This window comes from Uloborus diversus, chromosome 8, assembly GCF_026930045.1.
Source record: "Uloborus diversus isolate 005 chromosome 8, Udiv.v.3.1, whole genome shotgun sequence".
In the NCBI taxonomy this organism is placed as follows: Eukaryota; Metazoa; Arthropoda; class Arachnida; order Araneae; family Uloboridae; genus Uloborus; species Uloborus diversus.
In genome coordinates, this window is record NC_072738.1 from 158,941,508 (window position 1) to 159,085,686 (window position 144,179).

Consider the following 144,179-nt stretch of genomic DNA (forward strand, 5'->3'; position numbering starts at 1 on the left):
ACTTTCTAAAAGTTAAACTTAACAGCACAATACATTTTTTAACCTTAAAATTGTTATAAAAGAACATATTTTAATTCCCACATGCTCTGATTGAAATTATGTCATTTCCTGCTTAAAAATTTTAATAATGAAAATACATATCAATGCAACTCCGAACCTCTCAAAACAAAGAAAATTAGATCAGTTTTTAACTGTTCATGTGAGAAATTCCAAAGTACACTAAAGAGTACATCCTGCTGCCATCGATGATGTCCTAAGAGAACTATTTTCTATTTACAAAATATAAGCTGAAATTTGTTGTGTCCCAAGGTGGGCCATGTCTAAAGGTGCCCTACCTTCGCCTTATATTGTGATCAATCAAAAGTATAAATGGTCATTTTTTTTAACCAAAAGCCATATGCCTGTCACATATGCATTTTCAAAGTTAGTAAATTGATTTTTGTTTTAGCATTTCAATCATTTATACTATCTACAACACACGCAATACAAAATGGGAATTAATTATTACTGTTTGATAAGTTTGTTGAACGTTGTGATCATCATCATCATAAACAGCCTGAATCAGTCTTAAAGTCTCTTCCACCTCCACTGATCACATCCACCGGATCCTTGGTCAGCCTGCTCACTGAAAAAAATCTGTCAGAAACGTTCCTGGGAAATAATGGGCAACTAATGAACCTAATTTCGGCCAGTAACATATCTTCCCAAAAACAGGAATGTTTTCCCCTAAATATCAGTAACCTTCCTAAAGTCATCCTTAAATCTTTCTAAATAATGCAGAAATATCTCTGGTTAAAGCCAGTCATGTTTCAGGAAACTTCAGAGAAATTTTAAGTACTAGCTTGGCGCATTCCTGGTTTGCCAAGAAATCTTCAAATGCATTTTTGCAATCAGGGCCACCGCTGAGACAGCATTGCAAGTACCAAGCAACTCACTTCTTATTTGCAAAGCTGCGGAGTCTAGAGTCAATCGGGATGAACCATAACCGCACTTAAGCTGATACATTTACTAAATACGTTCAGTTAATCTTCAGGCTGGTAACTAAATATATTTTTCTCAGCAGTGAAAAGTCTGAATTTGTGCAATTTGAAGTAATTCAGGAAACTTTTTGACAAAGATCATTTTCACAGAAAATTGGTAAATACCTGTGAAATCCCGAAATGTTCCATGGAAATTTACAAGTAACGTTTTAGATTTTTTTTACAGTATAGGTATGTAGTTCATCAGTCTTTTTCGTAGTTGGTTGTCGTCCATTTCTTCCACACGTCTCTTCCACATTTCCTGAAACTCCAATATTTTGTTGGTGACGTTAATTATATTCAAGTCTTTGCATATGTAATCATTAGTCGGTCCATTCTTGTGCACTCCATTACCGAGGATTGAGTTCTAGATTGTTCATTCGCACGTACATACATTAATTGTAAACATTTTTTACTTTATTGACGAGTTAATATGTGTATGTGTATGCACATGGATACCAAGTGTTCACTTGATGAAACTTTCAAATAACAAACTTAGATTAAAAGAATGGCACAAAAAAACTTCAACTTTAAATCTAATAAGTATTTTAGCATTTATGGCTTTTAGTCTAAAGGTAAAACGTTTTTTCCTGCTTTTAAATACTTATAAAATCTTTCAAACGTATCAAACTAAACGATATGTCCGCGAAAGCATATACACCATCTTTACTCAACTAGAGACCTTGTAATAGATTTTAGACTCCTGATTGGCTAGTCGACGTAGATGCGTCAGCCATGTTTTTACCATGTAAACAAATTTCGTTCTTCAGAAGTTCTGGTTTGAATGCCCCCCCCCCCTCTCCTTCAGATAATGTCTATAAGATAAGTGTTTCGAAATGAAACAATAACTAGAGCACGCTAAACAAGCTATAAAGAAATGGAAGACGTTTTTACTTGATAACCACTCAGTAGTCCCCAAATTTTTTTTCATGATCTCTAGCAAAGTAAAGGTCGCTTATATGCTCCTGGGCCCCCCAAAATTCGTTTATGAGTGAACCTTAAATTTCTGTGCATCGTTCGAACACCAGCATGCCTCCCCCGTCCCCTACCTCCAGAGCTGCAGGTATTCAAAAGCGTTCAGACAGCCTGTTTTTAAACTTTTTTAGAGAGTAGTTCATATTTAATTCAATGAATAAGTGTTGTTAATTATGAACCTAAAACAGGGGTAACATTAAATTACACAAGGTGGTAAATTTAAACATTTAATCTTTTTCCTGTTAATATTTCTAAGTTACTTAAATAAAAAGAGACAATTTGAATGAGGAATAGAAATTTGAACAATACGTATACATTTTTTGCATTAGCTAGAACTTTTTTTGGAAAGTATTTTTTAGTTTCTATCTGGTAAAAATCTTCACACGCTAATCCAATATTATTTTTACATGTCAATGTTACAAATGACAAAGTAATTATCCTGAATAATCATTCACAATTAATTATTTTTAAACTCTCTTTATTCATCTATAAAAAAATTTATCTTTTACTGTGCTTGAAGTTAACAGGCCGGGACGCCGTAATTTTGTCTGAAACCTGTACTCCTGGCAATCAAAAATAGAGGAAAACAGAAAACTGGTATAAAGAAATTAAATATTCGTTAAACATATATTAATATCAAACATATTTGAATATTTAAAATCACGATAAAAGGCAATGTACTTATATTTATTTCATACGAACGTGATTAAAATTTTATTGTCAATCCTTCCTAACAACCATAAAACAACTTTGTGTTAGAAAGAAAATTGTAATTTGTATTTTTTCAAGTCAGTATCATATATTGTTCAAGTACAAAAAAAATTCCTGAAGTTCACGAAGCACATTTTCGTGACTTAGCAAATCACGCGTTTCCGTGTACTTTTTCAATCAGTTATTTTCTCAAAAACATTTATTGGATCGAAGAGCCGATGTATTTTCAGTAGTAGATACCACAATCCCTAAAAAAGGTTCAAAAATATCCATAAATTGTATTACACAAATTACATTGAAATAGATTATATGTTAAACTTATAGCATCCATAACACGCTATCAACTCCCCCCCCCCCCCCACGATAGAAAATATCACTCTCCGAAGGTCCTTGTACCTGTTACCGAAGTGATAAGCCCATCTACGGAACCCTCGGGATAAATATTGGCGGTAGAATTGGAAAGTATTTCAAATGAATTACGTTTGCTGATCTTGTATGGAAATTGATTGATTTGAAATGCGTGAAAAGCGATGGTATAAGAAGAGCTTTGTAAATAAAAGTTTTGATTTGATGCATGTGACAACAAAAACATGTCAAAGTGAAATGCTGCTATACTGAGTCATGGAAAAATAACGTTAAGTTCTTAAAAGAAAAATCATTTCACCTCAATAGTTGAACAGAACAATGTATTTTACCCAGTGGAAAAAAAATATTTTGTTTTCAATGCATATTGGTTTTTAAGGATCTTTGTGTTTTTGAGGATCTAGCGTTTTTTCAATAAATATGAAAGCTTAATAGCGCTCACCATTCAACTTATTACGGAGAATAAAAAATATAATGTGTATTCTTTTTCTGTGAAACAACTTGAAAATGTATTTCAATCTGGTAAAGTTTTCCCATTGAAATCATAGGTACGCACATTGTTATTAAAGTAAGAAAAACAACGTTAAAAAAGCACAAATTTACCAATTACAGCAGACACGTGTTTCGGCGTTACAGGGAACGCCATTGTTATTAACATTAAGCTTTAAAAATTAAGCACTTATATATATCAAAAATTAAAAACGTTTAAGGAGAGTGAAAAGAAGAAGAAGACAATGCTTACCCCAGTTGGGGACAGAACTCCAAACATAAATAAAAGTATTTAGGTAGCGAAAAAAATTTTTTTTAAACATTTTGAAAAAAAAAAAGAAAAGAAATAAGGGCACAAAAGAGCTTGAGCATCTAAATGCATAGTCAAGGAAATGCAACTCAAACTATGACTTTCAACTAGCTTCTAAGCTTAAATATTCAAATTTTTCAAAATTTTGAAGCTTAATATTTTATGAATTCTACTTTTTTCTGCATGTGCGCGTTTGAAGAAAAATGACTTTTTACGTAATCTATTTTCACGTAACTATAATGAAAAACCTCACAGAAAAAAATTATTGACTGAAGATTTCTTGAATGATGTATATTGTGAAAACTGTTTTATCCGCCTACGGTATAGCGTGCTTCAAATCCGATTCTGTATTCAGAATTTTGAAAAAACGAATGACACCAATGAATATATATCTACACATAATATTTTTTTACAACATGTCAATAATACTCAAGTATTCACTAGTTTCTAAAGGAAGTCTTTCCGATTTGTTTTGTAATATTGTATCCCTATCTCTTTTGCATGTTGTGCAATTCAAAGAGCAGCAAATAATGAAATTTCTTCAATTGTTCAATGGTCTTATTGTCTGCTCTGAAGTTGATCTATCCAAAGAATTTAAAGTTTTGAAAATAAATTTAATAAAAGTTGCAGTGGTTCCTTTTGTCTTCGCTGCTACCACAGTTCTGGCACTTTTAAAATGTAGACCAAAATCGTACTTAGAATTCTGGTTTTTTGGACTTTCTCTAGAAATGCAGAGGTACCTCGAAGATTTCCTGCTATTCATATGCGCATTCACTTACTACAGCGTCTTTTTAACACCGTGTCTTTTCACAGCAATTTACACCTTCTTCTGCGATGCTTTAGCAAAGTGCATTTCATATACTTCTGACGTTGCAAAATTTTCTTCTGGTGATTTGGTAACCAAATTCAAAATTCATCAGTTAATCAGTAAATGCTGCTACCAATTAGACAACTGCTATTCTTTTCCTGTTTTCTTGATGCTTTTGCAATACTTCTGCAGCCTTTTCATGGCTATCTCATTATATTTGCCAAATGCAGACGTACCAGCCTCCATTATGTTTGTAGAGTCTGTTTTGATATTCATTTTATCCGGAAGTAGCATTGTAAGTATCATCATTTCCGGTTCTAGAATACCTGGAAATTTAGTGAAAGCGGCTAACAATTATCGGTGTACGTACCAAAAGTTACTGGTGAACTACGGTAGCATATCAGATACTTCGTACCTCGGGATTCTGCAAAAATTGAAAGCCCTCAGCAGTATGGAGATCCAACATCTCACTATTTTCAAAATGATAAAAATAAACAGAAGTTTGTTAATCAGTTCGTTTGGGTGTTTCTTGACCTATGGATTTTTAATTTTACAATTCACCCCACATTCTGTAAGCTGAATAACTAGTAAAATAGAGACGCTTTTTCAAAGCTGAAAAAGAAATACTGTCAATATTTTGTCAAAAAAAAGGACCCTAGTAAATTGAAAACCTCCTGAAAGAATTTTTCAAGTTCATGAGTTGTCAAAGGAAGAATCCCTTAAAGAAAGAACTCTGTAATTTCATAGACCAGCATTATTTTCAATCCAGAATTTGTTGAACATCAAACTGAGTTTTATGAAAGTATTTGTATAAGCTCTAGACAAAGCAGGAGGGGCTCTCTGGCATAAAATGCACTGTAAAGAAATTCCGAAACCTTACTGAGTATTTCCGTGTAATATTTCGGGATTTCAATGGTTTTTATCCACTTCCAGGAAAAATCAGGTATCATTGTCAAAAAGTTTCCTAAACTGCTACAAGTTGCACGAATGCAGATTTCTCACGGTTGTAAAAAAAACACTGTTCACCTCCTAGTTTGAAGATTAACTGAGCGTATTTATTAAGTATATCGGCTTCAATTCGCTTGCTGCCCGCCCCGACTGATTTAGCTCCGAAAGGGAGCGAATAAGTCCATGGACTGCATAGCCCTGCAAGAACTGCAAGCGAGTAAAATTCCTGATACTTGAATTCCAATTCTGTCTTAGGCTTGGCCATGTTTGCAATGCTACTTTTGCAACTTCCTTGATTAATCAGGAAGGTGCCACTATCAGATTATAACCATCCTAAGTTAACTCTAATTCTCTAGAGACACGACTGGCTTTAATTCCGGGAAGGTTATTGAATTTTAGCGGAAAACGTTCCTGGTTTGTGCAAGATATGTTACTGGCAGAAGTTGGGCACACTAGCTGCCCATTTTGTACCAGGAACGTTTCTGAATCGTTTATACAGTGTGTAAGTGAGGCAATGGTAAAAGGAGATTTTTGTTGACTCATAAATTATAGTGATATTTCATGAAGAAGAGTGTGAAAATGAGCTACGAGAAGCAAAAGGGTAAAGCCTTGGTGGCATATCAAATCAGTTTGTTATTCTCCCGTGAGAAATTCGCCTCCCACAACACACTGTAAAAACGATTCAGAAACGTTCGTGGAAAAGAATGGGCAGCTGATGTGCCAAACTTTTTTCTGTAATATTTCTTACAAAAACCAGGAACGTTTTCCGCTAAAATTCAGCAACCGTACTGAAATTATCCTGGAAGCTTCCTAAAATATTCAGAACTCTTACCGTTTAAAGCCAGTCGTGTCTCTGGAATCTTAGAATAAACTTACGTGCGCATACTATAATAGATCGTCACCATACTGCATTTCGGAAGAAAGCTCCAAAAGCAGTATTGCAAACATGGCCACAGCTACGAAAGAATTGAACAAGTAAGTATCAAGAATTTTACTCGCCTGCAATTCTTGCAAAGCTACGTTGTCCATAGACTTATCTGCGCCCTTTGGCCGCCTTATCAGTCTGGCCGGGCCACAATCGAACGGTAGCGGATACACTTTATAAATACACTCAGTTAATCTTTGAACTGGGAGCTAAACATATTTTTTGCAACAGTGAGAAGTGTGCATTCGTGCGCATTGTAGCCATTCAGGAAACTTTTTGACAAGGATACTTGATTTTTCCAGGAAATGGATAAAAACCATAGAAATTCCGTAACGTTACACGGAAATATTCAGTAACGTTTCGGAATTTTTTTACAGTGCAGTCTTCGGTGGTAGAATTTTGATTTAGAAACACGAATCAAGCTTTTATTGTTTATGCATACATAACTCATAATTTTCATTCAAAGAAGAGACTTGACAAAACGGCAAGCTTTGCAGCATATCTCTTCCTGAAAGTAAACATTCGAGTAGACAGCGGCAACTTCGCGCATTTCTTGCAGAGCAGTTCTCCCAGTCGTACGCTTAGTTAAAAGATACTTTTTCTTGGTTTTGATGCCTTCAGTAATGGATTTGCTACTTTTAACAGAATCGATCAAGGAATAAGGAAGATCTCACGTAGCGAGAGAAATAATGTATAAGATTTTTCGACCTGGATTTGAACTCAGGCCCATCTCATTAAAAGCACGACTCTCCATTCCCCCTAACAAATACACTGGCCTCAAAAAGTTAAAATACAACATGTTTTACGAAGCTCACCATTAAAAAAATGACAGTAACAATAAAATGCATAATTTGCATGAATGATAATAACGAACTTTGAAACCATTTATAAAAAAAATAGCGGCCACTTTTATTTTATAGAAAAGAACATATCTTTATGAGTGAGAACAAAATGCAAATATCAAGCTTTCGTACTTTTGTGTGCAAGCTGTGTTGATTTTCAACTCTTGTTGGCAGTTTCGGTGACAATAGGTCAGTAGAGTTTAGAAAATGTCTTAGAGATGTGGTTTGCCCGATTCGTTAAGGTGGAGGGCAGTTGGATGGATGGAAATGGGATTGTCGCAGGCTGATGCTGCTAGACGTCTCAATGTGAGTCGAAGTGTTGTTCAGCGACTTTGTGATCAATACCAATCAGAAGATTCTGTGTCCAGAAGACCTGTTCCGGGTCGACCTCGAGCTACAACACCTGCAGAAGACCGTTTTCTAGTTCTTTCGGACCGAAGGTGAAGAATCACACTGTGCTGCAGGTCGTTGCAGACCACTTTGTAGCATGAGGAAGAAGAATCTCTGCTACTACGGTGCGAAATCGTCTTCACTGTGCAGGTCTCTATGCAAGATGACCAGTTGTGTGTGTTCCACTCAACGGACCACAGCAAAGGATCCGCTTGTGCTAGGCAAGAGAACATGTTTCCTGGACCGAGCAGCAATGGGCTACTGTGCTGTGCACAGATGAGTCCAGATTTACATTGGAGAGTGATTCGGGGCGTCTACTGACCTGGAGGGAACAGCGCACTAGATACCATCAATCCAACACTGTTGAAAGGCACAGTTATAGAGATGGTGGAATTATGGTTTGGTCAGGGATCACGCTCAGTGGTCACACTGACCTGTATGTGTTCCATGGAGGAATTCTGACTGGTCTGAGATATCGGGATGAGATCTTGATCCATATATCCGCCCATATGCTGGTGCTGTTGGTAATGATTTCATTCAGATGGATGGTAATGCACGACGTCACCGAGCTCGGATTATTGAGGAGTATCTTGAGAACCACGGTTTGGAACGAATGGAATGGCCAGCTCGATCACCAGACCTGAATCCGATAGAACATCTTTGGAACTATCTTGGCAGACAGGTTGCTGCTTTAAATCTTCCTCCAATGTCGGTACATGAGCTGGAACAAGGCTTACTCTCTGTCTAATCTTCGCTTCCTATTCCAGTGTCCGACAACTTAATAAACAGCATGGAAAATCGATGCCACTAATGCATTCAAGTTAGGGGGACACATTCCTTATTAGGACCCATTTTCGTATTGTTTCTATGACATTTTACTTCATAACACTGTGATGTTCTGTTTTCTTCAAAAAATGGACTTCTCCTAAACGATTTTTTTTTGGTTATAAATCGTTTTTGCAACATACTTACATAAATTTCTATGACGCATTCAATAAAAAACTATTTAATGCACATATCCACCAAATTTTTTGTTTCTACATTCATTTATTTGCAAATTATACGCAAAAATCCGGTTGTACCTTAACTTTTTCAGGCCAATGTATGTCTTTGTTTTCGAATGCTATTCTATAAAGCAATGTGATAAAGAAAAAAGAAAAAAATGCTTTTTTTCTGACACAAAACGGAAAAAAAAGTCGTGGCTCAATTTTTTGTCATTCGCCGTCATGATAAGCTTTAAAATGAAGGGAAAATCGTAGAATTCGATTCAGGAGTAAGGAAGATATCGCGCAGCGAGAGAAATAAAGCACAAGATAGAGCAACTGAATTAAAAGAGTAATTTCAGTTTCGAGTTTTTTTTTTTTTTTTTTTTTAAATACCAAAAAGTCAAAAACTGTCTTTAGAAGAATCTGCATTTTTGCATACAAAGAAAAATATTTTTTCTGCATCAAAAGGACTTTCTTGAAGTCTAAAATTTTAAACCTGATGCTTCTATTTATGCTTTTGTATTGCGCTTAGTTTTCATAGCGGAGCCAAAAGTTTACAAAAAAAAGAAAGAAATCTTTCAATTAAGAGTCAATTTAACTGAGTAAGTATTCCAGGCTGCATCAAGGTTTCGAAACAGCGAGGAACTTTCTTGTTCCATCTAATCTATTACATTGCATGCGTTTTTTATTGTATAAGTGCACATGTAATGCGTGAGAATGGTCTAATTTATTCAAGTCCGGCAGGACGTTCTGACAGGGGCCAGAACTCTAGTCCAGCTGGTTACCGGAGGAATTCTCTACCGATTGAGCCACTCAGCTCAATCGGTTACAACGCAAGGCAAACTTATTAATTTAATTAAACAACTCGGGTATTTTTAAATAGCTTTTTTTGACTGAAAAAAAAAACAACTTTTAGACCGTGGGTCTGTTTTTCGTCATTAGACGTACATTAAGCTTTAAAACGGGGGGGGGGGGGGGGGGTAAATGGAATTCAATCCAAAAATACGGAAGATCTCGTGTAGCGATAGAAAAACAGGCTTCAGAAATAATTCATTAAATTATACCATATTATACTTCATTTGTTTTAATATTCTTTGTTTCATACATTTTTAGTCATTGTTGGCCAATAAAGTGCCAAATGGTTTAAAATTTCTATCTATTGCCAGTATCTATTTGTTAACAAATAAAATTCGTGTATATCATTTCAGTATATAAGAAATGATTTTAAACAGATTTTCCTTTTCCCCTCTTGATTCTGCTTTTGAGACTAGCACATTTTACTTGAATTGGGGAAAATCTAACGTGGCAGCATTGTGAAGGCCTCAACTATAGTTTTAAATTATGTTTCCTTTCCCGTGTTCCCCATGTCATCTACAAGGATAGCCAAAATTATAAGGACAAAAAAAAAATCCCCAAAATCTTGACTGAATTTTGTCAGAAAGTTATGCGAATTTTATGACTAGGAGCTAATGGTAAAATAAACATTTTTCATTACGTATTTTGGAAATACATACGAATTTCGTTTTTATCGAAGGAAATTTGAACTCAGACATCCCTGTAATATGGACAAAATTCTAAAACAATTGGATTTGTGCGTTCTAAATAGAAAAATTCGTTTTTTTTTTTTTTTTTTTTTTTTTTTTTTTTTTTGTTCTGCACACTGCCTTACATAACGATATAAATGCTCAGTAAGCGATTGGCGACGTCACATTCTATTTTGACAGTCATGCCGCTGGAACGAGGTCGATTGAAAATCTTTACGACTTACTGCTGTACGTCAAATAACAACAAATCCAAATAGACCGAGATTGGTCTTTAAGAGTTTTCTGAAATGTCTCGGCAAATAAGGACCACAAGGACGCAAGGCAGGAAATCTTCTGTTTCTGTACTTGTGAAACACATGATAATGAGACGAGCTTGCTCCAAAAAACAAACATCAAGAGTAATTCTGGTTACGATACAATGTTCCAATTGTCCCACAAGTTTTACAAAAGTAAGAAAAGTTTCATGATCTGAAACTAATGTCACGACCGACTCTTAAAAAGTTCATAAGAGACTAAGGGTTGAGCGTGCCAAAAGTGGCTTGTTATGGATAAACAGTTAGGTAACGCACTGTAAAAAAATTCCGAAACGTTATTGAGTATTTCCGTGTAACGTGTCGGGATTTTAATGGTTTTTTTCCACTTCCTGGAAAAATCAAGTATTATTGTCAAAACGTTTCCTGAATTGCTACAAGTTGCACGAATGCACGCTTCTCACTGGTGTAAAAAATATTTTTAGCTCCCAGTTTAAAGCTTAACTTTGCGTATTTATAAAGTGAATCAGCTTTAGGTTACTTACGGACTGTCCATTGCTGATAAAGCTCCCAATGAGCGCGAATAAGTATGGACTACGCTGCTTTGCAAGAGTTGCAGGCGTGAAGGATTCACGATATCTGCTTGCAATTCTGGTCTAGCCTTGGCCATGTTTGCAATACTGCTCATGGAACTTTCTTAATAAATCTGGAAGGGGCCAAGCAATTATATTACACCTTCTAAAGTTTACTCTACAATTCCAGAGACAAAACTGGCTTCAAACGGGAAGATTTCTGAATTTTTAAGGAGGTTTCCGAGATAATTTTAGGAAGGTTACTGAATATTAGCGGAAAACGTTCCTGGTTTTTGCAAGATATGTTACTGATAGAAATTGGGCACATCAGCTGCCCATTATTGGCCAGGAACGTTTCTGAATCGTTTTTACAGTGCGTAATCTTTTCTGATGAGAAAAAGTTTAAGTAGAATGTACTAGATCAATGATTCTCAACCTGTGGAGCGCACCCCTTAGGGGGGTGAGAGCACACTCGAGGGGGGGGAGGGCGCGAAAATATCCCAGAAAAAGTATTATTTTAAAGAATTGATAAACTGACTGAAAGGAAAAACAGACATACAAATAGAAAAGAAAATGCATTTCAACATATTTAATAATAATCTTGTTGAAGTAAATAACTTCTAAATAAAAACTTATTTAGTAAAAACATACAAAGTTAAAAAGAAGTTTCGTAATTATTAGTGACTTTCTTGGGCCTGTCTTGAAGAACAAAAGTTCTTTGAAGGAAGGCTTAATATTAGAAATAGCCACTCTCGGTTCTTCTATATTTACACTGTAAAAACGATTTAGAAATGTTCGTGGAAAAGAATGGGCAGTTGATGTGCCCAACTTTTTCCAGTAATATTTCTTACAAAAACCAGGAACGTTTTCCGCTAAAATTCAGCAATCGTACTGAAATTATCGTGGAAGCTTCCTAAAATATACAGAACTCTTACCGTTTAAAGCCAGTCGTGTCCCTGGAATCTTAGAGTAAACTTAGGTGGGCATACTATAATATATTGGCACCATACTGCGTTTCGGAAGAAAGCTCCAAAAGCAGTATTGCAAACATGGCCACAGCTAAGAAAGAATTGCACAAGTAAGAATCAAGAATTTTACTCGCCTGCAATTCTTGTAAAGCTACGTTGTCCATAGACTGATTTGCGCCCTTTGGCCGCCTTTTCAGTCTGGACAAGCCGCAATCGAAATGTAGCGGATACACTTTATAAATACACTCAGTTCATCTTTGAACTGGGAGCTAAACATATTTTATGCAACAGTGTGAAGTCTGCATTAGTGCGACTTGCAGCAATTCGGGAAACTTTTTGAAAAGGATACTTGATTTTTCCAAGAAGTGGATAAAAACCATAGAAATTCCGTAACGTTACACGGAAATATTCAGTAACGTTTCGGAATTTTTTTTACAGTGTAGCTGAGATCTTTATTTTGTAATCAAAAAAGCCACAGCAGAAAATCCAGTTTCACAAAGGTTGGATGTTGAAAATGTTAATATAATGCGAAATGTACTTGTTTTTAGCGAAGAAAAAGAATCCTCTACTATTGACCAAAATTCAAATAGTGATTTATTATTGTCTTTTGGTTTCGGAGGCAACTTGTCGTAAAGTCTAAGAATTTTTCCTCCTCATCAAATGAGAGTCTTTCGGGGAATCTTATGAAATGGATCTCTAACCCTCTCGTAACTTGCTATCAGTTTGCCGTCACCGCGAAAATGCTTTTTAAAATTCTTTACCAGCATGTATAAATGATTTTCAATGGTTACAAAACAACTTTTACACGTTCTTCTTCAGCTTTCTAAATTTTAGTACTGTTAGAAGTTGATAATCAACCTCATCTAGGTCCTAGATTGCTTCCAATTTACTTGCATTTAGTTCTTTAATTTCCTATGTTCTAATAAGACTATACTCAGAACAAAGTTATGCGTAGTAATATTAAATTTGTTTACGAGATTATCAATATTTTTATTTAATAACCTGCTTCAGCTAAGTCCAACTAGCTTCAGTTAAAAATTTTTGACTGTAACCTCGTATTGACGGGGGGGGGGGGGTCGTGAGCTCCTGTCAGCGTTCAAAGGGGGGCACATTGCCTAAAAGGTTGAGAACACCTGGACTAGATTTTTTTTTTTAACTTCTGGTACGATCTCTGTGAAGGAAGAAACAAGTCTCAAAGCGTACATTTGGAGACGACTCAGTCATGGTCTGAGTAAGTTTTGCAACGGACGGAAACTATGCCAATATTTTTTTGTGCAGAGTGCAGAATGAATTCTGAGAGTAATGTCGACGATCTAAGCAATATTTTTTTAACAAAAAAAAAAAAAAAAAAAAAAAAAAAACACCGTCAATTACGAGTTTAAACAATTTATTCCAGCAGGATAATGCCTAATTACATGTTTTTCAAACCTCAAAATAATTGAGTACCAAGTCCATAATGCAAAAAAAAAAAAAAAAAAAAAAAAAAATTAACGCAGTAAGTGCCACAATCCACCAGGAATCTTATTTTTGATCCACTGTAAAAAAAAAAAATTATTTGACACTTACTGCGTTCTCCATTTTTTGTCTTCATTTTCTATCCCAACCAACGTAGTTTTAAAGACGGCCAGACTCTTGGGAGTTGCATCTATCTGCCAAGGAAACGAAAGCATTAGTGAGAGTTCACTACCCCAACTGGCTCTGTATTTTAAAAATTAGAGCAAATAACAACTTTTTATAGTGATTTTCGTGTTTAGCCAGGCAAAATACTTCAGAATAGTTATTTTTGAGTCAGATGCAGTTTTGGTGTTGGGTAGTGCAATAATAGTGGTTTTTCTAAAGGGTTATCATTTTTTTAAATTAACTTATTTCTTAAATTTCTCCTTCAATTACTTTTCATTGCTACATTTTAATGCTAAAAAGGATTAATAATAGACGATTCAAGTTGTCATTCTATTTCCATCAATTGAAACACAAAGCCACATTTTTTTTTTTTTTTTTTTTTAACAGTAAACGAGCATTGTTAATAAATTCAGCTTTGGAGAATAAGTATTAAATCAATATTTTATTTTAATCTTCTAAAGTGAAATTTCTCCCGTCATTTAACTATATGAAATGTACAATGACATGAAAAGGTGTGGATTTTCATGTTAAACTGAAGACGAACTATTGATTGCATTCAATTTTCTAAGTTACTCCCCAAAAAAACCATTAAATTAAAACCGTGTTACAATGCAGTTATTGATTTTGAGGGTAAAATGAAGAAGTTAAATAAAACTTTAAAGCCATTTTGAAACAGCATTGAAACTCGAAACATTCTGTCAATTTGAAATTGATTATTGATCTAAAATCTATGAATGTGTTTAATGATATATTTTGAAGACATGTCTTTCGCAAAATGTATTTCATCTCTGCTGAAAAGTGCATGAGTTAAGAATTTCTTTATTCAGAAAATGGTTTTAAATCATCGAACTCTATGAAAACGCTATTATGTATTACAAGTTCAAGCAAGCATCAACCTTAGAAGCGAAGGTAATTGTAATGGTCGAATATTTGCAACAAAATAAGTTGAAGTTGACATTAAGTAACATTTATCAGATTATGCTTTTTTTTCGGTAATACTTTTTGGAAAAAAACTCTGACTTTCATTTATGAACAGCCATGCAAACCAAAATGCAAGACTGATGTTAATGAAAAAATACCGATGCAAAACGGCTTTGAGTCTGTTTTATTTTATCCCCCCAAAACAAAATTATCAACCTCAGAAAAACGATTCACACTGAAAGAAACTTGGATTCTACAAACCGTGTTTACATTCAATTTAAGCCTGAAATGTTTTCTCTCGTCAAGATGGAAGATAAAGTGGAAAGTCGCATTGTTCCATGCTTATTTTTACGTGTCGTTGATGCACAGTTTTCTTTTGATAGTTCTGAATGTTGGCCATATCACAAACCCCTCAATATATGACTTAGTGAGAAACATATTGATACAAATTTTATGGTTTGTAATACAAACCAGACACAGAGCATTTGTAAAATTATTATTTTACTTTACCAATTATATCAATAACGTTCATGAACCAGCATTGCGTAAAACGGACTGTTATAAAATTAACACAATCCTAATGGTCAGTCTCTTAGCCCCTGCCTTCTTTGGTATTTCTTCAGGTATTGTTTTATACTTCACTGAAGATCATGGATATGTTCCGTACTATGCGTACGGAAAAGTTTTCTCAGAACAGGGACCGCTCGAAATATTTGTGACGTCAATGTCCATCACAAAGTACCACAGTACATTCTTGATGCCCAACATTGTAACGGCCCACTTATGTACATTTAATATTTTGCTAAGTAGAACCATTGATGCAGTGAGAAAAGAAGCTGACACCTCAAACATCATGAACCAATTGCAATATTACCGAATTTTCCTGCACCTACATAAGAAGATTGCTAAGTATTTTTCCCTCCCATTGATGTACATAATGCTAGCATACGCGGTGGGTACGTTATCTTCCTTGTCCTTAAGTCTCGGACAAGGTGGTATCTTGTCGGTTATGGATGGTCAAGAATCTGCAGTACTTGCAGTTTTGTGTTTCCTGTTCATCTTCTTGATCATAAATACCTCATCAAGCGTAACGCTTTCAGCCGTGCGATGGAAAGAGAAATTTCAGTGCTTACGAATGCTGAATTTAGACACTCTTAGTCAGAGACATATGAAATATCTAAAACTTCTTTCCAATATGGAGCCCTTTCATCTTACTATCAATAACATGATTCGAATTGATAATTCCTTATTGGCTAGTTCGATCGGATGTTTCTTGACCTATGGCATTTTGATTGTTAAATTTAGTTAGAACTAGTGATACCCGCACGGCTTCGCCCGTAATAGAAAAATCAAAAGGTCTTTTGATTCGCCTGTATATTTACAAATAATGTATGGTGAATTTTCTCGCCAGTTGCTTTGTACCCATCTTACGGTTTCACGTTATGATAATTTCGTATCTCGCCAATTGGCTTGTGTCCATGTTACGGTTCCACGTTATGATAATTTCGTAATTTACTCGTCCATCTAATGACTTTTTTTTTCTTAAAATTGGAATAGAAAAAGAACCACATCGAATTTTAGAAAAATCGCTTCGAGGTGCACACCCCTATGCTACATACTAACTTTGTGGCAAATTTCATGAAAATCGACCGAACGGTTTAGGCGCTATGCGCGTCACAGACATCCAGACATCCTCCGGACAGAGAGACTTTCAGCTTTATTATTAGTAAAGAAAACAGCAAGTTTCAATATTTTTTTTTTCTCTTCAGAATTTAAAAAATAAAAATTTGTCCTAATTGACCAAACTTTCAATGAGAGAGAATAAGTTACTGGATAGCTGCAACTTTACAAGGCAAGATGCAGGCATGGGAGATGCTTGGTTCTTATTTGCAATTATGTGTTAGCTATGGCCATGACTGCATTAATACTTCTGGAGCTTTCTTGGTAAATCAGAAAGGTTCTTATCAATAACGTTAAACCTATTCTCCAAATTCTCCAGAAAGTTTCAAGGATAATTTAAGAATGGTTACTGACATTTAGTGGAAAACGTTCCAGATTTTTGCAAAATATGTTACTGGCAAAATTTTGGGCACATAAGCTGCCCATTATTTTTCAGTAACGGTTCTGAATTGTTTTACCAGTGTGAGATTGATAAAGGCTGGCTAGAGCATCCAGTTAGAATTTTCGGAGACTTGATGAAAGATTTCATTTTCAGAATTATCTGCAGTTATAATGACATGTCCTCGGTTAGTAACAGAAGAAGGTTTGACACACCCGCCATCTGTTCGGACAAAAGTGCCTGTGAAAAGGGTCACGGAAATGTTACAACGAGAACGGGCAAAAATACGCTATAAAACCTGCCCTATAGAGCTCAAAATATCGAAGGAATCAATGTTAAAAGTTCTGAGAAAAGACTGAGGTTGTAAAGCAAACAGAAAAAACAAAATTCGCGGAGTTTTAGACTCTGCTGTGATGAAAAGGAAGCTGAATGCGAAAAAAAAGATTTTCTTAGCACGTTGGGAATGAGTTGTTTTTTTTAGTAGAGAAACCGAGTTTAGAATATCGCTGGAGAAACTATGTATTCATTTTACAGCAAATATCTTTAGCCTAAAAATAATATAACATGGTCAGTATATATTGATAACATGGATGAAAGCTCTTACGTTCCATATTACATATTAAAACGTTTTGTGTGGGATGGTTTGAAGGACTGATCCAAAAAGAGAAACAAATTGGTAGAAATAAATGCTCAGTGTTATAAAGCTGAGGTTTTGGAAAAGGAAAACTTTATTCCCAAATGTTCAAAGTATGTAAGATGCAGAATACTGCTGCGCCCAACAAGATCGTGCTTCTTCGCATACTGCGTGTGAGATTTAAGAGCAAAAAAGAAGCTGACTTTTTGCCCTTCATCGGATGGAACACTCGACTCCCCTTATCAGAACTCGCTTGAACGTTTGGTTATTTCGTGTGGCATAGATCATAATTATAAAATTCCTAATTTGAGCAAATTCAAAAATGTAATTCGAAACATTTTGCAGGAAACGCCAATGGAAGCATCAGGGCCGCACAGAGCCTCTTGTCAGTTATGTTGCCGGGCCCCTCCCACACCCCCCCCCCCTCAAAAAAAAGAAAAGAAAACGGGGAAAAGAAGAAAAATTGGAGGAAGAAGGGAAACAAAAGAAACGGAAAGAAAGAAAAAAAAAGAGGGGGCGAAAAATATCAAAACTGCTCACTAGAAAACAATTAACTCACTTTTAACTGCCACAGCAGTAAATACCAAAAGAGAAAATTTTACTTAATCTTTATACGTTTTCTCTTATTCGGAGTCCCCCCCCCCCCTTTTTTTTCTTTCTTCCTTTTTTTTTTTTTCTGCGTCACTGTCGCCGGGGTTCCCCAAGGCCTGGGCCCCTATTCTCCGACTAGGCTGACATGGCCTCTCGTCGAGCCTGGGTAGCATACGTGCCATATGCAGGGCTGCCTAACGCGCCGAATTTTAAGGAACATTCGCGTATTTTGAGACATTGTCCCGGAGAGCTTCGATACGGGATGAAAAAAGTCCCGTATTCTTGCCGAGAGTACAATCTGACCACTGATTAGATGGAAAGGCAAACATACGGTTTACAGGCGCAAATGGACGCATCTATCAGTTTTCAGGGATGCCAAATTTTGCTAATTCATGTTAGCCTTTAAATTAAGCAGAGTCACATTCAAATGAGCGGAACACGCGCATCAAATTTTTATCCCCCCCCCCCCTCATTCAGATAGACTCGTCTTAACCGGAAGTTTGCCAATTCCATATACTCCGTGAGCAGACTGTAACTGTTACTGTTATGGAAACATTCGCGAGAGTAGTACAAATGCAATGTTTTGGGTGTTTATGTCATGCTGTCCACCGCAGTGAAGCAACACCACACTAAAAACACTAACTGTCTCTAGTGTGGTGATGAGTGAAGAGGTACTAGCACAGATCATTGCACTGGAAGGCTGTCGCGTACACTAGACGTTAAATCCCGGTTATCACAAATTTGCCATTTCAACTGCGCTTGCGCGCGACTTTCTGTTTTAAGCTTTCTGTTCTAAAATTTCGTGTTGCTTGTTTATATTTAGGCTGAGCGAGAGTCCCACCAAATTGATGAATGCGATTAGAATATTTTCACAGCGATTTCGTGATATATTATATGAAACTACGGATATGAATAAATGATAATCTTAAGAGAAAAATGACACTTCAATATTTATTAGTTAAGAAATATTTAACATAAATGTAAAACACGTTGTGTACTTCAAAAATGATTGGAATATTAGTACAAAAATCCATCTTTTGCGGGCTTAAACAACTTAGTATTATACATTTTTATTTAGGTTGAGGGTTCGGCTTTGTATTAGAAGTGATGCTGCAATTCTAGTACGCTCTTCTGAAGTTAAAAATTTGTTCCTGAAAAAGGACAGACAAATCAGACACCGAATCCATTAATAATTACGACGCAAAATTCAATCTTTACCGAGGCCTAAAAACTAAATCAGAGAAAACTTAGTGACTTCTAATTTTTATCTGTTGCCATCTCATATTTATAACCAAATTTAAAATGTTTGTAAATAATTTTAGCAAGATTTTTGAAATCAGCTAGGTCCGCGCGCAAGCGCAGTTGAAATGGCAAATTTGTGATAACCGGGATTTAACGTCGAGTGTCGCGTACCCCTATCACTTTCTCGAACAAGAACCGAATCTCAGAACATTTAGGAAAACAATGTTGCGGCATTTAATTATTTATCGAATTAATGAATTTATAGAAAGTGCAGCAGAAGAATTATTCAAAGGTTTTCTTAATTTTCAGATATTTGCTAGACAGCTTTGAGGCTAATGATTATCAATTATTGAGTTCAAAACAAAACTCTTCTCAAAACATAGTGGCACGAAATAAGTTTTGTTCTTTAACTCTCGATTGCTTGCTGCTTTTTGTTCAAAACGGTTACGTAACTGTGAGTTTTGTGACAAACAAAAATTTTTATAAGAACTGTTAACCCAAACAGCACGATTTTGAATCAGGATAAATTTGTGCAATTTCTTGCTTTAAAATTTCTTGCTACAATTTAAAATTAAGAAAGTTAATTACAAATATTGTTTACATTAAATAAAACTTAATACTAGGTTCTTCCAAAAAAAAGTCAGCTAAGCCTAACTGTGATCCATTTTACCCCATCTAAAAGAATTAGATATAAAAAGGAAAATATGTAATATTTTTCTTACTTGATTGGCCAGAGATGTTCTGCAGAGCTTCTTTTATCAGAATATAATCCAATTTTTCTCGGTTTCCTTTTTGAATATAGAAATTTTCTGAAGTTAGTACTGAAGTTAGTTCTTCACATCAATATCCACAGCTTCTAAATAATTTTTCTTGTGTTGCCATATTCATGAACTTAATTTTTTTTAAAGAAAAATGTTGCCAACAGTTCAAAAAATAATACTGAAAAAATTGGTTGAAAAAAAAATAATTTTAATTTAATTACAGTGAGTTATTTATAAACTGACCCATTTCACCCCACCTGACCCTAGTCACCAGGTTTCAGAGTGCTCCGAGCACCCTGCCGTTGCCACTGGTAGCCTGTCCCGTATTCGTAAATTTTTAATTTGGTAACCCTGACAAACAAAATTTTTTATAAGAACTGTTAACCCAAACAGCACGATTTTGAATCAGGATAAATTTCTGCAATTTCTTGCTTTTTTTTTCTTTTGCACGTCTTCGTATGCATTACTAGTCACCAGGTTTCAGAGTGCTCCGAGCACCCTGCCGTTGCCACTGGTAGTCTGTCCCGTATTCGTAAATTTTTAATTTGGTAACCCTGGCCATATGTCATGGATAGGAAAAAGTCCTAAGCTATATATTTAAGAAAGTAAAAAGTGGAATATTCTCAAATCATTTATTGTTGAGATACTTAATGTATGATACTTTAACTAGATGCAACATTTTTTGTACGCTTTATTTCGTGCTATTGTAATAAAAATTTGATCGACTCTGTAATGAGTGGGTGAGTGGGTAGGGGTAGAGACTGATAAGTGTTTATAAAGTCTACACTAATAAAAAAGATTAATTTTTAAAAAACTGTATCAAGATTTATAAAAATAATTCTTTTTACATTTTGATCCATATCTCATCAAGTCCCCCCCCCCCGTAGGTACAAAATTAGCAAAAGGTATGTAGGTGGCGCTAACAACGAAAACATAAAATGGCGTAAAAAAATTCCTTGGCGGATTTGAGAGACCTCCCCCCCCCCTCACCTCTCGGAACCTTTGGTTTCAACACATATTGTAAATTCTGACACCAGCTTATAATGTAGAGTGCACTCATTGGTGGCAACCTAAAGTGACGCCACATTGCTCCTACCTAATCACGTCCGGATCACCAATATGTGGCGTGCGGATGTAAACAGCAGAGGGATGGGCGCGTTTCTGTGGTAGGGTTAGATCCACGGAACTTTCGTCATTCTAACTCAGTACTTTACCTATAAACCATAAAGATCTCTAGGCTAGGTGACAAAGTTGAGTTTTGTGCTCTCTGAATGCGCACGCCACAATATCTAAATAAAGACTCATGACAAAACCCTCACCACCAAAAGGCAAACTCTGGCTGCGGTAGTATCAGTTGCAAAGTCGAAAATCATTTAAATTTTCTCAGAAATACGGAAGTGTACTCATGTTGTGAAACAAATGTTGGAAAAAAAATAAGGATCAAATAAAAAATGAGTTATGTTAAAATGTGCAGTTTTTACTTCCTTTTACAAAAAAGAAAGTATTGTATTCGCGGAAAAGATTTCACTAAAAATTCGGCCTTAATTTCCATTTTGCTCATCCCCGAATTAATGTTGAGTTTTTTTTTTTTCAACCCGACACCCGCAGATAAGTGCCTAAGAACGTATAAACACCCGAAATATCTGTTTTGATATTCCCCGACTTTTTTCGTGACGTCCGTATGTACTAATGCATATATGTGCGCATGTACGGATGTGTGTATGTATGTCGCATAAGTCAAGAACGGTATGTCCTAGAAAGTTGAAATTTGGTGCGTAGACTCCTAATGGGGTCTAGTTGTGCACCTCCCTTTTTGGTTGCATTCGGGTGCAGTGGCGTAGCTAGACCCGACTTTCGGGGGGGGGGGTTACTTCTTATATATATATATATATATATATATATATATATATATATATATATATATATATATATATATATATATATATATATATATATATATATATATATATATGTATATGTATAATCGCTCGGAATTTTTTCCTTTTCTTCTTTTTTTTTCTTTCTCTTCTCTCTTCTTTTTCTCTTTTTTTTTTTTTTTTTTTTGAGACTAACTTTTCCGGGGGGGGGGGGGTTGTCCCCAAAACCCCCCTTAGCTACGCCCCTGTTCGGGTGTTTCTAAAGGGGTCTTTTGCCCCTTTTGGGGGGAAATCATTGTTAATTTCGATGTATACTCAAGTGGTGTTATAATTTGGCGGACACTTGGCGATATATTGCCAGTCTTATGGTCGCCAAGTTTTGTCACCAACTTGGCGACAAATTTGGCATTTGTTTTTTTAAATCTGGTTTCAATTTGGCCACTGGTGGTGATATTTAGAGAGTAAACTACTGAATCACATTAAAATTGCCAATAATGGGAAAATGACATTAAAATTGGAGTAACAGGAAGTCATGTGATGCACACATCAGCTCGTTTCTTTTTCTTTTAATGAATTGTTTTCATCGGAGAAAGATTTTATAAGCACCATGTATAACTTTGCTTTAAATCGATTCATATCTCTTCAGTTTTTAAATTAGTGCTTCCCTTAGTCTGATTTTGGATACATTATTCAATATCCATTTGAAACACAAAAACAGATAATAATGCTTCAGTTGCAATTTTGGCACACATTAATGTGCACAACGGTTGGAATAATAGCTGAATTATACATATTAATCTATTTTATATCTAATATAAAACAAAACATGCAAAGTACATTTCATTTTTTGGAAATTTCATGAAGGCAATCGAGTAACGTTTAATAATTTATGAATTTGGCAAATAAATGTTAAATCAATACTTTAATTTATTCTCTGAAGTAAAAATACTCCATGTCATCAAACTCAATAAAATATGTCATGGCGGGGAACTGCTTATAGCACGTTAAAAAAGGAAATTACCCCAAATATTATATTCCATTATGTAACTTATTCTTGAAGCATCATTACATTTAAAATGTTATTTTCCAATTCAGTTACTAACTTCGAAAGTAAAAATCAAAATTTCATTAAATTATGAAGTTGGTTCAAAACTTTTATGGAGTACGAAAAATTCTGCTAATTTGAAGTTTACCACCAAGCTGAAAACCTCGCAATAACTATCACTGAATTGAATTTTGAAAAAAAAAAAAAAAATGTTTTGTTCTAATAAGGTTTTTCCGTACGGAAAAAGGATGTAGGTTATGTCACAAGGATGTCTGAGCACTGTGTCCCAATTACAAAAATATCTCTAAGTCCGTACAGAAAAATAATCTAGTTTATGTCACAAGGATTTCTGAACAGCCTGTGTCCCAGTTACAAAAATATCTCTAAGTCCGTTCAGAAAAATGAACTAGTTTATGTCACAAGGATTTTTGAACAGACTGTGTCCTAATTACAAAAACTATCTCTAAGTCTTTAGTTATTTATTAATGAAAATAATAAAAGTTACTATGTATTAAAGTTATAGAAAGCACTTTAAACACTAAATACTCCGGGCAATGTTAGTTATTGAAGAGGCAACTAAGCGAAGTCATAACTCGGAATGCGTGCACCACCCTCTACCGTTGTTCTTACAAACTTTTCAGAATCTATAGCTATTATGTGAAATGTGAATTTTCCATTGTAACAAATAAAAGCAGCTTGAAGCGGTGTTAAAAAAAGCAGTTAACTATCAAACTAGATTCAGAAAGAGAACCATGATCAATTTTTAATGATCAGAATGAGCAGCAATTTGAGAAGCACTGAAAAATGCCAGATTTCAAGTCATCAGAATGAAAAAATATTGATAAAAAGTTGCCTCCACGTTGATCTCACACATAGAAAACTTGGAAATTTTTCAAGTTTGGAAAAAAGATTCTCTTTAAAAGAAACTTTGCTTCTCTTAAAAGTATTTTTGATTAACTTTAGCCTACAAAGTATCTTCTCGGGGCGATGGAAATTGAAGCGGAAAATCGTTTTGTTCAACATTTATTTTTTCAGTTCTCTGATACACAGCTTTCTGATTATAATAGTGGATGCAGATTTCAAAAACCCCAGCATATTTGATCTTGTGAGGAACATTTTGACTTTGGTTTTGTGGTTTGTACTACAAACTAAAGGAAGAGAATATCGAGATTTGATATTTTGTTTCACTAACTATATTAATAACGCGCATGCGCCAGCATTGTGCAGGAAAGACTGTTATAAAATTAAAGCAATCCTCATATTCAGTCTTTTAGATCCTGCCTTGCTTGGTATTTATATAGGTATTGCTTTATACTTTACTGAAGAGCATCTTTATGTTAACTACTGGACGTATAGGCAGACTTTTCAGAACAGACACTGCTTGAAATACTTTTAATATCATTATCCATCGCAGCGCACTACAGTACTTTGTTAGTGCCCAGTATTGCTACAGCAGATTTATGCGTATTTAATATTGTGCTAAGCAGAATGATAGATGGTATGAGACATGAAGCAAACTCTTCAGACATCGTGAATCAGCTGCAATATTACCAAAGCATGCAACGTCTCCATATTAAGATTGAAAAGTGTTTTTCTCTGCCGATGATGTACATAATGCTAATATACGCCGTGGGTACATTATTTTCTTTGTCTTTGAGTCTCGGGCAAGGCGGATTTTCGTCGACCATGGCCAATCACGAAACGATAGTCTGTACTGTTTTATGTTGCCTATTTATTTTCTTCATCATAAACACCTCATCAAACGTAACGCTTTCTGCCTTTCGTTGGAAAAAGAAATTTCAGTTTTTACGAAACTGGGTAATACTAAATGCAGACACTCAAAATCAGAAATACATGGAACATCTAAGAGTTCTTTCTAACATGGAACCATTTCATCTCACCATAAATAATATGTTTCGAATCGATAACTCTTTATTGGCTAGCTCTATTGGTTGTTTCTTAACCTATGGAATTTTGATTGTAAAATTTAACTAGGAAATTACAAGTTACAATAATTAGGGGAAGGTTGCCGTCAATGAACCGGTTCCATGACTAGACCGCGAAGATATTTCTCGTGCCAGAGTTTGTGCAGACGCGTAATGAATTTTAGTACCTTCCTTTGTCTGAAAACAGCCTACTGCAGAGTCATCAAGTAGTTAGAATTACTGCATCATATTGTCATTCGTTCAGATAACATTAAAACCATTCTCTTACTAATTATTGAGATTTTCGTTCAGTTATAACACGCTTTGAATATCGCTGATCAATTACATTGAACATTGGCTTAAAACAGTGCATTTTCGAATACAATTCCCCATACTTCATATTTCATCGTGATTCGTCACAGCAGTAACATCTATAAGCAGGGGTAATTGTGAGTTCATCAAAAAATACCAGAAAGTTTTAAAGCGAGAACGGGGGGGGGGGGGGGTAATCTTTGGCCCCTATTACTTAAGTGCACCTTTGCCATAGTATTAAATAGTTCTGGGTCAAAATATTGTGTGTACATTTGGTTAAATTTTTAATGGGTTACAAAGTTACTTTTGAGCCGGTGTTATACAAATTATCTTTACATTTGTTCATCTTAAGGGATAGGTGTCCATCTTAAGGCTCTTGCAGGTATATTTGATGAGTATTATATAATTTTAAAAGATTGCGGAGGTAGGGAGATAAAAGCATAACAAAAAAAAACACATAATTCCGGTATTTTCGGACATAAAAATACCGGAAATACGTCCGAAAATACCGGAAATTCGGTAAAATACCGGAACACAATCCCCCCTGTATAAGAATATACAAAATGACGCAGTTGCCATCATTGGACCGCTAGGTGTTTTCGCGAATGGACCACCTGACCAAGTGGTTCATTCATGGAAAATCACAAATATTGTTGTAACTTCAGCTCCATTACGTTTGAAAATTTCTCAATTGTTTTAAAATAAATATGATAATAATGAAAAAAAGTTTCTCAGTAATTCATGAAAACTCTTTTACTTTACTAATATTTCAACTCAAGTTTTTTTTAAAAATTGATTAAAATTTTAAAACATAATTTTCAGTTTCAAATACTTTTGCTGTTCATGAAAAATGCAAAAAAAAAAAAAAAAAATTAGCAAAATATGGCCAGTGGGCAAGTGAGAGCATGTAACGTGCTACAGTAACTTACAGAAATGGTGGCATGGACCTTAACGAAGTCTGTCGACAACATAGAGTCCTGAAAGCAACAAAGCATGGAAGATGAAAAACCAATTTGAAGTTACCTTAGTCACTTATTAGAAATTTAGGACGCAAGCCCTCTAAAACAGGAATATGGTAAGCGAATCATATTTTGAAACTAGAGAGTTTTTTTTTTTTTTTTGAAATTCTTTCCGAAAAATTGGGGAATTTGGCTTTTTAAGAGGTTGAGAAAAATAACATGTCCCATAGATTTAATCAAGACAAAAAGTTTGTTAGTACTATATTCTTTGGTAGTTTGAGACTTAAGCTTCTGATTTCAGTAATAGGATGGTCAATAAGTTATTTGACATTTTAGAGAGCAAGTACAATCTTGCGTCGAACGAGAATTTTCAAAATGGATTTAACTAAACTCCCAACAGCTCATAAGAGGTTGAAAAGATATTAGCTTAGAACGGTGTATCACAGGTTGGGAAAATTTACTGATTATTTATAAATTTTTAACTTTTATCTTGTTCAGTTTTTGAAATAAGAAATTTTTTTACTCGAAATACAGTAGAAGGTCATTAACGCACACCTTGAAACCAGAGCTTTTGAAACTAATATTCAGAATATATCTATATTAGCACTTCAGAATGGGTTTTATCTGCAATGAGTAGTAAAGTAGTATTAGTAGTATTAGTAAATGAATATTAGTCATTCTCAAATAAATATGTTTCACAATCAAAAGAAATATCTTGCACTTCTGGTAGCTTCATGGTTTGCACAACAGCTACATTTTCAAGAGCCATTTCTTTTTACTGTGAATAGTTATTTTCATTTAAAAGCTTTGAATTATGATGGAAAGATGAAAAACTGTTTCGAAATTTAATTTGGAAAACAATTTTTTATGTTTGCAAGGCAAAACTGAGGGATTTTTTTTAAACTGCCGGCGCTATAAAGGTATTCTATATATGAGGGAGTGAGAAGCAAAGGGATGTAAGTGGACATTTTCAAGTTTTGAGTAAAACACGTTTAAAGAAATCGACTTAGGTAGGCTTTCATTGAATCTTTTTTTTCTAAATCATGCTATACAGCCGCACCTACCAGGGCTACTAGTACTATATCTTGCCCCAAGACCAGAGGAGAGGTTCAACTACCATTTGGACTAGTTATCTCCAAATTTTTAGTTTTGCCACTTACATCCCTTCGCTTCTCATTGCCTCATATGTGTGATGGATTCGGAAAAAGAAAATTGTGTTATTAGTTTCAGTAAAACCATTTGGTTAGTGATAAACATGTCATTTCTGTAACAATAAATATTAATTAAAAACCAGTTTCATGTTAGAGAAAATTACATTTATTTCTTACTGATCAATGTACATTTTCAATCTGCAACACATGAGTGATCTGAGATTTTTTTTTTCCAGCAAAAACACAAAATTATTAAATGAAAAACAGAAAAATATTTAATGATTTAAATGGAGTTTAAATATCATGCCAATAGTTAACCCGGTAGAACTTGCGTGCTAAGCAGTACACAAAAGGCAGTATGGCTATTTGTATGACCTCATGTATAAACTTATGTTTAATGCAATTTTTATACAGAAATTTCAACAAAAGTTAATTCCAAGCTTGTAAAGTAGATATTCTCATGTAAAAATGATAGTTTAAGGGACTTTAAGTAACAAGTTTCTAAGAAAAACATAATATATTTCAAAAAAAAGGAATGAAGTAAAGAATAACTACTGAAAATCCACTTACCCCACACATTCACCACATACATACCGTATTACCCCGCACTATCCGGCATGCCGGAAAAAAGTGAGGTTGACCAGCATGCCGGAAATTCGAATTTTCCGACATGCCATATAATTTAGGTTTGTAGGTTTATTTTGCAACAAAACAAAAGTAAATTTTCCCATTCAGTTCCAATCAGAAAGCAAATCAATGTAAAAAAAATAATAAATTTTGAAAGTAACCTTCTTTCAAAAAAAATGTATATTGCATGTAATATGTGCTTGTTATTCATGGTAGGTCTTCTTTAATGGATTTAATTTTTGCCAATAAAGTAATCAATTCAGAAGCAATCATCGCTACTGCGATTTGTTCATATTTTTTTTAAATAAATTATTTTAGGTTTCTTTTAAAGAGCAAGTTTAATTTTTATTTACTGAACAGACATGGTAAATTTTTTAGCACTGTTTTAGGGGCGGGTAACTTATTGCTTAAATGTTTATTTAGTTTTTATAAAAATTATTCGTTATTAAACAATATTTTTCCTGTTAAAATAACAAATGACATTGTTAGTTAATATTTTTCACAAAATTAAACTGTTAATACTTATAAGATATGTACAGAACTTACATTCATTTTCAAGCTGAATATATACATTTTTTATAGTTTTTCTTTTTCTAACCTTGATTTTTTGGGCATGCCGGTAAGGACCAGGAAAGTGTTATTGAAAATCTGATGACCCCCAAATTTTGCGGCATGCCGGATAATACGGTTATTGGAGTGAACCTCGTAAGTTAACGATTCACATTTAACACAAGAGATTTTGGATTTGGCCTCCAGTTGCACATGGCCTTCCAAAAAAAAAAAAAAATGTCCTTTCTCAACAAATGAAAAACTCCAGCTACTGGAAGGTGTTTTTGAAAAAAAAAAAGCATTTAAAAATTTGGAGACTGAAGTTTGGGTTCATATCAGTTGAATTATACACTCGAAAATTGACCATTTTAAGTGACTGGGGTTACTCAGGACCCCAAGTGAGTTCTCCCGGGTTAACATAACAGAGCCATCTTCATAACAAATAAAATAGGCACATAAATACAGTTGTACTCTTGCGACTCTGCTACCAATATTTCTCATTTCAATGTAAAATGAAGAGAAGAAAATTTTCACACAGCTTTCATTAAACTTATTTGGTTAAAAAACATGTAGTAAAGGTAAAAAGAGACCAATAATATTTATGGCCAGAGAAAAATCTGAAATAAATAATCACATAAAATAATCACAATTCAGTGATGAGTTTGGGGAAGTTTTGGGTTTCTAATTTTGAAATTAAATTTACTGATTCCTTAAGTCCTACAGTCAAGAACATTATGAGAGCTTGATTCCATGATTTCCCTGTGCAATTACTATGAACTAAAGCACGGTCATCCAACCAGCTTCAGTTCAGTAACAATTTTCATCCCACAAGCAGGGGAGTGCACGGGGGGGGGGGGGGAGAAGGGACACCTGTTGGCCCAAGCCCGAGCCTGAAGAAGATCTAATATTTTTAAAACTAGGCATGAAATATAGGGGTAAACAATGTGGGAGGAAGGGGGCCCGGAAAAGTCATGTCCCCAAAATTTCTGTGCATGCCCCTGCCCGCAAGTAATGGGCCACACTGTGCTACATTGTTACTTCTTTGATTAATTTATTTTTAAACTTTAAATAAAATTGTTACTTTTTGTTACTTCTTTGATTAATTTATTTTAAAATCTATTGGAACCCTATTTAACATTAAAATTAAAAAGTACTACCTAACTAATAACTGTGGAAAGTCATTTAATTTTGAAAAACATTATAAGAAATATTGTCTCTCTCACAGCCAATCATCACATAACATTCATTGCAACTTCCTCCAAAAGTTGCCAAGTGTCATTAAATTAAAGTCTATGACAATGAAAATCTACTGTATCTGTGGCAGTGATTATGGCATTACGATGCTAAACCACTTGTTTAGCTATCCTTGAAACATGAACATCAATGGTGCCTATCATCAACATTAGGTAAATAAATTAACCGTCAACACTACAAAAACAATGAGAACCAAATTTCCAAAATTAGTGCGGCAAGTAGTGATATTTTATAGCCGTGGATAATACAAGATATCCTCATGTCGTCACATGAGAACAACAGTAAGATATCTAGTTCCAGAAATAACACTAAGATATCTTACTGTTGCTATGAGGCGACAATATATATAATAGCGAAGGATCGAGCAACGCTCATGGCGTCATCAATAGTGAAACTCGCGCCGCAGCAGGATAATTTGAAAATATGTTTGGGTAATGTTTAACAAGCAGGGAAAGGGTTTTACTGTGACAAGGCTGAACTGGATACATAACTTCACTGTTTTACAGGTAAGACTGTGTCATTTCAGGGGGGATGAAGAAACAAAAAAGTGGTCAACAATGAACGCTACCTACTGGAGTTTAGGGTTCATCCGCTGGAGTTAGAGTTAACATTTCAACTATCAAAATATCACCAAACAGGCAATTGCTTCGTTCAAACATTGAAGCAATTTTCACCCGTCATGCTTTGACGGGCAATTTTCTAGTTAAATAAGAAACAGCAACTCTACTAAGAATCATTCTGAGCCAGAGCAATTAAAGTGGCATTCTATAAGTAAGAAAAATGTACACAAAAATCTCTTGACCATACACATACAATGAAAATAATTTAAAAAACCATTTTATTGGAAATGGATAGTTAGAGCAAATAATAAGTGTACTAAAATATAAATGTTTGGTTTTTGCAAGCATTCATGCATTTTCGACTTTTATCTAAATTTGTATTTCTGATTTTTCACGGGAAATACTATCAATCAAACAACTTAGGTTAAAATGAAACTATGACAGAATGGACTTATACATTATGATGCAACAAAAACATTTATGACTAAATCAAAATTAGTAAAATTTATGCATTCCTTTTACAGTCACTGCAAGAGCAAGAATAGGACTGAAAAGAGTATTTTATGTAAAAGAGTACAAGCCAATCGGAATTCAAAGGAAGTCATTGCATAACTTTAACTGAATCAAGACCAGATTGCAATTCTGGGAGTTTATTTATTTATTTATTTTTTCAAAGATTAATAAATTACTAGCTGCGTCGCCCGGCTTTGCACGGTGCATCTCGAAAATAATAGTTATGTCTAGTGATGCGTGTTCAACAATCAGGCTTGAACAAAAAAAAAATCAGTAAACTTTTGCAGCAGAGGCAGATTGTGGGGAAATAACCAAAAAGGTAAACATTTTAAATCCCCCGATTGCAAGAAAAGCCTCAAAACAAAAACCAAAATTTTGTTTATATTCGAGAAAAAAAAAGGCAACAGATCTTTCACATTTAACGATTTTCTTCACGCAACAAATTTTAATAAAAGCATTTAAAAGCATTGTTACGAAAAAGTTGAGATGAAGTACTGAAGAATAATTTGAAATTTAAGAGTCATAATTAATAGTTTTTAATTAATATCTCCGCTAATTATTATCAAAGGATTATGTTAAATAGCCAAACATGAAGACAGGAAGATTATGAATCCATCGATACCTGGCTCGATGTTCAGTTGGTTGCTGTTCGGGAGAAATTACTTGGATATACATACATACATACACTCAGTTTTTAACTATATAAGATACTACCTATAGTTAGGATTGCCAGATTTCAGAAATGCTCAACTGGGAAACCTGAATGCCCCCCCCCCTCACATCTTTGCGAGTACCAAAAGGATGCACACCCATGGCTGGTTTTTGGAGTGCTTTATGGATGGTAGTTCATTCTCAATGCTATGAAAAAATGGTTACTAATTGTGAAAATAAACCAGGAGTAATAATAAATGACACAAGCAGATAAACTTAAAACAGTTTATTTCCCACATGTTGATATTTATAAGTCACTTTAGTTAGATGAAACAGTTTGAGTGAGGAATAAAAATTTGATATTCAATATTAACATATACTTTTCATCAGCTTTTTTAGGAAGCCTTTTTTGATTTTAATCTTGTTGTAAAAATCATCACATGCTAATTTGATATTGAATTTTACAAGTTAAGGGTTACAAATGACGAAGTAATTATTCCAAATAATCCTTCAGAGTAAATCAAGTTTTTTAGTCATCTGTAATCGAATATATCTTTAACCGGGATTTTGTCTGAAAACCAGAACTCCCGCTCAAACTGAGACGTCCGACAAGCATACTTATGGTGATAAAATCCATTCTCGATATTAAATACATCAATTGTTAGCTAATTCAGATCCACTTGCCACACTAAAGTTGGATTTTACAATCCATTTGAGAGCTGCCATCTATAATACTAAGTTAAATATTTGGATTTAAGGCCATGATAGTACTCAGAATTTGTAGAATAAAGTGTAAGGCCGAGAGTTCAAAGCTCTACAAGTATTTTCCTCATACAAGATACAAAGATCTTTCATATCAAAACCTCATGAAAGGTAAACATTTCCAATTAAAAACATAGTATGCATATTCATACAAGAGGCATTAACATTGAACACTGATAATATATGCAACACATTTTTAAAATTTCAAGAATTTTAACAGCGTTTTAGTTCAGTAAAGCGGAATACAGGAATTATTTTTTTATGTTTTATAAGCATAAATAAAAAGCATCAAATTTCACAACTAGTACAAAAATGAATATAAATATTTCAAAATCTCAGGCATCGAAAGAGTATGTAATAAAAAACTAAAATTTTAAAATAAACACAAACACACAATTCATTTCAATTAAAATACACATTTACCTCTTAATTATTAACCCAAGTGACCGGGCCTTTTATCACTAACTTTGAGATTCCACCAATTCAATATTCAATCTGTTGATAATGTTTAATTACATACAGTACAGGGTCAACCAAAACAAAAAAAAGGAAAAATTTTCCCAGACTCCTGAAAACTTCCCAAACTTTTAAAATGATTTTTCTCCCAGAATAAAATTAACATATTGAAGTTTACACTTCTTTTGCAGCATAATTTTACTCCATTTTTTTTTTTTAAATACCAACATAGTCCTTTCAAAATTTTTTACAATTTTAAAATTTGATTTTAAAATACATAGAACATAGAACGAGCATCTATAATATTTTTAACATTTTAGTATCATGTAGCAAAGGATAAAAACAGAAATATTAAAGAACAAATTTGCATACAAATGTTTTGAAGTTAAAAGTAACCCCTTTATCAATGCAGAAGACAAGAGGTTCAAGATGAAGATCATCCAGATATACAATAATCAAAGGATTCTGCAAAGGGCTTAATGTTTTTATTTTTGACCCTACTATTATTTGCGCAAGAGAAGAATTAAAACTATGTCAACAACAAAATTGAAACCCAAATTTTCAATAACTTAAAATTTCTAAAACCTCCATTGAATTGATGAATCTGAAAACCAGTCAACTCCTGGGTTTTACCAAAAGAGAGAACTAATTTTCAGACAAATAGTTTCAATTATGTTTGTATTTCAATACACAATGAAAATGTATAGTTTCAGTGTGAATTTATAAAAGCTATATATCAATTTCATTTGAATGAGTCAACATATAATATAGGTTCTTTTTAGCCTTCAACTTTCATATTCTTCTGCATGCAATACAATAATACAATTTATTTCAAGCCAATCAAACTGTGTGCAGTACACAAATACTGGGCAAAAAACACCAGGTCAATGACAGTGCAAGTAAAAAACTAATTTAAAATGCAGTTTTTGATTGGTTTTAGTTTGAATCAGAGGTCTATAGAAAATGGCTAAGGCCAGTTCAGTTCTGGGAATTTTCTGGAACAATTAATTCAGAACAATTTTAATTATTGTTCCAATAGAGGAAAATGTGCACAAGGAAAAATCAAAATGAAAATGCTTTGTGCACATTGTTAATTTTAGTTTCTTAAGTGACTTTTTAAAATTCTTTTATTTTTTTTTAAAACAAGTGTTAGGATTCAATTCATTTTAATTATTTAGCAACCTCTATAACATTCAAATGATTGAAATTTGGGGCTGGGTCAGATTACACCAACTAATCAGACAAAAATAACATTAGTCAAGAGTTGGGTCTAGGCATAACTGTTCCTCCTGTACTGACGTAAAACTTAATTTTTTTTTTTTTTTGTTTCCTCGGAAAAGAGAGGAGGGGGCATTTTAGTGAAATACCATGAAAAACACTATTTAAAAGGGTGTGAAATTTTTCAGTGCATTTATTTTAAGTTTTTAAACAATTAGTGCACAATAGGGTGGATCGAAAAAAACGAAATTTTGAATTTTAATTTGGAATACCTGCCAAAAGCTGTGCATGTGTAAGTACAACACACATGTAAAATATTATCAAGTTTGAACAACTCTTTGAGGGTCCTACCGAGGCTTGAATTTCTCCAAAAATAGAAAAAAAAAGTCAATTTTCCAAAATTTTTATTAAAAGACTAGTGTTTAAAATTTTTGTTATGATAAGGTTAAAATGCTTCCTTTGAACACTCTTTTCATGTATCTTTACAATTATTTACAGTCCTTGCACCATTAAGTTCGCACATAAGCCGTTAAAATTCGCGAAATTAACCGAAAACTGACTTTTTTAAAGCTTTTTTGCACATTGCAATATTTCTTCTTTTAAATTCCAGTTTTCTTTTTTACAACCCCTGTACAGAATGCAGTTTTAAACGGAAGTGAAGTTAAACTTTATTACATTAACAGCCCAGCATAAACTAAAAGCAGGTGGCTGCATTTCGAGTTCCATTCTAACTTTTCCATCTGCCGAGCCACATGTATTAAGTATAAATTTATTATTCATTTTACATTAGAAGTAAACTATCAAAATTATTTAGTTGTATTAACTAAAAAAAAACATAGAGAGAAGTGCATTGGTTACAAAGAATGTATATTTACTCATACACAGTCGCTCTGACATATAAGCATCAATATTTCACAAAATGAAGGACTTGAAAAGTATCAGTTAGTTAAAGTCACAGAAAATAGTCAGTTCGTCACATTCATTCATGAAACCTGTTTGAAATCATTTTTTGATTCAAACAATGATGATACTTTGAGATTTAATTTCTGCTCTTATGAAGCCATCTCTTGCCGATTGACTAATCTCAAACAAAGAAGTTTCTGTCACCATATTTGCAAAGCGTTCCACCACCTGAGTGTGACATCACATCACATCACACCCGAGGGTCCCCTGTTCCTATCACAGTAGTGACTTGCTCAGATTAGGGACCCTCGGGAAGTTGCAACCTTTTTTATTTAAACCTGGATGTGACAGAGGAACTAAACGAAGGCAGGCGTTGGTGTTTTCAATCTATTGTTGAAGACTTTCATTAGATATGCGAGCTAAAATAGGAGAGGGGTGGCAGTTATTGCACACTCTTGCCGGTTGATAACATCAGAATAGTTTAATGCATTAAAGTTAATCCTTGAATTATAGAATTCTCTTTTTTTCTTCATGAACAGAAGTCACTGGTCTGTCCTTCAAAATCTTCGCAAAGCCAATTCTCTGATGTACTTCGTTCATCAGTGATCACTGTTAAGAGAATATTTTCTGGGAGGCAAAAATAAGCATTTCGTTGAATGACAGGATCAATAATTTTTTCAGATTTTCACTTACGTAACGAGATGTTGTAATAACACTGATGAAGAACAGCAGAGTTTTGTTTCAATTCCAGAAGAAGAAAAATTTGCAACGGCTATACTTTCGCCAACAGAGCCATCAACATTTTTTAGTGTTGATGTCACTTCTAAAGTGGAACAAATGAGGCTTTCTCTGCCAACGCTATCAAGAGTGTGCTACCAGTACGGCATTTCTGACAGATGTGCAATGTGCTGCAGTAATTGCTTCAGAAACATTACAGGATTTTGGTACTGTGTCAAATAATTATTGCTCTAAAGTCGTTGATAGGAATTAAATTCGAAGACAGCGACAGAAGTGTCACAGGTGTCACAGACGAAGTACATGCTTCTGTTCAAAACCTGCAAACTAGAAGTGAAAGGGTTTGAAAAGTACATTTTTCGATAGCCGAAAAGACAAAACTATGACAAAAAGAAATGGTTGGAAGCAGATACCATAGAAGAAAAATAAGCGAAGAATCCATGGTTGAAAAATCCAATTCTCTTTATTTGGGTCATGTGACGCCAACTTCTGGAACGGGAAAACATGTTGCGACAGCAATGTGATTTTCGAACTGAAAATTTGTTTGAGCCTTAAGGATCTTTTAGCTTTCGGCTGTGATGGCACGACCACGAATACCAGAAAAAAGAACGGTGCAATTGAGGCTATAGAGAATAAAATTGGACATCCTGTCCCATGGTTAATCTGCGAACTGCATACGAGCAGATTTTGTGTCACCTGTTCACATTACTTGATGGTGAAACTGCTGGTTCACGTGAATTTTCGCAGGACCAATTGGTAAATTGCTAGACAGATGCGACAATTTACCACTGATCCAGTTTGAAGCAATTACGCTCCTTGTCATAGGTGCTGGACTGTTAATATAACAAAGTACAATTTCATTTTCATTTAAAACTACATTCGTCACAGTCATTGCAAAAAAAATTGGACTTTAAAGGAAAAATATTGCAATGTACAAAATGGCTTAAAAAAAGCCAGTTTTTGGAAATTTTAAGAAATTTTACGAACATGTGTGCGAACCTAATACTGCAAAGAATGTAAATAATTTTGAAGATACATAAAAAGTGTGTTAAAAGGAAACATTTTTATGGTATTAGAACAAAATTTTTGAACCTTATTATTTTCATAAAAATTTTGAAAAATTTACCTTTTTTCCCTTTTTTGGAGAAATTCAAGCCTTGGTAGAACCCTCAAGAAGTTGTTCAAACTTGATAATATTTTACATGTATATTGTTCTTACACATGAACAGCTTTTGGTGAGTATTCCAAATTAAGATTCGAAATTTCATTTTTTTTTTCAATCCACCCTAATGCACAATGGTAAAACATGATTTATTTTAGAAATAATGCAAAAAAAAATGTATTTTTATAAAATAATTTTTATATTTAGACTGACCAGGAAAACAATAAAAATTATTCATGACAGTTCAAATGATTGTAGCTACATAGGATTGTAGGAAAGAAGAAAATATTTAATCTTTGGTAATATTCTTTTCAAAATAAATTTTAACTGCACAATTCTATTACAGATCAATGTACTTTGTTATCAAATTAAGTAAAATATGTTTAAAGAATTTCAAAACATTAAAGGAGAAAAAAATGGAACAGTTCTCCTGAACATGAGTATATTTTTCATGATATGAAGATTATATTTGCTATAAATTCCAACACTGGAGACAAGTATACTTCGAAACTTTTCAGAATTTTGATCAAGTAAATACCCAAAACCCTCTCTCTCTTTTTTTTCTTTTTTTCAATGTTTCAGATGCACAAAACGCTTAATAAATTATGCGGCTACATAATCAAAACATTTCTGAGAACATTCTAGAATAATAAACAGAACTCTGTAATGTAATAAGAGCAAGTTTGTCAAAAATTTGATTTCTACCATTTTTAAGCGAATTTAAGAAAAAAAAAAAAAGATTAACATAGTTTTTTTTTTTTTTTTTTTTTTTTGCCAAGATCAAAATCCAAGATATCACCATCCATAACAATACAAAATATTCTTTTATTGTTAGAGCATTCTAGAAGAACATTCTAGAATAATATACAGAACTCTGTAATGTAATAAGAGCAAGTTTGTCAAAAATTTGATTTCTACCACTTTTAAGCAAAATTAAGAAAAAAAATAATAAATAATTAACATAGATTTTTATTATTATTATCATTATTATTATTATTTTTTTTTTTTTTTTTGCCAAGATCAAAATCCAAGATATCACCATCCATAACAATACAAAATATTCTGAAGAAAAGTGATCTGATCTAGTAATGTTATTTTTTACTTGCCAAATATAAATATATACATACACATCAATTAAATTCTTAACAAAAACTAAATAAACTACAAATAGTTTTAAAAAAATAAGAAAAAGCCTCACAACACCCCACACTACACATAAATATTATAATTATGAGAATGTATTACATATAAATGCACAACACAATAAGGTGAAACAACTTGCACACAAACAAAAAAAAAATATACAGCACCATACTGATATTACATATAACATTGAAAAGGGTAACATCACAGGCTCACCGAGAAGTGTACAGTTACCTACAGACATTATTACACTGTTTTATTATATATATATATATATATATATATATATATATATATATAGACTAGAAAATTTTATTTATATAAATCTTTTACTTACTTGTCAACAAGAGTGTTAAATGTAAACATATTTTATACAGCATTGTTTGCAATGAAAATCAACAATATTGCAGCATAAAGTCTAAAAGATAGGCAGTGAGTAATACTAATCCTTTACATTCAAGAACGAGCGATTAACATTTTGTTTATTTCTGATAAATAAAGCAAGGTTTGAAAATGGTATAATAGTACACAACACAAGTAATTTGCCTTTGAACAAAATACATGTACTGCAAACCCTCAACCTAGTGCTTTCTTGTGTACATCATTATTTATGTTTGCTCTCTGAAAAATGAGAGTTAAAAATAAAGAACTTTGCTTTCAGTTTCAGACTACAGAAGTAAAAATATTGAATATCACCGGGGAAAATGTTTTCCGCTGTCAATTAATGAAAAAAAAATTCATTCCTCAGAAATTGCAGCAGTTAGTGATACAACTTCAGACTTTTATGTCAATTAAAAATAAAAGAAATATATTAAATCATTTGGTAAGTGAATGTCCATCGGCTATGTTTTGTAAAAAAGTCTTACTAATATAAATAAAAAGGCTAATTTTTTTGTATTCACACACATTTGTAGATTAGATTCATCATAAATATTTTTAACGTGCAAAACAACAAGCAGTTACTGTACTAAATTAAAAAGCGATTTTTTACATAACTCCAGTCAAAGATAGCAAATTTACTTGTTTTTTAAATTACACATTGAATATAAATATGCATAGCTGCCAACATGCCAACTTAAAAAATCTTACTATGAACGCAGTGTCTATATTTCTACACTTTTTCGACCATTGTAAAGCAAAGTATTAAAATTTAAAGTATGATAAAATTTACTTGATTTGTGCTTTTATAAGTAAGTAAATAAATAAATAAATAAAAATAAATAAAAAATAAATAAATTTAAAAATAAGTAAATAAATATTCTATTTCTTTGAACCTAAAATTTTGAACAGTTGCTGACTTTGCAGCTTTCAAAAATTGTCTATCAAAAACTTGTTCAAAACAATAGTTTTTCTGTAAGTTCTTACAGATTAAAATGTTCTCCATGCTGTTATCCGATAAAGAAAAACGCAGCTCTGTCTAGTCCTACTTAAATGAATAGCAAACTTTCGAACACCACGTGCAATTCTCATAACAAACACATTGCTGCACGTGAAATAGAGAAATAGAATGCGTCATGCGCGATGTGTAAAGCGTCAGAGAGATTAAAAACCTAAAAATGGTACAAATCTGCCATAAGACCATACAATCGTACAAAACGTCCGAAAATCTTAGTGTATGGTTAAATTGTACAAGTTGGCAGCTATGAATATGAAATGTATGAAAACATAAGTTATTTACATTTTTTTTTAACCTGCCAATATTATATCTATTTTGAAGAACAATAGGATATAAAAATTAATAATGCCAAAGTTCCAAAAACAAAACATTCGGAGGCTAAATTTAAAAAATAACTGAATAATGCAAATGGAAGTGTTTCCAAAAGTCATGAGAAAGTAATTTGTAATTAACTTCTGAATGGAAACCAAAGATTTTGCTCAGAAATTTTTTCATAACTATTGTATAAAACTTCTTTACTTTACCTCTACCACATAGAAGGAAAATAAAAAGAGAAAAATAAACACACGCAACAGGAACGTATGATTGAAAATGCTTCCTAAATGAAGTTAATTTAGAGATTTATTGCTAATTCTTCACCATTTGAAACATATAAATCATCAAATTCTTTTCAATACAGCCTTATTTCCAAAAATTTTTACAGTCCATTTCAATGGAAACATGAAATAAGTACCACTTCCTAAACATAAAAAATTCAAAATCTTACATTTAAAAAAAAGTTTCAAGTACTCCCATCCCTCCTCCTTATATATATTTTTTTAAAAAAAATTTTTCAACAAGCTATACAACTGCTTATGTAACAAGGTTTCATTAAAATACTAAAAAAACTAGTTTAAATAAAACTTGATGAAAATCACATCCCAAAGATTACAAAGCATCAAACAGGGAATTCCAGAAAAAGTTTCTTACCCAAAAAAGGGTTTTTAACTACTTTTATGCCAATTGTAGACACAAATTTGGCTTTTACGTAATTCAATAGGGAAAAAATATATTAATAGCTTTCAATTGAAGTATACATAACTATGCTATATGAGATGTGTACAACTTAAGACAAATAAGCACCAACCCACCTCAAAACTTCCTTGACGCAACAATAAGTATCATCAAACACATAAAAAATAAGCATATAAGCATTTTTTACTCATTTTAGTCATTTTTTCCAACCCTGTGCTGACTAAAATTACTAATTATTTTTTCACCGGCCACTTCTATCCTCCACTTTTCAAACAGATCTTCAACTGCAAACCAATTTAATGTTATAATATTGATAATTATAATACAAAGGAGGGAAAATCTTAAATTTAATATCAATAAAATAAAGGTGTATGAGATTTCTGTTACTCTTAAAATTATAAGCACCTTACAAAAAATGGCATCCCTGAAACCCTGGCGATAGTCAACTGCTTGGCAGTTTGAATACCCGGGCTTATGCCTGGCGCAAGTAGGACACTTAACTTACAGAAAGAGGATAGCTGAAATGCATTTACCAACAATATAAAATGATTTAAAGGCTAGATATTATCCATGGGCTACTTTTTGAGACAAAAACTTAATGATTTACCTTCAAATATGAGATTTCAGAATTTACAAAAAGAGAATCTCCAAACTGAAACATTAAAAAAAATCTAATTCTAATTTCCATATAAATCTAAAATAGACATAAATCATTAAAAAAACAAAAAAAAAACTAAAACATGTATCAGAAGTCAATATATACACAAAAATTAGCTATTATAAATCCAACAAGTGTAATTATGATGCATGATTATTTTTGGAACACTGAGAGACATTTAAAAAAAAAACAGTTTGACTATTTTATTTTAAAATTTTGTGATCTGTTCATCTGCTAGTACCAGCTTTGATCACCAGTTCATAAAACCAGTGAAGTTGACCACCCTTGTAAGTTGACCACCTGTCTAAGTTGACCGCTTTTTTCAGGCACGGAATTAGCTCTTATTATATACTAGTGGCACCCACACGGCTTCGCCCGTAATACAAAAATTAAAGGTCTTTTGGTTCGCTTGTATATTTACAAATAATGTATGGTGAATTTTCTCGCCAATTGGCTTGTACCGACGTTACAGTTCCACGTTATGATAATTTCCTATCTCACCCATTGGCTTGCGCCCATGGTTCCACGTTACGATAATTTCGTAATTTATGATAGTTTTTTTTTTCTTAAAATTGGAATAAAAAAAGAACCACATCGAATTTTCGAAAAATCGCTTCGAGGTGCACACCCTCATGTTACATACTAACTTTGTGCCAAATTTCATGAAAATCGGCCGAACGGTTTAGGCGCTATGCGCGTCACAGACATCCTACAGACATCCAGACATCCTCCGGACAGAGAGACTTTCAGCTTTATTATTAGTAAAGAAATCAACCTCTGTAAGTTGACCATTTGCTTAAGTTGACCACTAAAGTAGTGCGCTGCAGGTGGTCAACTTACACAGGTTTCACTGTACTAAGTGGTCATTAATTATGCAGTGAAATCCTGTTACAGTGAATAGCAATACAACGAAACAGCAGCTTAATTTAAATAAACGGTCAGTGCCGTTTTAATTTCCAATACATTGCTGGATTTCCATTACAATGTAATTATTGTTACAACAAACAAATTTCCCGTCCCTTAAAGTTCGTTGTAACTGGAATTCCCCGTAGCAGAGGCATAAAACATGATTGGCTTTAAAGTCCGATTAATTTAAGATGATTGACATGCAAGGAGTTAAAAACTCAATAAAATGCAAATTTAGGACAATAAAGGGAAAAAAAATTACACAACTATTGCAGAACAATGAATTGATTGCTATTGTAAGGTATTTAAAATCTATTCGACATAGAATGATAAAATATTTAACGATTCTTATATTATCTGCTCACCACGTTTCATTAAAAACTTGAATCTTTGTAGCTCTGATTAACTAATCTAATGCAAATAATTATATCACTTGGTAATACATACATTACATAGTGAATCTCAAAAAGATCATTACAAAAAATGCTGACACATTAGCCAAAAATATCTATAATATAAATGCAAATGTATAACTACACTAGTTTTATTTTGCAATTCCATTTCCTAAAATTGTGCAAGTATAAAAAATACTTTCCCATTTCTCGTATACTAAACTTGCATAGTTTCCAAAATTTTATTTTCCAAAAACTTGTAAGCACTAAATTCTAAAAACATTACATCCCTAAAGAAAATAAGTTAAAAAACATGTATTGGAATTGAGATTTAGAAAAAATGGCAAAATGAAAAAAATAAGTAACAATTGTTATTAAATAGTCAAGCTTAGTTATTAAAAGCCTGAGATTCAATTACACAGAGTGATCATGTAAAAGAAACTAGAACAATCAAGGCCAACAGGTAATCACCATCAAAAAATTTTACAGTGTTTTATAAGGAAATGTAAAACATGACTGTGCAATGAAAGTGAAAAAATTTTTTGATACCATTCATATAAAAATTGCCACTATTATTTACATCATAAAAACGATTAAAAACAGTTTCTAACAAAAATGGCAGTAAAAGGTACTTTTAAAAAGAATACAGATAAAAGAACATTATTTTTTTTTTCCTCTAGATTAGCAAAAAACAGAAACATGTATGATTAAATAAAATTGAAAAAAAAAAAAAAACTACTATCTTTCATATCACCTAAAATGAACATTAAAAACTGTTTTGGTCCCCATAACATAAAACGAATGCACAGCATAAGTTGCATAACACTACCCTTGATCCAATTTCAAAATTCATTATTCTTATATTCATGACAACAACTGTCAAGCTTTTTGAAGCTGATTACATTAACGAGGTTTATTAACAAAGCGATTAGAATTTTGGAGTTGGCCAACATCGTTAAAGTACTCAAAAATTTAATGAATGAATTAAAAAAAAAATTGTTAATCATATTTCTTAATGCCATTTTTAGGTAATCCATTTTGACAATCAAATCCATTCTTAGTACTTTTCTTGTCAAAGTCTTCACAAATATGTGAAACTCCATTACCATTTGCACACTCGTTTTTTGCAGAATACCCATTTTTTAATCCATTACTTTTGTAACTATGACTATTCAGAGAAGAAAACCCATTTTTCTTAGAAATACCAGCAGGATCGTATTGACTCTTGGGTGAAGAACCATTTTTGAGGGCTTTTGAAGCAATAATTTTTTTCTTCTGATAAGCATTTTTGTAGAAGTCATAAAACAGAAACCAGAACAGGACAGCATGAAACCCAATCCAGAACATGAAGCCACGAGGGTAATTGCAATTTGTGAACAGCAGTTGAAAAGAATGAGTGAAAATCATCACAAACTGAACCTAAATGATAAAGACATACAAATTTTAAAAGATTTTCAATAAATAAATACAGTGCAAGTATATTGTCTTGTATTAAATACTGTCTGACCATCGATTACACGGAAATTATAATATCCGGTTTATAGGCGGAAATGGACGCATCTATTAGTTGGCAAGGATGGTAGTTGGTTCGTCACAGATGTGCGCTTTTGCCTATTTAGACGCAGTTTTGAGCAAATGACAGTTTGTTCACCGAATCATTTCTTAAATCTAAACTATAATAGATCTATATTCTTACTACAAAAATTAATTGCTGTATTTTTAACAACATAAAACTGTGCTTACCATTTTGATTCTACTTTTCCTGACAAAATGAAAACATTGGATTTTCTTTTTGCTGTTTCCATAGAAACTGTTTCTTTACACACTTTTTCAACTTAGAGAATGCAATAAATTAATTAGGCACCAGTGACGTTATAAAACGTGTGAATAAAAATCCTGTCACTATTTTTCCTTCTCCCTGCCAGATTCATTCAGATGGAATCGTCTTAACTTGGCCAATTGCCAAATTACATACAATCCGTGGTCAAACAGTACAGGGTTAGCATAAAAGAATATCCCGGTCTTAAAATTTATATTTCGGAAACTATTACACTCAGCACTATAGATGATACATAAAAATAAAGATAAACTGTGAGAGTTTCTTTTCACACAAAAATGTTCAATGTGTGCGCCTTTCGTAACGCAACACACATCTATTGTTAGGCATAAATGCCCGTTAATAACAACAGTAAATAATCCTATCTCATAACCTCACAACACCAATTGTAAAAGAATGTTTTTCCTTACTTATAATGTATTACCAATCATTCTGCATGACTGGGGTAAAAGATTCTTATCATTACTCATTCACATTGGTCGAATCGTCCGAATGTTTGGTTTCACTTTCGTCCACCTTTGGCGGGAACTCCGTATAGGATGACGTCACATGGAAGCCTCTAGAAGGAATCTGATGGCACGTGTGCTTAACACTAGAAAGACGGAGGGGCCTGTGTGGCCCCTCGCGTAGTTTGTTGTTTAATAACTCGGATAATATCTAACGGAACTTAATGGAAATTTCTGACTGTTCATTATATGACACTAATTGAATGCTTGTTTAATCATTTAATCATTCGCTTCATAGCACTTTTAATATTGATCCTTACACCTAGAAAGACGGGACGGGCCACAGTGGCCCCTAAGCATTTTGAGAATTTAAAAATTTATTTTTTTCCTTTATCCTAATTGTTGTAGCATAAAAAAAAATGCCATTCACTCTAGTTTAACCTGTGACTTCCTCTTTATGCAGCCGATTGGATATCCAAGTGCTATAAACAGTACCGACTGCTTACCATCATAACGGTGGCCATTGCTCTTAGAAAGGAAAACTAATTCAACCTTTTGACCAGCATAGAGAGAAAAACTAAAAACAATTAAGTACTAAGTTTTTATTTAGTCATGAAAGAAGATGTATTAGGCATGTGGACACCCTCAGGAAGAATTTTTAAAAGAATTCACTCCAAAAATGGGTAGGGGCCACACTGGCCCCTTCAGTCTTTCTAGGTATACAGAAAATGTCAGTCGTTCTAGTGTTAACAACAGCAGTGAGGAGTGTCCGTTCACGTGACTCGGATATGCTAATGAACCAGGGGGATATTTAAACTGCTCGGGGCTTATGTTCTTTCGCTCTTTCATCATCTTTGTCGTTGTAGGCGGTCCCTAGATCGGTATTCGAACTTGCTTGTTCATGCTGCTCGCCCATTATTGAAAATGATGAGCTGGAGTTAGCTTATTTCCAAATAGGTTTCTTCGTCGAAGTTTTTAGTCGATAGTCATGCAGTTTGCATTGCAGAATTAGTTATCTCGTGCAAAAGTAGCATGTGGAGAGATTATGTTCTTAGTATTTATTTTTATCATTTACAGCGTGTTTTGACTATTTACATTACTGTTTCAATAAACGTCATGAAAGTTAGAAATAGTTTGTTAGTCTAATTTCAGAAATCACTCTGCTAGTATCAAAGGAAATATTGGGGAGATATTATTAGATTATAAATTCTCCACAACATCTATAACATACATTTTGGAGTGTTTCATTGTCAATTTTTCGTAATGCTACACACATGCGATCGTTCAGTTCTTGCAATGTTGGTTGGTTTGATTAGGTTTTTTGGCACAAGGTTAGGTTTTTGGCTTGAAATGTTGAATGCAATGGTGCTGTAAAAACACGGTCTTTGACAAAACCTCGTAAAAAAAGTCACATGGGGTCAGCCAGGGGCAGCAAAGTGAAGGGGGGGACCCCCTCCAGACATCTTGGTTTAAACATTGTTGCCAATCCTAATACAGTAGTTAAGAAACATGTAAGGACTGTTGTGACCAAAAAAAAAAAAACCCTCTAGAAGGAATTTCTGGCTGAACTAGTGCGGAATGTGCACGTTTAAGTAGTTACTTACGTAAAAAAAAAAAACTTTCACAATTTATCTTTATTTTTATGTATCATTTATAGTGCTAAGTGTAAGAGTTTACGAAACATAAAATTTTAAAACCAGGATATTCTTTTATGCTAAACCAGTATAATAAAACTATTGTGTTTGCAATGTCATAGTGAGACTAATCTCTGTAGTGAGTTATCCTCACTCATAGTGAGCTACTCTCTGTAATTCAGAGATTAACTGCCAAATTAACAAGCATAGTTTTTCAGGAATGTCTCAAACAATTTTTAATAAGCTTTTAATTGCTCCAGCCTAAATAGCGAGAGCTATGCATAAGCTAAGTGCAAAAATAGGGGGGGGGGGAGGGTGATTTTAAAAGATGTGATTTCTGTTTTAAAATTTTTTACTTTTTAAAATATTTTACAAGCTTCAAATTTTAATTTACATGTTATTTACAATTATAAATTTTCATTTTATAAATATTACTAACTCGAAATTGATATTTTCAAAAATTACAAAAACAATATGTTTCAAATTTACTTTACCAAAAATTTTCATAATATGTAAAACTGATTTTAATGCAAATGCATAATGATTCAAAACAAATTTGATTCTACAGGCATAGTAACGTATTAAAAATACAGGAAATGGGGAAAAATAAAGAAGTTGGGTAGTGTTACTATATAAGATGAAAATCACATAAGCATTAGATGGGGAAGGGGGGGGGGGAGGAGATTCTTAAATTAAAATTGGATTTTTCCACTAAAACAAGATTCAAAAATATAAATATAAACTTTTTTTTTTTTTTTAAGTTTGTATAACTGTTTGTATAAAGACAGCATTTAGACTGTTGCTCACTTTCTGTAAGATTATCTTAATAAAATCAACATTTTACAATTTGTGTACTGCTTAAAAAGGCTTATTGCGGAATTGGAAAACCAGTTATGTTTATAAAGTGCAGTGCACAAGAAGAATTTAAGAGAGAGTCCGGAATACATTGGCTTGTGCACTGTGCAGCTGACACTGTTTTTCTGTAACCTACGCGAATGATTGGAATTGGGGAGGCATCAAACACCTGGAAATCAGCGATTTGAGATTATGGAACGAAGCAATAGTACATTCTGAATCCTTCAACTCCTAGCCTGGAGCCCTGACGTTGCAAGGCTCAGGTCATGTGGCTTCTGTGGAGATATTTGTGAGCCTTCTCAAAAATTTGGTCCTGTTAGGCCAGTTTGAAACTGGCAGATGAGTGTGCAAAGTGTCCAAACATAGAACGATAAGGTAACTTTGTAAATCGAAGGGACATGTCGTTTAAGAATGAACGGGTCTGAAGGACAGACTCCTTAAAATGAATGGTGCAGTGAGATCTCCTAAAAAATGAATACCTGTGCTTTTGGACAACATTTATTTTATGCAGTTCTCTCGACCTCATTTAATTTCTTAACTTGTTTTATAGCCTTTGATGTTACTTTCATTTAATGAATTTAAAATTATTTTTATCTTTCTTTTCCCCTTCAAAAAAAATTTCGTTGATATTCGCCAGTGTTTTTTTTTTTTTTTAAAAAGATCCAGAGATGAGAGTGACCAGACAGCAAAAAGGAGGAAATCAAAAAATTTTTCATAAGATCACGGAGAAAATGGATGATATCAAAAATTGCATTAAAATAGTTCGTGTAGGGCGCAATATCCTACCTGCTCCCCCCCCCCCTCCGGGAAAAAATTTGTTATCTTTTCCATTTTGTTGATATCCTACTTTGAGTGGAATTCTATATTCAGTTTAATTGCATAATATTATTTTAGAAACAAAAAGCAACTTGCAGTAGCATCATTTACTAATCATGAAGACTATGAAATTCGAAAACTTTTAATAAGCTGCAAAACCTAAACCATTTGAGATTTGCCAGAAATATTGTTTATGTTTTCTTAAATACATAAAAAGAGTAACCATGCTGAATTCCATTGAAATAAAAGACTACAGGTGCTTGAACACTTTTTTTTATTGATTTTGCATGGAAGGAATCAACAACTAAAATAAATTTAATAAATAAATAAAAAAATTATAATTATGAATAATACATGCAGATATGAGGTAGCATATGTTAAAAATCCTTCCAAATTAAAAATAATTGAAATATTTGAAGCATACAAACGGATTGAAATCTCAAACAAGGCATGGAATTTTCTGCTAAGCACCACGTGTTTGACGTTTGCATTTTTTCCAAAATCACGTTTTTGGGGGAAATCAAGGAGTTTAGGATTCGAGGGAGAAAAATAGAAAGTATTAGAAATAAGGAAAAAAAGCCTGATAAAGGTTAAAAAGGATGGAAAGTTTTTTAAACCAATAGTAAAAGCCCGAATCTCAGCAAAAACTGGATAAATTTCATCATTGAAGATCAATTCTGTAAATTTTTTGATGTCATTTTATTTATTTTTTCATTTAACAAGATTTAACTGTTTAATTTTTTACCATGCAGAAATCAAACCTGCGACTTTTGAAATCAAAAACAGATGTCCTTTCACTAGATTACCAAGAAATAGCTTACAAAATTAATTACAATTGCTTAATACATCTAAACTTAATCAAAATATTTCTTTATTAAATTTTTATTGGTATTTATTATATATTTTCGAAGTGATAGGTAATCGCTTTTCCTAAAAAGAATACAACAAAACCAACGAAATTTTTTAAATGTAAGTGAGTAAGCCTTATGGAGATATCACTAGCAAAATTTTTAAATGAACGAGTTCAGTGTACGAGTCAAAACTCAAAAACATGTACGATCTTCTCATGAATGGAGCATAAAAAGGAACGACATTGCCCAATATTAGTAAATACACTATTTATTAAAGTACACAAAATGTAAGGAAGAGAAATTTATGAAAGGTATTCACACAACATAAAAATTAAAAAACCTTACCATCTGAATAGTTGTCATGTATTTTTTCCACCATAAATATTTGGTCATATGTGGTCCAATAGCTGACAATCCATAGTAAATATACATCAAAATATGAACAAAGCTGTTGATAAATGCAAAAAATGTGCTATGACCACCTACAGAAAGGAAGAAAGTATACAATTTAACATCATAAAAAAGTAAATGTCATAATAAAAATAATCTATTAAGAAACATAACCTAAATGAATCACCATTAAACCTAAATGAATCACCATTAAATTGAAAATATAGATGGTTCATACAACTGATAGGAAAAAGAATTCAAGTACAGTCTCAACCCTCGTTTATCACTGTTAATTCGTTCTAGATTTTATTGCGATAACTGAATTTCCAAGAAAGAAGGATTCTGTATTTATAAACCGAATATTTCCTGAATTAGAGTGCATAAAAGTTACTTATGACAATTTAAATAGGTTTTTAACATAGTTAGGACTCTCTAGACATGAAACAGCACCTTTACATTTGTATTACTTAATATATTGCACAAAATAGGAATAAATGAGATATATTAGACTTAAAAGATATCACATTGTTAATTATTGGGAAATAAACTACACACACACATGCAGTGCTTACACACTATTACTAATCTATGAAAATAGTTCAACTTGTTCGATGATGAATTAATTGCCAGTTAGTGGCCTTATGAGCCCCCTTTCTTTCTCTACATTTATCCTCATGAAAGGTATTATGGATACAACTTAAAAAGCTAGTGCATTGTTGAACACCATTTACATATGTATTTATCCCCTAGTAATAAGACAGTGATTTATACTTTACAGTTAGTGTCTAACAGTCAAAAAGAGATAGCGATTTCCTACTTTTTAAAAAAGTATTTACCCAATTCTACAAAGTTGTGCTTAGTCAGAAATTTGACGCAACTTTATTTACCTGTTCGAGCAACACTAAAATTAAAAAATGAAAAACAAACAAATCTCTTTTGGAAAGATTTGACTGAACAAGAAAAAAAAAGGAGAAAAAAAAAGAATATTAAATAAATAGAATTTCTCAACTGCTGCATATTTTATTTATTGTTTGCCAAATTAAGTTTTTGTTTAAATTATAATCTTCTTTTCTAAATGATGTTTTGGAAATAAATTCTATTCTTAATGTATTACTAGTGTGTTATAAATAATGCTAGGAGAGTGACTTTTTTTGTGCCAGGAGTATGACATTTTGCACCAGGGAATGACATTTGCCTTGTAATTTGCTTGTTATGTAAGCCAAGGATTATAATTAAGGTAAATGATGTTATTTTTCTGTTCTAACCTCTTAACTCAACTACACACTATGAGTAGTTTTTTTCCCCCCTTCTTTTTTATAACACAAAAATGTTGTCCAGGAGAATGACAGCAATAATGTTACATTCCCATTTTTGAACTTCAAAGTTTTAGTAAGAACAGCAGACAAATCATATTAACAAAATATCCAAGGAATCCAATAAAATGGTGATAATAAACAGTGTTGTAGTACAGCAAATTAAATATTCCTTTTTATTGAAGTCAGTCCTAGGACAAGAGAATGACATGAAAACCTGGGGACAAACTTTAAAATGATGTACCTTGAATATTTAACTAATTAAATTTATTCAAAGAATTATTTTGCACCTTTAAGTATGCATAATTCGGTACTACAAATTAAATTAGTGGAATGTCCATATAAAATTTTAAAATTATTTAAGTATATTTGAGAAACAAATGGGGACACACCAAAAGAGTGACTTTCTAGTTATTCAAAAAATTTTGTAGGAAAAAATAAATGAGTTATCTTAATATATAAAAATCTTCTGTGTGGACGTTTGTCACCATAAGGCTTTTAAACGGTTGTACCGATTTTGATCAAATTTTTTGTGTGTTATTGAGTTGTGGCAAGCATGATTTTGAAGCGAGATGGATCAAATTGGAAAGGTTTTTGTTAATTAATTTAAACATTAGATGATTATATCTCCCAAATGATGAATATTTTTTAACCTACTGTTGAGAGAGAGCTGAAATAAATATTTAACCTGTTGCCAAAGGAAAATAAGAAAGCCAGCTCTGCTTTTTGTAATGAAATTTCCTACTGTGATATGTCAATTGAGAATAGATGAAACATAGAGAGAAAGTGGAGCCTTCATTTCTTGAACGCAACGAATTTAGGTCAAGAGATATATTTTAAAATAAAGTACTGGAAGGTTCACACAAACGTGTGTTCTGTCGTCGTAATTGATCCATGTGACTGGATCGGTGCTTTAGGTTTTCCTAACCAAATGATCAGAAAGTACCGTACCAAGCAACATTTGTTTCTCGGCTGAAATCCATCTGAGTTTTGGCACCAATGACAAGAATACTTTAAGGATTATCAAACTAATCAGTACAAACTAATCAGTAAAAGATGATGGAATTTAAAGACGAAACAAATTTTATTTTCGTCCAGATAAATTACAACAGGGTAGTTCTGTACACAAAAGATCAGTGCACTAGAAGATCTTTATCTTTGGTGGAAAGAACAAATTAGGCAATATATGAAGTTTTCGTTCAAAAGATTGGACCGCTAATCGGTCGGAGTTAGCTTCGCTCACTGATGGGCTGAATTACAGTCTATAAACAATAGAGTTGCGTGATCATTTGTTTACATTTTAAAGCTGCTGTTAATGTAATTTATTGTATTTTTTGTTTATTTGGCAAAATATTTCAAATTGCAAAGAATTGTTTTTCGTTTTTAAAGAGTGTTTAGTCAATTTAGTTGAAGAATGTGTTCATTTTACATCGGAGAGGGGAAGGTGATTTTCGGCTCATTCAGAGAATTTTTTTACCTTTATCATTTTTTTAAACTATATCCTTTCGAATTCTTTTTCATATGGGGAATGTTGCAGCGGGATTTCCCGTTTTTGTTCTAGATGGGTAGTTAGTTTTTACACTTAACATCTGAGGGCACTTTTTATCCTTTGAGTATGATGGCTGAAGGAACAAACCATCAAGTACAAGAGAAAATATAGTTTCTAAAACAACTGCTCAGTGGGCATAAGATAAGTCAAGTTGTTATAAATGTACACATTCTGACACCAAGCAGCATAAAACATTTTCTTTTTACTTATTTTTTTCAACAAAACAGTTCAAACACTTAATAGTTTATTAAAAAAGTTTAACTTTTCAATTTACAAATTTTGAACAGAACAAGGTCTGTCGGGTCCTCTAGTTGTTTTAATAAGAATGGAGTAACATCAGAAAAGTTATTTCTAGCAATTAAAAAAAAAAAATAAATAAAATTATAGGTCAAACAACCTTTTATCATGTAGCAGCATTATTTTCGATTTGTATTTTGTATAGTTATAATAAATATAAGTACAAATAAAAATCCAAGGTTTGGGCACTTTGAATCTGAAGTAAAGCAACAGTTGATTCTCACCATTTTGTTGCATTCCTAAAGTATATTGCAGTTATGATTTGCTTGGTGGTCTTATTATAATTTGAGATTCAAACTGAGGTATGGAACATTTTAGCTATCCCTCTCCCGGACAATATTTTTATTTTACATAAACGGGGTTTTTTTTTTTTAATTATTTATGCTATGTGACATTTAATTAAGAGGTAAGAAGAAAAGAATAATGTTTTAAACAAATACAATTCTGGGCCTTGGTAACATGATCTATGCAAATATGTCACTTTCCTGACATAGAAAAATCATTCTCCTGGCTTTTTTTTATTACAGCAAAAATGTAATCTGGTTAAAGTGAGTTCTTATTTTTCTTTTGTTAAGCTCCTTATAAAGAATCAGCATACATTTTTATATGAATTTTCAATCAGTTTTATGTTTAAAGAAGGTGGGGTCAAAAATATCCGGTTTTTAGAGAATTATTCTTGTAAACAAAAGACAGTATTGCACAAATATTGCTCCTGAAACAAAATGAATCACTCCGGGTTCGGAAATATCATGATATTTTCGAAAATATCAAAAATATCCCATATTTTGATCAATCACTTGAAGAACATTTATAGTTATCAAATATATTACACAAATAAGAGTTCCATTAGAAAGCATATCAGATTGAATATAAAAACTCTCACCTGGAGTAAATTTGAGACCTATCCATACACTTATTGGCATTATTCCATGGTGTGTCACATGAAGAGTTGACACCTGACTAAACTTTTTTCTCATTACAAAAAATATCTAAAAAATAAATAAACATTAAAAATCAGTAGAATTTAGTTACTTGACAAAAAAAGAAAAGGAAAAATATGTTTATTATACTTACCGTATCAGTAAATTCAACAAATTTTGATATAAAAAACCACCAACATACACTTGCCATCTAAATAAAAAAAATATATAAATAAAAGTTTGTTGAAAGATTGTATTCCCTACAATTCCATAAAAAGAAAGTTTAAACTTCCAATTCAAGTTCTAAACCGTGATTGTGTTTCTTCATGAAAATATAAAAAAAAAAAATAATTCATCAGAAACTTCCTTGGGTCTCGCGATTTTAAGACATTACTAGGGTTAGTCATAACAAAGATCTGTTCTCATTGAACGACTTGCAGGGTTTGCGTTTATGCGCTATAGCGGGTTTTGTACGCAAATTCCTAAGAAAGGGATGCATAACCCAAGTCCTGGAGACCCAAAAAACGTGAAATGAAAAGAGTCCAAAAAAATTCATGCAAAATGGCGAAGATATATTTAGTGATTGCTTTTACGCTTGACCAAAGGAATCAACAGAAAAGAATAATAAAGACACTATCTTTTTATCGGTTATTCAAACACACCCCTGTTGTTGACCAGCCAATCGAGTTTTATGGATAGGACAGGACGTTACAATGACCCCCACTTGAGAACATTGGCTTCCATATAGAGAGGCGAGTGGGGGCTCAAGCCCCCTTAGAAATTAGAACTTTCTTGCTATTAGTACTTTTTTCTTACTTTTGGAGAAAAAAAAAGATTTCTTCTCTGGCTGTTAATGAATAAGTTATTAAAAATGTCAAATTTAAACAACTCTAATCTGTACTGAAATCGGTCTCTGTGGGAAAAATACCCTGCTAAACCATGGGTAAAATATCTGAGCCCCCCCCCCCCCCCCCATTAAAATTTTGTATATGGGCGCCCATGCCCGAGAAGCTTAGGGAGCAAAATATTACAGGTTCAATTGCAGCCCATTGCACTGTATTCTAGGAATAAGCTCTCCCTCAACTTCTGTCTTGGGGAATTTCCTGAAAACAGCAACAAAAGAAAGAAATACTTTTTCACACAACCAATTTTTTAAAGTGTATTGATTCAAAATAGTTTTACAATGATAATCACGGAAAATAATATTAAAAGAGAAACAATTTAGGTTATTTTATTATTTTTTTTTTAAATCTTCCCATTCTTTTTTTTTTTACTAATTTACAATATAAGTTTAAGAAAAGTAATTTTTAGCTAAGCCGAGGTTAAGTAACAATATTTGTATTTACATTCAATACATTCACAGCCTAATTATCACATCCAGAGACTGCAGTTTCATCCTTGCTGTGAACTCATCAGTCTTGAAAAGTGAATAACTGAGCTGGAGGAAAGTGTCATCTCATTAAAGCTGAGAGTGCCATCAAACTGGTAGAAAAGTAAATTTAGCTCACCAGCGAGAGTTTGCAACCAGGGTGTGGTTACAACTCGTAAATTCAGAGCAAAACTTTGCTACTAGTTGTTGGCACTCTCAGCTTCAAAGGGATGAAACTTGCCTGCTGCTAGGTTATTCACTATTACAGAATGATGAGTCCATAACAAGGATGAAACTGCAGCCTCTGGATGTGATAACCGGGCTTTCGGGTATATTGTATATTCTGCCTTAGACCTGGTTTAAGGGTACTAACTTACTGCTTCATACTTATACTTGTCTATATTAATATGAAACACTTGAGGGACAGAAGTATCAATAGCAAGGTTCATACTCTTCCAGACAAAATTAATTTCAGGAGTTTTCAGGAGTCAAAAGCAGAACTTTCAGGTGTAATTACACGAGCGGTTTTTAGTATATTTAGTCTATAGTACTTTGTATATTATGTATTTGTAGTATATTTAGTATTATCAATGCTAAATATACTACAAAATAGCAACAGCTCTACTAATTAGCAATAAAGAAATCACGCTTAATAGCAGTTAACACAAAACCAAGGACATGCTCTTGCTTCGTTCTCTATAGCAGTTATGATCAGTAAACGTAATGGGCATGTTTGAATGGAGTAACCGCTCAGTTGGTTCAAACACATCCCATGTCTTTGCGAAAAGCAATGGGTGCTCTGTATAAAACAAGATTTTTGATTGGCTCTTTTGATATGGCCGCCTCACAACATGGAATTAAAATTAGCGATTGTTAAAGTTTTATTTTGAGATTGATGAAGCACCTTTACTTGTAAAAAAAAAATTCAGGAGGAGAGGGGGGAAAATCAGAAGATTAAAACAAAAATTCAGGAGTTTTAAGGGCCCTTATAAGAAAAAATTAAATTTCAAGATTTTCAGGAGGAGTATGTACCTTGCAACAGATTAGGCATTCATAACAGGAATAAATGAAGAAAATCGAGACATACATTATTCTATATAAGGAAGAATCTGTCAAAAAATGAGAATATTTTAAACTACCCCCCACCAATGCAGTATTGGAACATGGTTTTGGGGGAGGGGAGGATTGTCGACTAAATAAACTATACATTTTATAATCTATTTGGAGCAGCATCAGTCACAAATATCGTACAATTGTCCAAAAATTCAAAGATAGAAGGTCAATTTTTTTTTCTGCATTTAAAGGATTTCTTTGCAATCCTGCTTTAACACAATACCATACAATATTACAGTAATTTTGTGCTACAATAATGTTTATCACTGACTTAGCATATCATAAGTATGAGCAAACTGCAAGACTTGATTTAATACACTCACTGGCTAATGAATTAGAAACCTCTGAGAGAAACTTCTTGTCTTACTCACACTGTGCAAGGGTCTGGAGGGAGTAACATGATATGGAGCATGTTCTGCTTGCATTGAAGTGGGGCCTTGATATTCCTCGAGGGTAAACAAACAGCCATGCGGCACCTAGATATACTAGCAGATCAAGTACACCTGCAATGTTGCAATTTTATTCTGATGGCGACACATACTTCATGAATGATAATCCAACTCTACATAGGGGAGACTGGGGCAAGATGACTATGCTAACAATTTTTGTTATTTATTAATTTATTTTTAAGTACAATAAAATTTTCTTTACATGAACTGTTAAAGTGGTCCTTTGTAGTAGTAAATATAGTACCATTTAATTTTTCAAATGAAATAAATGAAGGATATTTATATTTTTTTTATAACCTTAACAAATTGTCATCTTGCCCCAGTACTGGGGCAAAATGACTTTGGCCTCGGGGTAAGATGACAACACTGAAAAAGGTGGAACCAAATTTATTTTTTGAAAATATTACATATTTTAACAAATTTTTACTGTGTTTTTACATCTTACAAAGCATCAAATTAAGCGAATGAATTGCAAAGTAATGTTGAAGTGTTTAATTGTGCAGTTAACAATAGTCACAAATAAAAATTGCCATTTTCATAATTGGAACATTCCTCACGCCACCACTCTTGGCATTGCAGCACTCGAACTATTATTCTGTTGGAGAGTCACAATATTCCTCTTCATAAGCAGGAATTGTAAAGAAGAAGTATTGTCATCTTGCCCTGTGTTTCTGCTCATCATCGTACCCTGAACTGCCTTTGAAAGGATTCGCCTTCATTGCCATAAAGGAAGGCAATTAATTGCCGTTTATTCATGGAAATTGGCAGTATATAAACTAAGTTACTCATAAATACTAAAGAGAAACAATCTATCATGCCTGTATCTTTAGCAGAGCTTATTTACACATGCATAAAAGTTATAACATAGCAGTAGTAAACAATCAGAGCTTCAGAACTTACACAAATATGACAATTTCAGCGTATTTTTGCTATTGCTAAACGAATAGTCGATAACAGAGCCACTAGTATCCAGTTGATATTGTTTCCTAGTGGAAAACGCAAAAATTAAGACATCCGTCACCTTGCCCCGGTCTCCCCTACATCATGCCAGAAGTGTTGAAAATTGGGATACTGAGGAACACTCTTGACTACCGCATAGCCCAGATCTGAATCTCATAGAAAATGTGAGGGATATAGTGGAAGTACGCACCCGACAACACTCTCCTCTTTTATCAAATTTACAAGATTTAAAAAGCAGCATAGCCAATGCATGGTATTCTCTGGATGAAAATACACTCCAGAAGCTTGTAGATTTGATGCCCAATCGAATCAGAACAGTTATCTGTGCAAAAAGGTGGTCCAATAAAATATCTTGGGCTTCTAATTCATTGGCCAGTGAGTATATATGCATTTTTTATTAGTAAGTTCAGAGCAATTTATTAAAACTTACTCCAATAGCTTCTGGACTGTTAGAATAATCAACAGGTTGACACTGCCAGCTATAAGAACCAAACCACCCGTAAACTCCAAACTAAACATGAAAAGATTACTATTAACATAAATTGAAATTTACTTATAAATACAAAATTTAAGAAACATTGAAAATACTTTGAGCATCCAAAAACAAGCACTTTAAATTTATACAAAACAAAGTATAATCAAGAATTATACAAATATTAGATGAAAGTGACATTCAGCAACAGACTGTGGGCCCAGCCTAACCTGGACCTAGCCAATCAACTAGTCCCTAGATAAGCTGTTCTGAAGTGGTTATGTTTCCTGATTTCCAGATTAGTCTAACTTGAATAGCTGAAAACAATGACTTCTTGTCATCCATGCCAAAATTTAACCCATTAACAACTTTCATTTGAATAAATATGAACAACTGAATCATGTCCCTCCAGACACTTTTTTCTTCAAGACTATACATATTAAGCCTTTTACGCCAGACATCATATTATGATCTAATTTAAAAGTCCCCTTAGTAACCCTCCTTTGAACCATTTCGAATAAAGAAATATCTTTCCTGAGATTAGGAGACAAAAATTGAGTAGTGTGCTCCAAAAGAGGTCTTACTATACACCTGTATAATCAATTGCAGTCTTACATTATATAAATTTTAGTAGTCTAGTCTCAACTCACACAAAGGATGCATTCCAAGACCCCCTTGCGCAATTTCACGTTGTGGAAAAACAAATTTTTAAAGACATACCCAATTTTTTTAGACTTATAAAACCATTCAAACTGTTTTAAACCATTCTTTAAGTACACATTACCGTTTCTTGTACATGGAACCGAACTTTTACTGCATTTATTTAAAAAAAACACATAAAATCATGTACGGATGCACAAAATCAATGATAAATTGTGTAGGGGGAGGGGAGGGAGACATAAAACAAAACAGTATAGTATGTACAGTATGCAGCAATCCAGAGCCGTGTCCAAGGGGAGGGTTTTAGGGGTTAAACCCCTCCCATTGGGGAAACAAATATATGTCAAATGAAGAAAGTGATCGACTTAAATTAACTTTAATGTGAAAGTCTACGTTTAGCGCTTTCTTTCCCCTTTCTCTCTGAAGTTTTTCTGTAATTTAACTCAGTAATTCTGTTTTTTTTTTTCTCTTATTCAACTCAGTTGGACCTAAACCCTAAACGCTTACATTTCTTTCTCCTTTTTTAACCTGAGAAGTTTTACATTCCATTCAAATGTTATGTAATTTACAATTGTTAAAGCTTTACCGACTGAAATAATATTTTGGAAAAACTGGTGGTAGAACCGCTGAATGAGCTACCAATACAAAGCATTAATATTGCTTATTGTAAGGAGGTAATGATGAATTTGGCATATGCTGAGCTATGAAAATGTATTGGCGATTGTGTTTAGTAATGTAATTTCCATTTACAAAAAGCTCGTTCTTGTTTAGTTGACAAGTAAGAACGTTTTAAGCATTATTTCAGAACATAAAATCTGATGTACAGTAGACCTTCGTTTTACGCGGGGGTTGCGTTCCACGGAAATGCTGCGTTAATTGAGATCTAATACTAGTGTGAAAATAGGGGTTTGGTTCGCTAGATAACAAAATACTTCATTCTAGTGATGACTAATTATACAATAAGTTTAATGTATACTTATATCGACTTTTATACATAACATGCATAAATAATTTCGTGTCCTGTTTATAAAGATGAGCTGGCTATGATTTTTTTTTGGCAGTCATCAAGAATTTTTCCCTGTAATTCTTTGCAGAGCATTAACGCATCCATGATCACTTGCGTCATTTCCAAGATAGAATTTTCCTTCACTAAACAATCAGAAAAATCAATTCTATTGTCTAAGAATGGCTCAAAAAATTCAATGTGAACGCTTTTGTTGTGTGTCACCGACGTCGGTATCCTCGTTGGTTTTGACCTACTTTGTCACTCCTAAAAGCTCTTCTTCCAGTGAGTTCTGAACTGTGTGAGTTTGATAACTTTACTTCTGGAAAGAGCTCTGGAACCAATCGTATAAAATGTCTCCAGTGGCCGAAGCTCGATTATTAGCACGCCAAAATGCAGTTGATTACGCTTAATCTGCAATGTTTAGGAGTTTGGATTTTGAAAGAGGGAAAAACTTTATCTGTTTGCATTGCCACATCCACGTAAAACCGAAACTCATCCGCGTAAAATAAAATAAAGGTGTCAAATCCTTCAACTGCGTAAAATAAACTCGCGTAAAACGAGGGTCTACTGTACATTCTACATTATAAAATAATTTGTGGAGAGTTTTTAATTCTTGTTGCAATAAACCGCATAGTAAACACACTGTTAAAAATTTTCCGGAAAATTTACGGTAATTGTTACTGGCATCCATGTTGCCAGTAACTATTACCGTAAAAATCAAATGTTACTGTAAAATTTTATGTTATCCTCGGTAGGCCGCAGCAACCAATTGACGCTGGGATCGCTTATTTCTCCGGTATAAATTACCGTAAAAATCAGCGATGCGTCGGCGATGCAATTTTACAGTAACAATTACCAGAAAATCTTCCTGAATTTTTAACAGTGCAGATTTAATTCAAAAGAAACAAACAAGATTTGGTTAAAGTGAACCTGTAAAATGAAGGAATACTTTCGTTACCTGCCAGAATTATCCTTCTAGGGGAAGGGGAGGGGGCAGCAATACTTACAGGTGTATAAACGCCATACTGGGATTGACAATTTGTCGTAAAACTAAAGGTTGTGAGGGGTTGAATTCCCCCCCCCCACATAGGTAAGATTAAAACCCCTCCCTTTATGAAAATCTGGACACGGGCCTGCAGCAATCATACAATGCTGTACAACCAACAGTACTTTACAGTAGATACAGTAAAAATATTTATGACTTTAAAAATGAAGTTGATGATAATTTATCCTAAGTGATCAGATCGTTAGTCTTATTTAATTGATTTTGCTTTGCATCAACTTTTATACTGTTTCCATTTATGGTAGCATCCATCCTCCTTGTCTCTATAATCCACAATACAAGAGCAGCTTCCATTTTCGTAATCAGTGATGTTCTCAACAAGTTTTCTGTGGGTATACTCCCAGTAATCCATTAAGCACACTATGTGTATGCGATCATATACATAATATGTCAAAATATGAAAATATTTTAAGCTTGAGGGTATAAGCAGTGTGTCTAAAAAATTTTTGAGAATATACAGCGTATATGCAGTATACCCTATGGGAACAACCCTGTTCCTAATGTTTACACTATGCCAAGCCCTTTCTTTCTCTGCAAACTTTACTATCAAAACTAAGTTCTGAATTTTTACAGATTTCCTTTTCTTGACTTTTGATTGTATGCATAGAAGATTAACTCGTGCTCAATTGTCCTGCTACAAATGACCCCTTTTTTTAGTTGTTCAGGCATATCAAGAATTTCAAGCTTTTCTGTAATTGCCAGTAACTTTCTCTTTTTTCTCCCTAAAACAGCATGCTAAGGTACCATTACAATTTATCAACTTTCAGATTTAGAATTAAAAAAAAAAATAAATAAATGATAAATGTTGAGTGGCGATTTCATACACTAAAAAACCGATGTTTAAAATATATGGCGAGGATACCTCTGCTGTCAGTGATGTCAAATTGATGTAACTCAGTTCACTTGGCCGCCACTTGCTTGAACCTTGGGAGATCTAGGATATTCCCAATAAATGCCTGCTAATCTTTGCTTCGGCTACTGGTCTGTTTTAGGACATTTATTTGGGGTTCAGTACAATAGACCTCTGGTCAAAGTGCTTGGCTCTACTGAGCCCCCTTCTCCATCATTTAAACTCTATTCACGAAATCAATACAGTGGACGCCAGTCAATTGATTCAATTGAATCCGCTGGAGCTTTAATGAATCAAATCGTCAAAAACAGAACAAAATACAAATCGTTGCGGCCCAAAGATCCTGCATTTCACAATGGAAACGGGCTCATGTAAACATTTTTGGTAACGAGAAGGCCGATGAACTCGCAAAAGCAACTCATAATGCTCCTCAACCATCCAATTACCTAACCCTCGTTGACGCCAGCGCTGTTGCTGGCCTAAGACTAATCGGTCAACAATCGAAAAGAAACTCCATTCTGGATTTGAACTGTGACAGAGTCATATCGACTACTATAACCAGATTCAGGACAAATCACTTAAAGGGGATGAGGATTTCTGCGAATGGACAGCGTAGTTACACCAACTTTTGTCCTCATTGCCCAGATGACATCCCATTGTCTCGTCAACACATCTTCAGCTGTCCAGCAATCCAGGCCAAACTTTTTAACATTGGCTTAGCAAACCTAGTGGACCAAGTCTATACAGATGAGGCTGTCGAAGTTTCAAAGGCTGTCTAAGACAGTTTCGGAGTCATATAAATGCACATTATCATAGACACCACATCATCATCAGAAAAAAATACAGTTTTATTATGCTAGCCCCTTTAATGAGTCAGCCCCTTTATGGAATCAAAACTCTTTAGAACTAACGTGTTTCATATAAGCGGTGGCCACTGTATTCAGTAAGTAGCCAATAATGACGCCGATACTTTCTTCCAAGCTTCGTGTTGTGGGCGAGGAATTTGCATCAGCACCAAATCCGTTACTTGCGAAAAAGTTGTGTTATAGCCATTTCGTGAAGGTTGAATTGCATTACTGTTCGAGTCAATTGTATATTATATAACTCTTTAAATCAGGGTTGGCCGAATTGGACCCAATTGGGTTGGACCCAATGGGTTTTTTTGAAAAAACCCATTTAAAAAACCCCATTATTTAGCCCACTTTTGGGTTTTTTTAAATTTTCTGAGAAGTTTTTAAAAAATTAATTAATTTAAATACTTTTACAATTTAAACTTCTTTTTTATTTGTTTTTCACCACAGACAATGAATATAAAAAATGAATTTTGAACTTTAATAGTATTTCTTAACTCTTAACGGCATTAAAAAAATACTTCAAAGATTTTAAATAAATGTATTTAACTTTTTTTCTTTAACTGGTCAAAAAATAACTCAAATTATCTTGACCAAGTCCTGTCACGTCTGATTTTCTCAATATATGTAGATTGTACAGAGGAAACTAATCTAGTTAAAAGGCTTTCATGTGAATTATTTTCTGCTAACCAACACGTCACAAATCGCGAATAAACACAAGGTATATTTTTTAGAAATAAACAGATTTTTCAAACGGTCGATAGAAAACAGAACATGTACAGTATTTTCATTATCTTACGAAAAAGTTTAATATTTCTCACTCTGTACACAAAAATAGAAAAACAGCCAACATAAAATTCAAAGAAATGTTTTGATTAAGCTGGAATTCAGTAAAAAGGGATTTCAACTAATTGAGGTTCTACAGCAGTTTTGCATAACAAAATGAAATACAATAAAGTAAAATGCAAAAAAAAAAAATATGTAGTAATTAAAAACAAACAATAGATTTTATCACTCGAGAAGTAACTTTGCCCTAACTGTTGGTAATAATGAAAACTAAAAAATCAGAAACTTCACCATTTGTGGGTTTTTTCGTCTTTTATACTTTTTTTGTGAAAATGCTAAATTTTAAATAGTTTCCCAGCTTTTTTTACCCGAAGACAATTTTTGCACTTTGTCCATATACTTGCGCTACAATATGCTATAAGTATCCCACATTTTCCCTAAAAAAAGACAAAAAAACCCACATTTCTTTTAAAAAACCCAACTTTAGTTGGGTTTTTTTGGGTTTTATTTAAAAAAACCCAAAAAACCCTGGGTCCATGGGCTTTTTTAAAAAAACCCGGGTTTTTGCCAACCCTGCTTTAAATACAGAAAATTGTAAAAATGGTTAGTAAAATCAAAAAATATTCTATTATTTATTTTTAAAACACACAACTTTTAAACGGGAGGGGGGGGTAAAACATTTTCTTCTGACAGTATATATGGCGTCTTTCAGAATAATTAGACGAAGCAATACAACCAATGATTTTCGCTTACCGACTTTAAATTTAATCTTATTTCTTATCAGTTTACCTTCTTGGTTTAAATATTTTTTAAATGCTTGCAAATATTATGCATTTTCAACATTTAATGAAAGGGAAACAAAACTAAATTAAACCAGTGCCCTTTTAACAAAGATTAGGAAATATTGAAATATGAATTCTAATTACCACACATATTGTAAAAGATAGCATTTTTCCAAATGTGAGGAGTAAAAAATGAGAAAAAATCCATCCCTGGTTTTGGGTAATTTTTTTGAATTTCTGACTTTTCAGATTATTGGAATCCTCTCATTATTCCAATCCCAACTTTCTTACATCTCTGAATGGCCAAGGCTAAAGTAATTATAGTGCAGAGGAATTACTGAATGTTATCTTGAATATTTTCAAATCCTGTTATAACTTCAGGAGAATACCAACTGAACGGAAGCTGGATGTGTCATAATATAGTGTGTCTGAAGAAAGGGAGTAAAGTATTGGCATTTAACTATTTTATCGCTGGGACCCTTTACACATTGCTATATCACATGGGCTGCAAGCAAAGTATAAATGAAAATTAATGTGGGTTCTTGAGTGGCGTTGAATTTAACTATTTAACTAAAGATCACACCGGACTGAGATTGCTAGTGGGAAGGGCAAAAATACTTTTTTTGCTTAAACCTGCAAACAAAAAGAGCTGATGTGTGCATCACATGACTTCCTTTTACACCAACTTAATGTTATTTCCCCATTATTGGCAATTTTGATGTGATTCAATAGTTAACTAAGTAAATATCACCATCAGTGGCCAAATTGAAACCAGATACCAAACCAAAAGATGGGCGATATATCACCAAGTGTCCGCCAAATTGTAACACCACTTGAGTTTACATCAAAATGAACAATGAGTTCCCCCCAAAAAAGGGGCAAAAGATCCCTTTAGAAATACCCGAATGCAACCAAAAGGGGAGGTGCACAACTAGACCCCCCCTAAAAGTCTATGTATCAAATTTCAACTTTCTAGGGCATATCGTTCTTGAGTTAGGCGACACACATACACAACACACATACATACAGACGTCACAAGAAAATTTGTTGTGATTAACTTGGGAATCGTCAAAATGGATATTTCGGGCATCTATACTTTCATAGGTATATATGCACGTGTGATCAGGTCGGAAAAAACTCAACATTCATTCGGGGGTGAACAAAATGGAAATTAAGCTCGATTTTTGAGTGAACATTTTTTTGCGAATACAATACTTCCTTTTTTGTAAAAGGAAGTAAAAAAGTTTAGCAAGGTTTGTTAATATCTTTTGATTGCCTTTTATCAGTTTACTCAAAAATTTTGGCCGACCATCATGGCGAGTACAGCTGGTCTAAAACCTTTGGGAGCAAATTCGAAGCAGCGAGTCTAACTTCAGAGGTTTGTCAAAATAATTGAAACTTTGATCAAGTTCCAGAAAATAAACATTTCTCGAGACTAATAAGTTTATGAAAAAATTTTCAAAAGCACTTTAGGGTGAGCACCTCCTATGCAACTAAATTATTGTATTTTCGGGCAGAGTTACCATGGCTTTATGTAACAATTCATGAGAAAAGTTTATATTTGCTCAGACATCAAATGATGCACTTATCAGAAATTAAGTGAAAACTTTTTGGTTTAAAGGAAATAGAAGGTCTCTTTTCTTATTTTTTGTTATAGGTACGCCACAGGACATTTTCAATCCTGGTGACTTATTTTTCATTTATTGTGGCCATGTTTGGTTTATTTGGCAATATGATACATTATTTCATGGACTTTCAAACAAAACTAGAAGTTCTATTATAAAAAGATAATCCACTTAGTAATTAAATTTAACCTCTAAAATTAAAATAATCCACCAAATAAAAAACAAGCTCCTTAATAGCGTGAAAAAACCCTTTAAAACAATTCACTAAATCAAATCCTGTTCAATGCTCCATTAACATGTAAAATTAATCAGAAAACAAAATATCAAAGTACAGTCAAAATGTAAAACTAGAAAAAAGGAGCAAAGTTGGTTTGGCGATGACGTGGACCAATTTCTCAATCTACGCAAAGGTATTAAGTGAACAAGTCGCAAAACCTTGAGTGACATACCAATAATGAAAAAGTACCACAGAAAGAGTTTTTAGAGATAATAGTCTGCAGGCCAGGCAAACAACATTTTTAAGTTAAAGGTTGATAAAAACTTGGTGCAAAAGATGAAAATACTTATTGAATTAAAAGTAAGGAATCTTTCATTCGCCCAAAAACTCTATTAAATTGTTTCAAACTCAAAATGTATACATTATTAACATGGAAGTGTAAATTTCACCATTAAAAAGGGTGACAATGTTTATATTACAAAAACAGAAATAGAAAACAAAAAAGAACTTACCCAATAAAATATAAGGAAGCTAAATATCACCATAATAAAGTTATATGCTGCCATGAGCCACCGAATGTCCAGTGGCTCTCGGTTCTTCATTAAATTAGGACCTAAATACTTCACAACATAGACATAAGATAAACATATTACAATTGTAGGTAAAGGGCTATGCATCATCGGCCAATCTTTAACTCGAGGATCTGAAACATAAAAGTATTTAAAATAAACAAATTGCAAACTGTTAATAACATTAAAGAATACATTTATCCGATACAATTAAACAAAACTCACAATTAAACAAAACTCGATAACTATAACTGTCATACAGATATAACAATACCATTGGTTTAGTACAGGTTTGGAATGATTCAAAACTCCCTCATTTTATTTATCATTTTGTGGTGTCAGCTATTAACAATTACTTCAATTTTAAATCATTTTTTAAAAGTATAGAAAAATGACAAAAAAAAAAAAAAAAAAAAAAAAGAAGCTTTTTATCACAGTAAGGTTTTTTTAATACAGTAGAATACCTTTATAACGCCAACCTATATAACTCAATTCTCTCTAAAACGCACAACTTTTCAGAAGTAAACAATAGGTATTTAAGTTTAAAAAATCCCTCTGTTTTTCTTTGCAAAAATTAAAATTGTTAGGCAAATTAAATTTTAAAAATTTTTCATCTTTCCATCTTATTTCAAAGCTTTTAAATTTAAAATTAGTACTCATAGTAAACAGAAAATGCCAGATGGCTCTGAAAAATGCAGCTGTTATGCAAACCATGAAGCTAGCAGAAGTGCAGGATTTTGATTGTGAAACATATTTATTTGTGAATAACTAATTGTAATATTGGTGCTTTAATACTCATTGAAGATAACATTCATTCTGAAGTGCTAATATATAGATATATTCTGAATATTAGTTTCAAAATTTGTGAAATGATCTTATATAATGCCAAAACTTGTATAATGCAAAAGCTCTGGTCCCAAGGTATGCGTTATAATGGTCTTCTACTGTATTATTTACTCCTTTTATCTTTTTCTAGGGAAGTGTCCTTACTCCCTTGCATTGCGGTTTTAGGAGGTCACCGAACTTTGCCACTTCCAAGGAGGGAAGAAGATCAGAACACTTAGTCCTGGAATTTTAAAGCCTACAAAGCTGTGCTTTTAAGTTAACAACTTGGTGCATTTTCCCCTCCTTTTGGCATTGCTCAATGTGCATCCTCCTTGCCTCTATAAAATTTAAACAAAACTCGAAAACCTACTTTTTTTTCAATTCATGCAAGTCTGGCCTCGAAACTTAACTTTTCTTGTTCACTAGACTGGTATGGAAAGAATGTTAAGTATACTTTTTAACTTATCATTGAAAAGCCTACATTATTAATTAAAAAAATGACCTCAGGAAAAAGATTTGAGTATGCAAGGTGCATAAAAAACCCAAAGAAAACATTTTTTCTACTAGAGAATTGTATTTAGAAAGTGCCTTTTTAATTAGACAGAAAAGAAATTTTATTAGGAAGCAATCAGCCCCTTTTTGGATCTGGGAGAAAAACTAATATATTGATTACTTATCCAATATTTCTTTATTGTTGTCAAGTTGCTTTTCAAATATTTATAATACTTCACGTAATTAGCAAGGGAACTCCAAATTGGTGCAGTTTTTAAATTTGAATTTATTACAAGAGAAGTTTTTCAGGAACAAATTATTTCTTTCTTACTGCAGTTAAATTTAATTACTTATTGTATTTTTAAATCTTTTAGTTTATGTCACTCCTTTGACGGTTTTGAAGATTCTTTGTCATCAACCAGTCTAATATAACCCAATTCATAAAAATTTAAATAAACTAAACCGGTAAACAAAACGAAAAAAAAAAAGCACTTGTCATATAAGTATCACAAAACATGTTTTAAATGAAATATTTAACTGTATAAATTGTAAATTAAATTTTGGTTGGAATTATGATTTCATTCATCAATTCCATTCTCAAATAATAAATTTCAAAATTGATTTCAGATTTCCATTCTGAGACTATTATGGACAGTTCACTTTCTGCTAATAAGATCTGTCTTTTTATTTCTCATTTACATAAAATTTGAAGTGGCTATGAGATTAGGTTTAACCAAAGAAATAAGTGCTTGAAAAAGTTAAATCAATCAAATTCACATAGAAAAATAAGCAAGATCCTGGCCAGAGATATTTTTAAGTTTCAAACATTTCCCCCAAAAATGACTTTAAAAATAATGCATCTGCAGGTTGCCCAAGGGAGGGGGGGGGGTCATGGAACAGACTGTGCCATTGACATTTTCGGGAGGAGAAGATTTTCTAGGTTTCTTTGCGGGGGGGGGGGGGGGTGTTTTTGGAGACTTCAAGTAGTAATGAGGACACATTTGACACCCTCAGAGACCACTACACCAACCAACTGCTTGGTTTATCGGTTTTAAGGGGTCACAGTACCTTCAAACTTTTTTTTAAATTTAAGTAAATTCTATATTTTTTTGAAACCATAACATGCATACTTATTTCTTAATCAACAATTTATTTTCAAAATTTAAAAATATTGCCTACTTTTTTTAAAAATTCAAAAATTTGAAAAAAATTTCTATTTTTTGAAATCCCTAAGGCTTTTTTATTTTTGCACCAATATTTTTTTTTTTTTTTTTTTTTTTTTTTTTTTTTTGCTAAACGATCACTATAATCATCTCTAAAAATCTGTGCATTCATTTGCTTATGAGTTTATTAGAAAATTTTCTGTGATTAATTATGTAAAAAATTAATTTTTTTTTTCTCTTTAAATTGGTTTTTAAAGGTTTAACATGCTCTAAACATTTGAATAATTTATAAAATGCTTAATCAATGCACAGTTTTGTCAAATATGTTATCCCAATTACAAAAAGTATGACTTTAAAGCTGTATCTTTAATATAAAAAAATTCTTAGGGATTCTAACGACATGAAAACACAAAAATACCACCATCGAGGAAAAGCAGTTTAAAGTTTTTCTTTTGCATAAGAACACATACCAAGCATGGCCTAAAACCACTCATAACTTTTAAATATTTGAACTAAAGTAATGAAACTTTTTCCCTGTGTTCAGAATAGTTTTTAGTTTTGAAATAGGCAATAAAAAATTTTTTGATTGTTTTATCATTTTTGAGGTACTGTAACTCTTTAAATACTCAGATGAATCTGAGCAAGTGGGAATATTGAGAAGAGCGAACCCTTGCTTTTGGGGCAGATGGGCACCCCCTGTAAACGTTAGACACAAAAATAAGACATTCAAATTTCTACACAATGAACATGATGTTGAACCAGTGATGTTCTTATAGGGACGCCGTTTACTTCTCCATGGGCAACGTACTTCTTCATGTATGTCATATACTCTCAAATTATTTTTTAGAGAGTATACCCTAAAGCTTCATAAATTTTCATATTATAACATAGTATATGTATGGTCACATACACAAATTGTGCATAATGGATTACTGGGAGTATACCCTCAGAAAAATTGATGGGAACATCACTGTATTGAACTTTTTTTTTTTTCTTAAAACGTGAAGTCCAAATTTGCAGATACATTATATCATACAATTGAATAAAAAATGATGCAAAATAGCTTGCAGAAACTTGGGGGGGAAATGTAATTAACTCTCACAAACAATAACTTCTATGGCCTTGCAAAGAGGTAAAATACTGCCTGTAAGAAATTGAAATAGTACTCATTTATGATATGAACTATATTAGTAGTGTATGATATACAAGGGTTTTGATGTAGTTGATTAAATTGCAATTGTTTCTTCTTCTCATTGACACATAGGATTCTATAGAGTGCTTAAGGACCTAAAAAGAATCTCTGGGCTGATAATTCACAAATTCAATTTTGTCAACATCTTTGGCAAAATTAAATAAAAATATTTTTTTCAAATAGTATGCTACATTTTAATTCCTAAATTCCACTGCATTTCAAATATACAGAAAAATTATTAAATCAATTAAAATTGTTTGTGCATTTTGATAGTAAAAGCATGTTTTAGTTTCCAGCAGTTTAAATATACCACACAATTCCAGCACAGAATTGGTGTCAAATAACTGTATTAGACGAACATTTTCTGCAACATAAACAACTATTTTTGGATAAGATGTTTTGATCTGACCTGAAATTATTACAAAAAATAGTAATAATATTCTTTAAACTAATTTTAAAAATGGTCTGAAAAAGTGAATTATGAACAGATAGCTATTTCATGAAGAAACTAACTATCATCATGTGCTTTATTAATTTGTGCGAATAAATCACTGCAGCTTTAATCACAATCAGTGGCAGCTCGTGGGAGGGGCCAGAGGGGCCCCGGGCCCCTTCACTTTTTTTCTGACAATCATTTATAACTTTTTATTTATTTTCCTTTTTTTGTGCGTTTGTGCTTGAAATTAAAAATGGATTGTACCGTATTTTCCAGCGTATAGTCCTCGGATTAGCTGTTTAAAAAGTAAAATTAATGAGGTGCAGATTATATGCTGCCACGGATTACCTCTGTGTGTGTGTGTTTTTTTTTTTCTTTTTCCCCTCAGCACCAACGCATTGAACCTCAATATTTAAGGATCTACCGAGACGTTACCCTGCCTGTACGTTGCTTATTTTACATAGTTTGAGCCTTCTTATGCGATTCAGGCTATGTAAAATAAACAACATACAATAAAAGAAGAAGCCTTCATTTGCACAAGATAGACCTGTTTGCTACTTTCCTTAAAAGAGTCTCTCTTCCTCCCACCAAAAACATTGTGGAACATCTCAACTTTCATTTTCAGTTCTTCAATTTCGCAAAATTTCCAGGAAAAGTCTCCGAATACCTTACAACATCGCTTAAAGTTGCGCTCAAAAATCGTTTAAAATTGCGTTTTTGGAGCATCAATTTCGAAAAATTGCTGCCCCTAATGTTACCAAATATGGCCCTACAATCGCGATTATAAGACTTCATTTTCAGAAAATATTCGGGCATGAGCCCATGAACCGCCTTCTTTTAATCATCAAAAAATAACTTTTTGAAACAGCCACTTATGAAAAATTTAAGTGGATTAAAATTTAAGTTTGTGCTTAAGTTTTTAGGACTTCAGTTTTGAAAAAGATTCCAGGGGAGAGCTCCAGAACCCCTTCCCGTCAAAATTCTCCAGTCTCTCAAGCTTTTCCCTATCTGATTAATTTTGTTTTTGAAAATCAGGGGGTGAAAGTGCACCGCCCTGTAGGAAATCATGGACATTTATATGAGATTAATATCTTTTGTGATTTAGTTAGTAGTTTAAGTATTTTGCAGCTTGGCTTGTGTTTAAAATTAATTTTAGTTTATTTATTTATCGCAAATAATTATTTTAAGAAAGTTTAAACATTAAAAAAGTATTTTTTTTTAACCGGGGGATGTGAGTAGTGTGAGGGGGGACATCTGGCCCCCTCATTTTTTCAAGGTTCGAGCCGCCACTGATCACAATATATAGAGGTCATGAAATTTTCGATTGAAAAAATGAAAAGCTTTTTTAATTAAATGCGGACGGGGAGACGCAAAAAGAAGTATAAAAAGCTCAACAGGCGCTTAATGTGAAAATAAAGTAAGACTTAAATGAAAAGGTCATTACCGTAAAACGTTACTGAATATGAGAGAAAATATTATTTTAGTCTTTAAATGAGCGAGAGATTCTTTTAATTCGAATGATAAACGGGAAAGTTCTTTCATTTTATCAATACATTTCAAAAACAGCGATTTACTATTGGTTTGCAGAAAAATATTTAAAAGCCGGCTAAATAAATTTGAGTATAATATCCACTAGTAAATCATATAAAAATTTAAGCACACTCAAGCTGCTCATTTTCAATAAAAATAAATAAAATTACCAATAAATATATATTTTTTAATAATTGAAAAACACAAAACATTACGGTATTGTTCAAAGTGGAAATGATCTAATGCAAAATTCAAGGTTAATACAGAAAAAGTCATTTGCAGAAGGCTTACCAGCATTTTCAAATGTGTGGTTATAAAGCTGTACGACTTCATGCCACACCATTTTGGATCAATGTCCCAAGTGCTAAGTGATGCTCTTGCACGCCGGCAAACACCAAAACAAACTCGGACACAGGAAAAATCGTCCAAAAACCGGCGATTTCCTGTCGACGAAAACTCGGACACACCACACCTGACTAGACCAACATTACTGATAATTGAAAAATGAGAAAGAATATAATAAAAGGAAGAGGAAGACGTGCAGCGCCATCGTTCGGGAGAATCCGAAAATAACGGCCATTGTTGCATCTTTTCCTCGAATCTTGATGGATGAAAAAGAAGCAACAATGCATTGTTAGAAATTAATTATTTTTCCATTTGAGAATTCGAGGGGGGGGGGCACAGAGGGGAAGAGGAATTATGACGCAAGTTGCCCGTCAAAATGTTTGGGGGAAAATTTTAATATTCAAAAAATATATTTAAATGTATTTAGAAATATATTTTTAATGAAAATTGTTTCGTTTATTTTATTCTGTTTATATTTCATTTTATTCATTTAGTTAGTTTGTGTGTGTATGTCATTGGCGTAGAATAGAACTTTTCTAATAAATAATGTAATAATAATAGTAATTAAAAATAAATAAATAAATAAATAACTTTTTTCAGAGCCGATCCTAGCAGGTGTGCAGAGTGTGCGCCGCACAAGGGCGGCCAAAGCAAGGGGCGGCCGCAGGCCGCATCATATAATTCTTATAATCAAGCAAAATTCTTCAAGAATTTCTCACAAGATAACTTATAATAAGAAGAATAAATATGCTGATTTTGAAATGTTCAATTGTCAAAGTATGTGCCGATTTCCCGACAGCATAGCATAGTTTAAGAAAAATAGAATGTTAGGGAACATTGTGTTGGTTCATTGTCCATTAATATCTACTCTTAACACACATGCTTCATTTGGTTGCAAAGTTTGTGACAGAACCGTTAATCAGGCATGGATACAGGGGAGGGGGAAGGCCCCCTTCTGAAGCATGAAATGGTGCCGTCTAAAAAGAGCACCGAGGGCGGCCACTAATGCTTACCCCCCAAGTTTTCATAGACCTAAACAATGAAGACATATTTTATTTATTTAAAAAAAAGCTATACTGATTAGGTGCTCACGCAAGCATTTCAAATAACAAACTATGTAAAAAACTCTGTTTAACAGTCGTGGATGCGTGGAGAGAAAGTGGAAAATTGCGACTCCCTTGAGAGTAACATATATGAATGACGAACTAAAATGTTGTACTTTTTCCCCCTTTACGACAATTTTTCTGATTAAAATCTTGGATGAACTGCCCGGTTTCGGATTAGATAGGAGGACAGGGTCCTTGCCCCAGGAAGCAAATTTAAATGTAGCTCCAAAACGAAGATCCAAAAGGATGCCATGATCCTTGACGAAACTAAAGAAGGCTTAAAATTGCGTTTCTAGGACTTTACTTTCGGAAAATTTCGCTGGTTGAACCATCGATCTTAAAAACCCAATTAAATCTCTGATTCACCTCTTCCACCTTAACTTAATCAAACATAGTTTTAAAATGTTGGCTCCAAAATCCAAAACGTATTTTTAGACGACAGCCCTTCCTATCATCAAACGTCATATAAAATTGCTTTGGCATTTTTCGAAATTTTTGCAGTGGAGGACCCCGAAATCCATTCATGCCTTACGATTTTGGGACTCATATTTCTAAAGAATTCCGGAGGAGAACTGCCATGCTTATGTAACTTTTTATGGCGCTGGAGCATATCCATCAATCGTCGAGGTGAGGTGGACAAAAGTCTATAGTTATATTTTTCAGATATTAATGTTGAAAAATATCCGAAAGACCCATAGAAGCTTCCCAGTTTTGTTAACGTCACCAAAGATAACATAAAATTGCGATTTTAGAAAAATCCGCTTAAGAGCTCCAAAATCCTTCCTTCTCAAAAATAGCCTATAATGGATTTCAGTTCTGAAAAATATTTTGGTTCGGGATATTTTCATGTTTTCCCTACTGTTTTCAAATCTAGCCAAAAACAGGTTTTTGAAAAAATAGTGCCGAGATATTACCGGAGGATAGCCGCCAGATCCCCTACCGTCACCAAAGACGGCCTAAATTTGCGTGTTGAACTTAGATTTCGAAATCTTTCGGTGGGAGACGATTGAATCTCCTTTCCTCTTGCAACGTCAACAAAGGTAACCCAAAATTGCGGTTTTAAAATTTCAGTTTCGGAGATTTTTCGGGAAGAACGCCGATCCTTTCTAAAGCTACGGTTCTAAAAAATAGCTTCAAATTGATTTCAATTTTTAAAGAATTTTAGGAAAGAACTGCAACATTACTTTCACCTAAAGTCTCGAAAACGTTCCTAAAATTGCGGTATTTGACATCAAAATTTCTCCATGCACTTTGAATATACTTGACTCTTTTGTCCTTGCAACCAAACACAACTAAAGATCTAAAAATATTTTTAGTAAAGATTAACTAAAAATATTTTTCATACGCCAATTACGATAATTTTCTTGGAACAATCCTCTTCCCCAGAACCCCTGATACCTCCCCCCACTCTTCCACTTCCTCCGTCCCTTCTCTGATGTCACCGAAGAAAGATTACAAAATGCGAAAAGCAACAACGTATAAAAAGCACAAATTCTGCGAATTTGTGCTTTTTATACGTTGTTACTTTTCGTTTCTTTACAACAGCACAAAGGTACTTATTTATCTTACTATAAAATGAGTTTTTACGACTAGAAAAATTTGGTATCTATTACTTTCTTCAAAAATATAAATTGTACCTAAGGAGTTTTTTACTATAAAAAAATTTCTTCCTTTTTATAAGATCATTCTTCTGCCCTCCCCCCCCCCCTTTCTTTAAATTCAAACTTGGCATAGAAATTTAAAGAAAGATTTATATAGATGTTAAAGATAAGTCAAAATATGCAAATTACTCTTGAGGGGCGGCACATTAGGTCTTTGCACACAAACGGCCGACACCCTAGGATCGGCCCTGACTTTTTTTTAAAGATAAATAAAATAAGAAAAGAGAGCTAAAAAATAAAAAAGGGAAAGAGGGTTGAAAAAAAATGGGGGGGGGGGATTTGCGCCATTGAACAAGGGGGGGGGGGCACCCATGTGAGAATTTGTTGTACTATGTGCTCCATTATGCTTGATCGATATATTTCGATAATATATTTAAACATTCACAATCAAACATTCAAGATCCTGCAATCAGCTTCATCGTGATGATGGCGCTAGAGATGTCTTACTCAATGAAAATCACCGTCACATCATTAAGAGCAAAACAAAACGATACAGCTAGTGCAATCATAGAAAACAATTCTGTCTTCTTATCTTCATTCCAGAGGAAACTGAACCAGCTCTTAGGAAGCAAACAATTTTCTCTAAAATGATATCCTTCTCCTGTTCCTCTTACATGTCTTGCATATGCCTTAGTACTTCATTCTAGGGTATGTGTCCAAGACGATGTCGAGTCTTTTTATTTTCACTCTCTTTCCGTCGGAAGAAACAAAATATTACTGAAAAAAAAAATCAGGTACATCTCCTAAAACATTTCGGTTCTAGGTTGTGTTATGTGAACGATGAAAGACGATTATAGATAATGGTGTTACAATGTATCTTCATCGGGCTTATCGTTAAAAAAAATTGGCATTCATCATTTTCATCCTCATGATTGCTTCACAACTCATTTTCATCTTCTCTCGAGTCGTCTTTATCAGTGAGAGAACTTTTACTTAACTAACTCATTGCCAGGCAATGCAAACGACTAGACTTGATTTCCCGTTCAAAAAGAGCTCCGTTAGTAGAAATCAATAGGATGAGGTTGATTTTAATAGGAGAAAAATTCGTCTTGGTTTAAATTTACGGTACTGCAATTAATGAAAAGTTTTGAAAACAAATCTACATCGGATTTTAACCTTTTTGGCAAAAGAGTGGAGTTACTGATTTTTTCGGGAGAATGAAAGACTAAAAAGTTATTATTTTCAATCCGTGACTATAAAATGACTTTTGAGTCACAATTCTTTCCTCTATAAATTTGTTTCACTTTTTTTTTTTTTTCCAATTTGCCCAATCTTCATCAATTTCATTGTCTGCTGCTATTCGTCTTTAATGAGAACAATTCTTTCGATGTTTCTAAAATTGAATTTCTATATTCAGCTATTTGACTCTTCAACGTAGCTTTAGATCTAACTAGCTGCGTTGCCCGGCTTTGCCCGGTCCACCTTGAAAATAAAATTTGTGTCAAGTGACGTATATTCGACAATCAGACGTAAAAAAAAAAAATAAATAAATAAATAAATAAATAAAAACATCATGATTTCCCTTCCAAACAATGACGACAGATATTAAAATACTTTTAAGAAATCAACACAAAATGAAATAAGTTTAAGGAATTAAAATGCGAAGGAAAATGGTTCACAATTTGAATGGAATCGAGATTTCTTAAACTTGATTTTAAAAGGCTTGTAACTTTTTTTCATTTCGAGATAAAAGTTTATTTTTTCGACCATAGGTCGAGTTAGAGCTGAAGTAAAATAAGTCTCATTTTCCAATGGTGTCAAAAAGAAAACTGTGGGACAATTCCTTCACTTTTTATTGATTTATTTAATGAAGAAAGTAGTGCCTAAATTTCACTTCTCTGTCAAAAGTGTCTTCATTGCATCGATGTGAATCTTTTTTTAGAAGAAAATACATAAGTTGATAGAGACATTATACACGTTATATATAATTTTTATAAAATGAGAAAAAGCTTACTGGTGATCAATCGGTTACCGGAGAATTAACAATAGCACCGATAATAATAACAATTAGAAGAAGAAATTAAAATTAAAACTTTAAACTTCTTTCGATTCGAATTATGTCGTCTTAGACATTAATTTCTTCCTTTCCCCCTTAAGTTCATATTCTTTTATACCCATTAGAAATAGTTTCGATTTTGCGTCTCTGTCATAAAATACGAGGGGTACATTAATAAGCGAGGGACCGGATAAGTGGACAGTTCGGTCAATTAGATTTCGGATAATCGGACCCTAAAACACTAAGTTAGTGTAGCTTTAAAGTTAGAAACCTGTAACTCCTTTTATGAATGGGGGAAGGGAGGAATTTCCCTTTACCGAATTTACTATTTAATTATATCTATATTCAAAAAAATTATAATAATTTGAATTTAGACATCTGGAATTCAAATTATGTTTTTTTCGCAATCACAAGTGTGTGTGTGTAGGCGTGTGTGTTTGTGTCTGTGTGCAGGCATGAGTGTGTGTATGTGTAAGTGTAAGTGTGTGTATGTGTGTGTGTGTATAGGTGTGTGTATGTGTGTGTAGGTGTGTGTGTGTGTATAGGTGTGTATGCATGCGTGTGTGAATTTGTAGGTGTGTGTATGTATGCGTGTTTGTGTAGGATATGGACGCAACCTGGAGACGGTTTTCGCTAGAGAAGCAACATCGTGAGGCCGGTCGACGGTGGTGCTGCGGAGGGAGGCGGGGGGAAAATAAAATCAAAGAACACCAAAAACAGTCAAATGAGAACAATAAGCAATATGATTGCTCAAAAAAAAAACATTTTCTGTGAAATTATTTTTGAAAATAGACGTTTAACGATATGAAATATAATAAACATCTATGGAATGATACAACCAATGATTTAAAAAATAACAATTAAAAAAATTACAAAATGAGCATCATTTTAACGGGGGGATTTTGAAACATCTCCCCTTCTTAAAATGTTCAATTACACAATGTCTACAAACGTGCCAAGTTTCATAAATAATTTTATCACAAAATGCAGTCCCCCCCCCCGTGGCCCCTGACTAAATGGATAACGCACAGATGGCGCTTAAAAACGGGAACTTTTTTTCTTGGGAGTTAGATGTGCCGTCTATGAACCTATTAACTAATTATTTTATCATGACCTGCATTAATGACATTATGATGATATTTTTTGTTATAAATTTACTGGTACCGTCGCAAATAACTGATTCTGGGCAAATAATAAATGTTTATTACGATAAAACTGATAGTCAAAGGTAAAATTTGTTTAAATTAATATTAATCAATTTAATTGATTATTCATTTTGCCTAACAGTTATATTTACAGTGCATTGTATATATAAATGAAAATTTTCCGTAATGTGATGTGGGTTGCCGTTCTCCGTCATCAAAATTTAAGAGAGTCGCTACGCTATATGCTTGATAGGAGACGGATTAAAATCCGATTGGGAATATCGGCGTCAACAGAATTCACAATGCGGTGCAAATTGCCGAATTGGTAGAGCGGTTTATGATAATGCTCCCTAATTTGAACTAAGAAGTTGGACCGATTGGGAAAAATACATTATTTCTGCTGGAAATTATTATCTATGATGTTATATTATCAAAATGATCTTTGTTGTCACTAAAAAATGTCAAACCAGGAAACATTAAGCTTTAAAAAAAATATTAATCTTCTTATGAGACTTGGTGAAAATCACCAAAAAAGCACATTTTTTGCGATGTTTTGTAGAAAACAGTAATTGTGGAGGAAAACTACAGACTACAGTGTAAAAGAAATCAGAAATGTTACTGATTATTTCTGTGTAACGTTTCGGGATTTGAATGGTTTTTATACACTTCCCGGAAAAATCAAGTATCTTTGTCAAAAACGTTCCGGAATTGCTACAAGATGCACGAATGCAGACTTCTCACTGTTGTGAAAAATATTTTTAGCTCCCAGTTTCAAAATTAAGCGTACTTATAAAGTGTATCGGCTTCAGTTCGACTACGATCCGTCGTGACTGATTAAGCTCCCATAGGGAGCAACTAAGTTCATGGACTGCGCGTAGCTAGAATTGCAGGAGAGGAAAATTCTTGATACTCTCTTGCAATTCTCTCTTAGCTTTGGCCATGTTTCAGTACAGATTTTGGAACTTTCTTGATCAATCAGGGAAGTACCAAGCTATTAAATTATACCTACTTAAGTTCATTCTAAAGTTCTAGGGAAACAACTGGCTTTAAACTTGAAGATTTCTGTTTTTTTTTTTTTTTTTTTTTTTTTTTTTTGGACGTTTCCAGGATAATTTCAGGAAGGTTACTGAATTCTAGCGGAAAACATTCCTGTTTTTTCAAGCTATGTTACTGGCAGAAATTGGGAGCATCAGCTGTCCATTATTTTCCAGGAACGTTTCTGAATCTTTTTTATAGTGTAGTTTTGTTCTCAAAAAAATCTACTCTACTATTGTCAACAAATACAAAAAAAGGTTAAAACGACCTCACAAGCGGAACTTCATTTCATACCCTGTTTTAAAGTTGATGTTCCCGATTCGAACATTGGTGCCTTAAAGGTTAACAAGCATGAGTTACCAGCAAGGGGTGCAGGCCGGTCATTTCAAAATTTTCCGGGGGGGGGTAGCAAAGGTTATGGTTCTCAGCGTATTTTAGAGGAAAAATAAAACATCAAAATACATGTAAAATGTTTTTTAAATCCGGGAAGGGGGAGGGATCAATTGACACCCCTTGATTGCCTAAATGACGAGCCTGAAGGGGTGCGCTTGCATTCAACTTGCTTTTGAACGAAAATATTTTTTACTGAAATTTTTTTTTCAACATAAAAAAATTAGATTAATTAAATTTAGCTCAATTGATTAAAGACAAACGGCAAAATACTTCAACTGCAAAGTACGTCACCAAGAATATTCAAGTCATTTTTCTGTTCATGAGTGCTGACACGGGTTGCAAGAAGAAGCGCTAGCGTTAAAAGTAAAATTCAATTAATTTAGAAGGAGATAACTACAAAATACCTTAAAAACAACAAAATACATCATGAAAGTTACTTATCTCATGTATATGTCCACGAGCGGCGACAGGGAGGTGCATTCCCATAACCCTTGGCTTTTAAAAATTAAATAAAATTAAATTAACCAGGATAAATTACTGCAAAATACTTTTAATAACCTACAAAAATACATCACGAAAAATATTAAATTTCAAACTAAAAATCAGGACATATCACTGACACGGGGGAAGTGGCAGACCCGTTATTTCAACATTTTCCAAGAGGGGGGGTACAACATTTTCCTAGTAAAGGGTATTATTCAATGCATTTTATTGGAGAAAAAAACATCAAACTGCATAATTACATTATATTTTTTTTAATCCGGGGGAGGGGGGTTGTCAGTTGACCTCCTCCCCCTGATTATCCGATTGACAATGCTGGGAGAAGGGTGGGGGATTTTAGATCGGACTTTAGAAAAGAAGGACGTTTTAGCAGAACATTCCAGCCAGTGGGACTGTGGGACGAAAAAGGGGACTGTCCTGGAAAATCGGGACGTCTGGTCACTTTACTTAATAAGGGCTAAAATTAGCATTACTCAGAAAAATCATGTTAGGCTTATTTTCGTTTCGGTCACATTTTCGAGGAAATACGGTGTTTCAAGAAGTGATAAAAATTGGGGCCTGAAATTCCCAGAAATATAACTATGCATAACTGCTATATTATAAGCATGCTTTGTGTATATCTTGCAAAAACCAGGAACGTTTTCCGATAAACGTCAGTAACCTTTTTGAAATATCGGAAAATCTCTCCTGTTAAAGCCAATCGTGAACCTTCTAAAAAGTTAAATTATTTGATTAGAACTTCCTTGATTTACTAAAGCAGCATTGGAGCAACTATGGCCAAAGCTAAACGAAAATTCCTTGCCTCTCAAGACTGCAGCTATCCAGTGACATAGTTGCCCCCATTGGGAACTTAGTCAATCTGGACGGGCCGGAAACAAGTTAAAGCTTATACACTTAATAAACACACTCAGTCAATCTTTAAACTGGTAGTAAAAAATATCTTTCACACCAGTGGAAGTCTGCATCCGAGCATCTTTTAGCAATTCAGGAAACTTTTTTGCAAAAATCCTTGATTTTACGGGGAAATGGGTGAAAACATCTGGAATCCCGAAAGGTTCCACGGAAATAACCAGTAACGTTTCGGAATTTTTTTACAGTGTAGTTTAAGGGGGTAGGGAAATATCTCCTAAAGTCTCCTTCCTTACTACAAATGTTTATGTTTTTGAACTTTTCACTTCTCTAGTCCCACCTCCTACCCCACCAACGCAGAAGAATGCTAACGGTTAATATAATGCTCCTTTCCCCTCCAAATTAAATAAAGGTAGTATATGAAACTGTCGAAAACTAAAAAAAGTTGGGGGTGTTATCTAAAAAAGGGATGGGTGAGAAAATAATGTTCATATTTGAATTCAGGGTGTCATTTTACATAAAAATCAGCAAGAATAATTTCAGAACTATCTTGGTAAATTTTTTCTTTTTTCTTTTCTTTTTTTTTTTCTTTTCCGCCGCTGAATATAATTGGAAATTATTGTCGATTAAACCAGAAGGAAAAAAAAACTTAGCATCGCTGCGGACGTCAAAAAAAAAAACGAATCTTATTTCCAAAATCGGACATTTAAAAAAATTAAATAAATAAACATAACTGTTGGAAAAATAAAAGTTTTTTCTGTCTCCATGCTTTTTTTTTTTTTTTTTTTTTTGCTTATTCTATCAATGTCAGTGACTAAAAAGTAGTAGTACTTTTGACTGAAGGAAACAACCCCATTGTGACAAAAAATAGAACCAGTTCATATAAACGAAGCAAAATTCCAGTAAGTCAGCTAGAATGAAAGCATCCAATATTTCGATATCAAAGGTGCTTTGTCTTCTTATCAGACACAAGTGCAGTTTAGATTGCTTTGATGCAATATTTGTTACTCTGGCATTATTTTTCTGAACCTTTTAAGATAGCGCAGGATTTTTAAGCATCCCATATAAAATAATAATGCCACTTTTGCTTTTAAAACCCCATGTCGTTTTTGATGTAAATTTCAGAGTAAATAACATTAATTCAGTTCTTCAGAGGAGGCCATTCAAACTGATCCAGATTTTAAAAAGCTTTATAAGGGAAAAAAAACTAAAAATTTCCATTCACTCTAAGTTTTTTTTTTTTTTTTTGATCTGCCGTCATTTTCTTTCTCATCTTGATTTCTTCTTTTTTTTCCCTTTTCTGATGGATAGCCTTCAAAAGTTGGTGAAATCATAATTGAATTCCTATTTTTCGCTTTCGGGAGCTAAAATGGGCAATCTGAGCTCCATATGCCAGTCATGCACTTAAATAATACAAAATGGCAAAGAAATTGGGGGAAAAAAAGCCTATTTAATTTACACTTGGGGGTGTCCAACCACTAAAACCTTTTGAGAAAAATATTTACAGCATTAAGTTTTATGTTCGTATGCAAGAGACTTTTTGATAAAATCTACACCTGATCCAAAGGATGTTCATTAATGAGAACCACACTTTTCAGAATATAACATACACTTTTAAAATTCCGACACGTTTCATACACGAAATTGGTAGCAAGCCGACAACCTCAGTTTTTCCATTGAATATTTCACTTTTCGCAAAGTTTTTCTTTTTTTTTCAGATTATAATATTTGTTTGCGATGTGAAAAAAAGTGTTTCTGATTGTTGAATGACTCGCGGATAATAATATCGTGAGTGGATAATCCGCTCGCGGATAATCGGTAGTTGAAACTATACTGTTAAAACGATTCAGAAACGTTCCTGGAAAATAATGGGCAGCTGATGTGCTTAATTTCTGCCAGTAACAGAACTTGCAAAAACCAGAAACGTTTTCCGATAAAGTTCAGTAACCTTCCTGAAAAATTCAGAAATCTTCCCGTTAGAAGCCAGTCGTGTCTCTGAAACTTTAGATTAAACTTAGGAATGTATAATATAATAGCTCGGCATCTTCCTGATTTACCAAGGTAGTTCCAAGAGCATTATGGGAAACATGGCCCAAGCTAAGCCAGAATTGCAAGTAAATGACGAGAATTTTACCTGCCAGCAATTCTTGCAAAGCAAAGTAGTTCACACTTATTCGCTCCCTTTAGAAGCTTAATTAGCATGGACGGACCGTAAATGAACTGAAGCCGATGCACTTTATAAATACGTTCAGTTAATCTTTAAACTGGTAGCTAAAAATATTTTTGACAACAGTGAGAAATCTGCATTCGTGCGACGTGTAGCAATTCAGGAAACTTTTTGACACGGATACTTGGTTTTTCCAGGAAGTGGGTAAAAACCATTAAAATCCCGAAACGTAACTCGGAAATACTCAGTAACGTTTCGGAATTTTTTTACAGTGTATGGGAAACCAATTATGGAATCAAAATTTAACTTTCTTGACTTTTGAGTCGATGAACGAACATTCTTCGATCACAACGATTGCATAAACTGATTCTTTTTGTTTTAGTATTTTGTTTAATATCTCATCCATCTTGCTAAACAAGTTTGCAATTACAAGTTTCTTACACTAACTAATTTGCTATTCCACGTAACCTTTAAGCAACTTTGCAATTCCGAGAAACTTTTAAAAATTAGCTGACGCAAACACAATTCCAAGTTACTTTTAAAAACTAATTTACAATTTAAGGATGTTTCAAAAAACTAATTTACAGTTTAAGAAAAGTTCAAGAAATAATTTGCAATTCCAAGAAACTTTCAAACACTAAATCGCAATTTCCAGAACAATTAATCAGTGTTTCTGTCGTATTACTCAAGTATAAGCATATTTCTGATATCACATAACAGCAAAACGTGTCAGGAAAATGATAATGGAATATAAATAGTGTTTTTCTGTTTAGAAGCCGTTTTCCCACTTAACAAATAAGGAAGGTGCTATGTACTTTGCAAAGTAGAATAAAACAAATAACGGCAGAAGCTTCACATTTTGAAACAGACAAAGTATTGCAATCATAGAAATGCAACTAAAAGTGCTAAGATTTTATTTATTTTATTAATTTCCTTATTTATTCTATTTTATTCAATTATTCATTAATTTATTTATTTTATTTTATTTATTCATTTTATTTCTGTATTTATATATTTATGCTATTAAACAGCATCATCATCATTTCAGCTTGAAGGAGCCTTGTACTGAATATAGGCCTCCCCTCCCCCACAGAAATCCGCATAGAGAAACTCTTAGCTGGTTGCAAATAAATATTAAATGTACGGTATCTCCAAAGAAAGAAGTTTCTTAGAGCAAGCATGACGACAATAAATGTGAAAAAATTGCTAAAAGATAGAAAATGCGTCGCGACCTACTTATTAACACTACAGCACCAAATCAAGAAGATCCTGAATGCAATTAAATCAACAACTATTAAATCAACAACTAATTTTAAACTATTTGTAACATTTTTGTTTCTATCATACAATTTTCCCGTCATTAGTTATAAGATTTTAATATTGAAGCCAATTTTACCATGGTGTGAAATCGGGGTTAATATACTTCCTTCCATACTATTATGCGATTCACGATTCCATCTCAATCGATACAGGTATCTTCATTTGGAATAAGTACTTTTAGTGTAGTTGGTCACTTTACGTCAGAAAAGACTATATACAGCATTCTAACCGTAAAAACTAATGATCCACAAACCACCCCAACAATTTTCAATTTCTAAACAGTCTCAAGGCATATGTGTTTTTTTTTTCAAAATAAAATTTAGATGAGTGATTTTAAAAATATATAAAACTATTCGAAGTGTAAAAAAGAGAAAAAATAAACGAAATAAAATAAGACAATAAAACAATAGTTTCGCTAAAAAAAAACGAGCTGATGCATCATCGCATGATGATGTGGCATCGCATGACTTCCTTTTACGTCAATTTAATGATAGTAGTGCCTTGGATTAAGCAAAGAAACAGTTTAAATATTTTTACCCCTAGTTTGTTGCGAACCCGAGCAAAAAAACGTTTATACAGATTGATTTTCCCAGTATTGGACCTTTTAATGTGATTCAATGGTCAACTCTAAATATTGCCAATAGTGGCCAAACTGAAACCAGATGTGAAAAAAAAAATTGTCACCAAATTTGTCGCCAAGTTAGCGACAAAACTTGGCGACCAAAAGCTTGGCGATATATCGCAAATGTGTGCCAAATTATAACACACTTGAGTTTTCATTGAAATAAACAATGATTTCCCCCCAAAAAGGTGTAACAGACCCCCTTTGGAACATTCGAATGCAATCAAAAAGGGAGGTGCACAATTAGACCCCACTAGGAGTCTCTACCTGCCAAATTTCAACTTTCTAGGAGATACCGTTCTTGAGTTATGCGACATACATACGCATATACGCACATACGCACATACATACATACGTACATACGAACGTCCCGAGAAAACTCGTTGCAATTACCTCGGGGATGGTCAAAATGGATATTTCGGGTGTCTATACGTTCTTACGCACTTATCCAAGTGTGCGGTCGAGTTGAAAAAAAAATTCACATTCATTCGGGGGTGAGCAAAATTCCTTTTTACTTCCTTTTTTTGTAAAAGGAAGTAAAAAGGCGTAACACTGACATACATAATATCATTGAATTTGTTTTTAGCCAAGTGTGATTCAAATTTGCCGAAGTGGCTAATATCAGCAAAGCCTGACAACCTAAGCAAGTTTGAAATTTTAAAGCGAGAACCATAGACTAAAGAAATTACATTACTCTATGAAAATTTCTTTACTCCATGGCGAGAACAGACTAATTTTCATTGTTACGGTTTTTTTTTCTTTTCTTTTCTTTTTTTTTTTTTTTCGTACTTAAATTGAGGCACTCGGAAGCAGGGGCGTGCACGAAAATTTTGGGGCCCATCGCAAATAACTTTTCCGGACTCCCCACCATAATGTCTACTCCTATATTTCACGCCTGGTTTTAAAAATATTGGGCCCTTTCAGGCTCGGAACCGGGCCAACAGGTGTCCCCCCCCCCCCCGTGCACCACGCCCCTGCTCGGAAGCAAAGAGTTCACCCCTGCTCGGAAACAGGAATACTAGTTCTATCTCTTCCTCTGCTTCAGAGGAAGAGATAGAACTAGCATTCCTGGCTGCTGCATAGTAGGATTTAGAAAAAACATTTTAATAAAAGTCTAATACCTAGGATCTGAAACTCGAATGCGTTTTTCTCAAAACTTTGAAAAGTCTACAACCCCTTTGCTTGTCACTGCTACAAATAGTTGAATATAATGAGAAGAGGTTAAATACAAGCTGGGACTCCCTTGAGTAGGAATATATGCGCGGTTTGCAGTTGATCGATTTTCAACTGGGGATGTGCTTTAATAAAAATATTTTTTCTTCAAGGGGAGGGGGGATTCTTATTCATTGTAACTGTAACTGTAACATATATAACAATTAAATTTTTATTCTCTTCGGGGAATCGAAGATTTTCATTTCTTCGTATTGTATTAATTATTTCAATTGAATTCTTTATTCTTTGTAGTGGGAAATTTTCACTTGCTTCTTCTAATTCATAAATCGATATTGCTTATTGTCGTCACTTCGCTCAATGCCTGAAGTTTGTAAAAATTGATTCTCTTTGCGATTGATCGATAGCGAGCCATGTGATCCTTCGTTGCGTGGTCAATAAATTTCATTCACTCGAATTGAATATTATCATCCGCTCTTTTTGCATGTATAATTGGAATGTTTTTAAACTGATATATATATATATATATATATATATATATATATATATATATATATATATATATATATATATATATATATATATATATATATATATATATATATTTTTTAATTAGATGCGTGTTTCTACGGAACAGGGAGTTTTGACGGGTAGTCATAATATCAGGATTTTTTTTTTATTATTTCATGAACTATGCTTGGAGCATAGAAAAAATTATGTGGACACATATTAATTAACGAAACAAAATCTTTTTTTTTAAATTATTATTTCGGAGAGGGAAGGAAATTTACATTTGTGCTCAAACAGATTTTTTTTACTTCCTTTTACAAAAAAGGAAGTATTGTATTCGCGAAATAAATATCACTCAAAAATAGACCTTAATTTCCATTTTACTCACCCCCGAATGATTATTGAGTTTTTTTTCCACTCGACCACACGTGACCTAAAAACGTATAGACACGCGAAATATTCATAATGATGATTCCCGAGTTAATTACAACGAATTTTCTCGTGACGTCTGTATGTGGGGATGTGCGTATGTGCGAATGTGTGTATGTATGTCGCATAACTCAAGAACGGTATGTCCTAGAAAGTTAAAATTTGGTACGTAGACTCCTAGTGGGGTCTAGCTTTGCACCTCCCCTTTTGTTTGCAATCGGGTGTTTCTAAAGGGGCCTTTTGCCCCTTTTTGAGGGGAAATCATTGTTAATTTCGATGTAAACTCAAGTGGTGTTATAATTTGGCGAACACTTGGCGATATATCGCCAGTCTTTTGGTCGCCAAGGTTTGTCACCAACTTGGCGACAACTTTGGCGTGGTTTTTTTTTTTTTTTTTTTCAATTTGGTTTTAATCTGTCCACTGTTGGTGATATTTAGAGAGTAAACAATTGAATCACATTAAAACTGCCAATAATGGGAAAATGACATTAAATTGGAGTAAAAGGAAGTCATGTGGTGCACACATCAGCTCGTTAACTTTATAGTACGAGCACAGCCATGTGGGCACAGGTTTTTAAATAATTAACAATCCCTTCTATTCATCAAAAAAACGCAAGAGCAAAAAAAAAAAAAAAAACATCAAGAACAAAATCATATCTTAAAGAAATATTTTTTATTCGACCGCATATATTACCAAAGTTAATAATACACAACCTGCTCCATAAAGCAGGTGGTTGTGGTCGATAAGGAAATGTTCGAATTCTATTTGGGTGTGTTCCATGAAATGTAACAAGTGTGACGTAATGGAATATACTTAATAATTCACGTTTCACGGTTAAAAGGATTATTTATGATTGAGTGTGAAGTTGCTGAAAACGTAAACGATTTACCTCCGACGCAACAATCCCAGTTGTTTTGTCCGTTCCACTTTTTGTTCCTTTCCGTGTCAATGTGCAGTCCAAAATTTTTGTGGGATTTTTTAAATTTTCTTACTTTCTTTTACAAACGAGGTGATGTGTGTGCATCACACGACTTCCTTTTACTCCAATTTAATGTCATTTCCCCATTACTGGCAATTTTAATGTGATTCAATAGTTTACTCTCTAAATATCACCAACAGTGGCCAAATTGAAACCAGATATTTAAAAAAAAATCCGCCAAATTTGTCGCCAAGTTGGCGACAAAACTTGGCGACCAAAAGACTGGCGATATATCGCAAAGTGTCCGACAAATTATAACACCACTTAAGTTTACATCGAAATTAGCGATGATTTCCTCCCAAAAAGGGGCAAAAAACCCCCTTATATAGGAACATCCGAATGCAACCAAAATGGAAGGTGCACAACTAGGCCCCACTAGAAATCTACGTACCAAATTTCAACTTTCTAGGACATACCGTTTTTGAGTTATGCGAGATACATACACACATACACACATACGCACATACGCACATACATACGTACATACAGACGTCACGAGAAAATTCGTTGTAATTAACTCTGGGGTAGTCAAAATGGATATTTCGGGTGTCTGTAGGTTCTTAGGCACTTATTCACGTGTGGTCGGGTCGAAACAAAAACTCAACATTCGTTCGGGGGTGAGAAAAATGGAAATTAAGGCTGATTTTTGAGTGAAAATTTTTTGCGAATACAATACTTCCTTTTTTTGTAAAAAGGAAGTAAAAAGGAAGTATTGTATTCGCGAAAAAATTTTAACTCAAAAACCGGTCTTAATTTCCATTTTCCTCACCCCCGAATGAATGTTGAGTTAATTTTTCAACCCGACGACACGTGGATATATACCTAGGAACCTACAGACACCCGAAATATCCATTTTGACTACCCCAGAGTTAATTACAACGAATTTTCTCGTGATATCCGTATGTACGTATATGTATGTGCGTAGGTGCGTATGTGCGTATGTGTGTATGTGTGTATGTATGTCGCATAACTCAAGAACGGAATGTCCTAGAAAGTTGAAATTTGGTACTTAGAGTCCTAGTGGGGTCTAGTTGTGCACCTCCCTTTTTGGTTGCATTCGGAGGCTCCATAAGGGGTCTTTTGCCCTTTTTTGGAGGGATATCATTGTTAATTTCGATGTAAATTCAAGTGGTCTTATAATTTGGTGGACACTTGGCGATATATCGCCAGTCTTTTGGTCGCCAAGTTTTTTCGCTAACATGGCGACAAATTTAGTGTGTTTTTTTTTTTTTAATCTGGTTTTAATTTGGCCGTTGTTGGTGCTATTTAGAAAGTAAACTATTGAATCACATTAAAACTACCAATAATGAGAAAATGACATCAAATTGGAGTAAAAGGAAGTCATGTGATGCACACATCAGCTCGTTTTAATATAGATTACTGGGGGGTTCTGCCTCCCGCTCACTGACGCTCACCATTCCCCGAAGCAGGTTCTCAAAGATAGAAATCATCTATTTAAGAAGAATCAGATTAAACTACGCATTACGATTAGAGCAAAATGAAACTTCTCCTCCCGTAAAAAATAGAATTTGAATAGGGATAGTTAAGCTCAGGGGTACCCACAAGGGGGAGGGGGATTATGGCGCAGGTTGGCGTGGTGCCATCCATTTTGGGAGGGGGGGGTTAATTTTTTTTAAATTTATTTATTTAAATGTATTAATTGATTTATTCTTTATTTAAATTATTTATTTTATTTTATTTTATTCTGTTTATATTTAATTTCATTTGTGTATTTAGTTTGTATGTGTGTGTGATGTATGTGGTGAATCACAGAACTTTTCTTATAAAATAATAAGAATAATGATAATTAAAATTAAATAAATAAGTAAATAAAAATATTAAAAAAAATAATTAAATAAAAAAGAGAGCTAAAGATAGAAAATAAAAAAGGGAAACAGAGTCGTGAAAATGGGGGGCGGGGATCTGCGCCATTGAATTTGGGTGAATGGGCACCCCTGGAGCAAAGCAACAATAAAATCCCGTTCCCAATCCGAAAACAAGAACAGTTTGACGGAAATACGCACAACTTAGTTATTTAATTTGAAAAAAAAAATCTGAAATGGAAACGTGATTTAAAAGTAGTTTTTCACAGAGTTATTTAGCCCCCATTATTGCAAAATACACATACTAAGCAGGAGTCGAAAAGAAAATGATCAACTCGGGCCCCGACTCCGACAATTGTGGAGCCTTTGACTCCGACTCCTTTACCCCAAGCTCAGTCTGATTCCGCTCCGCAGCCCGTGGTGATGTAGCTGCGTTCCCGCTCCCCCCACCCCCATCGTGGTGATGTAGCTGCGTTCCCGCTCCCCCCACCCCCATCGTGGTGATGTAGCTGCGTTCCCGCTCCCCCCACCCCCATCGTGGTGATGCAGTTGCGTCCCCCCCTTACCCCCATCGTGGTGATGCAGCTGCGTTTGATGGAGTAAATATAATTTTAAATATTAAGGGACATTTACTGAATTGGAGTCATTTTTTTTTCGTTCAGAAAATTACAATACCACTTTGGGTGTCAGCCCCCAGACGGGTGAAGCCCAGGGAAGACCGCCCCCTTCCCCCATAGCGACGCCACTGTTTGCGTGACAACAATTGAGCGAGCTGTGTAAGTAAGGAAGTGACAGAGGAAATATCATTCTAAGCCAAAATAATCTGTAAATAAACTTTCCTAGCACGACGCATACTATAAAGGTGAAACAAAATTTACAATAAATGTAGCGCTTCATCGGTAAATCTAGACTCTAGAGCAGTGGACTTTTACACGTTATTTTAATTAAAGTTTCAACTTTTTTTTTTTTTTTTTGGAAGGGCTGAAGATCTGCATAGGGTTCGACAGTGGGAAATTTCAAAATAAATTTTCACTTCGTTTAAAAAGGACGGTGTTTATCGATTGTCAACAGCAAAACATGATTTTAAAAAATTACTAAAACTTGTTACAAAACATAAAACTAAATTGAAATGATCAAATCCGCGTTCTCTTTTACTAATCTGTCAGCATTGACTTTTATGTGCGACTAGTGGTACCCGTACGGCTTTGCCCGTAATAGAAAAATTAAAAGGTCTTTTAGTTCGCCTGTATATTTACAAATAATGTATTGGGAATTTTCTCGCCATTTGGCTTGTACCCATGTTACGGTTCCACGTTATGATAATTTCGTAAATTATTCATCCATCTTATGATATTTTTGTTCTTAAAATTGGAATAGAAAAAGAACAAAATCGAATTTTCGAAAAATCGCTTCGAGGTACACACCCACCATGCTACAAACTAACTTTGTGCCAAGTTTCATGAAAATCGGCCGAACAGTGTAGGCGCTAGGCGCATCACAGAAATCCAGACATCCTACAGACATCCTGACATCCAGACATCCAGACAGAGAGACTTTAAGTTTTATTATTAATAAAGATTATGAAGCAATTTGAAGAGAATTCTTGAGATGAGTGTTAGAAACACGATTCCAGAGATATGACTTCACATTCTTCTTTTTGGAGAAGAGTTCCCCACATGAGATCTTATCTTTAAAAAATGATCTCTTTTCGCATAAAATTAATTACAATCCAACAATCCAAAGTTTTTAAATGTCTCCCGTAACTCGTTATTATATTGAAACTAGAAAATTGCCTGTCAAGTGAGAACTGCTTCTAAATTTGAACGAAGCCATTGCCTGTTTGGTAATATTTTGATAGTTGAAATTGTATCATGTACATCATAAATGTTGTTTTGATAGTGAAATATCGATATTGGAATTGTAAACTCCAGTGTATTAACTTAAAACTCCAGTAGATAGCGATCATTGTAGTCAATTTTTTCGTTTCTTCATTTTTCTAAAATGACACAGCCTCATTGGTAAAACAGGTAAGTTACCGGATCGAGTTCAGCCTTGTCACGATAAAGCTTTTCCCTGCATGTTAAACATTACCAAAACATATTATCAAATTACAGGGTGTCCTGAAAAAGACTGACTGTTTTCAAAAATTTATAATAATAAAATGGTTAATGATAAAAAAAATAATTTTTGCAGAAAATTCATGTGGTAGAATGTAAGTTTCGTACTCCAAAGTTCCAAATTTAGTTCAAGAATTTTCCAATAGATGGCGCTGCAGATTGTAAGACCGAAAATCAAAGAAAGACAGAAAATTACATCATAGTTTTTCGAAAAATGTTTTTAATAATCAAATTTACTCAACAATATTTTCAAAATGCCTGCCGCCGGCTACAACCACATGTCGCAATCGGAGGAAAAATCGGTGAATTCCAATAATTATTTTTTGACTTAGAGTCTTACTATGTACAACGCCATCAATTGAAAGAAATTTTGAACTAAAATTTTGAACTCTGGGGGACGAAACTTACGGCCTACCACATGAATTTTCTGTAATTTTTTTTTTTTTTATCATTAACCATTTTCTTGCTATAAATTTTTGAAAACAATCAGTATTTTTCATGACACCCTGTATCATGTCGTGGCTCGAGTTTCAGTGTCGATATTCGCGAGTTACTCGCTCATTGGCTGTATATCAGGATGCAATGAGTTCCATTTGATACACAAGTGGTTTTTGAAATGCCTTCAAATATAGGAAAAGTATTAAAACTAATTCGTTGGGCGGGACATTGAAATTTTCAGAGGATCGCGTGTGGAAGGTCACTGCTTTAGAGTATTTGCGCAACAGCAACATTCCTGGAAGCTGAATAATTAACAACATCAAGGAAAATACAAGAACATAAAGCAATATGTTAAAGATTTAAACGAACAGCTCCCATCTTTAATGCATACAAAGGCATATACAGAGTGTCCTGAAAAATGACTGTTTTCAAAAATTTATAACAGAAAAACTGTAAATGTTAAAAAAAATAATTCTTGCAGAAAATTCATGAGGTGGGCCGTAAATTTTTCACGCGGAGTTCTAAATTTAAGTTTAATTTTTTTTCAATAGATGGAGCTGCAGATAGTAAGCCCGTAAATCAAAGAAAAATTATAGAAAATTACATCATAATTTTTCGAAAATAATGAACAAAAGAACAAAACAATATTTTCAAACAATCGTCAGCTGTAATCCCATGTCGCAATCGGAGGAAAACTCGGTGAATTTCAATTTTCTTTTTTCGACGCACCGGCTTACTATGAGCAGCGCCATCTATTGAAACATTTTTGAATTAAACTTTGGAACTCCGAGGGAAAAAATTTAGCTCCCACCACATGAATTTTCTGCAAGAATTTGTTTTTTTGTTTTTTTGTTTTTTTTATCATTAACCGTTCTCCTGTTATAAATTTCTGAAAACAGTCAGTCTTTTTCAGGACACCCTGTATTTTTCCCCACATAATACTGTATATATTCACTGTAAAAACAATCCAGGAACGTTCCTGGAAAATTGTATAGCTTATATGTCCAATTTGTGCCAGTAGCATGTTTTGCAAAAACCAGGAACATTTTTCGCTGAATGTCAGTAATCTTTCTGAAATCATCCCTGGAATTTTCTGAAGAATTTCGAATTCTCCCCGGTTAAAGCCAGTCGTGTCTTGGGAATCTTCAAGAAATATTATGTAGGTTTTATATGCAATTGATTAGAGCCTTCCTGATTTACCAAGAAAGCTTTAGACACATTAATGCAAATGCAACCATGGCCAAAGCTGGGACAGAACTGCAAGTAAGATTGAAGCATCTCCCTTGCCTGCACATCTGCAGCTATCCAGTGACTTATTTGCTCTCGGCCGGAGCTTATTCAATAAGACGGGTCGTAATCGAAGTGCGCTCGGTCAATCTTTAAACTGGTAGCTAAAAATATTTTTCACAACAGTGAAAAGTCTGCATTCTGCAACGTGTGGCAATACAGGAAACTTTTTTTTAAAAGATACCTATTTGATTTTACGGGGGGGGGGGAAGATGAAACCCTGTGAAATCCCGAAACGTTCCACGGAAATAATTAGTGACGTTTCGGGATTTCTTTTTTTTTCCTGTATATAATGCTGTTTCCTGATACTGTTGGTTTGTAAGAGTTGAGGGCGCAAAAGCTGTTAGGTGTTTGCTGTGCATGCCTTAGCTTCGGCCATTTTTGCTAAAATACCTTAGGAACCAGGGGTGGATACAAGAGGAAACTCATAGGGGTCATGAACCCCCTCCCCCCCCCCACACACAAACCGTCCAGTATAGTATCGAATGTAAACGATTTCAGTTGTCTTTTCAATTCCTTTATCAATTTTAAAGTAAATATGTGAAATACTATTTCTTTTCATTGCTTATGAAAATAACTTTTGAATTTTTACGTCTTATTCCCAGCCGATTTCGTGTTTTTTATTGACACCCAAGCAGGTTGGGGGGGGGGGTCATTCTTCAGCATAACCCCCTAAAATGGTAGTCTGTGTCCGCCAGTGGCGTGCACGGGGGGGGGGGAGAAGGGACACCTGTTAGCCCGGGCCCGAGCCTGAAGGAGGGTCCAATATTTTTAAAACTTGGGGTGAAATATAGAGATTAACAACATGGAGAGGGGCCCGGAAAAGTTATTTTTGACGAGCCCCAAAATTTCTGTGCACGCCCCTGTTATCCGCCTCTGTTAGGAGCTATATCCTGGTGAATCAGAAAGGTGCTGTAACATATCTCTTGCTGTAACATATCTAAGCTTTCTTGGAAATCACGAGTTAATAACGTGTTCCAAACCGTCACACGCCAGATTCGTCCAAACAATTACCACTTTCGAACAGAAATGGCCCAGCATCTTTTGCAGAACTAAAAAAAGGCAAAAGAAAAACGGGTTTTCTCCAAAAGATGACTTCATTTCTAAATGGCGAGGAAGTTAACTGTCCCAGTAAGGAAGTTTCGTGCCCACCTGAATCAAGAGCAGCGGACAGTGGAACTAGGTAACGAACAATTAAAGCATCGAAAGCAATCACGTGATCAGTGCGGAAATATCTCGGGAAAAACGCGGCGAGAGGAACAGGAAAGTGGAAGTAAAAGTTTTTGCGCTAATGAAAAGTTACCGAGTTGACCTTAAAAAAGAAACAGACAGATCTTGTTTCTGCTTGCTAGACTTTTGTCTCACAGATGGGTCAATGAATTAGATTTATGTTTTCTTTTTATTTCATCTTTTTGTTTACATTTTAAGAGCGACGCATTTCATTTATTTGTTTGCATTTCCATCAGAGGCGCGTCCAACTTTAATTTTTGGGAAGGTGGAGATTCTTAATTTGCAGAATGGAACTCCAAATTTTGCCGAATGATGATTAATTTGCCGAATGGAACTCCAAATTTCGCCGAATGATGATTAAATTGCCGAGTGGAGCTCCAAATTTTGCCGAATGATGCTTAATTTGCCAAATGGAACTCCAAATTTTGCCGAATGATGATTACCTTGCCGAATGGAACTCCAAATTTCGCCGATTGATGATTAACTTGCCGAATGGAACTCCAAATTTTGCCGAATGATGATTACCTTGCCGAATGGAACTCCAAATTTCGCCGATTGATGATTAACTTGCCGAATGGAACTCCAAATTTCGCCGAATGATGATTGATTTGCCGAATGGAAGCTCCAAATTTTGCCGAATGATGATTAACTTGCCGAATGGAACTCCAAATTTCGCCGAATGATGATTAACTTGCCGAATGGAGCTCCAAATTTCGCCGAATGATGATTAATTTTCCGAATGAAACTCCAAATTTCGCCGAAAGATGATAATTTTGCCAAAATGCACCGAAGAAGGAAAATTTTGGGAGGTCACAGCGACCTCACGTGCCCTTCCATCGGGACGTCCGTGATCAGCATAGCAAATTTGTGCGTCCTACCCAGATACGTTTGAGCAATAAAATTAAAATCAGGGATGAGCAAAATTAAAATTCATGCAGAAATTTGTGTGTAACCTTTTTTGTCGATCACAATACTTTCTTCACCTGTAAAAGGAATTAAAACGAAGAAATAGGAGAAAGAGGGGGGTGGGGGGAACTGAAGTCCTCAATCTTTGCATTTGAAAACACACACCCAAAATCACTTAAATCATCGAGTAATATAAAGACAACTTATTGAGCTACACTCTTACTGCATCAAGAACTTTCTCAAGTCGCCAAATAACGCATTTCTACTGACATTGAAAATGAAATACATTCACGTACATGAATTTCTGTATGTAGGGGGAGGGAACAAGTATGATGCTTGCAGGCGGAAGTCATAATTCGGCGCGAAAACAGTTTTGCCAATATTTCGTCACAATGCCGCAGTTCATTTATTTTTCTAGTTTAGATCATCAGTAATTTTTCATTGTGTCATTAATTACTATTATGATTTTCTGAGTCAATGATATTTTAGTACATCATAAAAGTGGCGTATGTTTTACTTTGTGTCAAAACCTTTCAGATATATTTTCTGAACTTTCAAATTTGTTCCAAAATCAACTAAGAAAATTTTAAAAACTGCAACAAATTTGTAAAAATGTTGAAAATAAAAAGATGAAGTGACAGTTTATGGGTTGCGGGGGGGGGGGGAGAGAAAGCGAGAGAGAGAGAGAGAGAAGGGAGCTCCCAAAAATTTCTTATTCGGTAAATTTTGTCTGGCGGCTCAGCAAACTGCAGTACGAAATTGTAATTTCTTTAAAAAAATTTTATGATTCCTGATACCCCTTTAAATTAAATGTAGGTGTGTGTGTGTGTGTGTGTTTACTCGTATTTTATCATTAGGTAAAATCGGTATTTATTCAATAAATTGAGAGTTCTCCTCCTCTCCAAAAATAAAAGTTTGGGGCATTCCTGTTGGAACGATTTATAGTTAGTTGCTTAAAATTGATTAAAATTGAAAACGCAACCATTGTTGAGAATAGTTCCCATTATTTTGCGTTTTATAATTTCAGAAGTTGGTTTAAACTTATGGAAATATGCAACAAGTCAACAGCACTTTTACTGAAAACGGACGAAAAAAAAAGGGTAAAATATTGAATGTGCGAAGACTATTATGTAAAATGTTTTCGTGAAACGAACAAATGTGATCGCAAATGTTGCTTGGCAAACAAACATTTGGTGCAGTTCTTTAGGGAAGATTTCTAATGTGCAGTGTGTCCTTAAATTACTCGCTGGGTAAGAATTTGCTGCAAGAAAAGGCCTTCATCCAAGACCATTGGCCCGCTGGCCGATGCGCCCTTGCGCCCTCAAGCCTAAACACCTTTTTTTCAATATTTTTTTATTATTATTTATTTATTTATTTATTTTTATTTTTTATTTATTTATGCATTTTATTTATTTATTTATTTATTTATTTTTTTGATGCAACTTCCTTCTCTTTTTTTTTTTTTTTGTGCTAACAAATTTGTGAGACTTAACTTCGAATTTTTTTTTTCTTTTCTTTAAACCCGTAAACCTGTGTAACATCGTTTTTTTTTTTCTTTTTTCCATTTTCTTTCTTTCTTTCTTTCTTTCTCTCTCTCTCTCTCTTTTTTTTTTTTTTTTTTGTTGTTTGCACATTTATTTTGCACATTTTTTGCGCCCTTTGGAGGTTGGTGCCCTCTTGCGGGACGCAATCCGCCACTGCAGGCCTGGATTTACGTACAAACTAAGTAAGCTATAGCTTAGGGCCCCAGCTTTGTTAGGGGCCCCCAACCAACTCCCGGAAATTACCATGATTCGCTCCAAAAAAATAAAAGAGGAGTACTTGAAAAAATAAATTTAATTTTCCAGTGCTTGAAAACCTTGAAAATTTGGAAAAGTGTAGCTACAAAACACAAATGGGAGGGGGTAAGGAGAAGGAATGCTAATGTATGTCAAATTCAGCTCCTTGCTACATCCTGCACCAAAAATGTAAAAGCCATGGCTCTCACGTTTCTGAAACATATTACAAATTTTTTTTACTCACATGTTTCATATCTGCTCAAAATACACTTATTCCTTTTCTTTTTTCTGCTCCACTTTCAACTGAAGCAAAGTTGTTGTCATGAGAAATATCTCTATAGTTTCTTTTTTTTTTTTCTTTTAAATTTAAAATAGCTTCTCTTACAAAGTTAGAATTGGACGGTAAAAATTTACAATCAAGTACTGAAATATCAAAGGGTATAAATGAAGTGCTTTAAATATTTTAATTGTTCTAGAGTCCTTGAAAATAATTAAATAAGTCTTTGAAAATCTTAAGCAAAGTGGGCTCCAATTTTATCTCTTATCAAGTTGTATACGTTATTAATTGTTCAAATCGGCAGTATATTTCTCCCTTATTTCGGTAAGTTACCACCCTATAGCCAGGGGTAAGGCAGAAATACATGACATACACCGCCAGCTCAGTCATGTCCAGCCGATAACTGCAGTTTCGTGCTTTTTAGCACTCATCAGCCCGGCATAGGAGAGTGACTGTGTTGGAGATGGTAAACCTCTTAAGGATGCCAAGGGTGCTAAACAAACTGGTAGCTAATACAGAATTAGCACTGCCAGACGAGTAACCGAAACAATGTTCAACTCGAATATTGAAGGCAAGGCAGGTATATTCAGTAAGTTACCACCCTATATAACTTACTGAATATACCTGCCTTGCCTTCAATATTCGAGTTGAACATTGTTTCGGTTACTCGTCTGGCAGTGCTAATTCTGTATTAGCTACCAGTTTGTTTAGCACCCTTGGCATCCTTAAGAGGTTTTCCATCTCCAGCACAGTCACTCTCCTATGCCGGGCTGATGAGTGCTAAAAAGCACGAAACTGCAGTTATCGGCTGGACATGACTGAGCTGGCGGTGTATTTCATGTATTAGTAACTTTATTGCGAGCAATAAATTATTTAGTGCAGCATATGACTTTTCTCAAAAAATCTTATGGCTCCAGCTAAATATCCTCAGAAAAGGTATATTTCAATTAAAAATTAAAATTTTTTTTTCGTACTATTAAGTCCGAAGAGCATCTGAGGGAAATTGCAGAAATGCATCTTAATTACACGATTTTAAAAAAATAAATAAATAAACAGAGCGGTCTCTGAGAACTTACGTCCCCTGTTATGCCCTTCTTTCTGATTTCTCCTGTTACAGGTTAAAATATAAACAATGATTTGCACAATTTTAAAACACTTAATTAAAACACAAACATTTACGTATGGAAAAAACTTGCCTAGATGAGAATAGTTCACGCGGCGAGCGAGCAATCAGCACTGAACGAAAATACGAATTCGAACCAATACTTTGAACTCTGTACGCTGCGCTGTACCTATTGATACATTGAGTTAATTGTTAGTTTTAATTGTTTCTTAAAACAATTAAAAAAATTAATTGCAATTATTTTAATTGCGAAAAGCGATTAACGTACATTAATCTAATTAAATTAATTGCAAAGTTCAATTAATAGTTTAATTGCAATTAATTTAATTGCAATTAATCTAATTGCAATTAATTTTTTAATCAATTAACCAGGCAATTGAAAAAATAATTGATTAATGCCCATATTTTCTAAAACTGTACACCATTTATCTTAAAGCATTTTTCACTATTGATCATTTTACATTTAATTCATTGTTGTATTTGTCGGTCGGTGTTGTATTTGTCGGTCGGTTGGAGGGGTGATTAAAACTAATTGTACCGAAAGCCAATGTGAGCAAATAACAACGCATTGTTTCTCTCTATCAACTGCTGTCATTGATTTGTCGAATCAAAAACAATTTTTACTGTGTGTTATCTTAATTTGCGAAAGAGTAGATAATTTTAAAAATGTTTTATTTGCCTCTTTCCGTCCTGATATTTTTGTAAGTTACAACTATATCTTATGCGGCTTCAAAATGCAGAATTTTACATCTTTGTTTTTCCAAATTTCCCCCGGACCCCCGACAATTGTGAATATTCTATACTCCACTTGAAGGGGAGTCCTTGGGCACTCTCCCGATACCATTCCCTTCTTAAGGTCAATTCAAACAGGAAAACACACAAATGTAAAAAAGTTCCGAAACGCTACTGAGTATTTCCGTGTAACGTTTCGGGATTCTAATGGTTTTAAACCACTTCCTGGGAAAATCAAGTATCATTGTCGAAAAGTTTCATGAATTGCGACAAGTCGCATGAATGCAGACTTCTCACTGTTGTGAAAAATATTTTTAGCTTCCAGTTTAAAGATGAACTGAGCGTATTTATAGTCTTCTATCGGCTTCCGCTCGAATACAGCCCGTCCATGCTGATTAAGCTTTCAAAGGGAGCTAATAGGTATGGACGAAATTGCTTTGCAAGAATTGCAGGCGAGTAAAATTCTTGATACTGGTTTGCAATTCTTTCTTACCTTTGGCCATGTTTGCATTACTGCAATTAGATTTTTTGATAAATCAGGAAGATGCCAAACTACTATACAGTCGAGTCCCGACTTACGCGAGGGATACGTTCCAAGACCCATTGCGTAAGTTGAGATTTCGCGTTGTGGAAAAGGGTATGTGTAAAAACTTTTATAAACGTAAACGTACGATTAAAAACACTTGTAAACACCACCTCAAACTGTTAAAAACCATTTTTATCTATACATTACTGTTTCTTATATAAAAAATTGAATTTTTACTTATTGTATTTAAAAAAATGTTTTATTTAACATAAAAAACTGCTACGATGCACAAAATCGATGATCAATGGGAAAAAAAGACGCAAAATAAACCACTACGGTACGTACATTATGTAGTAAGAAAAAAAAATGCACTATAGTGGTTGAAACTTTCTCTTTTTCCTTCTATCTTAACAAACTTTAAATGAAACAGCGCTCTTAGGTGTCAATATATTTCATCAACTTTCCCATATAGAATGAAAAAAAATAAATGGAAAATGAAGAGTAGTTATTTGTATAAGCGATGTTTAGAATAGTACAGTGTGCGAACTTCCGCTCTCAGTGATGCCAAAGGGATGAAGGTCCATTCACGAAAAAACCACGATTCCCTTCGGAAAATTTTCGTGTTGCGGGTGAAGAATTTGCGTTAGGAATAAAATTCTTTACCGGGGGAAAAAATCGCGTTATACCCATTTCGCGTAAGTCGGATCGCGTTGTAGCGGGAGTCGACTGTATTATGAGTACCAATGTTTACTTTAAAGTTCCAGAGACACGACTGGCTTTAAACGGGAAGATTTCGAAATTTTTCAGGAAGCTTCCAGGATAATTTCAGGAGGGTTACTGAATTTTAGCGGAAAACCTTCCTGGTTTTTACAAGGTATGTTACTGACAGAAATTGGGAGCATCAGCTGCCCATTATTTTCCAGGAACGTTTCTGAATCGTTTTTACAGTGCATGATCATTAAAGTAAAAAGTATTGTTGTATGTAACAGAGGAAAGAGACAAACATTGTAAAGGGGAAAAAAATTGCCTCTTACACCACCAAGAGAAATGTTGTTCAAGCTACAAAAGTTGCCCCATACCTGAAATAGCTTAGGGCTCCGTGAAGTCTAAATTCGGCCCTGCGCCCCTGGAAGTATAGAATAAATGATGGATGGAGGGGAGGGGGAAGGGGTAGGGATAGTTAGAATTGTTCACAACCTTATTTTCAAAATGAAATGCCTTTAGTGAACTCCCACACGAGCTCAATTAATGTCTCGGAGGTCTTCTATTCTGTTCAAAATTACCCTTCAGACATTGGTGGACAATGGGGTCGTTTCCGAAATTGTAAAAGCATTTTTTTTTCTGAAAGAGCATGCTTAAAAACATTAGGGCTCGACCGATGGCATTTTTTGGCCGATGGGCCGATGCCGATTGTTGGCCGATTGTTCAAAGATGGCCGATGGTCGATGGCCGATTGTTTTCCTCCAAATGGCCGATTGCCGATGGCCGATGTTGTTGGCCGATGGCAAAAAAAAAAAAAAAAAAAAAAATGATAAGATTGTCAGGTTTAAAGAATCATTGATTCATTTCATTTTACTTTCTTTCGACGAATAAGGAATTGTAATCACAAAATATATATATATCAGATTTCGACCTAAATTTATATTTTACGATCACCCAATTTAAACTTCACAAGTTTTTTCGGCACATCTGTACATGCATATGTACCTAAGAACATATAGATGACCGAAATTTCCATTTTGAACTCATCCTTAGTTAATTATCGCAAACTCACTTGTGATGTGATGTCTTCATCCGCGTAAACTTGCGTCACTCAGAAACGTTATGAAATAGTAAGTTGAAAACTCATACGTACGTAGTATGAACTAAAAGTTTGAGGCAAGCTGTATAAAACCTTACCCTGAATAGTTCACATTACCGAAGCACATCTATCTACAAAATTGTCACTTTGAACGGCTATGCACTTCTGCCAACGTTCGTATAGCTTTTAGAAGCACTGGCAGCTTGTTTCGCAACTTCCTGTAAGGCTTTAACTTCATCGTGAGGAAGAAGGCGACTTTCATGCTGAGGATGCACGGTTTGGTTTGTCAATACTCTGATATGACAAGCAAATAACATAACGTTTCATAGGACTTAGCTCCGTATGACTTTTACCTGTTCCCTGCAAAAAAGATTTGCATGGACGCCGCTTTCTTCCGTCAGGAGAAGATAAAGCTTCATCACAGAAGGTAGCGAAAAATGGCTTCCATGAGTGTTTCCAGAAGTTATATGAACGCTGGAAGAAGTATCATAGTCCCTCATGGCGACCTTTTGAAGGTGGATGTGCTTTGGTTATGTGAATTATTCTGGGTAAGGTTTTATACAGCTTGTCCCCCGAACTTTTGGATCGTAGTACGTACAATCTGTATAGGGTGTAGTTATGTTTTTCCTTTTTTGACTGCTGTATGATGGAAGACAAAGAACAACCAAAAAAAAGAAAAGAATAAAATAAAGAAAGAAAGAAAAAAAAAGGAAGAAAAACAAAGAGACTGTTTAATAACCAATTGATTTTTTTAAATTGAACATATAACTAAGATTTCAGTAATATTGTCAAAATGTATGGATTTAGGTACATTAAACATAGTTAAAAAACATTAAATTATGTTTTATCATTAAAATGAAAATTAAGAATAAAACTATAATACCGTCAACAAATAACGCAATTAAAGTGGAAAAATTGCACGTAGACATTTTCTAGTCATCAAATTAAACAAAAAAGGTAACAGATAAATTTCAATATTAAATCATATTAGGAATATTTTTATATTTATTTAAAATTTAAGAATAGAAAAGTTTGCATTTTTCATAAAAGCTATAAGAGTGACATAAATTTTGCTGAAAAAAGAAATAGCCATGAAAAGAGCAAGGTTCTTAAAACGCAACTACAATAAACAAACTCAATATTTACACCAAGTTAATAACTGAATACATATACTACTTGATCTGATGTTTGCACACGTAATATTGAATAATTTGATTGTTTAATCTTTTATGAAGCACTACGAACAAGTTCAAATTAAATTTTTCAATTTAACAATAATTTTCTGAAATTTAAAAAATTGCATAATAGAAAATCCTTTAAACTTTTCTATAACATATTATTAAAAATATGATGAAAACGAAAATAACTTATTCATTGATTTTATATAAATACATAAAAATAGTTACTTATAACAGAAAAAAAAAATCGATCGCTATTCATGATGCAAAAAAGATTTCGCATTACGAAATATAGGTGAAACAAATATAAGAAATACGCAAAATGACATTTCATGACCAAAATAAATAATCGTTAAATATGTAAGAAATGCTTGACACGACGAGGGTGGGTTAGGAGGGTCACCCTTTGATTTTGGGGTAACTCACAACATTAAACTTTTTGGCCTCATTTTTTTAGTACAGAACCGCTACCACCAACGCCTCGGAAGAGTTTCTGAATCTACTTCAGCACTTATGAGGAAAAAATTCAAAAGTCCCTTTGATTTCCGAATTATGTCACTATTCAAAACGTCTTTAATCAATTTTGTTAGATTAATTCTCTAAATTTTTCCTAAACAAAAAATAAAGCTTGAAAAAAAAAACTCTAATTTTATGAATGGTGTTACTTTTAAACAACTCAAAAGTACAACTACCGTTTAATTTCAGAAATTGAGGGGGTGGGAGGAGGGGCACGCAAGTGTTCTCGGAAATACAAAAAATAGTCGTAAAAAATAGAGTTCAAAGTAATCATAAACATTGAGCAGAAAAACTCTTTTAAAACTTGCACCCGAGTTTGTTTTGACGCGCAGGCGCGTTTTAAAATATAGCAAATATTGCAATTGCACGAGAGGCCCCATAACTGTAGGGGCCCGAGTTACAAAAATGCTTATGATAAATGTTTTACACTTTCTATGATAGAGAAATAGGGCCCCAAAATGTATTTCGACGGGCCCCAAACTTGTAGCTCCGCAGAAGCGATACAAAAAAGACTGCATTACTGTGATTCATATTACAAATATGGAAAAATTAAAAATTACCGTCGGTTCAACGAGAATCTAACAAAATGAAACAAAACCGGTTTCGCCATCTCATATTTGTTTCCATAGTCTCCAATTCGGCAATATATCACCAAATGATCGTCAGTCTGAGGCGCTGTATTAGTTTTGCCTTGAAATAAGTAATTAATAGCCACAAAAAATGAGTAAATAGGCTTTTTAGAACATCCGATTGAAAACAATAAGGGAATTGCACAACTGGAACGTATGCACATCCCACACGCGAAAATTTAGCCTTTACAGCTTACCATTTTTGAGTTATGACTTATGAGAGATACTTACGTACATCCAACTGCAAGAAACAATGCAATAATTAACTTGTTTGGTACCTGAATGCAGTATTAAAAACGCTTTCAGTGGTGATTAAAATAAAAATTCATACTTAAATTTAAGTAAACAATTTTATGTGAAAACAATAACTCACTTTACTTTGTATTAAAAAGTAAAACAACAAAGGGCCTTTTTTTTTCCAAAAACATCGGCCAATTCCATCGGCTTTTCGATGTTTTTTAAGGCCGATGGGCCGATGTTTCCTGCAAGTTAGCATCGGCCGCCGATGCCGATGCCGATGGCTAAATTGTTGAACCATCGGCGCCGATGCATCGGTCGAGTCCTAAAAAACATGGGATCTGACCTTCTTTAAATAATTTGTTGAAGTTTAATATTAAAACAAAAATACTTTAATCGGCGCGCTTCCATTGTTTACGCTTCTGACGGTGACATCACAACTGATGAAATGACAGTCACTGTTGCCATTCACAGAGCAAAATATTTAATTAGCATTTTTATTTACGTTTGTTGGCAACGGTATGGTTGAGAGCAAGCGTAGAGCGCAATATTTAATTCGCTTCTTGATTATCATAACGTGGAAACGCGGTAGAAAGATGCGCCAAAGTGCATCATTTGTGACGTCATAAAGACCACACCTTGCTTGAAAAATCGGACATTTTTAAAAAAATAATTAAAAATAACTGTAGGGAAAATGAAAGTATTTTCTGGGTCCTTGTTATTATTATTATTATTTTTTTTTTTTTTTTTTTGCTTATTCTATCAATTTTAGTGACTAAAAGTAGTACTTTTGACTGAAGGAAACACTCCATCGTAGAATCACACAGCAGCTGTTTCTTCTACGGATGTTTACGTTTTGTAAAGATTAAAATATTCACTCGAATAACAGCCACTTAACTATGAAAGTCGTTAGAAGACGGTAGGGCCGTCATTTCGGATTTTTCTATGTGGGGGTTGGGGGGGGGGGGGCAAAGGACGTATACACAATGCAAATTTTATCAAAAAACAACAAAAAGCACTGCCACGCTTTTGTAAAAACATAGATTTTCAAGCCAGGGGAGCAACTAACGCTCCTAAATGACGGACCTGGTAAACTGGATACTAGTCGAGTAACTAATAGTGCTCACATGGAAGTGCCCAAAAGAAAAATTAAATTTTTGAACTATGTAGCAAAAAATAAAGCAGCTAATAATGGCTGAAAAAATTTAAAAATAATATTTTCCCCATCACTTAATATTCTAACATTTTTTAAACAGAATATTTATACTATGTTTAAATAATGGAAGCTCTATATTTCTGCGAATATTTTAGAACTTTTTTTCCGTCTAATATTTAGTTTTGCTGTTTTAATGCAACTTAAAAAAAACATCATAACTTTCACCTACTTCCAACTCAAAAAGCTCCATGATTTTCAAACATTACTAATCGAATTTGAAGTAACTAAGTAAGTGCTATTGAAAGAATTAGGTGTTGTTTACATTCCAATCTTACTTCCTTTTGAATCCCAGTGGTGCCTTTCCCCCCCCCCCCCCCCCAAGTTCAATGGCGCAAATCCCCCCCCTCAAAAAAAACTTTTTTGAGCAATCACGATTGCTTATTGCTTTCATTTGACTGTTTTTGGCGTCCTATCATTTTATTTTCCCACCGCCACCCTCCGCACCATCACCGTCGACCGGCTCCTCACGATGCTGCTCCTATAGCGAAAGCAGACTCCAGGTTGCACCCATGTCCTACACACACGCGCATCCATACACAACTACACACACACACGCACACAAACACTTACACACACATACACCTACACACACATACACACACAGACACAAACACATACACAAACACATACACACACAGACACAAACACATACACACACACAAACACATACACACACACAAAAACATACACACAACTACTCACACATTCATGCCTGCACACAGAGACAAACACATATGCCTACACACACACAAACATACCCCGCCCCCACGCACACACATTCATACACACAACTACCCACACACTTATGCCAGCACACAGACACAAACACACATGCCTACACACACATACACATACCCCTACACACAAACACACACGCCTACATACACACACTCGTGATTGCGAAAAACATAATTTGAGATCAAGATTTTAAAATTCAAATTTTTTTTTTTTTTCAACTTTGTTTATTTTTTTTTCTAGCTCTCATTTTTATTTTATTTGTTTTTTAATGCATTTCACTATTTTTTAAAAAATTCTTTTTTATTATTTGTTTATTTATTTATTTTTAATTATTGTTATCATTATTATTATTTTATTAGAAAAGTTCTGTGCTACGCCAGTGACACACACACACGCACACCATAGGTGCCCAATATTGTAAGGGGGGGGGGGGGGGGGGCTCAGATATTTTCCCTATGGTTTCGCAGTATATTTTCTTCATGGAAACCGATTGCAGGGCAGATTAGAGTCATTAAAATTTGACATTTTTAATAACTTATTCATTTCTGGCTGGAGAAGAAGTGTTTTTACATTTTTGCAAAGAAAAAGGTACTAAATGCAAAAAAGTTCTAATTTCAAAGAGAGGGGGGGGGGGGGACTCGATCCCCTACTTGCCCCCCTATATGGGCGCTTTTGAAGCACACACACAAACTAAATAAATAAAAAAATTAAAATATTTATTTATTTGCTTATTTATCAGCAGAATAAAATAAAATAGATTAATTAAATAAAAAATAGATTTAAATAAATAAATTAATTAATTAAAAAATCCCCCCAAAAATTTTGATGGCGCAACTTGCATCATAATCCTCCTCCCCCCCCCCCCCCCCGTGCGCACCCCTGTTGAATCCTAGAATGATTCTTAACAACTTTGAGCTTCAAAATGTTCATTTGTTGCTCCGTTAATGTGAAGAAAAACATCTAAAATATACGTAAACGAACAGAATTTTTTAACTCTAAGCGTACAGATGGGAACTTCAGTTACGGCCAGCGCTACTCATGCAAGGTTTATTTTCATCCAACCTTGTACGAGAGATTCGTTCGCAGATACTTAATCACTGAGAAAAAAGGGGAAAAAGCTAGAAATGGTTGAAGGAACGAAAAAGTACAGCAGAACTTTTAGTGAATGAGATGGTGTGGAGTTATAAATAGCCAGCAAAGGGGTGGGTAACGATACGTGCGACGAACTCTTGATGTTGATGCAGAAAAGCACTTTTTTATGTCTGTCTATCTTCTTTATAGTGATGGGAACAAAGTTCCGCTGACACTGAGAAAGATTTTCTGCAATTTATTCAATCTGATGGAAGGTATTGTTTGTGAAAGCATTTATTTCCACTTCGCTATTAATCGCTTAATACTGGATTAAGCGACAGTTTCGGAAAGATCAGGATTATGTCAACAACGTGTCAATTATTTAAAACGTTTACCAAAAATATTCCATTGTGTCCCCTGTAAAAAAATCCGAAACATCACTGATTAGATCCGGGTAACGTTCCTGGATTTCAAAGGTTTACACCAGTTTCAGTCGAAGAGCCAATCGGAGGGTTGGAAATGTCTCTTGGTCCGAACAGGAGTAAAGGTAGCTTATATGCTTCCGGGTAACGTTTCGAGATGTCAAGGGTTTACTCCAGCTTCCTGCGATAAACAAGTTTTTTGAGAAAAAGTTTCCTGAATCGCAACAAGTTCCGTTAATTTCGATTTTAAACAGTGATGAAAAGTATTTTCTTCTACCAGTGTAAAAATATATTACACTTATTTGCATTGTGTTTCTCCTTCAGCTCGTTAACGGCCTCTCCGGTTTAAGTGATGCAAATCCACAACTTGCCTCCGATCTTGACCAAATTCGGCAGGGAGGTACTTGAGAAAGAAAGTAAGGGGATTTTTGAACGCCAAAATATTTTCGAATTTTAATTTCAGGACCGTGAAATGGCTCTTTCAACCCAAAATAATTATCCGATTTTCTTTATTTTGGTCCGATTCGAAAGCCCGCGAAAAATACCTCTGAAATTGATTTACTTCCTTCGAACTTAAAAAAAATACTAAGGCTGCAAAATCACCGGGAAAAAGGTTAAAAGCATTTTTAAGCCTCATTGAACACCAATATCAAACCGGAAATTTATCGTTTGCCAACGAGTTCAATTTAAATTAGCGTGAATAAAATCTTTTTAGATCTCTTGCCATTTTATTTCCTCAACTGTAAACAAATAAAATTCTTGCTTTTTCCTTTGAAGTAAAATTTTCCTTTTTCATTATTTTTTTTACCATTTATACAGATTTTTTATTTTATTTTATTTTATTTATTTTTTTTTTTTGGGGGGGGGGGGGACTGTCAGCAGAGGATAATCACGAATTTTAATTGCATTAATGGAGGGTTGCGCTTAATTTGTTCGAAACTTTCAGATTTGCCATTAACGAAACTTAAGTATCATTATTTTGAACGGACATTTTACAGTGTTTTTTTTTCTTCTATTATTTAAGCCTAATTGTTGAATAAGGTCCACTTGACATAACTTTTATTTTCGAGGTAGACCGTGCAAAGCCGGGCTGCGCAGCTAGTGTAATTATAAAGTTAATTTTGGATATTTCGAGGCTGAACTCAAGCAAAGTAGATTAGCTTTTAAACCGAGGACTTGACTTGAATCAAAGAAATGTTCGAAAATCTCCATTATTTGGAAAGTTTGAAAGGCAAAAATTCAAATAATATGCCTATATTGCTGATCAGCAGAATTTCTAGAGCCGCTATACAAATAGGCCAACGCATCAGCTTAAGTTTAGCCATTTTGAATCGGATTTTCCATTGTTGCGGGGCTAGGGTTAACACAGAAAAGTTCCGGGTTTCGCCAAATTTGCCGAAAGTAATATTTTGTTTAATAAACAATTCATGTGCTGCTAATCATCGCTCGCAGTGAACAATCACCAAACGCGATGACCCGCCACAAAAGACAATCACTCAAACACGCGCTCCGTTCCAAAATGGCTGATTTTAAGCTGATGCGCCGGCTTATAGTATGTATGGGGGCCTTAAGAATTTCAAAAACCTCGCATGAAAAGTTTCACTTCAAAAACTTGAGACATCATTTTATTTAGTTCCAAAGCGAAATCCTATACGAAGGGTGTTTTCATTCAAAATGACTGGACTTAAATTCTTTAACATCATAACTACTGATGTGCCGGATAATTAAAAATGTAGATCCGCGGATACGGATTCGGATCGTTAGTGTCAAGATCCGAGGATACGGATATGGATACGGATCCCCCAAAAAAACCTGATTCAACTATCCAAGTGTAAAATTTGTTACGGAGGGGTATTCCCATCAGAATAATGGCAGTTTCTTCAAAAAATGTCATCTGCGGCAAAAATATAATCAAGACTATGATTTACTCTTTAAAGAAATCTCCGTTAAAATTGAGGGAGAGTTGGAAGGAATGGACCAGCGCTGCATTAATGCTTAGATGGAATGTGAAAAATTATTTCTAGCTTACTCGGCAGATGTAGGATACAGGAGCAAGAACGTAAAACTGCTACTGGACAGGCGAGAAATAATTTTTCGCATTTTATTTCAACAGAAATGCAGCGCTTACCCATTCCACCGAACTTACTCTGACCGACGAAATAGAGCCGGGAACACCTTTACAAACAGTAAATAAAGAAGTTAGTCTCACTTTTTTTGAAGGATGCCGAGAAGAACAAAAATGAAGAATAACAGAAACCCCAAATCAATAACAAAAATTAATATTAAGTTAAAAATTAAAAGAAAAAACAAAACATGTCCCAGAGAGCCGACCTCATATTAGGATGAATTTCGCGGGTCAGATTACACATTTGTTAACAAATATGAACGGACAGCAGGTAAAAATTTTAAATACCATTGAGCTTTTTCTCCTTATCATCCGACTATGAAATCGATACCAATAACGCGTATAAAGACTTAGAATTGCATTTAAAATTTACTTAACAAGATTATAGCTCCTACTGTATATAAGTTAGAAGTTTCATATAAATATCAAACGCAGAAAACTTCGTTCGTTCAATTAGGGCCAACACTTTTAACGTACGGGTAAATTTTTACTACCATAATTATAAAAAAAGTTAAGTCGGTTTTTAATAAATATCTCCGGTAGTTAAAGTTCTACAAAAACGAGGCCAAGCTAAGAACACTTTCGATCAAGTCACCTTTTGAACGAAAAATGAACTATCAAAATCGGTTCATCTGTTTAGGAGCTACGATGCCACAAAAAGACACACTGATACACACTTTTAAAACTTATTTCCCCTTCCTTTTTGCAACGGGGGAGGGGGGATACAAATTGGCTTCTGAAATGATGCCTTATAATTTGAATAGGGAATAAAACCTAATTTAAACGGAATTTAAATGTCTTTTATTCAAATATTTAAAAAAATTTAGAGTAGAAATGGTCCGTTTAAGATCCGTGAAAAAAGTAACGGATACGGATACGGATACAGATCTTTATTTTCCCTCGGATATCCGCGGATACGGATACGGATATCCGGGACATCACTAATTATAACATCTAAAATTCCTCATTTATTTTGCAGTCGACGCAAAAATCAGGCTTTCTTATTTGAAAAAAAAATTCAAAAAAAAAATTGCCCGTAACGTAAAGCAGTAACGTTTTGGTATTCGAAAACGGACATTTCTCTTCTTATCTGTACTGTGCAGAAATTTGCCTCAAAACATTTGTATTCAATACAAATCTCTTTCGGAAGAATATAAATGTTTCTTTCCACTAGCAACATTTTTATTGATATTCGATACGAAAATATTCTTGGAGAGTATTACCAGTAGAAACCGTTTATCATCTTCTAAAAATGTTTTTCTGGCATTTTTCGTAATGTTTTTTACATATTTTTATGGCACGCATTGTGCTATAAGCACTAACTTTAAGGATTTTTTTTTAATTTTACGTGCTTTAAAAAATAATCCACAATTTCTTAAGAAGAAAAATAAAAGGAAAAAATAAATAAATGAATAAATAAGATAAAACTTTAAATTTTTAGAGTAGAATTTTTTGCTTTTGGCATTCATTTGAATTTTGACCTCTTGAATTCAAGTTAAGTCTTTCGCAATCATGGTTGCTATAGCAGCTATTTGTAGAAACAAGAAACCCCACGAAAAGAGTCCTATCACAACTGGGGCAGTGAGAAGCTAAGGGATGGTTAGTGGACATTTCCACGTTTTGAGTAAAACTCGTTTGAAGATAACATAATAGGTAGGCTTTCATTGAATTTTTTTTCCTAAATCATGCTGTATAGCAGCACCCACCAGAGCTACCAGTATTATCTCTTGTCCCAAGACAGAGGAGAGGTCCCCCTACTATTTGCACTGGTTATCTCCAAATTATTAATTTGGCGACTTACATCCATTTGCTCCTCACTGCCTCAGTTTGTGATTTCGAAAATCATAACGTTAACAAATTCTGTAAATAGTAATTATTTCTGTGATTAATTTGTTGTAATCTGGCTAAATCTGGTTTTTATTTCATTATCTTTCATCTAAAATTGTCTTAGTAACGTAACCTGTAAATAATTTCTTGTAAAGTACATACAGCCCCCTAACATTCGACTGAAGTATATGGTCCCCCCCATTTCTGAATGATTAGAATTGTGAATGGAATAAAAAGTGGAGGAACGGTGTAGGATTTTCTGAAATATTTGAGATATCTCTTTTGAGGTTTATAAATAGCCATTCCGCGTGTTCAAAGGCAGACCGATCTGAGTAATTGGGCTGAGAGCATGCATTTAGTTCTGTGTGTATTAGTCTTTGTGCTGTGTTTTTACGTATTTGGAAGTAAATACGTGTGTGACCGTTGAGTTTACGGTGTTAATTGATATTTGCTTAATTGCTGATGCTTGATTTAACAGTTGTAACTACATTTGCTGTACATAGCTGTAAATAAATCTCCTGTGCTTTTCTCAAGTACTTTGTCGCCATTTAAAGAAAGTTTGAAGTTGGCACCGAACGTGTAACAATACTTTGAATTCAAAACGACAAAATTCAAATGAATGCCATTATTTTTTTCAGAAATGGAACGTTGAATGATGCATAAATTATTTTTTTTTAATGATGAAAAGCATGATTCAAAAAGCAGAATTTCAGCCGTTGTTTTAAGAGCAAATTTGCTATATTCTTCTTCATTACTTTCTATTATAGCGTGCGACAAAGGATCGATTCTCTATCGTCTGCCAGGGCGTCGTCATCCGGCGCCAAAATATGACTATCGAGACACGCACATGGATCTGTGTGAGCTGATTGGTCCAGCTTCTGCTTGCAGTTCCCAATTGCAAGAATCATTAGCGAAAGACCTGTCTGTCCTATTTTTATCGAAAGAATAGGATCCAAGGTAAATTCCCGCCCTTTTATTGAATTAAGTTTTCTCCATTACCCACTTTTAAACTGATTCCGATCTCTTTCTCTCAGCTTTTAACTTCATTTTCTGAGCATTAAGAAAATTTGTGGAATAATTGGGTGAACTGTTTTCTAAAAATAGTCGGAGAATAAATTGAAGCAATTTGTGCTGGGGTCAGTGGCGTAGCTAAGAAGGGTAGGAGGGGGCGGTCCGCCCCGGGCGGCACTTTTCTAGGGGCGGCAAATTGGCCCTTTTCATGTGGAAGAATTAAATGTATTTTCTAAATAAGGAAATTATGGTTTTAATCTATTACTGCAAGCAAGAAAATCTCTTCTTAAAGCACTCAAAAGGACAAAATAATTTTTGTGGGATAGGGTAACGACCCCAGTAATTGGCACTTTAAGAGTTTTCTCCTTAAACTTACCTCTGTTTTCATTACTTAGAAAAAAATATTCACTTGCAAATATTTTTAAATTAAAGAATGCACATCTGTGCATCTATTCAGTTCACTAAAATCAAAAATATTTGAATTGATATTTTTATAAAAATATGTGTATAAGAAGTTACCAAAAGCACCAGTAATTGGTACCTGATACCCCAGTGTATTACACCTTGTGATCCAGTAATTGGCACACGTTAATAGAACAGGAAAATCACTTTATTTTGCACTTTTAGATCACATACAAGTTTTATCATCATTAGAAACATAATTAATGTTTATTTAAGGTAGCTAATTCTACACAAATTAATTTTAAATCTTGAAAAAGTTGTGTCATTATGTCATCGTTGAAGAAATATTTTAGGGAAATAAAAATAAATTTGAGTGTGTTGCATGGAAAAAAAATCGAGATTATTGCTATTTCATTAGTCGGGCATGCAATTTCGATATTACGAAATCATAGCTGTTTCCACAGAAAAAGAAACATTGACTTGATGCTTCTAAGGGACCATAAAAAATTAACCGATTCTCTACAGTCGCAATATCTGTGACTGATGGCCAAACTTATATATATTTGTCCTCTTAAAAATTTAACAGGATTCTGCAGGATTCGAATGAATAGTAGAACCCCATATAACACTAGTTGCTGCAAAAGTATCAGAAATCAAACTAGTGAACATATTGCACAACACATTAGTGTTTATAGGCACAAATGCCAATTACTGGAGACTAGCAAAACTGAAGCACTACTAAATGGCATCGATCATTATTTCAAAAATTCAAAAAGGGACAAAAATATATTTTTACCCACTCAAAGTAACAACTTTCGACAAAACTTTTGACAACGAAAATTTAAAATTAAATTTAAATCAAATTTTAATGGATTGATGCGCATGCTTCCCTTAAGCCAGAGAAGAAGCCTTTAGAACAAAAATGACTGATTTGACACAAGCCACTATTGTTTCTCTTTCCTATGCACTGCTACCATTTAGTAACATGAATTAAAGTTATAATCTTTTAAAGAAAATACATTCAGTTGGTCTATAGCCTTCTACTTTTAAAAGATTGGATACGAATCTTATTTTAGGACATTTTTGCTGGAAGTGCCAATCACTGGTGACCTGCCAATTACTGGGGATGTTACCCTATAATGGACAATTTAAGTATTTCTGTAGTTTTCAAGTATTCCAAGAAAGTGACACCACAAACGAAGAAAAGTGCGGTTCAAGTCATTTTAAACCAAACTTTTCTAGAAAAATATGCCTGTTTCAACACTCAAATTTATGATTGAAAGCTCGATAATAATAAGAAATTCTCTACCTGACTTGAGCCGCTCTTTCCTTCGCTTGCGGTGTCATTTTATTGGAAAAATTGAAAACTAAAGGAATAATGCTTAAATATTCCATTCAGACCCCGAAAAGTTATTTTGTCTTTTTGAGTTGCATTATGAAAAGTGCATAGTATTTTTTAAAAAATCTGTTACTTAGACTGTAGAGGTTAACTTCAGGAAGACGAAAACAATGAACTTTTCCAATTTTTACTTCCTTTTACAAAAAAGGAAGTATTGTATTCGCGAAAAAAATGTCACTCAAAAATCGGTCTTGATTTCCATTTTGCTCACCCCCAAATGACTGTTGAGTTTTTTTTCGACCCGATCACACGTAGGGGAGATACGGGCAAGATGGGGTGGCGGGCAAGACGGGGCACCCGGTCTATTATAACCTTCTAGTCGCGCGAACACGTTCAAACTCGCACAGACGATGTGGCACCACGACGGCTTCCAGTGCACTCTCGTATGTGATTCGTGCGACACGTATTTTTTAGGTTATCGAAACAAAAGTGATTTCGCCAAGTTTTCTTCTTATTTTCTCAATTCGTTTAGTACGTGTTTAATATACAAGTAATAGTAGTGTAAATGAGATAAGAGTTTATCCGCATGCGCCGAATATTACGCTAACAGGTAAAAACTGGTTTATTTCTGTCTTGTGTGTTGTTTATTTTGTTTTCTTTTTTAAATACATCAAGACCCATGAGGGCAAGATGGGGTATGTGTTCCCCGTCTTGCCCGCTCTAAGTTTTTATTACGGTTCGAGCTTTTGTGTTGATTAATGTTAATGTATCTCTCGCTCTATATGTATGTTTGTGATTGTATATATGCATGTGGCTTGGCTGTGTAATGCATAGGCGGACTTGTTTGTTTTAGCATGGTGAAAACATACAAGAGAAAGACAAATAGAGGCGAGTGGCCGGAAGAGAGCATGGAAAAAGCTGTTAAAGCTGTTTTAGAAGAGAAAATGGGGTATATGCTAGCAGCAAAGACATTTTCAGTTCCTCAGACTACTCTAGAAAGAAAAGTAAAAAAAGCTCGGGAGAACTTGGCCCTATCTCCATCTAAAAGTATTAAAGTAAAGGTTTCATTAGGACCTAAGCAACCTGTTTTCACAGAAAAAGAAGAGGACGAGCTTTGTGGCTATATATTGGACATGGAGACTAGACTTTACGGACTTACAGCCAAAGACTTAAGAGCATTAGCGTACAATTTAGCAGTAAAAAATAATAAAGTCCATCCTTTTAACGTTCAAAAACAAGAAGCCGGCAAAGATTGGTTTCAAGGGTTTTTGAACAGACACCCAGGCTTGTCAATAAGAAAACCCGAAAGCACTTCTGCTGCACGTGCTGCCGGGTTCAACAGAATAGTTGTTGATCAATTTTTTAATTTTTTGGGCAATATCTATGACGAACACCATCTTACACCAGACCGCATTTATAACTGCGACGAAACTGGTGTTTCAGTTGTACCAAAGACTAAATCCAAAATTATAGCAAAACGAGGCCGAAAACAAGTAGGGGCATTAACTTCTGCAGAAAGAGGTACTACAATCACAGTAGAGATATGCTTCAGCGCCAGTGGACAATACATGCCCCCTATGATGGTGTTTCCCAGGAAGAGGATGGATCCACAGTTAATGCTTAATGCTGCCCCTGGAGCATGGGGAGTTGTTAGTGACTCAGGCTGGATGACCACGGAGTTGTTTCTTGGATGGTTTAAACAGTTTGTGAAATTTAGTGGGGCCACAGTAGATCGACCTGTTTTGCTATTATTGGATGGCCATAGCACCCATACAAAAAACATCGATTTAATAGATGAAGCTCGAGCCAATGGGGTAATTATTTTATGTTTCCCCCCACATACAACTCATCGTCTTCAGGTCGCCGATGTTGTTTATATGAGACCGTTGAGCAATTATTACGATCGGCAAATTACGACCTGGCTTCGCAGCAATCCAGGGATGGTTGTAACAATGCGGCAAGTTGCAGAAATTTTTGGAAAGGCATTCATAGAAACATCTACCATGGCAACAGCTGTAAATGGCTTCAAAAAGTGCGGAATTTGGCCTTACGATCCGACGGTCTTCTCTGAAACCGACTTTGCTCCTTCGTTGGTGACTGATATTCCGCTCACTCAAACACTGACTTCAGCGACCACAAATGTAGCAGTCACAGCACCTGCTGAGTTAGAAACGCAGCAAGTTGACGTATTACCTGTGCTGGATACCAGTGAAGCTGCTATTACTAATGCAACTACATCTCGTGCCTCACTTCTATTTACCGGGGTTGAAACAGAGGCAATTCGCAAAACCATTAATAATGTTCCTGTATCAGCTACTTTTCACGAGACACCTACGGTGACTTCTGCTACCTCGTCGAGTCCTCAACCTGGATGTTCCACGTGGGTTGATGATACAGAAATAGACAGAAGACCAACTACTCCACAACAGTCAACATTTTCTGTTGTTAGTCCACAGCAAATATTACCCCTTCCAGCAAGTCGTAGATCTTCACGCGTGACTCGTAAACGAGGAAGAACAGCCATTATTACTGAGTCACCGTATAAAAAAGAACTGGAAGAAACGATTAAAAGAAAGCAGGTCACGGAAGAGAATAAACTAAAACGAAAAGAAATTAGACAATTAAAATTGGAGAAGACGAAAACGAAGGATAAAAAAGGAAGACCCAATAAAAGAGGAGTCATAAAAAAGAAAAAAACGATAGATAATCGCAAATCATCGGATAACAATAGTGATGCAGATATTGAAAATACCCCTTGTTTGTACTGCAGCGGTCTTTATTTAGATTCCAATGAAGGCTGGATCAAATGTTCTCTCTGTGGTACGTGGGCACATTGCTCTTGTGCTGGAGTGGATGATGAGGACGATGAAGCAACATTCTCCTGCGAATTCTGTCAGGAAAAGTAGGTGAAATGCTGTACCCCATCTTGCCCCTAGGGGTACCCCATCTTACCCGAACCAGAGGGTAAGACGGGGTGGTGGGGCTTTTTTTACTTTTATATCTCTAGAATAATAACTACGCTATGATTGTTCCTAAAATTATAAAAAAATTAAAAACTGATTACCAAAGGAAGATTTTGAAATAAATATGATTGTTTAAATGCAATGGTTTCAGTTTTATTGCCCTTTAAACGTTAGATATCCCATCTTGCCCGCATCTCCCCTACATATGTACCTAAGAACGTATAGACGTCCGAAATATCCATTTTGACGTTTCCCGAGTTAATTACAACGAGTTTTCTCGTGACGTCTGTATGTACGCATATATGAGGGTATGTGTGTATGTGTATATGTATGTCGCATAACTCAAGAGCGGTATGTCCTAGAAAGTTGAAATTTTGTACGTAGACTCCTAGTGGGGTCTAGTTGTGCACGTCCTCTTTTGGTTGCATTCGGGTGTTTCTAAAGGGGTCTTTTGCCCCTTTTTGGGCGGAAATCATTGTTAATTTCGATGTAAACTCAAGTGGTGTAATAATTTGTCGGACACTTGGCAATATATCGCCAGTCTTTTGGTCGCCAAGTTTTTTCGCCAACTTGGCGACAAATTTGGCGGATTTTTTTTTTTAATTTGGTTTTAAATTGGCCACTGTTGGTGATATTTAGAGAGTAAACTATTGAATCACAGTAAAATTGCCAATAATGTGGAAATGACATTGAATTGGAGTAAAAGGAAGTCATGTGATGCACACATCAGCTCGTTTTTATAAGAAAAAGCTAATACAGGATTTTAAGTTTAGAGTTTCTTGAAAGCCTGCTCGTGAGAAACAAAAATTTCCCTTTTTTTTACTTCAGTAAAATGGTGACAAGAGTAAGAAAAAGGGGGGGAGGGAGGTGCTAAATATTACACGAAACAATTTATTGCTCGTCACACTTTATATGTTTCAGAGTTTGCTTTGATTTCCCACTCTTTACAAGAGTTCTCTTCTTCAAACAAAGTATTTGAGATTTTCGTTTTCTCGCTTGCGAGTAGATAATCTATCCGACAATTTTAGATCACATGTTAATCTATTCCTTATGGAAGGTAAGCGAATTTCATTTTTCAACGTTTGGGTTGGACCCTAAGTTATCCAAACATAGTCTAAAATGCGTTTTAAAGTATTCAGTTTCAAATAATTCCGGTTGGGAACCTCTCCCACCCCCAATCTGTAGTCGAATAGTGCGAAAATGTTTTTAGGCCCCCCCCCCCCGGGAGAGCGCTTTAATATCTTATCCTTTTTCCTGATATCACCAAATACGTCTAGAAATACGTTTTTAGACCTTAATGTTGGAAAATTTCTGGGCCGAGCCCCTAGCCCTACCGTTTACTCTAACATAGCAAATACAGTCAAAAAGCATATATTTAGGCCTTCAATTCAGAAAACTCCCACCCTCTCTTCTAAAGTCTCAACATCTAGCTTAAAATTACGTTTTTAAAGCTTCGATACTTCAATATCAATCTGTGAAAACAGCATTTGAATCCTGATTGTCGTTGATCTCCTAAAGTGATCAAATGCAGCCTAAAATACTTTTTTAGGACCTCAATTTTGGAATTTTTCCGAGACAGATATCTTAGTCGCCCTCCCCCTCTCAACTTATGTCTCCTAAGATTAAAACTGCGTTTTTAAAACTTCAGTTTTGAAAATTTTCTCTTCATCCCTTTTCCTTACGTCCCCAAAGATAGCCCAAAATTTTCTTTCTTATACACTGTTAAAACTACAGGTTGCATTCGGCACCTTTCAGGGGTGAAACGCTTGTTCACCAGCGGCACCCAATACGAAGCCGAAATGGCACCTCTAACTAGGGTGAAAAACAGGCACCTTTTAAAAAATAGGCAGCCGGGGTGAAAAGAATGAACCTTCGGAGAGAGAAAAGGCACCCTTACTGTAGATCCTCCTCCCCCCTCCCCCGTAATGTGTGCGTTTTTGAATACAGTTGTGTAATTCTTTTTTTTTTTTTAATATTTTTGTTCTGATTTAGGATATTCTACGTTTTGGACATTTTTCACATTGAATGAATTCAGTACTGGAAATGATTAAAACTTGTAATTACAGCATTTGATCATATTTCAGAGTTTTCAACATAGTTAAGAAGTGCTCATTGCTTTAATTCATCTGATCGTGCTCTAACTCAGTGTTTCTCAACCTATTTTGACCTACTGGTCGGTAAAAGCAAATGAAAAACATTGCGGACCTGTGAAATTTTTATCCTTTTCTTAAAAATAAATAATAATAATTATAATAACTCTCGAGCCGTTAAAAACTTGTGAACAAATTCTGCGTACTGATGAAGTTTTTTTTTTACAAAGTAATATTAAGAATGAATAAAACAATATCTACTCACTTTACTTGGTATCAAAGAGTTGTCACAAATATATTTAAAGTTAAAGACGCGTAATTATTTCAATAATCATAATTAAGTTAATGATCATTTGTGAGAAATAACCGCACCGAAAGTCAAGTGTAGAGATACTTATGAATTATATACATGAAGAGCCAAAAATATTCTGGGATATTAAAATTACGGAAAAACAAAATCGTTTCTCGAACGTTCAAAATTTCAATCAAGAGTAACAATAAAATAAAATGCACACATGAAATTTTTCGACAGTTTAAAAACCTAAAGAAATTCCTAATGCTATCGAAATATTAACCGCTAACAAGAAATGATTCAAACACTTGAATGAAAAAGCAAAAAAAAAAAAAAAAAAAGCTAGACGGAGAGAGATTTCTTTTTTATTTTTGCGCTTGCTTTTTTGTAGTAATCTACGAAGCACAAGAATCATTTTTTATTTAGGTTCTCACTTGTTGACTATGGATAATCTTATTGCGGTTATTATTTTGGTGATTAAATGTTGCTTATCGAGTAATCAAGAAAATAATGATAGATATATTTAGTAGCGTTTTGAATGATGGAAGTTTCACGACAGTAACGGTAAACTGAACAACTAACGGTATTACGGTATCGTAACGGACTAACGGTAACTGAAAAGCAGTAAACGTACTTTTAACTATGTTTGAAAGCCCTAAAAGCTATACAAAGTGATCAAAAGCTGTACTTACTTGTTACTTTAAAAATTATCCTAGAAAAGTTGAGATTTAATCCATTAGTGTACTTCATTCAATGTGAAAGACATAGAAGGTCACACATAGATGCAACCTATCATACGTCCGCCATATTGAGGTGGTTGAATGGTGAATGTATGCTCGAAGCGCATGCGCCAGCGAGCCATTTAGCGATTGCTTGCTGTTTTGGCACCCCAGTCTGCTATTGTCTGCTGTTTTCGCACCCCTGCTCTATTTCCTGGCTAGCATGGCACCCTTGGGCACCATGCTTTCACCTTAGGGGGAATATATTCACTCGTCTGGAACCCCTCGTTATATCAGTGTACATTTTCGTGAGTAGGAGAGTTCGCTAACCTTTCCTTCTAACTGATAGTCTAAAATGAAATTCAGCTTTAAAAATGATCTTTAGAGGGAAACCTCCCTCTGTCCCCTCTTCCTCCTAACATTATTAAACAAAGCCCAAAGTCGGACGTTAATTACGGAAATTTTTCAGGAGAGAACGGCTTAGAGCTTCACAACATTTTTAAAGCCATTAGGGAACCTTTCAACGTCACCAAAGACAACCTGGAATTGCGTTTTTGAGACTTCAGTGCCGAAAAATTTCCAAAGAAAGAACACGAACCTTCCCTTTTCAACCAAACCACCAAAGATGCACTTAAAATTGATTTCAATTTAAAAAACATTTCAGTAAGCAACCTCGGCTCCCCTCTCTCCCCTAACTCCTACAACTGCGTTAGAATACGCATGCAATTGCGTTGCCAAAGATAGTCTAAAATTGCATATTTAGGTACTTAAAATTTTCACATTGAGTATCCGACTATTCCCGATCTCCTTGACTTCTTCTAAGTAGGCTAAGCAGAATTTTAAAAGTTCGTGAAATTTTCTTTCGTTGCCTACCGATCCCCTAACGTCAACAAAGAAACACTAAAAGAGACTAATTTTGAAAAAAAATCTGGAGCAAACCCACACACACACAACGCGCCCTTTATAATTATAGTTAGGGGCCATTCATTAATTACGTAAGGATGATTTTGACAATTTTTGACCCACCCCTCTACCCCCATGTAAGAGTATGTAAGATTTTTCAAACCCCTCCCCACTATTCTTACGTAAGATTCCATTTCGTTTTTCAAAATAATAAAATGTTGTTGAAAAAGGATCAGTTACACTAAAACTCCTATTTTGACATAAATCAAAGATTTTTGTTTTTTAAATACATATTATACATTGTAATATGATGCGATACTAATTAAAAATAAAACATGCCATATATAATTTGATTCTTTTATAAAATTTCATGCTATTCATTCTTTGTAGAAGAAAGAAGAAAAGAGCTTATCCTAATATACGTAAAATATCAACTTGGAAAATGTTATGTAAGATCGGGTTTTGATCTCGCGCTTGCGCGTATATAAACTATACCGACGAAAACAAGCCCTCACTTTAAAAAGATTTTCAATAAATGTTCTAAGAAATAGAGATAAAAAAAACTGGTAGAAAAAGAAATTAGCGAGATAAATGTATGATGCTGGTAACAGGCTAAATGTTTTTTTGATCAGGCGTGAAAGGATCTCAGGTTCAACGGTCCGATGATTAAAAAAAAAAAAAATTTAACGACACAAATTCTGAAAATCCATATCAAGTTTTGTTTTTAAACGAAAGTCAGTGTAGTTAGTTAGTTTGCACATAGATGATGGAACAAAACATATCACTAATCCAGGATGATTTCAGTCGCGCCATCTAAAAAATAAATTATTAACTACAAATAAAAGTTCGCCTGCTATGAACAGAATACCTTTTCATTCGTGATCCCTGGTCATCATTGAAGTTTTTCGAATTTCGATTAAAATTTGCTCCAAATACACAAAAAGTAGATACAAAGAAGAAAGTTTTTTTTTTCTTTGGCAATTACGAACTGATTATTAACTTCATCTGACTGTAGTTGATTTTTCTTTGATCTTCTGGATTGTAACGACGACGAGAACAAGTCTAGCTCGTAACTTTAAATGACTATTTAGATAGACTAATTTTTGTTGTCATGGTTACAAATCATCTGCGGTTTATGTTCATTCACATTCCAGGGAAATAATCAGTAACGTTTCGGAATTTTTTTACTGTGCATAACATCTAATGAAAAGGAAGAAATGGCATCATTAAAAAAATAATTATTAAATAAAAACAAAAAACCCCCACTGCGTAAAAACCAAAAAAAAAAAAACTTTAAAAAAAATGTATACGCCCAGTAGTTTAGAATGCTATTAAGTACTACTGAATAACTGCACCATTGAAATAGTTTTATATTCGTACACAGATAAGACATATCATAAATTCAAAAGCAGAATAGAAGGATCAACAGTCGGGGCTCATTAGTTTTTGAATCAAGGAACCCCGTAAAATTTGAATGGGCCCCGACTGTCGATCCTTCTATTCTGTTTTTGAATTAATGATATGTCTTATCTGTGTACGAACACAAAACTATTTCAATGGTGCAGTTATTCAGTAGTACTTAATAGCATTCTAAACTACTGGGCGTATACATTTTTTTTTTTTTTCAGTTTTTTTGGTTTTTACGCAGTCGGGTTTTTTGTTTTTATTTAATAATTATTTTTATTTTACACTTTTTAGTTAATTTTCATTGACTTAGTCATTATGATTATAAGACTCGCAATCTTGTCCTTTCATTGAGAGAGTTTGTATCGTGAGGTTTATTAAGAAACTTGCGGTGGTTTCAACTGCAGATAATTAGTCCTTCTAGGGACCTAACTCGGCTTAAAGCTACATGTGCTTGACTTTTAGCAAAAATGCGAGAACTAAGTCAACCACAGCACAGCTATATAAACAGCCTGTATAACTCTTGATGACGCGGGCTAGTCATTCAAGACTAGGCTAGTCATGTGTGTCATCGTCAATCAAATCTTTCTCACAAAACTAAAAAAGCCTGTCACGAAAGTACACGCAGCGAAACTTAGTCCCCTGAATCACGACAAAAACAAATGAGGGGAAAGTACATCCGGAGCGAGGGTGGAAGTCCAACCAAAAAATTCAGCCAGTGAAAGCTACCTGAATTTGCCTCTCGCTGTGTCGCACGCAGGTAGTGAGCGACACAGCGACTGCATGCGACACGATCCCGAACTAACAAAATACATGTGCTTGACTTTTAGCAAAAATGCGAGAACTAAGTCAACCACAGCACAGCTATATAAACAGCCTGTATAACTCTTGATGACGCGGGCTAGTCATTCAAGACTAGGCTAGTCATGTGTGTCATCGTCAATCAAATCTTTCTCACAAAACTAAAAAAGGCCTGTCACGAAAGTACACGCAGCGAAACTCAGTCCCCTGAATCACGACAAAAACAAATGAGGGGAAAGTACATCCGGAGCGAGGGTGGAAGTCCAACCAAAAAATTCAGCCCGTGAAAGCTACCTGAATTTGCCTCCCGCTGTGTCGCACGCAGGTAGTGAGCGACACAGCGACTGCGTGCGACACGATCCCGAACTAACAAAATGGCAACTGGTTGCTGATATGGAGAATTTTGATTACTGTCATGTGTTTAGTGACACTCCCAAGGTTAAGACAAATCGATTGACGTAAGAATTACCAAAATTGGCCAAGGCGTTCAGCCTGCAGAACGCCACCTAGGAACAGACATACATACATAGACTTATAAACAGATTACCCTCCTTTGCGTCGCGCCAGTCGGGTAAAAACATAGACAAAAAGTGTTAATGGAAGCAAAAAAAAAAAAAACTTAATTTGAATTCCGAAATGTTGAATTCAAATTATGTGTTTCGCAATCACGAGTTAGGACAGAACCCTACTCATTAGAGTTATTTTTTCTAGAAACGGCTCCTGTCCCCCAAAACCTGCCCCTTCTCCTGGGCGGTCACGTGTGTATGGTTGTGTGTGTGCGTAGACTTTTGTATACGTTCGTAGGCGTGTGTGAAGGCGTGTGTGAATGTGCGAGCGTACCTGTGTGTAGGACATGGACGCCACCGACCAGGAGAAGCGGGATCTGGGGGACAGTGCTCAGGACCAGAAGAGCCGCTCCAGCAGAGGACGGCGCCGGCGGGCAGTGGTGCTGCAGAGGTCCTTGGTCCAAGCGGAAAAAGGAACCGGACATCAAAGACGGTCAAGTGAGAACAATAAGCAATCGTGATTGCTCAAAAAATAAAAATAATTTGAATTTTGACCTCTTGAATTCAAATTATGTTTTTCGCAATCACGAGTGTGTGTGTGTGTTTATGTGTGTGTGTTGGGGGAATGTGTGTTTGTGTGTAGGGGTATATGTATGTGTGTGTAGGGGGAATGTGTGTTTGTGTGTAGGGGTATATGTATGTGTGTGTAGGTATGTGTGTTTATGTCTGTGTGCAGGTATGAGTGTGTGGGTAGTTGTGTGTATGAGTGTTTGTGTGTGTGGGGGGGAATGTGTATGTGTGTAGGCATATGTGTTTGTGTCTGTGTGTAGGCATAAACACACGTGCCTACATACACATACCCCCCTACACACAAACACACATTTCCCCCCACACATACATAAACACACACGCCTACATACACACACACACTCGTGATTGCGAAAAACATAATTTGAATTAAGAGGTCAAAATTCAAATTAATTTTTTTCTATTTTTTGGAGGGGGGGGGGCGGACGATTAAAGACATTTTTTATGGGACAAAATCTATTATCTGCATTGTTTACAAGTTACTACTATTTTTTTTCTTCCTTTGTTTAATTTTTACGTATCAATTTCATCCAATGAGAGAGGCAAAGTTTGTTTTTAGAAATCAGCTTAAAAAGGTATAGGGTAGGTGGGGGTAAAGCCCCGAGTGGGGTAAAAATCCGCACCGACATTTTAACTTGATCACCTTGGAGTAATAAATTTACCTCTAGGTGCTGGGTTTGTCCTATGGAAACCTATTGATCAATGAAATTTTGTCCTGACTAGGCACTCCAGAGACGAGAAAGGGGGATAAGTCTGTGTTTTACTACTTTGATCTAACTTTTCTAATACATTATTTGGACATTGTGAAATGCAGAATTTGAAAAGAAAAATCAATGAATTACACGTTAATACTGGTACATTAAAGCTTCACTTTCACGTGAAAACAATTATTCTAATAGCTGCTTAAAAGCAGCATGGCACGTTTTTCAGAAAGTGACAAAACGGGGAAAATCCCCGCAGTTGTTTTGGGGTAAAACCCCGCATCTCCAAAAGGTCAAGGATTCTCTCCACTCGGCTTAAAATTGTCTCTTTTTTGAAATATTATTAATATTTTTGTTTAGCATGTGTTTTGTACAACTTATTCAACTTAAAAAATTAATTGTTGGTGGACATTTACTCATGAAGTTTCAATTTGGATAAGATTTGTTAGGAAAAATCTTACATTCATTTCAATTAAAATGTGCTTTCATTATGTAATAATTTTTTCTCCTTTTTTTTTTTTTTTTTTTTTTTTTTGAACATTTGCGTTCGTTTAATTTTTTGTTCTAGTACCTTCAGAAGAAAAACAATTCAGAACCATGATAAATGTCGATCTTAATGAAGCTCGTAACTTAATTGCAGGCATCTCTTCGTTCTGTATGGTAGACATTAAAGTTAGGTTCAAAAATATCGATTGAAGACATCGCTGAAAAATGGAATAAAAGCTTTGGACTTCAAAGAAGAAACAGATTTCCCTATCATTTCGAGTGAAACTGAAGAGAATAACTCGAAGCTTATCCCTGCACAATGTGGCCCAGATAACTTCAATATGACAAGAAGGGGTAGGTTATGTAGAGGGTTTTTTTTTTTTTTGTTTTTTTTTTTGTACATAAAACATCTAGAAGCCTGCAAACGTACTGAGGCACAGGAAGAGTCATTGGAAATGAAGACGTTATTAATTGTCGTAACCTCAGCAGGAGACGGTTCCATCCACGACGCAATAACATTTTTAGAAAACTCAACTTAGTGTACTGTTTACTTAAAGCACTGGGTACTAGATATTCAATTAAATTATAGCCTCAGTCAATTAAACTAATTTTTATAATGCGACTGTACTTTTTCCCGGATAATTAATCCTCCTTTTGTGGAGAAGAAAATATTAATTTTGTGACAGAGTTAAAACAAAAACAAAAAAAAAAAAAGATTAAACGTGTGACATATTTAAGTTCGCTACTGCTGAATAACAGTAAACCGACGGTTCAAGGAGGTTTTTCAAGTGTTTTTACCAAACAGTCACCCTTTTTATTCACATTCATCTTGAGTGGGGTAAAGATCTGCATTGCGGGGTTTTACCCCATTTTGAGGGGCAAAACCCCGCAATTTTGTTTTCCCGCTAAATTGTAATTTTCTCAATCATTACTAATCTGATGTAGCTATAATTTGGAAGTATTATAGGTAGCAACCCACGCAATGACTCTAATTTGAAAAAATGGGAAAATATGCCCTTTATTGACCATGGTGGTATAAAAACTGAAAATCGCGGGGCTTTACCCTCACCTACCCTATTTGACAATGTGTATTCTTAGCTAATTAAGAGAGTATTAATCAGATGCTATACGATGTTGATACGCGGGAAAGTAGGCTCGCTTCGTTCTGGACGGAACGTCTTGTTTAGGTTGCGATTGTCGGAACTTTCAACTATTGGTTTCGTTTACGCTTTCAATTCGCTGGATTTTGCCATTTCAACACTTACAGCCCATCACGAATTTATTGGCCCTTGAAACGGCAGGCGTGACACATTTTGTTCTCACCCGCGTGTATAAAAAAAACGAGACTAAATATTGAGCCGTCAACGGTATTTGAAGATATTTTCAATAAATGTACTAATACATAGAGATAAAAAAACTGGTAGAAATAAAAAAGTAAGTGAGATGTAAGATATGATACTGGTAACAGGCTAAAACATTTTTGGATCGGGTGTGAAACAGGCTAAATATTTTTTTGATCAGGCGTGAAAGGATCTCAGGTTCAACGGTCCGATGTTTTAAAAAAAAAGATTTTTAATGACACAAACTCTGAAAATACATATAACAATTTTGTTTTTAAACGAAAGTCAGTGTAGTTAGTTTGTTTGCATATAGATAGCGCAACAAAATACATATCACTAATCCAGGCTAATTTCAGTCGCGCCATCTAAAAAATAAATTTTTAACTACAAATAAAAGTTCGCCTGCTATGAATAAAATACCTTTTCATTCCTTATCCCTTGAATTTCGTTTAAAATTTGTTCCAAGTACACAAAAAGTAGATACAAAGAATAACGGGTTTTTTTGAGCAATCACATTGCTTATTGTTTTCATTTGGTCTTTGAATGACGTTCCTTTGATCATGGGCGGATCAAGGGAGGGGGCGATGGGGGCCATGGCCCCCTCCGAGAAAATTTCAAGAATAATTAAAATTCCCTTTTTCAAGCAAAAAATTTCCTTTGTAATACATACAAAATCTAACTAAAAGGAAAACAATGAGAGGGGGGCCATGGCCAGCCTGAAAAAGTTTCAAAAATAGTCAAAATCTTTTTTAGAGCTAAATGTACAAAAATCTTTTATTCAACGAAGTCCTGAAAAGAATATAAAAACAACGCCATGGTGCCATAAAACCACACAGAGGAAGTTTCAAGTATAGTTTTTTAAACCCTCTTTCCTACCTTAAATTGAAAAAAACTTCATTGTAATTCCTGTGAAATCTAATAAGAATGGAAACAATAATGCCGGAAGTAAGGCGTGGCCATTGCACGAAAATTTCAAAAATATCAAGTGTATACCAAATATTTGGGTTTGTTTAGCACAATGGGCTCGTATTGTTAGATGCGCTTACTTCCCCCATGGGGGAAAGAAAAGGGATATGTACTAGTGTGTTTCCGAAAAAAAGTTATACATTTAATGATTGCGCATTAAGTTATATTTTAGTTTTAATCTGGCTTTATGCAGGGCTATGTAATTATTCTTCATTCCCTTTTTAATATGGGACTCTCCAAACAACTCCTCTTCCTCTCGTTCATATTACCAAAGATCGTCAACAAACCACGTTTTAAAAAAACCCTTGTAAAAGTTTCCAGGGGAGGGTCCCCCACCTTTCATTTTCTCCAACATTGTTCAAGATCGGCCTAAATTTTATTTAAAGCGTTTGAGTTTCTAAATGTTTCCGGGGGAGAACTCCTCCCTCCCTAACATCATTGAAAGTCTTTAAGAATTACGTTTCTGGAGCTTCAATTTCACAAAATTACTGTTCCTCTACAAGTTACTCATGAATCATGGATTGCCTACATTTGCAATTTAAGAGTTCTATTTTGAAAAAAATTGGGAGTGAGCCTCAGAATCTCTTCAACCCCTAACCGAACCAAAGATAGTCTAGAATGTGTTTTTAAGTCTATAAACTATAAAATTTTGTTGGGATAAGACTTTTAATCTCTCCTCCCCTAACATCATCAAAAATCGTCTAAAACAACCTTTTTAGAGCTACAATTTCGGAGGGAACGCTGCAAACCTCTTCTCCCCTACCATTACCAAAGATAAGTAGAAAATTTTCTTGGTGTGGGTCCTCGAATTTCTCCTTCACGTATCATTTCGAAAAGATCGTATTAAACTGGGTTTTTAGCTCTACAATGGCAAAAAAAAAAAAAAAAAAAAAAAAAAAAAAACCGCCGGAGAAACCCCGAACCTCCTTCTTAACATTATTGGAAATAATATTTGCATTTTTAAGGTTTCAATTTCAAAAAAAGGGCGGGAGGGTCGGGAGGAACACACCCGAGCCCTTAATGTTACGAAAGACAGTTAAAATGCTTTTCTGAGATTACAAATCAAAAAAATCTCCTTAGATGGGCCCTGAAATCTCTCCTCCCTCTAACATCATCAAAGATCGTCTAAAACTACATTCTTAGAGCTACTATTTCGAAAAATAGAAAGGGGAGCGCCGTCGGACCTCTTCTCCCCTAACATTACCAAATATCGTCTAAAATACGTTTTTAAGACGTCAAATTCGAAAATTTTCCGGGGGGAAACCCTCCGAACCCCCTTACTTCAGAGTTAATATTCTACTTACGGTTGGTTCATATTGGCTTCCTCTTAAATCAGAAGTCCTATACAGTCGCCTCAGAACACAATAGTGATTACAGGAATACCTCTTTGAAGCCGAAAAAAGGAAAAGAGGAAAATTATTGGGAATGTTACAGCCTTTATGTTAAACAAATTCCTTAAAAATGCTCTAGTTAAAGGCGGGCTATATTGATATTTGTAAAATTCAAAAATTTTTCAAAGCATCTTATTTTTCAAAAAGGCCCCCTTTGAGAATTCTGTATGGATCCGCCCCTGCCTTTGATTTTATTTTCCCCCAGCCTCCCTGTGCAGCACCACCGTCGCACAGTGGAGTATTTGACTGAAAATCCTGGCCAAAAGTCCAAAATTAAAAATTTACCCGATTTTTATGAAAATTTATTCCATGATAGTTGACTAACTGGTGCATCGATCGGCACCTGTTTTGGAAACTTGAGTCACATACAATTGCTCATAGCCTCGTTGAAAGATGAGATTTCTATAATAATTTTCGCTTTTTTGTCACGTTTCAGCTTAATTATTACGTTTCAATGTAGATTTTTTTGTGGCTTTCTAAATGAATGGAATTGAACCAAACCAATTTTACGGTATAAAGAAATGTCAGGGCTTAGTGCTAATTATAAATCAAAGTAAATATTTTTATTTTCTTTTTGTGAAAAAAAATAAAGAAAACTTGGTACATGAGGTTTTTGAAGGCTTTTCGCCTTAATTTATAAGTAGAGAAAGCTTTTTAAATGGGTGTCGGGCTCGGTCGGGCTGTTTTGAAAGTTGCATCGTATCTGGCAAAGTCTCTAGTGCTAACTTCAGCAAAAAAATCTTCCGCCTACAACTGCCCTTTTTTTTAATGATTTTTTTTTAAAAAGTGCATAATCCGATCTTTTTGTGACAAGTCATGATTTTAAACTGAATTTACCAACAAAGATTTAATAAATTTGTAAAAAAGTTATCATAAGTACTACTGAATGAAACGATCGACATATTTGAGCGCACAAACAACAATAAAATTTCAGACACGAGTTTCATGGTTACGAGAAACCGCTTCATCAATGTGTAAAGATGTAAGTTATGGAATGAGAATCCTCTAATTAATTTCGAAACGCTTACCTTTATGCATCGCTAAAGAGATTCATTGCACCCCTAAAACATGTGTTTGCGTTCAGTTATGTTAATTTTCTCATGTACGTTAATGAGTTAATAAATTAAATTATTTTGTGATCTTGCGAAGAAAATTTGCTCTTCCTTAAAATTGAGATTTTAGATGAAATAAATAAATATTTATATTTTTCCAGATCATTGCTGCAAATAATGTGCCGGGGAAGGGGGTCTTTTCCCCCTTATACGTAGCAAAAGGGGGAAAATACCCCCCCCCCCCCCCACTTGCTAGCGTTAGGAGACAATTGTAATTGTCTCCTAACGTTCCTACGCTAGCGAGCTATCTATATTTAAGACATTTTACCTACTCATTGTGAAATTAAAGTTATATAAAATTTAAGTTCCAAGTTTGTTCGTACAATTTTTAGCGGACACATCACGCGATGTCAAACTAAGAATCGACCCAAGGTACGAGTACAATATATACAATTCAAAAACAAAGAGCTTTTGAATATCCATTTTCGAGTGTTATTACAGTTATAATATCCTAGTTCATTTATTTATTTATTTATTTTTTAATGGAAAAAAGGTTCTTTGTAACCCCGAAACCCTTGTCTTTAATTCTTTTTGTGCATGATGATTGAAACCAAACGAAAAGAATAAAATTGATTATTTTTTTGGTTTCAAATTAGTGTTTTGTACAGAATACTAGGATTTTTTAACCGCTTTTTGCTTTTTTTCTCCCCCCCCCCGAACAGTGCATTTAATTACATATCTTCAAAGGAAAACAGCCATTCGCATCGAACATGTTTACTTATCACTTGTCTAAGCATTTTGGCAAAGAGCCAACAGTGGCATAGATTTCGGATCGAGTGAAAATTATTGAAAATTTTTATTTCAACTCATTGAAAAAAAATTCATTATAAATCAGTTAAAGAACATAACTTCACCGTTTTCGCTGTAAATGAAGGTAAGATGTTTATATTATTTCCTTAAAAAGTTTCAGAGCCATAACATTATTAGAATATTGGATGCAAGAATTTTAGTTTACATTGATTGAATAATTGAAAAAAGTCGAAAAAGTGACCTCCCTTTGTAAATTCTTAGAAATTCGGTTAATTACGTTAGAACATCAAACAAACCATAATCTTGAAGAAAATTATTTTTCCTATCTAGTGATGCATTGGGTTTTTTCTACGTTTACTAGGATCGTTTTTACGGTCGTAAACATGCAAAAGTCTAAACCGTGGATAAAATATTAAATATTTCATTTTCTAATTCAAATTTTAAAAATCGAGTTTCAAATTGTAACATCAGACATTTCAGACAACTTGTATACTAAGTTTTGTGTCTATAAGTGGGATAGCTTCGCCGTACAGCGCACAAACGCACACAAGGGTGTCGCCTTCAGAAGAGTGAAAATTTCAAACTAGTTTTGGCCAGGATTTTCAGTCAAATACTCCACTGTGCGTCGACTGGCCCCTCTCGATGCTGCTTCTATAACGAAAACCGTCTACAGGTTGCGTCCATATCCTACACACATACACACACACACATGCACACTCGTGATTGCAAAAAACAATTTGAATTCAAGTTGTCGAGATTCAAATTAATTTATTTTTTTGAGCAATCACGACTGCTAATTGTTTTCATTTGACCGTTCTTGATGTCCGGTTCCTGTTTCAACCCCACCGTCCTCTGCAGGCGCGTCTCCTCCCGGTAGCCGCTGCTCCTGGTCGGTGGCGTCCATATCCTACACACACGCACGCTCATACACACATACGCGCCTTTACAACACAGACACACGCCATCGTGCATACACACAGGTCTACGCACACACACAAGCCTACACATACACAACTATACACACGTAACCGCCCAAGAGCAGGGATAGGAACCGTTTCTAGAAACAAGCGAGTGGGGTAGTAACCAATGAGTAGGGTCCTATCGCAACTCGTGATTGCGAAAACCATCATTTGAATTCAGAATTTCAGAATTCAAATTAATTTTGTTTATTTATTTATTTATTTATTTATCTGTCTATCTATTTATCTTTCTATTTATCTATCTATTTATCTTTCTATTTATCTATCTATTTATCTATCCATCCATCCATCCATCCATCCATCCATCCATCCATCCATTCATTTATTTATTTATTTTTTTATTTATTTATTTATTTGAGCAATCGCGATTGCTAATTGTTTTCGCTTGACCGTTCTTGGCGTTGTGGTTCCTTTTCATCCCTACCGTCACTTCAGGCGCAGCTCCTCCCGGTAGCCGTTTCTCCTGGTCGGTTGCATCCGTGTCTTACACACACGCACGCTCATACGCATACACACTCACACAAAGCACCTTTACACACATAAACACACGCCAACGTGCATACACACAGGTCTACGCACATACACACATAAACACACGCCAACGTGCACACACACAGGTCTACGCACACACACAAACCTACGCATACACATAAAAACATACACAACTGTACACACGTAACTGCCCAAGAGGAGGGACAAGACTCGTTTCTAGAAATAAGTGACTAGGGTAGTAACCAATAAGTAGGGTTTTGTTGCAACTCGTGACTGCGAAAAACATAATTTGAATTCAAAATTTCAGAATTCAAATTATTATTATTATTATTTTTTAACAATTACGAACTACTTATTAACTTCATCCGACCGTAGTTGATTTTTCTTTGATTTTCCGGATTGCAACTACGACGAGAACAAGTCTATCTCGTAACTTTAAAAAAACTATTTAGAGAGACTGATGATTTTTTTTGAGCAATCACGATTGCTTATTGTTCTCACTAGACTGTTTTGATGTGCTATCATTTTATTTTCCCTCCAGCACCCTCTGCAGCATCACCGTCGACCGGCTCCTCACGATGCTGCTACTACAGCGAAAGCCGTCTCCAGGTTGCATCCGTATGCTACACACACGAGCATACATACACAACTACACACACACGCACACACACAAACACACACACACACAAACACATACACACACGCATACACACACAAACACATACACACATATACACCTAACACACATACACACGCACTCAAACACATACATACATACACACGCACACATACAGACACCTTCACATACATACAGACACCTACAGATACACACACACCTACACACAACTACCCACACACTCATCACACTCATGCCTACACACAACTACGCGCACACGCGCACACACAAATACATACACCTACACACATATACAAACACATACACATACCCAAACACACACTCAAACACATACATACACACACACGCATACATACAGACACCTACACATACATACAGACTCCTACAGATACACACACAACTACCCACACACTCATCACACTTATGCCTGCACACAGACACAAACACATATGCCTACACACAATAAACATTCCCCACCACACGCAAACACTCATACACACAACTACACACACACTCATACCTGCACACAGACACAAACACACATGCCTACACACACATACACATACCCCCTACACACAAACCCCCCACACACACATAAACACACATGCCTACATACACACACACTCGTGATTGCGAAAAACATAATTTGAATTCCAAATGTCAAAATTCAAATTATTATTATTTTTTTGATCAATTAGCAAAAATAAGCTGTAAATATAGTGTTTATTTTACCGTTTCTTGATAATTAGGATTGATATGCCGCGTATTACCTAACCTAGAAAATCACCATTCATATGACAGGTACGAATTTCTTCTCCATTTCCATTATTAGAAACAAGAAGCTTAACGAGTAGGGTCTTATCGTGATATTTAAAAACATAATTTGAATTCAAGACGTCAAAATTTCTTATCTTTTATCTTTGTTCTGTCTAAAAATTTAACATTTAATTTTTGATTCCACCAACATTTTTTTTCTTTTAAAAAAACATTTGAAAAGCAAATATGCGCTTTGTTTTAAGTAATTTAGGTGAAAGACTTTGAAAACACGCCAAGTCCTTCAAGTTATGATACTTACTTCGAATACTATTTTTGAAATACAACTGAAGTGTGCAAGTTTTGTCATGATTTTCAATTTCGAAGAGTTGTATGATGTAAAAGATTATTAGTTTTGAACGAGTTTTTATTCTTTATGCGATTGGGATAACGGATAAGATAAAATACTATAGTGTTACGGTAATGCAGTCATGACGACTTTTGAAAACTCTTGGTGCCACAGATTACCATTTCAAATATCCAAATAAATAAAATGAGCCACGAAAAATGGCTAAAAGTCTAATTAAAAATTAGGAGAGAGAAAAGGACTTATTTTGCTGCAAAATACCTTGTTTTGCCTTCAATCTTTGAGTTGGACAGCACTATTGCTGCGGTCACTCGCTTGGTGTGCTAATTCTACATTAGCTACAAGTTTATTTGGCTCTATTGGCTTTTTTAAGTTATTTTCCACCTCTAGCGCAGTTACTTCCTATTCCAGGCTGATTAGTGCTAAAGAGCCCGAAACTGCAGTCCTCGGTTGGACTGACTGAGCTAGCGGTATGAGAGCTTGGAATGTGGGGATCAGATCTGGGATTTTGTAGTCCCTTTATCTTGTTATCCAATCAAGAGAGAGAGAATTATTTGACTAATTTATATAAGTTTAAAAACTTGTAATTAATCAAAATGTGATTTAATATTTTAAGTGGGAAAAAAAGGAACGTAGTTTTCCGAGAAAACCCAGAATATTCAGAGATTTGCATCTCAAGGGACCAGGTCTATGAGCAACCTTTGCATTATGTCGTTTCCGTTACGCGTAAAATTAACGAGTATTTTCCCTTACAGGAGTTATTGGCCTTAGTGATACTTTATTCAATATTTTTTACCCCCTCCCCCTTTTGTCGCAAATTGTCACACTTTCCTTTTACCTCCTCCCCTCCCCTTGTAACATGTCCTGCTATAGTTTTCATTGATATATTGTTATAAAATATCTGTGATGTTACACCTCTTGTTATCTCCTCTCCCCACCCCATCACTCTTGTCACAAACTCACAATTTCACAACCTTCACCCTAAAAGAGTTTTACTTCATTTGTGTTGGTGGAAGCGGTAAAAATCAACTAAAAACGGACGAGATTTTTTAGGAAAATAAAAAACCCAGGTTGCACACAAATGCATACACACACACACAAATGAAAATTTGAATTTTTGACATCTTGAATTGAAACTATGCTTTTCGCAATCAAGATTGTGTATGTGTGTGTGTCTGTATGTCTTCAGGCGTGTGAAAGTGTATGTATGTGTGTGTGTATTTGGGTGCAGGCGTGTGTGAGTGTATGGTGGTGCATGTGTGTGTGCAGGCGTCTTTGTAGGCGTGTAGAGTGTGTGTGTGTGTGTGTGTGTGCAGGCGTGTAGAGTGTGTGCGTGTGCATGTGTGCAGGCGTGTAGGTGTGTGTGTATGCAGGCGTGTGCTTATAGGTGTGTTTGTGTAGGATATGGACGCAACGTAATTGCTCAAAAAAAAAAAAAAAAAAAAAAATTCGCTAAAGAATGTGTTGAAACGATATTGGGGAAATGAAATTATGAAAATGCCAAAACAATATTGGGAACAGGTTTGACTTCGAAGGATTTCAAGATAATTGAATAGCCTCATCTAAACAACAATAACTGGTTTGAAATTAATGAAAAACAATATAATACTCGAATTTCAGGTAAACAATATGAAGTTATAAAACCAAATAAAACGATTATTAAAAAGCAATTCTTTTACTTGGCACCGCGGCTGTTTAATGAACTACACTGTTAAAAATTTTCCGGAAAATTTACGGTAATTGTTACTGGCATCCATGTTGCCAGTAACTATTACCGTAAAAATCAAATGTTACTGTAAAATTTTACGGTATCCTCGGTAGGCCGCAGCAACCAATTGGCGCTGGGATCGCTTATTTCTCCGGTATAAATTACCGTAAAAATCAGCAATGCGTCGGCGATGCAATTTCACAGTAACAATTACCAGAAAATCTTCCTGAATTTTTAACAGTGTAACGGAAGATGTTAGGAATGAGAAGAACTTCAAGAAATATAAACAAGGGGTCAATGAATATATACAAATTAACGACATTCTATCAATAATTAACTTTTAGCTGATAAAATATACTGACTTGTCAACCGGGGGGGGATTTTGTATTGTATTTTTTATAGTATTGAATGTTTCAATGCGAGTTATTGTGTTTTTTTTTCTGGAGTCAAACAGTCGAATTATTGTTCTGTGTGAAATATTTATTACTTGTGTAAAATTAATTTGTAAATATTACTGTTTAATACATATTTCTGTCTGTACTCCATACTAAACCAATTAAATAACACTGCGGACAGTGCCTTTGGCGCTCTTTAGTGTTGAATTAACTCATGTTGAACTATACTCAAGATTTTCTTAATGTTTTGTTATGACGTTTGTAATTTATGTTTTATAATTTGTAAGTTTTAACTTTACTTGATTTTATTTTGCTTACTGTTATGTATGTGTATTTTGTAAATAAATCTTATCTATCTATCTTATCTATAAATATTTAGAAGTACTATATCAAATACTCCAAATATTTCATTCTGAAAAACAAGTATCATATCTAAGAAGCATATCTTGAAGCTATAAGCATGAATTGAAACACACCTTACCTTTGGGGCAAACGACTGCGTAAGCAAGGATTAAGATTAAAGTTGTGTGATTATGTACAGCTGTTTAATTCATGATCTTTTTGGCGGGTATTTTTTAAGTTCTATTTACAACTAAACTGAAAGGATCTTTACAAATTCCCCAGCACCTGTTGAGAATCAACTGCGCAAATATCGATAGCAAAAATGTTTAACTGACCTCCTTATTGTTCTATGTTCTATATGGTTCTACATACTGATGTCTTCACAGATATTGCTGGTATATAATGAGCAATAGAAAGATAAATCTTTCCTAGCACAGGGATGCTCACCTAGGGAAGGGGGGGGGGTATGGAACTGCGCCATTGAAATTTTTTTTTTTTGGGGGGGGGTGTTTTGAGGGGTATTTTTTCCTTTTTGGGAAGGGCTCTTGCTTGGGGGGAATTCATGATATTTAGGGGGTGCGCCCTTGGTTTTAGGGGGGGGGGGGCACTCCTGTCTAGCAATAATCGTAAAAACGATTACAAGGGACATCACACTGTAAAAATATTACGAATTGGTCCTGGAAAATGTCGTGGCAGTAGAAAAATATTACAAGTTTGAAAAAATACTGTTTTGAATCAAAAATCTGTTTTTGAAAGAAATATTCTTACAAGCTGGAAATTTTTTTTTATAAGTTTGAAATGAAAAAGAAATTAATTCGAAACTACGAATTAAAATCTAAAATTTTGTTTGGAAAACCTGACATCAGACTATTGTCGATCTATGTGCTTGATATTTGAGAAACGTGAACTAATTTTAATTGGTCAGAAACAGTGACATCACTTACAAGACGTACTTGCTAAGGGGTGAATCATACTCGCACGTGGGGTTTGTTATCTGTTATCGGTAAAGGGTAGATAGAAATATTGATAAAGTCATTTCCTCAATTCGCACCGTTGTGTGTGGACCATCCGAAGTGCTGTAGGATTACGGTAGTTTTTTTCAACAGCCGAGTTGATTTGCGATTTTACGGCATGCCTTCTGCAAATCGACGATGGGCAAACAGCCGTATGCAGCGATTTCAAATAAAACATGCGTGTAGTTGTAATTTGTGAGATTGAGTTATAATTAACAATCCACTTATTACAATTTCATTCACTGTTTTTAAATAACTTCGCGATAGCTGGTACTTGAGAGATTTCACCCCAAAAAGGTTAGTCTTTTGTACTTAATTTTAGTCAGTATTTAGCTTTAACTTAATTTGTCAAATTTTAGATTAAGTTTCTTAATCTAACGTATAGCTGTCCATTTGAATGTATCGTTCGAAAAGGATAAAGACTAAAATAAATGATATCGATTTTGTTAAAGAAATTAGTTGTTAAAGTAAAATATTATTGGGAAAATGAAATAGTCAAAGTGATTCTAATTCATGAAGGTTGAAAATTTTGTTTTATTCTAACAAGAGTGCTTGTATGAAAAAAAAATAATAATAAAGTAAACCACTATGCGATAAAATGACTAAGTTAAATACTAATCAAAAAATAATTAATAGAGTTGATTAAATAAAATGTGATAAATTAAATGAAACTCTTGAAAAGCATATAAAGTGATGAAATGTAACTTGAGTGCGAAATTTGCTTACTGGAAAAAAATTAAATAAGTTGATTTTTTTAAAATCGTGAAAATTTGATAATGATAAGTGTTAATTACTACTAAGAGTAAATTGATTGCAAGTTTTTAAATTAACTTAGTTGGATGAAAATTGTAGACTTGATAATGTTTCGAAAAATTTGTGTGTTCGATTCCTGTTACTAATTGTGAAAAATTTCTAAGTTTAAAAATAACGGGGAAAAAAAACGATAAAGTAAAAACAAGCAAGAAAATGATTAAGTTAAATACTAAGCGATAAAATGACTAAGTTTAATACTAATCAAAAAATAATTAAATAAAATGTGATAAAATGTAACTTGAGTGCGAAATTTGCTTACTGGAAAAAAATTAAATAAGTTGATTTTTAAAATCCATGAAAATTTCTTAATGATAAGTGTTTGTTAATGCTAAGAGTAAATTGATTCCAAGTTTTGAAATGAATTTCAGTAGAAGTTATTTTTCGGTAAGTCTATTTTTAAAATTTGTTGACATGAAGTTTTGATACTCGACTTATAATTTTAACATTTCTTGGGTACTTCATTGATGTTTAACATTTTTGTGTTATGTGTTTTATTTTACCGTAGGTAAAAATAATTAAATAAAAGTGAAATTTATAAATTGTAATGAAAATTCTGTTAATGAAATTGGTTGGTTGTAAAGTAATATTTTGGAAAAGCTGTAATGAATGATAAATAGTAAAACGCAGTAAGTAAAATAGTAAAGTATGGTAGAGTAAAATAAAATATTCAGAGGGGATTTAATTCATGAAAGTTGAAAATTTTGTTTTATTCCATCAAGAGTGTTTGCATGAAAAAAAAAAATAAAGAAAGGAAAATATGTTTAACTTAAATATCGATGATAAAAAATAATTATTAGAGTTAATTAAATGAAATGCGATAAATTAAGTGAAACTCATGAAAAGCATATGTAGTGATAAAATATAACTTGAGTGGGAAATTTGGTTACAGTAAAAAATTATTTAAGAAGATAATTTTTAAAATTCATGAAAATATTTGATAGTGATAAGTGTTAATTAATACGAAAAGTAAATTGATTGTAGATTTTGGAAAATTAAATGGATAAATGTATAAAAATAATAACGTATGTGATAATTTAAAATATTAACAATGAAAAAGAATCAAAGACGATTAAATGAATCTAAATCGTAAATGAGTTGCTATTTTAGTAAACTCAAACTAGAGTGAAAAGCATTTTAGTAGGAACATGTTAAAATCTCTTGTGCTAAGAAAAATAAATAACTTTTAAGCATAATTTTGTAACTGGAATAAATGTATGATAAAATGATTAAGTTAAGTATTAATGAAAAAGTAATTATTAGAGTTAATTAAATGGAATGTGATAAATTCAATGAAACTCTTGAAACGTATATGCAGTGTTGGAATGTAACTTGAGTGCGCAATTTGCTTACTGGAAAAAATTAATTAAGTTGATTTTTTAAAATCTGAGAAAATTTGTTAATGATAAGTGTTAATTACTACTACGAGTAAATTGATTGCAAGTTTGACATGATTGCAAAAATTGAAGACATGATAACGTTTTGAAAAATTTGAAGGTTCGATTCCTGTCACTACTTGTGAAAAATTTCTAAGTTTAAAAATATCGGAAAAAAAACGATAAAGTAAAAACAAGCGAGAAAATGATCAAACTCTAAAATATACTAAAAAAAAATCGAAATCACGAAAAAATAATCTAAGTGTGAAATGCTTGAAATTAGTTAAAGACTAAAAAGTTAAGAAAATAGTTAAAGACTGAAAATAATTGAAAAACGCTAAAATAGTGAAAAAAAAAAAAAATCAAAGTGCTAAATGACAGGAAAAAACGTTAAAGTTCAAAATGTGTGAAAGAATATTTAAGTTAATTATTTCTTCGAAAATTTAACAAGTAAGAAAAAATATTTTGTTGTATGAAAGTCAAAAAAAAAAATTAGTTAAGAAAATTATTTCTTCGAAATTTTTACAAGTTAGAAAAAATATTTGTCAATTTGACAAAGAAAAAAGAAATTAGTTAAGAAAATTTAACAAGTTAGAAAAAATAAAAATGATAAAGTTTGAAATGCATGAAAAAGAAAATCAAAGTTTAAAATATATTTCAAGTCCACAAAGCATTGAACCAAATCAAAAATCTCGAATGGGTTGTATTTAAATAAATCTTTACTTAAGTGAAAACTTTGTTATTATGAAAAATAATAATAATGATGATAGTTTCAATTATGAGCTGAAATACAGTTAATGATATGCCATGATTAGTACTAAAGAGTGAATTAACTGATGGTTTTAAAATTAATTTAATTGTAATATTCGTTGTCATGGTACAGATTCACATTAAGACTGAAAGTGTAATGGGAAATATAGCATAGTGGTTAGCATACGTTTTTGCTAACTCAAAGTTTGGGTGTTCGATTCCCGACACTCTGTAAAATAATAATAAATAAATTCGCGAAACTTTGGTTGTCTTGACAACCATTCGTCGAAATTATTCAAAGTCCGAAAAAAAAAGAATCACCGAAAGAATGATAAATATAACAGAGTTGGGATTTATTTTTACAAGTATAATAAATGCATGAAAATAATAAAATGACAGTGTAAACGATTAATAACGCGATTAAAACATAACTCATGAAAATGTATAAATCATATTGAATATTAAAGCTGATTGATCTAACTTGTGAAAAATCTTCAAAATTGATCTGCATTTGTATGCAAATTGCATTGGCAGATGAAAAGAAGTTGATGGGGTGTATTTAATACACCGGGCTGGTTGGTGGGACCGTCAACTTAAAACATAAATTTATTTTGTAACAAAGTTCAGAAACGTAGGGAAAATCTTTCACGGTAAAAAAAAAAAACGACAAAGTCCAGTATGTTTGTAAAAAAAAAAAAAAACACTGGAAATAGCTCTGTACAACTTCATGAGGATGGCATGACAAAAAGTATCACACATTCTTATGACAACAATTGTGACGTTTTGTCATACCCTAAACAGGTTGCCACTCGAAAACCATCGTATAAGGTTACGGAAAAATATTCTAAGTCCAAAAACTTTTCACGGTAAAAACGACAAAGTCTAAAAATATCCCTGTAACCTTTCACGGCAAAGTCCAAAAACTCGAGCGAAAATGTAGCCGAGCGAAAACGAGGAAGGGCGAAAACGTAGCCGAGCGAAAACGAGGAAGAGCGAAATCTCGGGAAAACCCCGTCATCTTCTTCAAGTTTCACGCGCAACCCCAAGGTCGGAGGAAGTGGAGGTCGGAGGAAGATCGTTAGGGGGTGGGGAGGAAGTGGTTCCACTTCACACTTCCTCCTGCGGCAGAACCCCCATTTTCCCACTACTATCGTGCAAAAAACATGAGAGTTTCCCGCTAAATTTAAGTCCTTCCTGAAATTAACCAGGAATCTTTTTGAAGAATCTTAAAACCTTCCCAATCAAGGTCAGTCACGTTTCTTGAATAACTCAGAAAGATTCAATGAAAACGAAGAAAAGCAATAGCTTGGAACCTACCTCATTCACCATGAAAGCCCTTTAAGCAAATATGGCCGAAGCTAAGGCAGAATTACAAGCAGCTGCTTCAAAGCTACAATATCCAGAGACTGCATGTCCCCCTTGCTGGGGTGCTTAGTCAAACCTGAAGGTCGTCACTGAAGTGAAGACGAAACACATAATAGGAAGTTGCGTATATTTTTGTATTGATTGCTAAAAATGTTCTTCTGGTGAAATTGGCATTCATGGAACTTATAGCATTTAAGAAATTTTTTTTTTTCGCAAAATACTTGTTTTTCACAGGAAGCTGGTGTAAGTCTGTAAAATCCCGGTACGTTATCCGGAAATTATCGGAACGTTTCGGATTTTTTTTTACAGTGCAGTAGTAATGATATACCAAAGTACCAAACATTCATTCACATGCATTATACATAATTCTAAAATAATAAATTATAACAATAACTTACTGTCTGACCACGGATTGCATGGAAAGACAAACATCCGTTTTACAGCCGGAAATGGACGAATCTATTATTTTTAGCGATGTCAGCTTTTGCAAAAACAGAGTTTCATTCAAATGAGCGGAATACGAGCATCAAATTTTTACTTTTCCCCCTTATTCACATAGATTCGTCTTATCTGGACATTTGAAAATTCCATGCAATCCGTGGTTGGACAGTAACTTGAATTCGTTTCTCACCAGTTGAAATTGCCTCAATCAAGAATAGCAGGCAGGCGACAACTCTGTGTTTTTAAAAGTTGTAATTTTAGTTGCCGCACATGACAAGTTTTTTTTTTTTTTTTTTTTTTTAGTTGTTGTCTATGCTTCATTTTATCAATTTAAACGCATCTGGTTAGTAAAAAGAAAAGAAAAGAAGCAAGTATGAAAACGGCCTGTAACAAAGTAATCCCGAACGCGAGGTGAAATTGACATACCGTAAAATGGTCCAACATTATCTTTGGTCCAACTATGGGCCATTTTTCGATGTTTTCAGTGAAAATACCGTGTACATCTTTGGTTTAGAAATTTAAAAGACTTAAGCAATGATAGTTATACATACATCTCGTCTTTCAAATGAAATGTTTAAAAAAAAGCCTAAGTTGGAAAGAAGAGGAAGGGGAATTTTTTCCCCCGTGGCCCACACTTGTATTGTTACATACATTTGCCGTTCAACATGGTAAATGTATGTAACGTTCTTTATTATCTGCCTAGGTTTTGACACAGAAACATACGCAAACTTGAAAAATCTCCCCAACTAAAGGCTATTTACCCATGCTTAGGTTTCAGAAAATGCATAGGTCTGACAAGTTTTAAACGAGATTAACAAAATTTTTAAAACTGAAATGTGAAATCACATTTTACATTCCAAATCTCACCAAAATAAATAATTTTTAAAAATTATCTCAGTTTATATTTGGTCCGGATTTTAGTCAGCACCTTCTGCAAAAACTCCTATGAGTACGGCGAGAGGCCGACCCCCAAACTTTATTTTGTCTAGTCTTGCCACTATGGCGAAGGCATCCTTAGAGAATAAAATGAAGCTCCAAGCCACTAAAAACCGAGAAAAATAGTAGATGTAAAATCCCTTGAAAAGGACAGACCGACTTATCCGACATTTTGGTTCCAAGACATCTTTGGATCCAACCTTGTTTTTAGTATTTATAAATACGTTGTAATATTCGCTGGTTGCTATGTCGTAAAAAAATGGATGATAAGACGAGCAAAATGTCATCTAAGGTGAATCTAGAAAGATAACTTAGTTCACAAAATCAACAAAAAGGTATCGGGTAATGTTTACTGTAATAAACCTCAATTTTCACACCTTATTTGTTTTTAATTTGTATTAGTTAAATT

At 34.2% G+C, this 144,179-nt stretch overlaps 1 protein-coding gene across 1 annotated transcript; it reads right to left on the reverse strand.

The window, feature by feature from the left end:
* Positions 1–4,822: 4,822 nt before the first annotated feature.
* LOC129228710 (elongation of very long chain fatty acids protein 7-like) lies at positions 4,823–71,758 on the reverse strand. Its single transcript, XM_054863394.1, has 8 exons — positions 71,707–71,758; positions 65,721–65,911; positions 57,327–57,407; positions 53,160–53,216; positions 52,969–53,074; positions 48,882–49,018; positions 43,204–43,516; positions 4,823–4,992 (listed from the first exon to the last, which is right to left on the reverse strand). Exons 1-8 carry the CDS (start codon positions 71,756–71,758, stop codon positions 4,823–4,825), a joined length of 1,107 nt encoding a protein of 368 aa, XP_054719369.1.
* Positions 71,759–144,179: the final 72,421 nt, after the last annotated feature.

What these genes read in the sequence shown, in the direction of transcription:
- LOC129228710 (XM_054863394.1), bottom strand. Translation starts at nt 71,758, where the DNA reads ATGGTGTGGCATGAAGTCGTACAGCTTTATAACCACACATTTGAAAAT. An exon ending in TTGTTGAATTTACTGATACG is followed by an intron (nt 53,075 to 53,159) that starts GTAAGTATAATA and finishes TTTATTTTTTAG; the next exon opens with ATATTTTTTGTAATGAGAAA. An exon ending in AGGTCTCAAATTTACTCCAG is followed by an intron (nt 49,019 to 52,968) that starts GTGAGAGTTTTT and finishes TCCTTTCTGTAG; the next exon opens with GTGGTCATAGCACATTTTTT.